General features: G+C 39.2%; 1 protein-coding gene and 1 long non-coding RNA gene across 3 annotated transcripts; one reads left to right on the plus strand and one right to left on the minus strand.

The window, feature by feature from the left end:
* Nucleotides 1-7,163: 7,163 nt before the first annotated feature.
* tshz3b (teashirt zinc finger homeobox 3b) lies at nucleotides 7,164-47,753 on the minus strand. Of its 2 annotated transcripts, XM_026937700.3 has the most exons (3): nucleotides 47,304-47,753; nucleotides 46,371-46,853; nucleotides 7,164-12,187 (listed from the first exon to the last, which is right to left on the minus strand). In XM_026937700.3, exons 2-3 carry the CDS (start codon nucleotides 46,408-46,410, stop codon nucleotides 8,769-8,771), a joined length of 3,459 nt encoding a protein of 1,152 aa, XP_026793501.1. In that variant the 5' UTR covers nucleotides 46,411-46,853; nucleotides 47,304-47,753; the 3' UTR covers nucleotides 7,164-8,768. The 2 variants fall into 2 exon arrangements, with proteins under 2 accessions (XP_026793501.1, XP_053085366.1); XM_053229391.1 differs by lacking the exons at nucleotides 46,371-46,853; nucleotides 47,304-47,753 and adding an exon at nucleotides 22,736-35,084.
* A 368-nt stretch (nucleotides 47,754-48,121) lies between these two features.
* Nucleotides 48,122-68,204, plus strand: LOC113540979 (uncharacterized). Its single transcript, XR_003404135.3, has 3 exons — nucleotides 48,122-48,257; nucleotides 55,405-55,476; nucleotides 66,272-68,204. It is a non-coding gene; the product is annotated as an uncharacterized LOC113540979 (long non-coding RNA).
* The last annotated feature ends 75,975 nt before the right edge of the window (nucleotides 68,205-144,179 follow it).

Genomic DNA, 144,179 nt, shown 5'->3' on the forward strand with positions numbered 1-144,179 from the left:
CAAACTCACTCCCATATACAAAGCAATTTAAATGATATTCATTAGAGCGATGACAAGTCCTGATGAGGCTTTCAGGAGGAGAGCACTCCTTCAGCTCTCTCTGTTTCATGCCCGCTGATGCGTAACGCCCGTCCCCGTACCTTCACGTGAAACGCAGATCTAAGAAAAAAAAAAAACACACACACACATATCCCACATTTCCGACAACACGGAGCTCATCCATCAACCTCCATAACACGAACATAACCTTGTGCTTCTCTGTCTGTCCATCTCTCTGTTCACATACATTGGCTTTTTCCACAAACTTGACCTCTTATTAAAAAAAAAGATATAGTTTCTATAAATATTTCTTTTTTTTTTATTTGACCATTCCAAGCATGCTTTTTTTCTATCATTATTCTATTTATGTCCGTTGCAATTAACTGCTGTCAGCCGCTCTTAATGTATGAAAACGCCAAGCCCCTGTCTCCTATGCACCTCCCCAAACCCCTTCCGGACGAGAGCCAATTAATTTGGGCTTTTCTCTCAGCCCTTAATTAACCCCTTCAGGACTGAGATGATGGCTAATGCCACTGATTGAGGCCAAGCCTGAAATTACCCAGAATTACCCAACTGCTGCGAGTGAGATGGGAGATTGTGGCGCTCGCATTGTTCAGGAGTCCGCCATCCATTAGCTCACTTACCCATATTTCATTAGGAGGAGAGGAACAAAATGGAGTCGGTAATGTAGTGAGTGTGTTATGGGATGTGTGCGTGCGTCTTCTACATTTGCTCCTGGCCTCTTCAGCTGCCTCTCTATCGTACAACAGTTTGCGACGGCAAAAGCGCAGGTTGATGTTGTAATCAATTTGTGCGGGCTGACGTGAGTCTGGATATGCGTGTTAATTATGTCCGGCTGGTGGGTGAAAATAATTTGAGTGTGATAATGAGTTTTACATCAGTGAACAGGGTGTCATCTTCAGTGCTCAGCCACTGATTGGCCGCTCTGACTGGAAGCCGCACCCACCTCATTGTGATTGCCATGCTTCAGTCAAATAGACAGCGTACACAATAGTGTCGTGCATGATTCTGGGGATTTCATGGAGTTTAGGGTTTCCTCTCTTGATTTATTCATTTTTGAACTTTTTAAAAATTCAGGAATAAAGAACATCCTATGAAATCTACAGTTTATAGTTTAAGTTTAATAATATATAGAATAAGAGAATGATATACTTTTATATGCATTGTATACTGTATGTCTACTGTACATGCTATTCACACTATGCTAACATAGAAAGCATTTTTAGTAGCAGTTCACTTAAATGTAAATATGACCATGATTTTATGTGTAACTTATTGTTTCCAAATGTTACCGTGCTGAGGAAAAGAAGGTTAATATGTCCCCAGGGCTGATTGTCAGTTCTGCTATCAAACCAATCCTGACATGTAACATAGTGAGGTCATTAAACTCACTGTATCATATTGTTTTCTATTACAGGCTCAGTGGGACACTGGAGGGAATTTCTCTGTGTGCGTGCGTGTGTGTGTGCGTGTGTGCGTGTGCGTGTGTGTGTGTGTGTGTGTGTGTGTCTGAGAGCGCGCGACCATATTGGTTTAGGTTCAGTATCCCTTACAGATACACATCAGTCGATTTGTGTGTGTGTGTGTGTGTATATACTCTGTGTGTGTGTGTGTGTGTGTGTGTGTGTTTGCAGAGCAGATTGAGAGTGCTTAGTTTAAAGGGTGCTAAGCACTTTCCCTTATCACCCCACGTTAGCTGCTTCACCTTTGACTTCTATGAGAGGTCTTCTTCAGAGGAAACCCTGAGGGCAACAGCACTCCAGTGTAAGCCAATGAAAAAAGCAGAGAAGAGCTTACATCACGTCACTGACTCACTTCAAGTGCCTCTTAACATTCTATTGAACCAGTTATATACTCAAAGACACAAGACAGAGAAAATATGCTTTATGAAAACAGAAAAAAGACTCAAAATGAACACAAAAAACCCATGTAGAAAACTAACCAACCCATATACACAGTTTATTGAGAAACTTTTAAAAAATCAGATAAAGAGGATGATTGGTTTATACATAATCAGCAAGACATCTGGAAAGAAACCCAGAGTAAGACGCATATAGCACCCAGTAGGAGTGCTGGAGTGATGTAGTGTTCATGTAAGCCATGTATGGTGTACTTAAAGTTCCAGAAAACTCTGATGCTTTATCTCATGAAAGTCAAGAAAAATAGCACTTAGACATTTCCTGCGCTGCTTCTGGATGGGATATCACCTAGGCACAGTGGGACACTCTCATGTAGCTGATCAACCACAGCTTGCTGACAGCTGTCACCTCTGTCTTTTGATCTGACTGGTTTACTCAGATGAAAAAGAGAATACGAAAAATTTTGGTCTAAAAAAATGAATGCAATTAGATGTTATGTGCATTTCCACTTTCATGTTCCAAACGGCTAACAGCTTGGTGAACTTAGTTATCCCCACCACCACTATTGAACTGTGACCTTTCCTTCGTACTAAGAGGTCCTCCATGGCCTGAATTTGACCGTTTGTAAGTGGACGCCGGTTGCCAGTAGCCTGCCGATTACCCGAAGACCGGGTCAAAGGTTAGGGGTGAGTGACAGGGCAAAGGGGCCACACCACGGTCATGTTTGTTTAACTCTTTAGCCAAAGACAGGGCAACAGAGTACTAACCACATGATGGACATTGCAAGAGTGAGAGATGCTTTATACAGTGTTTTTTTTATAGAATCCTTTTCCATGTTCAGTTGTTTGAAAAGTAAAACTGCATGCAACTGGTGTAAAGCACAACAGCAGAGAGGCAGGAAATCTAAAATCTAAAAGCATGCAACGTATCAGCTAGCAGCTGTCTAACATCAATGTCATTAAAAAGCAGTGTGAGCATGGGAGCATTTGAAATGCAGAATATCTGAGCGTCTCTGGGGTCTGGGTTTCAGCATGCTTCAAAGACAGGCATTAATGTAGACGTGCATGTATTTAAAACACAAAAACCTCACATGTTGTACTGCTGTATTGGTAGGTTTCTACGCTTTCATTTTTTTGCAGTTGATGTTTGCTAGGTAGCATGTGGATTCATGCACTTAGCAGCTCTGTAAACGTGTGCATGTATTTCTGTCAACTGTTGCCTTTTTACAGTCAGTATTAGTTTTTTTTCTGCACAGACACACACTTATGTCTTACTATCCTTGTGAGGACCTTCCACTGATATAATTATTAATGCAGTAATTAATTTTTTGCCTACATCTAAATCTAACCCTAACTTTAATCTCAGTAACCAAAAGAATATATATTGATTTGTTTAACTGATGAAAAGACAAAGCTGTTGTCCTCATGTGGACCAGGCACACAGTCAAAACTGTCAGATATTCCTAGCCTTGAGGGGACATTTGGTCCCCACTCTGATATAAAACCATACAACCTCCCCCTTCCCCCACCCACACACACCTACACACACACACACCAGACCTGTGTAAGTATGAATGTGAATGCACTGTGTGAGCGTCCGCACTCACAGACCTTATTACCTCATCCTGTGTGTGTTGTATCTCGGGTGATTGGTGATTTCCATTTGTAATGCTACACTGCAGCGCGGCACCATTATGCCCTTTGTCATCCCACTGCGCCAATGACAGCCAACTTGCTCTGAGAGACAAGCGCCACAAATGACACATACACTCACACGCATACACACACACACACACACACACACACACCTACGTGCACCCCCATGTCCGTGTGTGATGGTTTTCGCCACCGGCAGGGTGTAAGGCTATGTGTTTGTTGGTGTTCGGTGGAAATTAGTCCCTCTTTCTCCTGAGCAGTGCCGCTATAGTTCCCTAAGCTGCGTGGCATATTGATTTCTTGTTGTGAGGAGCGCCGTTCAAGCCCCATTTAAGATTTCCATCCTACGTGTAGCCGGGAGCACACCGAGGCCCTGTAAATTAGGGAAATTGCACATTCATCACAAGCGTTATTTTAAGATACTTTGGTAAGGTGACGGCTCCAAGATCTACTGTGGCGCACTGCAAAGTGCTCTGCCCCCCCTCCCTCTCTACTTCCCTCCCTTTCTCACCTTCTCTATCTCTCTCTAAACCACTCTCTCCTCCTCAGCTGGGGTAATTCCGGGGTCATTGAGACACACCCATGATTTAAAGGGGTGATGGTATTTTTTTGCATCAGTGCTTTTTTTTCCCAACTCTACCAAGGTGGGCTTGTTGTTGGACAGTGAATTATTCTGCATGTAAATAACACAGGTTAAGGGAAAGCACTTGGCTCGTGGGGTCCGTGGATGAGGCGAGGTAGTGTGTCAGTGGCTGTGAATTAATCAGACCAGAACATTGGTGCAGAATGTTTCTAGCAATGTGATTGGTTTTTTGCACACAAATTAGGAAAAAGTGTTTTTTCTCTTGTACTGTGGGGGGTGGGGGGCATTTATATTTGACACCATAGTTTGGGTCCACTTGTCGCTTTAAAGGTTAGAGCCACTGCAAATCAATACAAGTTCTTCTGACTGATCTGATGGGAGCGGTTTCTTTCAGGACGAGCCCATCCCCATCCACAGAGCATGAGGGTTCACTGAATGATATGATGAGGATGAAAATGATCTAAATCATATGCTATGGCTTTCCCACTCACCAGATCTCAACTCAGTTAAACACTTATGAGAGATTTTGGAGCAACGTGTTAGGTAGCGTTCTCTAGCACCATCATCAAAACTTCAATTGAGAGATTATTATCTTTTGAACGAATGGTGTTCATACCTCCATTACAGTTCCAGAGATTTGTAGAATCTCTGCCAAGGTGCACTGAAGCTGTTCTGGAGGTTTTTGGTGGCCCAACACTTTATAAATTAGTGCCTGGAACTGTTCTATGATATTTTATGTGAAATAAAAAACCCTGCAAAATTAATTTGTTTCTAAAATGTTTATGTAACCAGCAACTGATGACATCAAAGACCTGTACAGCGTCTTTTAATCTCTTTCAATAAACATGACAATAGTTTGTGAAGTTCAAGATATTTTAAATTTCAATAGACATAGGAAGGTTTTTGAAGATTATTGTGGACAAAATTTTGTAAAAATTGAATTTTGCAAGTCTGAAAGCACCATTTATCTGGCATGGCAGTTATTAAATAGAAGCTCCTTTGCTAGGAATGATGCCACGGTGGAGGTGGCGCTTGCAAAAACTTGTGGTCAAAATGGCTGTTTTACTGACAGTTGCATTGAAATAAATTGGATCTTCACTGCTAATGCTGATGTCTTTGACCAAACTACACACTCAGAGTAAACACCTAAAACCAATAAATAAATGTATCTGTCTTGTTGTACGTAATCATTATCTATGATGCTGAAGGATTTGAATTTGGAGAGTAAAATATATTCTCAGGGTTAGAGGTGAAACATAAAAAACCCTACACTTTTATGCTATGCAACTCCTACATTTGATTATGTAAGGTTTCGACTCACGGGCTGGCTCTCTGAACACCCACTGGCATCGTGTTGGTGGAAATAAGATATTATAAAGCTTCATGAATTTTTGTTTCAAATATACATATAGATCTAAACCAGTCCTTTTGATCAGCTTATTGTTGTACATAGGCAGGCAGTAGGAAGATAATTGTGTATGTATTCAATTGGTTACTATAATGGTCATTCCATTGGATCTTGTCATATGTGGGAGAAGTGTGAGTCATCTGAAATCAAAGAAAATTAGTTTTAAAATCATACGTAAATACTAAACATATTACAAGTATGCCTCAAATCATTCTCAGTGTATATGCTGAGGTTATGTGGTATGAGTAACATTATATAAATAAAGAAATAGGTGTAGTGGAACATCCTGACAGCCACATGTAGTCTCTATATATTCAAGGATCAACTGTGAAATAATGCTATAAGAGGAGAGTAGAGAGTGTGTGTGTATGTGTGTCTGTGTGTGTGTGGGTTTATGCGTGTGTAGGCATTTCTTGATAGCTACACATTGTCTCCTTGCATGCTTGTTTTGAACCTTAATAAGCCCGACTGCCTGGCCCCGGCATGGCTCGGAGAGAGGAGAGAAAATGGCTTTCTTACACTTCAATTTCACGCATATTTTCTTTGCGACTAATGAGCACCTTAAATACGGCGCCAGACTTCAGGCAAGCCTGTGAAGGCTGACATTTTCACACACAGCAGCACCTTGTCACCATGCATGAAGTCCCCTCTACCTGGTTGCTGACGTGTGTGTATGTGTGTGTGTGTGTGTGTGTGGGTTTGGGTGGGTATGTTGAATGCTCAGTGACAAAAATGATGAGAAACATATTCAGCAACTAAACAGAGGAAACACTTTTTCGATCGAAGAAAAGTCACACCTATAAAAAATATTTCTCATACATCCCTATCTAGCGACACACACCACACACACACACACACACACCACATGCAAAAGCACAGATTTCTGTACATTTATACTGTAGATTTTTTTATCTAATTGTTGCTCTGTGTAAAACAGGACTTGAGACTCACACTGCTCTCAATGCAGTATTGTTGTCATCCTGCGCGAAGCCCAAACAAATCTATCCACACAAAACAGAAGTCTGCACTAATTACAGAGCTGGGAATAAAACGGTGAAAATGAGACAGATAATGCCAGGGTTTATGCAATTATCCGCTACATCCCGGCTCCGAAATAGAGGGGGGGAAGGGCACTTTTCACTTCACATTGTCTGATGCTCCCCCAGTTAAACCATATTAGGAGACATAGTGAATGGATGTGTCATCAAGCAGCGAGCTAAATGAAGGGAGTGATATGAAAGCACTGTTAACAATGTAAGGCTCTGCTATATTGTGCCACATTCTACAAGGTATTCGACAAATTAACGCTAAGGTCTCAAAACAATGCTACTAAGAAGACAAATATGGCTTTATTCTCTGTGCTTTTCAAATAGGTGATGCATAATGTAGAATAGTGTAGATTTAAATTGGGAAAATGCACACCAACACGCACATACGCTCACATACAAGAGTGACCTGGACGTGAAGTGTTAAATCTAAGTCTTGTGACTGATCCCTACTAACACCACCTACATTGTGCACTGATCTGCCCAACATACCGACACTCATTTTTCCCTTCACTCTGCTTCTGACAAACTTGTGAGCCAAGACACGTCACATTATTGCAAAAAACAAAACATTGTCATTTTAATGCTGCAGTAGAAAAAAAGGTTATATGAAGTCATATAATGGGTGGTTCATTGTCAACAACAACAAAAAGAGAATCACGGCACAGAATGCATAACAGTGCCTGTGCTGTTTACATGCCAATATTTTACACATTATATTTCCATTCACTGGCAGCTGTCAGTTATTTCAGCAAATTAACTGCCAAAAATGTAGCAGAACTGTCAATCGGAGGAAGGGTAACCATGGTTACCCTTCAGATCCCCCCAAAAATGATAAAGCTGCAGTGTGGAATCATGGGAGAATAATTAGACAGAACAACATAAAAGTTACCAATCAAAAAGGCATTCTACAATATAAAACAACAACCAAGAGTGCTTATAAATAATAGGTTACATTTGTGGAATTCCTCCTTGCATTATAAAGTAGCATCTTTTTGTACAACCTTTGAAATGTTCAAGAAACGATGGAACAAGTATTGTCTTGTACAAGAAGTTTAACCCTTTGAGCACGAGGTGGAAATAAAAGATTAGGGTGGGTTTTTTTCTCTCAATTTTATATCATCTGATTAAATAACATTTATAAAACTATTGTGCAAAACAATTTAATTAATGTCTTCATATATTGTGCACCAGTAGATAGTCATACTCCTCTTAAATTAAAAATATAAAATGATGCATAATTTAAACAGAAATTAGTTTATATGTTTATATGTACATTTTTTTTACACCGACCTGAATTCAAAAGGCCCCTGATTTCAGAAAACTAAAAGACTGTTATTTTGAATTCACACACGTTTTGCATCAGAAACCACTCAGGTATCATGTATAGTATTCTTTTTCCATTTTTCTTTTCTTATTTCATTTTGTGAGGTACCAAAATACCGTACACAATAATGTGGCCTCTCATATTTGAACGTGGGCATGTCCAATCTCTGATTTCTCTCTTTTTACTTTCTATATTCTGGACTGGTAATGTACAAGATTTTGCACGTACTCAGAGGGTTAAATTTTGTCTGCTGACATCAGCACACACAGGTCACATTAACTAAAAAAAGAAAAATAAAACAAACCAAAAAAAAACAAAAAAAAAACAAAGGAGTTTTAGTTATTAAAAGTTAAACTAAACCAATTCATCAATGCATGCAGCTTACTGCATCTGAGAGATGCCCAAAACAAAAAAGAAAGAAAAATAAAATAAAAAAAACAAAAGAAATAAAATTGAATCCAATTTACACAACTTCCAAATACATACAACTTCATTTTAAGTTTTTCTTATATACCTTCATATTTTACCAGTGACAACAGAACCTCTTCACTCGACACTGCACAGTTAGAAAATTACCTTTTTTGTTTTTCTTTATTTTTTACCTAAAATGAGAAAAGAGAATGTCTCTGAACCAGAATGAGTTATTCCAGGAGGAAAACCCACACATCATGTGCCGAAACTAAACAGTAGTTTTATGGCATCTATGTGCAGTTATTTCTTTGTTAGTCATCAGTTCATCTTGGTTTTAAGAAATGTTAGAGAGAAGGCTTCAGAGAAAGCATGAGAAATAGAGATAGGTGAAAGACAGAGTACTGAGTCCTTGATCAGCGCTAAGGTTTCTCAAGTTCACAGACATACATAAGGTGGTCCTCAGGGGATTTGCCATGAGTCTTGCTCAGATGGAGTTTGACAGCGTGCTTGCTAGCAAAAGTCCGGTTGCACAGTTTACACTGATATGTGGCCCCACTGGCTTCCTCGTCTGGGGAAGGGGAGTGGGAGTTGGAGTGTGGACTTGGGTTGGAATTGGTGTTAGGGTTAGGGATTGAGTGGGTCAAGGCATGGGCTTGAGCTGACAGCAGTTTCTCAGAGAGCCCCTTTGCGTGACGTGATATCTGGTTGACTAGCTGCTCCCCAGATAATTTAGCCAGGTCTCTAAGCCGAAAGCCCAGATGTGATTCAAGATGGCTGACGTAGGTGGAAGGGGAGCGTATCTGTGAAGCACAGTCACCACAGAAGAACACGGGATGGCCAGAATCAAGGTTCTTCAGGAACTTTGTGCCACCTGTCCGCCTCAACTGGTACTTGACATTGGCCAGCCAGTGGCTAATTGTAGTCATTGAAAGGCCAGTGAAGCGAGAGATATGCATGCGTTCCTGTGGGCTGAGGTCAGACATAATATACTTGCCATCACTCGTTTGTCTCAAGCTGGAGGCAAACTGTGCTTGCAGGATAAGAAGATGCTGAGGGTTCCAGTTGGACTGCCGACCTTTGCGCTTCTGAGCTGGTGACATGTCTTCAGAGTCCTCATGTGTAGCACCATCTACATCTGATCGCTCAGACAGACTGGTTGGTGTGGAAGATTTGGAGACATGGCTTTCTGTTAAGTTGCGAAGCATATCAGAAATGTCAGACAGCGCATTTTCACGCAAAGGTGAATTAGACATGAATGAAGCCACAGCAGATGATGTCTTGGCCATAGTAATGGTTGAAGAAGGTGACACTGAGGAAGGAGTTGAAGTGGAGGAGGACAACACAGCTGATCCCAGGGAGCTGCTCTTTTCACTTTTGCCTTTAGTCAGGTCAATGGGCTGGTCATTGTTGATGTGGTAGAAGTAGCGGTCAAGATGCTCGTTTGTCTTTTTGGTCTGAGCTGGTGTGGAGGCAGCAATAGCCGCCTTCTCTGCCAGACTGTTGCTCATCTTGAAGAGCATGCTCATGGGGTCCAGAGATGGAAGGGCAGGTTTAGCAGCTTTACCTAGGTGGACATTCATGACAGACTGAAGCGCACTTAAGGGGTTGACAAATGGCTGTTCTGGGGGATGGTCTGTTATAATTGCAGTGCTGCTGCACAGAGATGAGACTGGAGTTTTGACAGCATGGTCAGTGCCATTTTCTAATGGCTCTTTTGTGAGACCCTCACCATTGGAGTCTTTGTGAGCACTTACTGTTCCATTGGTCTCTGGAGTTTTGACTCCTCTGCTTTCCTTGGGTGAATCCCCTCTGGCAGACTCCCCAGCTTCACTACTGCAAGGAGAGGGTGTTGTTCGCCTTAGAGGGGAAGCACGTGCAGTTGTATCCCTCATTTTCTCCTCCACTTTGGCCACTTTTTCTGTTACTTTCTTGACAAGTTCTTCCATGGCATGAAAGTTATTTTTGGGAAGAGGTGAGGTCTGACAGCTTGGAGGAGAGATAAGAGGTTGATTTTTGGATGGGGATAGGATCTCTTCACCCGAGAACATGTACTTCAGTGGGGAGCTCTTTCCTGAGTTGCGCAAGGAAAGTTTCATGATGTTTGGGAGCTGATAAGCAGCATGGATGCTGGGATATCCTCCCCAGCTTGGTGTGCCATTCTGTGCTTTGTTGATGGCAGATGTAACTGTGTTTTCCAGTGATTTGAGAATGTCAATTCCACCTTTAGGGCTTTCTTCCAGGTCTTCTTCAGTCAAATATGGATACTTGGAAGAAATGTCAAACTTCTCCTCAGCTTCGTCATCTGTTGCTTTCTTCTCTTTGCTGCTGTTAGTGGTTTCCTTTGTGCACTCTTCTTCCTTTTCCTCTTTTTTAATTTCCATAGCAGTTATGGCAGGGGATATGCTGGGTGGAGGGGGTGCAGGAGGAGGTGGGGAAAAAGCTGTAGCAGCCAGTGGCACTGACTGTACCTTATCTTCACTAGAGGACATGGTGTTAGGGGGTGGGTTGGTTGGCACCTCCATAATAGGCTTGCCTTTCTTGATGGCAGAGTTCGTAACCTTGATGAAGTGCCCAGTAACCATCATGTGAGCTGTTAGCTCCTGAAGGGTATCATGGGAGCTTCCACATTCCATGCATTTCAGGATCTGGGATTTTCGAGATTCAAACTGCCATGCATAGCTAGCACCATTCTGATGCCCATAGCGATTATTAGGAGTAATGTAGGGATTTGCTGTCTTCTGCAAGAGGTCACTGGTGTCTGCGAGAGAGGGTTTGGGTGTTCCTCCATTAGAGTCTGGCGAGCTGGGCAGATCCAGCTCAATAGGGGCTCTTTTCCGAGCAGAGGAGATGATCTTGGCTGCCACAGGTGTCACAGGCTCCTTGAGAGGCACTTTTTGATAGTGTTTTGTCTTGATCATATGGACACTTAGATCCTGTAGTGATTCAAAGGAGTGGCCACAATACATGCATTTGAGTACTTTCTGAGCATCCTCCTTGCCTTCCATCTCCAGCAGTGAACGTTTGCGTGGCTTGGACCAACGCTTAGTGCCCTCGCTGTCTGTCTCGTGGTTATCATCTCGGTAATGGCCTGTTTCATTCATGTGCACCGTAAGCTCAACTAGCGTATCATAGGCAGCACTGCAGTCTTTGCAGCGGAACTTGCTGGCACCTGTAAAGATGGAGCCATAGAGCTTGGTGCTTTGCCGGTAAAGCTGCACAGTGCTAAAGAGGTTAGGCTCAGAAGCTGGGTGTAGTATTCTGCTCTGGTTCTGTGAAACTTGCTGCAAGGTTTTGGCAACAGCTGACTGGTGCCAGTCATAGCCCCCACTACCACAGCTACTGCTGCTGCTACTACTGCTGCTGCTACTGCTGTGGCTGCGTGGGGGTTTTTCAGTTGGAGGCTGTGCCATATTCAGCGATGACCAGTAAGAATTGGTCAAGAAGCTGGTGTAAATGGCCTTCATCTGCTCAAGGCTGTCTGGGCCTGCAGTGGGTGTTTCCTCACTGCTGGGTGGGGCCACAGCTGTCATCTTCATGGGTGTAGTTGAATTGAGTGGTGTAAGTGGGTCCTTGGCAGTGCTATCCTCCTCATTCTTCACCGAGGCACTCTCAAAGTCTGACATCCTGTCACTGGTCTCGCTGAGGTGTGACTCACTGTCCATTTCATGGCTGGAGAGGTCTGCAGTTGGAGAGTCGTGGAAGCCTGGCCGGTCTTTGAGAAGGAAGTCCTTGTCCTGGCACATGTATTTAACGGCAGGCTCTTCCTCAACCGCTGAATCATCTCCCTCTACATCCTCATCCATTAAGGCAGCTTCTTTGAGCTCCTCGGGAACATATGCTGCAGGTAAAACAAAGAAAAGACATACAAAGAAACTTGTTATTGCAATGTCCAATTATGAAGATTTCACATTTTACATTCTGCAGTACTTTGAAAAGCAGACGGACAGCTGCTTCCCTACACTACCAAAAAAAACAACAGGCTCATATCATACACTCTTGTGTTAATTCCTTCTTGAGTTTACTGCTGCATGGTATCACCAAACGAAGGTTTGTTTTTCTCTTTTTTCAAGGAGAGACAAAGAGAGAAAGAAAAAGAGAAAGAAAAAAATGTCTCTTCAAACCCAAGTTGCCACCTTATTCTTCTCAAGGGGCAACAGCTTGAAATTAAAACTAAATTTGAAATTAATGAAGCACATTCTGGAGGTGGCATTCGTTTCTGAAGTAATAAATTACTTGTATCAACTTTAGAGACAGCGGTTCCTGTCTGTCAATTAATATGTCTTACGCTTCTTCTGCAGTCTCTAATGCATTCCCTAACAGACACACTCGCCATTTAAATTAAGAAAGCATTTTCACTCATTACTCGGCAAAGGCTCGCCGGCTCGTAAATAAGAATGAATGTATGTATGTTTCGGATATAAAATCTACCCCCACAAAACACATCTGCGTCAATTACGAAAGATTAGAGAGTTGAAAGTTATTATTTACTGTTTAGCCTGGAGTGTATGCACTCAGCTCACATTTGAATACAATAGCTTATGAAATAAAATGATTCAAATGTGGAAGGCGTAAGGATGGAACTGTAGAAGAAAACATCTAATTGTTTTCATTTATTGTCATTTTGCAAGAACAAGGAAAAATGCCAGTGAACAATAAGAGAGCAATAGAGAAAATCAGAGAATGTGAGCAGGAAGGTGGGTGTATAGGACACTGTGGTAATTCTGTGCATTCCGATGTGTAACTGTTCATCGCACATTGACCAGGTATGTAAACAGCTCTGAGTCAGGATGGTATGCAGGGCTTTTCGTTGAACATATTCTATCATTTTAAATGACTGCACGAGTCAAACTATCTATGCTACAATTTCAACACACAGCATATAGATTCAAATCTACATACAGTATCTGTCAGCTTGTATGCAGGAGACATTGTGAAAGTTTAAAAAGCATTTTAATATAAAATATACATCCATTCACTTAAAACATGTTATGATTTTCATACACAAACAGTTCCTTTTTCAGTTTTAAAATGCCCATATTTCACCCTCAGAACATTACTGGCATGGCAAACCTCATAATAATGGAAACATTTTGCAGGCATCTATTGTGCAGGCATTTAAAAAATCAGAACTGAAAATAACATAGTCATCATTAGGAAAGTCTTTTTGTAGCCCTTGGCAATGTGAAGGCACGAGATCGGCAGAGGCACACACACCTCTTGGCTTTCAGTTATAGCTGAATAACGCACACATCATGCCTTTAGGCATTCTGCGTAGTTACACAGGCTTTTAATGCTCTCCATGGGGAAATGTGTGATTCAGTTTAATTTACAAATTTACCCATTAATGTTTAGATTTAGATTTATGATAATGTTCACACTTTATATATCACTTGTTCATGGATGCTGTTGACTCTAGAATTTATCTCATACAGTCTTTAAGGAGTGAAAGTTTAAGGTCTAGTGAAAAGCACAGACATGGAATTGGGCTCCTCATAATTTAGTACCCAGCAGCCATCACATAAGATACACACACATACTGTAACACATGAACACGCACACACACACACACTACCATCTGTTCTGAATCAACCAAAAAGACAGCTGTTTAAGAGAACAATGCCTTCGTTCAGGAAGCAAAACAGCACTTTACATCAAGGCCAAATGGCAATGTTAAAAAAAAAAATCTTCTCCTCTATACAAAACCTGCCTTAAAACCTGGGATTATGATGCACGCACACACACACAACACACACACACACACACACACGAATACCTTAAGCAGCAGACAATATTTTTAGTATGAAATCCTAAATTAGCCTCAACGAATACTGTTCAAACCAACCTTGAAAATAAATATTGAAAAATAATAGGATGTACCTCTAACATGAGTGAAAATGAGAAGGAATATAGAGAAGGCCAAGTTTTATCATTAATTAAAATGTCCTCTGTTACACTAACCTTGACCTCAACAGCATGGGCAGGACTGAATTGGTATTAGCGACTGCATACGCACATAACTAATTTGTGTATGAAAAAAAGGACAGAATTTATTCCAAAGTCATTTGACACCAAACACAAAATCCGACTTGCCTGACAACATGGCAGTCAGCCCGATGGCGAGCACAGAGAAAATGAGTACAGAGGTGAAAGAGGAGAAGGAAAAAAGGAGGAGGGTTGCCTGGAAAGACCCAAATGCTTAACACACATACACCACACACACCACACACACACACACACAGTTGCCCTGGCCATGATCCAGGCTGTCCTGCCCCCAATGTACCCAGACTCTATGTGTTCTGGCTGGGAACAATATTGCGTTTTCATCTCCAGGTTCCTCTGTTTTCAGCCTGGGTCTGAACACACCACACAGGTGCTCTTTTAATTAGAGAACAGGATGCTCCGGTGCCGAGCGTTGCAGAGAGGGGAGGAGGAGGGAGCTCGAAATGAGAATAACCTTCCCAATGAATTGGCATCAGATTGGTAGGTAGAGGTTGATCTAATTTACACTTGGACATCCAGAGAGACGACCAGCAGAGAGCGCAGCTTTGAACGCTGGAGGTGAGCGGCACCTTTCAAACTGAGAGGAAACCCTGCCTGGGTTTTCAACCACAAACCAATGCAAGATTTTACAGCACAGACAGGAAGCTTAAGCAGGGCCTGAATGATGAAGTGAAATCTCACACTTCTTCATATGAAAATCAGGCCTTCTATTAAATATCACTTGCCATAACTACATTCCATTACTTTATCATTTGTGCAATTTGAAGCAATAGAGTAATATCCATTGTGGAGATAACAGGCCTGATAAGTCTTCCCAAATCTATGGAAAATTACTAAAGTCCTTCATATTTGATGCTGAGCATATACTGAAAGATGCTGAGAAGAAGTATGTTGATTAAAATATGGATTCATTTTAAAAAGTAATAAAATCAACAGACCCTTCAATCTTGTTATAGTATACATCAGAAAATTTTGAAGCTGAAATTATGAAGCTGTTTTTTTTTAAGTTATTTGGTAAAACTTCCATTACTCTAGGTGTGGTGTTTTTTGTTGATTTTTTTTTTTTTTACATTAGTCTGTATATAGCTAAAAAATGCTTGCAAGAAATCCAAACTAGCAACTAAACTTTGTCAAAAGCAACAGGCTCTTCTGGTTGTAGATGGAGGACAATAAAGCAGCAAAGATGAACATGAATAGCTCCGTCCCAGATAATTTGCCACTCAAATACTCTTTTGTGCCACACATGTGAGACATAAGAACATACTGAGATGAAAAAGCAAAGGGGATTTGTCGGAATACATGCAATACAACATGCAATATAAATATAAATATAAATAAATAAATAAATAAAATGTGATGTCAAACTCTACTTTTTGCTAAAGTAATGTAAAACCAACTACTACCAAACTCCTAGCCAATCGTAGCACAGGAGGTGGGATTTAATGGACTGTAAAAGTAAAACACTGCATAATAATGTATCTTAATTATTATACAATCAATGTATACTGACTTCTCTACAACATGCTCTACATGTACATATAAACTTCAACACATTTGTCTAGTCAAGGCTGAAGCACTCCTCACAGTGGATCTGAACCTGCAGTGTGTCCATGACACAGGTCTTAGACCTTAGTGAAGTATATCTGTAGGATATCTGTAGGTTTCCGCAATCCTCCAATACTTCTGGGCGTGTGAATGAGAAGGACAGGACGAGAGAGTGAACTACTTGGTAATTAAATCTGCTATATATAGCCCCCAAAGCCCACATTTATAATGGGAGGTATCTCTCTTCTAATGTGGCACTATCTGCAACGTGATATCATTAGGGGGAAAATGGTTTGTAGCCTTAAGCAGACAGGCTGTCTGTGTGCGGCTGGAGAACGAGAGATAGCGCGTATCTCTTTCTCCTCTCTCCGCTCACTTTCCATTCTCCTCTCCTTCTTTCCTCTCCTCTCCTCTCCGGCTATCATGGCCTGCGTTAATGAAGTTAATTGAATCTGAGATCAATAATGCTTAATTATTGCGATTTGACGCACACAGACAAATTGGTGGGGAGGCCAGAAGAGTTTGTGTGTATGTGTATGTGAGGGAGAGCTTGTGTGTGTGTGTATGTGTGTGTGTGTGTGTGTGTGTCTAGCACTGGGGTGGGATAGGGGCCATGAGCTGGAAAGAGAGAGCGGACAGGCACGCCATCGATCCCAGAGAGACGCCCATCGACCAGGCCCTCTGACGGATGGAGGCACCTCTCTGAGAAGGAAGAGAGAGAGAGAGAGAGAGAGAGAGAGAAAGAGAGACATAGAGAGAGAGGAGTGAAAGTGAGGGCAGAGACCAATCCACACTTCAACCGTGCCCAGCCCCAGAAAGAGGGGCTATAGTGTATTAAACGACAGCCCTATTACCTATGGAATTACTCAGACCTTGTTTACACACTGCATGGTGCGTAGTGAGTGTTAATTACATGGGCTACAGGGCCAGCCGCTGTGTAACAACATGTACTTTTCCCTAATTGTCCCAACACTCTTAGCAGGAGGCTGGCCGTTCTTCTTTACACTCAACTCTATATAGGAACCGGAGGATTCGCGCCAGCCGGAAAATCGGCAAGCATTTCGAGTATTCGAGGAGCGAGTGATGACAGACGACAGCGAGCGAGAGAGGAGGCAGCCCGGATTAGAGGAGAGAGAGAGCCGAGGAGGTGCAGCGGCAGCCGCTGAACACAGAGCGGGTAAACATAGACGCTAGCACAACTAATCGCCAGCTCATGCCACTCAGCGGGAGAGGCTCTGACAGTCTGCGTGCATGTGTGTGTGTGTGAGAGTGTGCATGTGTGTGTGTGTGTGTGTGTGTGTGTGTTTACACTACACACCCCCGCTCTCTCTGCTAGTGCATGACAACCGGTAACCACTCTGGAGAGCAGTGCTTCCCTCACCATGCTCCTTAACACTCCCGCTAAAGCTCTGAGCCTCGCAAGACGACAGCTTCCTCCGCACACACGCCATATATATTTCAATCCTTAACTTTCAGAGATGTGTAGATTTGCATTTCTAAATCAATGAATGCATTTACGGTTAGAGAGAGAGAGAGAGAGAGAGAAAGAGAGAGAGAGAGAGAGAGATCAAGCTCATGATCCTCTGCTTAACCCCGAACTCATTAAGCAAACAAAGACATTGCCAACTGTTAAAATAACTGTGGAACAGAAATATTATTGGATCATCATTGACTTCAAGCATGTATCATACAGGCTGCGTTCAAAAACACTTTTGTTGGCAGAGTCGTGTTTTAGCCTTATCGCATCACAAAATGATTTCCAATCAAAATTTTACATGTGCTTCTTGGAATGCTTCCTCCAAATATTTAAACCTTGAGGGCGAAACACCACAGTGTTGATATTCTCATGGGTAAACACACACACACACACACACACACACACGCGCGTGTTGAGCGCTTCTTCACATCTTCCACACTTCTATCATTTAGTCTTTCTAACCTCATTACCTCTCTAGCCTTTCCACATCTCAGGCCAGCACAAACAAACACAAGTGCGCACACACACACAGACACAGACACACACACACCACACTGTGATCATTTACATCCCACTTGCTCGAGGAAAAGGACCTGAAGGTGGTGCAGCAGTTTGTTTGTTGGAATCGATTATAATATTCAATAAAGAATATTCTTATTTTTGCCCAAAGTAAAATTCTCACAGAATTTCCTGCCATATCAAAAATAAAAATGTACTAAACCCAGATCCCCAAAGTGCCTCCAGTGTATCTCATACTAAATTGGAAGTTTAGAAACATTCAGAATTTTGAAAGAGAAGAAAAATTGAGCCAAATCTTATCAAATCTTATCTTATCTTATCATATATGAAAATATACATGAAAACTGAAATATTGGTTTGGTTGAGCATATCAAACATTTTTGAAAATAAATGTGCTTGGTGTCTTCCTCATTATTAGTGTATTTGGTATATTTTTAAGAAAAAATAATTCTGGATCGTTCCAAAATAATACTATTTTATCAAATTCAATGATCATTAGGCACTGAATACAATCCTAAGCCAAAAAGTATAAAATTGTTATGCTTAAGTGCATAAAAGTAGATGATCATATTTTAAATAATCTAAAAACTAATCAAAAGTAGGCTGATGCAATTTTCTGTAGGTTAATAACAAGATATTTTTGTATGTCAAAGAAAAGAACTCTTGCTTGAACTACTTCAATTTCAATTTTAATTGTAATGTTAAATGATCACTTAAATTTAAGTTAAATTAGAAACCTGTTTACAATACAACATTTTTCGAGCCACTACACTCACTGCAAACTCTCTTCACTCACAGCTACTGAGACTTAAACACGAGAAGGACAACTTCCTCCAGATTTTTTTAACATAACTGTGGATTTCCTGAAAAAGTAATAGATGGTGCCATGCCATGACCTGTGTTACCACTACTCAGAGGATGTGCTGAGCTCTAAACTAATGAGACAGAGAGAATTATTTCGGTCCTTCCTTATCATCCTAGTAATAAACCTGGCTGAAATTTCACTTCAAAATTCTTTAGGATGGTTTTGAACCTACTTGCGTTTTAATGACCCTCCAGTCATTTTCTGCAAATGGGACCAAAAACATTAGCAGGATGCTTAACAGGGGCAAATGAAATGATCTGTAAAATAGTAGCTAAAGTACTGTTTGAAATGTGCTACCTGCAAATGTATTAACAGCTGTCTAAAAAAAAGCAATTTTTGTCACTGATCACTCCTTGTATATTACCTTGTATATTCTGGAAGAATTTCTCTCCAATAGACATAACATAAATGACAAGTCTGTTAGCATTGCTAGCTGTTGCTATGGTAGTAATCACATGAGGAAACATAAGGAGAAAGAAACTCAAGTAAATTCTCGAAACTTTCAAACCTCATAAAACAAAGTCTTGCTTTAAACATTCACAAATGTATAAGAACAGTGTGAGGTGCGGTAAGCCCCGCCTCCTGCCTATTTCCATTGGTTATTATTATTTCTTGCTTTACAGTTATTGGCTGCTAGTAGCCAAAGTATTGACAGTATCATTTTTTTCTGAAATCAGAAAGAACATCAGGAAAAATCTGGAAAAATCCAGAATATTTTTAGCTTCATCTAGCTTCATAAAACTCATACATGTTAGTTTAATGACGAATATAAGTTATCGTGCGGAAACCGACAGCATCAGCAGTAGTCCATGTGCGTCTGAAATGTATCTCACAGCCTATAAGACTTCCACAAAAATAAAACTGGGGCTCTTTATTTGTCTGAATAGACTTTTTGGATGAATTGCTTGTTCTAACCTCGCCTCTCTCTTCTCCTTTTGTTTCCTTGTGCTGCAGCGCTGGACGCTTTTGTCTTGGGTCACTCAGCCTCCGTTAATTAATTAACACTCCACAAGAGGGACAATTATTAAAGATGTTCCCGAACAAGAGAATGATTGAGCCGTAGAGAGCCATAATAGAACATGTGCACTCATACACCCCATCTCTCTCTCTCTCCCTCTCTCTCTCTCTCTCTCTCTCTCACACACACACACACACACACACACAAAATCACCAGCATTGCTATTTTACACGACCCTCACATATAAAACATGGACAAATTAGAGACATCCTCTTCAAATAATATTCCTCGTTCCATTAGTCAGTGTCTGTATAAGTCAAAAAGAAACTCCAGAAATATGTCAGATTATCATAAAACTTCCATATGTGACACCAAAGAGAGTGTGTTCTGGGTTTGGTGTGTGTGTGTGTGTGTGTGTGTGTGTAGTGCCATAAATATGTATACTGTGTGTTTTTTTTTAGAGTCAGTGTTTGGTTTTTGGGAAAATCCCTCACTTGCTTTGTTAGTCGGATGTACGTCACTTTCAGCATTCACAGTCCTAAGTGCAGGGCAACCAGAGGTCACACACTTTCATGCATACACACAGGGATATCCCCAGTATGTGTGTGTGTGTGTGTGTGTGTGAGTGAGCGAGAAAGAGAGAGAGGTGTGTGTATGATATTCCTCTCTCTATTATGCTATGTGTATCTCTTGCTCCTCCCTCCATGATTATCCAACACATGGCTTCTCGTTCTGCATTTCTCACTATCCCTCCTCCCATATACATATCCTCTCTCTCACACACACACACGCACGCATGCACGCACACAAACACACACACACACACGCACGCACACACACACATAGAGTCACAGGGCTGTGTCAGTCTCCCATTAGAGCAGGTTGCAGGGTAATGGGAGAGAACAGATCTGGCTTGCTGTGATCCCCAGGGCCTCGCTTAGCTCTGCTTCCACACAACACACACACACACACACAAACACTTGTATATAAACACACACGGCTGCACAAAAACATACAAAACACAGCACTTTACAGACATAACATGGAAACATTCAAAGGAGCAAAACAGTAGTCTCGAGCAAACAAAAACGAGCATCTAAATAGAGACAGACTAATCTTACAATAAAAGACACTATATATATATATATATATATATATATATATATATATATATATATATATATATATATATATATATTTATTTATTTATTTATATAAAATGAGCTCCAGGCCCTGCAGCAGTAGGTGCAGCAGCAAAATAATAGGCATTTCCCAACCCATAATGCCGGGTGTTAGCCAGTGGCAGCTCGCTGATTTAGGTACTAGGTAGAGACGTCAATCTGAGGGTCTTAGAGGACAGAAAGAAAGCAAGTGAGAGAGGAAGAGAGAGAGAGAGAGAGAGAGAGAGAGAAGCTCCTAATGGAGGCCTTGCAGTCATCTAGGCGCTGCCTTGCTGCCTCTTCTCATTCAGCATGTCACAGGATATCCATTACCTGCCAGTCTCCTCTGATCTCCTTAGACAGCCCTGATCAAAAGATGTCATTTGACCTACTCGCCCGCTTGGCGCGGCCCGGGCTGGGGGGAGGCACTGCAGGTCGCTGCACGGCCGAAGAAAGGGTCTGTGCCCGCAAATAAAACGACATCATTGCTTCAGCGTCCCGTCATGTTCTCTGGACGATTATGATAATGGCGTGGCACGAACGGACGAGGTGGCTGCCGCCGCTAATGCATGGGATATAGCCTCACTCTCCCTCTCCTAGTGATTGGGTCGACTCGCTCTCCTCTTTCCTCCCTTTTTTTCCCTTCCTGAGAGGCGAGGCGTGCTTGTTGAGGATGTCAGGGTTAATCTGGGCACGTTTGAGCTGGCAAACAGAAAGAGATTTGCTTTATTTTGATACAGCAGGCAGACAGGGCCGAGCTCAGAATGGACTCCGAGAGGGCCTGATTGCCTATGATATTGCTTCTGCTTCATTCAATAGTGCCGTTTCTGAGCTACAGGCTGGACATCAAACCAGACACATAATCTAAATACGATTATGCACACAAACAAAGCCTGCACTTACGCTCCCGAACGGCCGCCAAACACACACAACGCAGGAAATGAAGAAAACGATATGATACGTAGCCGAAGCTGTTGCAGGCTGTGAGTCGGAGCCGGCTGTGCCGGGGCAATAAAAGGCTAGAAAACGCGTTGGGTTTTAGAGGGGAGAAAAACGGCGTGCAATAAAGCGGCAAAGCAGCAGTGCTCCGAGGCAATTTAGACTGCAAAACACAAACCATTAAGTTTGTGCATTATCTTTTAATTTAATCTGGAATGATTTATAATCCATCACGCAAGGCTTCAACCATATCCAATTATTCTCCGTGCCTTGATTGACAACAAAGGTGATTTATTAAGCTAATAAAAACTGATGTGAAGCCGAACAACCCTCCCCTCCTACCCATTCAACCCCCCTGCCCTGAGAAATAAGCAACCTGACGGAGACAGTAAAGAGACACACACCCGTGCCCTTGGATACAGGTCTGGGGTCAGTTATGTCGTTCTGATTATAATGGTGCACATTAAGGGTCGAGGAGACAGGTGGCCAGATATTCGCTTCAGGAGGTCAGCTAGGTTTTATTGTAGGACATGATCGCATTAGCACTTGCTTAGAATAAGGTAATTTACCTTCAAATTCCTAAAAAGGAACAAAGTCACTATAGTCTGTTGTTCCAGGATGTAAAAAACAGGGTTATTAACAGCAGAGTAGTTCTCAGAAGGAATCCAGGACTGGGCAGTAGCTTATACCAACTGTATAATGCATTAAAAAGAATTATGGAGAGTGTGGCAACATATCAAATATCAAAAAACTTTAGTAGTCACTTTAGTTGTAAATGTAGAAGTACCTGATTGGCTATTAATCCATTATTTAATTTTTTCCCTTGTGTTCCTTCTTAAATAGTTTACATTTATAACTTTAAGCCTGTATTGAAGACATCAGTACTGTACTACTGTTTTTGTTGGTGCTAATTTTGAACAAACCTTTGGATAAATACAATCATAATGCATACTGTGTGCCGGGAAGTCTTCCAAGTCTTCCATATTTCCCATCTGTAGTGGAAAAGGTATGACAGAGAGAGAGAGAGAGAGAGAGAGAGAGCAGGGTGCAAGTCAGATCGTATGAAAATGTCACCCACCGCAGAGTGAAGCGGTTCTCTGCAGCATCGCTGGCTGATGCTGTTATGTCTCTAATTCCTCCGTTTTGAGTGTGTCATCTTCCCGCACCCGTTATCATCTCTGCTCAATCATGTTACATTAATGAATAGTAAGGACCTGTGACACGGGTACAGGGAAATGGCTGAGTTTTCCTCTACTGTATCTTTTTAAAAATTGATGTGTTTGCTGCATTGAGGTCATGCAGACTTGTAGAGACACCTAATGAGCATTTAACCCACTGAATAAAATCAAATATGGCCTCTGCTAATTCTACAAAATCACAAAGAGACGCAGAGGGATGCATTTATTCTAAAAATATATACCACAGTTTTTTATTCTAAAAAACTATACCACAGAGGGTGAGTGTGCAAGGGCGTGTGCGCACACGTTCTTTCCTGAGTTTATTGTGTGTGTTTGTGTGTGTGTGTTGAATGGCTCATAAACCACGGCAGGACACATTAATGTCCACAGTGTTTTGCCTGCACTGGTAAACACACAAACCTTCTCGGCTAATGATGCAATACGAAAACCAGCAATCAGAGGCCTTCACGGATAGCGGCACCGCCCTCAAACACACCAATCCCACACACATACACACACGCACACACACTCACATACACACGGCATCATAATGTTAGGAGTGCATCCTTAATAGGTGCCGAAGAAAACGTCTCGCTGGTGTGTTAAACTAATTTTTTTTTTGCATTTCCATGAAATGTCTCAAAGCAAGGAATGAATGCTGTGGCTGTAGATACACACATAACAAGATGAAGGGTCAAAGGGTGGAAGATGAGGAGAAGATTAAAAGGAAAAAGGAATGCAAAAGAGAGTGCAGCAGTGTAATCACAAACTCTCTCTCTCTCTCTCTCTCTCTCTCTCTCTCTCACTCTCGCCTAGATCAGACATGTATCGGTTCCTCCATTATGCCGAGAATGGCTCTTGTAACTCTTGTAATGCATGACAGTAAAAATGTGAAGCAGCTCCAGCATGCCAGCTTGACAGAGATGTAAAAGTCGCTGTGTAGGGTTATTTATGGCTGTGTGAATTATCCTACAGAGAGTATGAAAGTTAGGGTTAGGGTTAAGGTTAGGAGCATGTGTGTAAAGGGGGGTTAAGGCACAAGAGCTGACCCTATAAGTACCATAACTACAGAGGCGGGCTGAGGGCCGGAGGAGGGAAAACCGAGGAGAGAGAGCAGGCTCGTTTCATGTGTGCTACGTGCCGAAACGAAAAGCAGTAGGATGTAAACAGGATGCGTAATTAAGACACTACCATTCCAGAAAGCTTGACATCGCACACACTCATACACACACAAATGTGCTTTTCTGGGAATGGATTATGTCTAACATGAATCATGTGAGTTCAGTAGAACAGCTTTCAAATAAAACTTTATGAAGAAATCGAAATACTACTACTACTACTACTACTACTACAACTACTACTGCTAATTATTATTATTATTATTATTATTATTATTATTATTATTAATGCAATTCTAATTTCATTTCATGCTTTTCTGCTACACACAAGACTGTACTTCTGCTATAGTCTGCTATAGAAGGATTTTTATCATTCTCCCCTGTGAATCACCTAGAGGTTAAAAAAGGCATTCTCTGCACATGTCCGCTGATCTGGAAAATGAACTAATTAATGCAACATCATTCTAGCACATAGTCATCATCAACATTTAATTTTAGACCTATAAGGATAGGCTTATTTCAAGTATGATTGAGCATTCCAAATAAGTAACACAACTTGGCTTAGCTTTCGTTTCACTGATTAAACACATGGCTTGAAATCGAAAAGCAACACAAGACCCTTTAAATCGAGGCATTCGACGTCTTTGATATTTTATTTCGGTTTAGGATTTGTAAAATCTCGGTGAATGATGGATTGCTAGCGCTCGGAGCTCATCAGCGCTGGTCTCCTGTCCCGGAACGCTGGGGGCCGTTAGACCACGGGCCTCGGCTGGGAACTGATAGCGTATCCATTTCAAAGGCCTGGCCTGATCCTGCTGTCCGAGGGAGGGGGTTGTTGAAATATAACAGGAAGAGGGACGCCACGTTTAATTATCTCATTAACACGCAAGGCCGCATGAACGAAAACGGAGCGGGCCCAAGAGTGATCCCTGAGGCACTGGGCGTTAAAACGCCTTGCATGAGTGTACTGGGTGGAGGGAATAGTGTGCATGTGTATATGTGTGTGTGTGTGTGTGAGAGAGTGAGAGCGAGAGAGAGAGAGAGAGAGAGAGAGAGAGAGAGAGAGAGAGACTGCATCAAAGCCCTTCAGAACTAAAAGCTCATGTTTAGATGTACAAGCTTTTTAAACTGCCATTTGCACACACCCTAAGGGCCTAGGCTTAGAAAGACCATTAACCTCTCGCAACCCAATTAAAGTGTGTGTGTATATATGTGTGTGTATGTGTGTGTGTACTTTCCCATGTTTGTACACTTGCCCGTGTGTGTATCGGTGTGTTGATACTCCCATCGTGCATACACACACAAATCAGTGATGCAGTAAGGATGAGGAAGTGTTACCACCTAGTATTGTGTGAGCAGGATAAAGCTCCACAGGGGGCTGCGAAAACTGAGGTAAAGCCGTACTCCTCAAATAACTCACACACACACACACACACACACAAACACACACAATGGTAATCATATACACACATATGCACTACACACACTACAAAGACTGAGCTTGAGAACACAACTGAGACATATCAGACTTTTCTTTATCTTGTTTCAAACATACCTGAGTAATGGGAGAGAGCAGAAAGAAGTATTACACTGAATTCATAAACACATAAACATATTATATTTCAAATAAACAAGAAAATCAAGTGGGAGCAAAATATAGATCCTCTGGCTAAAATGCTGTACTATAATAAAGGAAATTCTCTCATCCTCTTGCTCTAATAATCCAATCTGCAACATTTTCGCAATACAATGTTGGTTCAATCCTCTACATCTCCTATTTTTTTACGCTACTCTCCCTTTCCGTCTTTTTTTTTTTTTACCCAGTGCCTCTAAACAATAAATAAAGCGTGAGTGTAAGTGTGTGAGAGAGATACAGAGCGGGAGTGAGGCTGTGTTGATAATCCTGCGCTGCTGAAGCTTATCTGCATTGTAGAGAGGTGCGAGGCAGACAGTCTCTATCGCAGGTATTAATGTAGCGCAGTTCCCTGTGTCACGATGGAGAGATAAGCGAAGAAAGCAGCCGCAGTCCCTCCAACCTTACACACACACACACACACACAGGATGGTGAATCTGTCGCTCTCACTCTACCTTGTCTCCTCCTCCAGCACTACTTGATGTGGATGTAATCAGTACACAAGAGAATGTTAAAGGCTTTTTTTTTTTCTCTGTGCTTTTTTCAACAATTTGCAAGTTGCCTTATATCTTAATTATTATTATTTAAATACTATCACGTATTGGAATTTGTATTGACATGTGACAAAAGTTAATTACACATCCTGACGGATAGCAGTGGAACAATATATAGATATTATTTACACCTAGTGATGTCATGGTAATTGTAACACCAGGGAAGTAATATTTGCAAAGTGATATTTTAATAGGGGTTGCTGTGGCATTTTTTGCATTTATTTTATTTTTTTGGACTGAACCATTAACTTATTGTTCCATGCCAACATGGACTTATTTTTTTTCTCCCAGAAAGGTGAAAAATAATTTAAAATCAGTATTTCTGCATTGTTTGGATAATAAAAGCCCCTGAAATTATGCAACTTAATGTCGTTTTAAATAGCAACCAGATACTGTAATATACTAAAGAACTGTGATATAAGGTTTTGTGGTTATCACTGCATTGTTTTCCTTCACACCCTTCCATATCCGTATACTTCGCAAGGAAGCAGAGTACTGACAGAGTATTACTGCACAAGTCATTGCACTTATACACCTGCATGAACAGAAAATCTGCACAGCTTGACATCGGATAGAGAGTGTAATGACTGCAAGGGATAATGTGTGCTAGGACACTAGTGGACATTCAGAGACAGCTGTATACTCTGAGGCCTGACACCACAGCCAGCTCCTGTCTGGAATTCCATAACACAACCCACAATTGATCTGAGTGATTTATTGCCTCCCACATACTACCCACACACACATACACACACACAGGAAATACTCAGACATGCACAAGACATATTTAATACACTTTCAATGCTATGATGGTACAGACTGAGACACACCCTGCCATGCACACTTGTCTTTTTTTTCCAGAGAATTCTGTGGCTGGATCAGGCCAGAGGAATTCATAAACAGTGAGGCCCTTGTCAGGAGCGACATCCTCTCCCCACGCATCAGGAAGTGAGGATGAGTGTGTCATAAAAGTGCGCCGAAGGATAAAGTAGGCGGCCCGGCGAGAGAAATCAACACAACTTCACGCATTATTTTAAAGTAGATTTTAAATAACTGTCAACAGACAGTAGCGAACATAACATTAAGCATACACTATAGCAAACGAGATTGTATGAAAGACTTCATATCAATTAGTAAAATTCTGAAATGATCTATCATCGCATAGATCTTGGTACTAGATCTGCTCACCTGACATTTGGACTAGACTAGATGGTTCAGAAGTTAGTTCCAGAAGAACAAGAATACAGAAGCGAACTATGCGAGTGAAAATGGAGGAAGTTGGAAATCAGGTTGTGTTTTTCTGTTTTGATTTACCTAGTCGCACAAAAATGATGTTAATAATTAGCACAGCACTTTAAACCTGGCGTATGTGAATAAAGCCACATTTTTGCTACTTGCCTTAAGAGTTAACTTGCTTGATATGTGTACAAACTACACTGCCACAATGCACGATAAGTTCCAGGGTTCCTGAAAAAGGTTCCTGTAGACTACTTGAGCTGGAGTGTAGGGTGGGATATAGGCATGTGTGGCATGAGTGGCAGGGGGTACTGAGGTATTGGAGTTGATCACGGTCCAGTGCAATGGCTTTAGACTTCAAGGCTATATCTGAATGCTGTATGCAACTTATCTAGACTCAAAATACTACACCGGCTCATGACATCAGTTGATGGCTAATCGCTAATCAGAACAGCTGGCATCTATCGAGCAAAACGCTGCTCCTTTCTAGTGCAGATACTTCAAATCTGTAATCATGCGAGATTGGCAACCATACTAGAGATGTATATGATGGAATTTCATGCCTGCTGTACGACTTTAGCAGTGAGACTTTTCTAAAAACAGGTTGACATTTTTAAGCTCATGAAAAGGCAATGGATCAATTAAATCCATGTTCAGCACATTGGCTGAACAGGAGATTAAGCACTTAAGCCATTTAAACCCATAATGTGCACTTTACACTCATTACTTAATAGAAAACGTGCAGAAATACTTAGCAGATAATTTTACACCTGCATCCAATATAAACAATTAAGCATTTAAATGCCAGCTACGGCCTTAGAAAAGACCGGTGCTTGTCTTCTGACTACTCAGTTAACAGAAAATCTTTTTTAGAATGTTTAGTACTGTGTTTAACTGATTTTGAGAAGGTTAGGTGTTCGGGTAATGTTCTGAAAACATGAAATAATGGTTTGGTTCACAGTGTTTCTCACACAATGTTCCCAGTTAGACAAAAACAAATGAAACATTTGTCTTAACATTCCTATGGCTAAAAATATTAAAAACTTTGTTGAAGGAATGTTTATAAATGTTCTCCAAACACTCAGAAAACAAGACAAATGGCACATTCTAAAACCAAACATTTTTAGAAATGGAAGGTTAAAAAGTTGCTCTGCTAACTTGAAACTGTTAGCTTGATAAATGTAAAAAAAACATTGTGAAGTGAAACATCACTAATTCACATTTTCAGAACATGAAAGTTACAGCGTAACCTCACAGAATTTGTTGATTACGTTCTTAAAGGTTCCAGTGTTACCAAAGTACTTTAACTTCTTTGAGATACATGAACAGTATATCAAACTTGCATGCAGTATATCTGAGCGCCTTTTAGACTGTGTAATCCTTTCAGTATATTTATATTCTGGAAGCAAAACAGGAAGTAAATACTCATCATCTTTCAGTTTTAATTAGAATGATGTCCTTGTGCTGAGGAGAAGTTTTAGCAAATGATTGCATGCTTAAAGGAAAAATCCGTGTAATGAAATTCTGAGTTGACATTTTTTAGGTTACACTTTCATCGACAGGTTGGTCTGTTTTCACTTCTTCCTCCATTACCAGCAATGATGTTTGACTACCCAGTGGGCAGAAATTAGCCCTTGCTACATCTTTACCTTAAGAGAATGATGCAGCAGAGCTTTAATCCTTTCATCTGTCCAGCTCTCTCACCTCCTTATCTGTAGATGAACCAAAACTTCAGCTTTCATACTAATTCCATCGTCAATGCCATTGCGCTTGTCAGTTCATAGATCCCTAACTAGCTGAGCCGAGTCTCTGCTGTAACTCAGTGTAAAGCTGCACTGCATTCTGGGACTTTGAGTCCGACGTTTGCAGTCTCCACTACTTCTTCATTGGATGTAATATGACATTGAACATCGCTGGAAAATGGTGAGTGAGAAAAGAAGCTCTTGCTCTTTTTTTTCGGGAGCTAACAGCAAAACCTGACCTTATCACGTATGTTTGAGAGCGTTGAACTTTTTCCAATTAAATGTGCTAGCAATGTCCCCTGTGACATCAGTGTGGCACTTAACCGCTAACGTCTCTTAGGAATAATGAAAATACAGCACCAACCAACAAATCAGCACCAGAATTGCTAAACACAATAAAATATAAAATAAAAATAATACAATATGAACAATATAAAGGTTTAGACTTTGCTAATACACAGAAGTCAAACCCTTTACATTTCTCGATGTCATTTTTCAAGAATAGCAGGTTTTTGAGCGCTGTTATCATTTTTAATTTACAAGATTTAAAATATCGTCCTGCACTGTTTTGACTGGCCGCTAATTCTGCACCTGTGTGTGTGGATCAGCGTGACTCCTCTATTAGATAAAGATTTAACAAACACTTCTTACTTCTTTGACCAGTGCGGGAAGAGAAAAGCTCCTGACACACACTCTGATCCCATCTGCAGTCAAAACAAGGACAGGACATGTGTTTGGAGACAAGCTGTACTAAAAACTTAACAGAAATGTGAGATCCAGGTCCTCATCTTTTGAGGTAGTCCTGAGAAAACATGATGTGTGTGTGAGAGAGTGAGGGAGAGAGAATTAGAGAGGGAGGCAGGCAGAGGAACAGAGGACGGAGGGAAAAAAAAAGACCCAAGGGAGACCTGCTGCTAGAGGCAACATGACCTCATATTACCTGAGAGACTCAGAGGAAGTAGAAAAGAGACTGTTGTCATTCTGGGTGGACCAGGGCAAAGACACACACACACACACACACACACACACACACACACATACTCAGACTGTCAAAACAAATGTCACCATTCCAATTCAATTTGAATATCAAAGAACGGAAATGTGAATGCAGAAATTGCCATTTGAATTTGTGACAACGCCGATTCGATGTGTAATTTTTATAGAACAATTCAACAAAGGATGTAAATCTAAAAAAAAAAAAATGTTTTTTCCTAGCGTTGTCGCAGGTGTGTCAGAGTGACGTGTCTATTTTATCTGCCCTAATGTTGAACCACGAATTAAAAAAAAAAAAACACTCTCACATCCTGTTTTCTTTTCAATACTTAAACTTTCTTGCAAATCATCCGATTCAAAACATCAAAGATTTAAATGTATACACAGCTGCAGAAATGGAAGGCTTTTTATTTTCTGTTAATTTGCACTTTATTAGAATTAACTTCTAGATACATATGTGATCCTGAACAGGGAACAAAATACTTTTAAGCAAATCGTTCTCCAGTTTCAGTCCCAGTGTAGGAGGTGCGGCTTAGTGTGTTGAAATGCTGCCTGATTTAAATGCTACTCTTCCGTATGGAAGAGAATCTGTGATCACATATTAATATTATCTTGAGGAGTCATACACACTCAGACTAAGAAAGAAAGTGGTCTTTTGATCTCTGAAAACGTACAACATGAATTTGTATTTGAAACTGAAATATCACTAGAGCACCATCACTTATGTTTCAGTGCCAGTGTACTATTTATGCACGATTTACTGCTTTCTTCAAAAGTGCTCAGAAGTTAAGGATGAAGACCTGCAATAGATTATATAATATCTAGGTACCAAATATGATCCTGCTCTCTTTATGTGAATTGAGTAGTGTTACAGTGTTTGGGAGTGAGTATTGAAGTTTTAGGAGCTACTTTATGCTACTTTACTTTACTTTTTTTTTTTTACAGTTGTGGAAATCACAACCTAACATTATAAAAGTTTATTATATTTATTATTGAGTTTTTATAGTGATTAACCGACTTGACTTGAATGGGTTTAATCCAAGCTTCAATAACTCAAAAACAAACAAAGGCTTGTAAATATTTGGATCTACTGTGATCTGTTGGAGGAAAAGTTCAGGAACAAAAAGCTCTTTGGTTCAGTAAGAATATAATCCTACACATTTAAATGTGTACATATTCAAATTTGGGCCTAATATTTATAATAATATCAATATTATAATAATAATATATAATATCCAGGGCACTGATCTGATGTCCTGGATCGGTATTGGGCCGATATCAGCAAAAAAATAAATAAATAAAATTGTAAAATGGTAGAGCGGATATTAGAGAAAAGAAAGAATGACTCTGAGCCAATCCTGTAACAAATGGAAAAGATTAGAACTGGGTTTGGAAAAGATTTTTTTTGGAACTGTAAATGTTTACATATAAAGAGACTTGGTTGTATTTTTTTGTTAGGATTGATTTTTATTATATTTATACTTTATTATGTTTGCAATGTAAGTGATTTTGTGTGAAAGCTGTGGTTTTGTGTAACCCATGTCTTGAGCTATGTATTTTTTTTTAAGTGCTTCGGTTAAAAAAAAAATCATTTTGAAGTTTCAATATCAGATGGGTATTGACAGTGGCTGATTTTTTTTTTTTCACTTCTTCACTCCAGAATAGCACAAAAAGAAAGACAGCTTTTGAGTATCCCGTGACTTAAGGCTTATTCTCAGTTCTGTCTAAATCAAAAGCTGTGTCGCAAATCACTGACCTAATATTTGAGCTAATACTTAAACTATGCACTATTAATGGTTCATATATTAGACGTTCATTCTGTAAAATTAATGCACTAAACAACAGTGTTTACTGAATGTTACTGATGTTAGCTAGCTAAATTTATTATCATTGTTTTCTGTATTTCATTTTTATGTTCATTTCATTTCTAAATACAGTGTATAAATGAGACGGAAACCGAAGCGGCAATGCATACGAATTCTCCTGCCATCCTTAGTTATGTCTGTTATCTGTTACAAGTCCTTCGTCTTCCTTTTGTGGTGCATGATGGGAGAGGATTTTTACTGCACTATATTTGTTTAGATTTATTTAGTAATAAGTAGGTGATTTGAGACACAGCCATAGTCTGTGTATAAACACTAGAATAGCATTAGTACTCTCTGAATAACATCTGAGTGTGTGTGTGTGTGTGTGTGTGTGCGCGCGCATGTTTCAAAAGAGACATCTTGAGCTCTACTTAAAGAAGGCACACCGACATGTAAGCCTGAGGCTGTGCATGGAAGTTGGAGAGCACACACTCATACACACACACACACACACACAGATGCAAGTGTGCTAGCGACATGGGTTTTGAAGAGGAACACTTTAAAGATCGCGTTTGTAGCATTTGCTCATATCAGAGAGAGGCACTCTATCCTTTCATGTGCTCCTCTCTCTCTCTCTCTCTCTCTCTCTCTCTCTCTCACATTCTCTGTCTATCCTTCTCTCTCTCTCTCTTTCTCTCTCTCTCATCTGCTCAGCCAGCCCTTTTATTATTTCTCTCTCCTCTCCTGCTCTCTCCCCCGATCTCTTTTTAATTAATTACAACCTGGGCCAGTGACGAAGTGAGTGAGCTTTATCTTCCCTGCCTCCACTCTCTCACTGTGTCGCAAGGAAAGAGAAGGAACTGAGACAGAGCGAGAGAGAGCGAGAGAGAGAGAGAGAGAGAGAGCGAGAGAGAGCTAGAGAAAGAGAGAGAGTGAGAGGACATGCCACACGCCAGTGCCTTCCCCTTCTTCCACTTCCTTCCTTTCCTCCATACCATCGTTTTTTATTTCTTCTCCCTTCCCTCCCTGCACCGACAACCCCGAGCAAGTGCTAGCAAGGGTCATATCTTTTTAATTATCTTTCCTGCCTTTGATTAATTATTCCGTCTGACAATAGCGTGTTTCTAATGCTTTTCACCTGCCTGCCTTGATTGACAGCGCCTCTGTCTGAGTCAAAGCAAACAGCTGCTGCCATGATTGCCTAGCAACCAGGAGGTGATGGATGAGACCCAAAGATGGATGGCCACAATAAATCATGTCTCCTGCTATAAAACTGAGAGAGAGAGAGAGAGAGAGAGAGAGAACAAGGCAGGGACAAGGGGACAAGGAAAGGGGAAAAAGAGCATGCAAAAACAAAACAACCTTTTCACTATGTCCTGCTCTTACTCTTCCTAACACAAGTTTTTGTTCTCTCTCTCTCTCTCTCTCTCTCTAGTACATCAAATTTCATAAAGGTGAGATTTGAGCCATTTCTCTGGCACCGCATCAGCAGCCACTTCAGTAGAAACTGAGCCTGGCTAGTCTACTAGTGTTAATACTGATTTTCCCACAGTGCTCTCTTAACCTTAAAGGGATACTCCATCATTTTCCGACCTGAAACTTTATCTTACATGTGTGTAGCATATGAGCAATTAACCACAAACGAGACTTTCAGCTTGTTCTCCTGTACTGAGAAAAGAGTCGAAAACCTGTTTACTGGAAACTCACTAGTAATAGAAGGCTAAGGGCACTTGTTCAACTTGGTCAATAAATAAAATACGTTTTACTCTACTAAGCAAAGGCATGAGAGAATGTCTTGCTAAAACAGTCCTTATGTCAGTTTACATAGCGTTTCTTTTTGGGGTAAAAAAGTAATTCCTGCTACTTACTCTTAAAGTTTTGTGGTATTCATGAGAGATGGGGCCATAAGTATATTGATATGTTGATATTGATAACTATTAATGCTTCCCGATGAACAGGTAGTACCATCCCTCAGGAAAAATGATACAAATTTAGTGCAAATAACTGAAGAATGTGAAAATAAAAATGTTCTACACAAAAACAACTGCCCTTAGACTTTCATTATAAGTGAATTTCAACTCAACAGGTTTTTTTTTTGTTCTGTTCTCAGTACAGGGAAACACATCAAAATTCTTGTTTGTGGTAATCTCTACACGTCATACATGGAGATTAGGATGAAAAACACTGGAGTATCTCTTTAAAGCCATTTCGAGTGTGTCATAGGGAAGCATTTGTCATATGCTGGGAATGTTTTAGACGCTGGGAAACAAGTACAACAATGGATCCAAGAACACCCACAATATCCCACAATGAGCTTGCAATGCATGACTCAAAGCAAAACAATTAATCAGATGCTATGCAATACAATCAGGTCTGTAATAGCTCATACATCTCCACAGCCTAACAATGCAGAAATGCATCAGTGCTAAGTGGTCGACTGGTCCACTGAAAAGGATGGGCTGAGATGAATGTAGTACACAGATGCAGGACAAAACTAAGACATACACACCTATCCTATATCCAGCCGTGTGTGTGTGTGTTGTGGTATATGGAATGAATGTGATGTAGGTTTAAGCAGCATTACTCTTGCCTCTCATGTTCACGTGTCATTAGAGCATCAAGCGTGCCACAAATGTGTGTGTGTGTTTTTTCTAAAGGTCGACTTCATTTCCTCCTAATGAAGCCCAGCTGTTCTCGTTCCTTCCGCCGCCATGACGACAGTGGTCACTCCGTCCTGAGGGGCCGTCCAAAAAATTAACGACCTCGATGAAAAAACGTGTCAGCGATGCAACTTAGGGGACAAAAAAAGCGAGGTTACCAAGGTTATGGAACTGTGGCTATGATAAACAAACTCACTTTGTGGTTTGTCCCCCCTCCCGCCCTCTTTTCCACTTTTATTTTAGACCTTTTCAGGCAAAGGCGGACTTTTTTTTTTTTTTTTGCGAGAGGGAGCGAGGGAGTAAGCGAGTGATTGTGGCTCCTCTGGTATCTAGTAACAAACAAGACGAGAGCTGTCCCCATCCATCAGAGGAAGCCCGCGTCCTGGCCTAGCAAAGCCGCCCCTACCATCCCCCCCACCACCACCACCACCCTTCCTCACACACATACACACACATGCACACACGCACACACACATTCATCCCGCCGCCCAGCCCTTCACACACACAGCTCAGGTTACAGCTTTACACGGCCAGTCTAAATAATATTCAAAATGATGAATGACGTGGCCAGGCCTGTATCCATCATCCATCTCTTTTTTTTTAAGGAGCATCCATCTTCGGTAATGCTCCTTTGAATCATGGGAAAGCGAGAGAGCACCGATTCACTCGTGTAGGCCCCTTGAGAGACGGCAGGAGGCAGCGAGAGAGAGCAGCACAGGGAGTAAGAGAAGAGAAGGAGGGCACGGGGTGTCGGGTTTTGACTGATACATGTCGTCTCGTTAGGGCGAACACACTACACAAACACACACGAGATACAAAAATATACACACAGCCGTCTCAAAGCAAATACACACGCATGTTTGTCTTACTATCCTTGTGAGGACCTTGACATAATTATTAATGCAGCTAATTAATGGTATGCCTACATCTAAATCTAATTCTGACCTGAACATCTGGAACCAAAAGGAAAACTTTTGGCACATCTAGTTTTTAAAATAAAATTAATAAAAGTAGTCTTTCTCATGGGGACCAGCCAAATCAAAAATTCAAACCACAATATCAGATTCTTCTACCCTTGCGGGGACACTTGGTCCCCACCAAGATATAAACACACAACACACACACAGAGTAGGACTCAAAAGTGTTCTAACAAGAACTGATTCTGATAAACTGTTTTTCAAGAACTGCATTACAAACAGTTGTTTTATCTATGCTAATAATTCAATATGCAAATATTTCAAATTGGGAATTTTTTAAGAATTCCTGAATGAAACATGAGACAAAAACATACTATATGTTACTCAGTATTTCCAGAACATGATCTAACAATCAAACATGTGCAATAAATAAAATAACAAATGTAACAGAACTGAAATAGTCACGTACATACTACACGTACACACTACACATACATACTACACATACATACTACACATACGTACTACACGTACACACTACACATACATACTACACATATACACTACACATACATACTACACAGACACACTACACATACATACTACACGTACACACTACACGTACATACTACACGTACACACTACACATACATACTACACGTACACACTACACATACATACTACACGTACACACTACACATACATACTACACGTACACAGTACACATACATACTACACATACATACTACACAGACACACTACACATACATACTACACGTACACACTACACATACATACTACACGTACACACTACACATACATACTACACGTACACAGTACACATACATACTACACATACATACTACACAGACACACTACACATACATACTACATGTACACACTACACGTACATACTACACATACACACTACAGATGCGACAGATGAAGATTAGGTTTAAAACCACTATATTCCTTTGATTCTTGTCACATTCTAACAGCACCTGGCATTGACACACCTTGATATTTGTAAGTAACAAGAACTTTTTTGATACATGCAGAATGTTATTTTCTTTGAGATAATATAATACAAATAAAATAAAAACTGATTTTGACTAGTATGAACTTCCGACAGCTCGCTTTAACAAGTCATGCGAAAACCATATCTATTCTAATATATAAATCGACATCGACATTTAAAGTAGAGTTATATTCCCATCCTACACACACACACACACACACACACACACTCGATTCTGTCTGGAATTTTTTCCCCTGTCACACATAGGGGTTAAGGGGAAAGTGGGAGGCCTGAGTGGCATTATTACTGGAACTACTGGATCCCGCCCTCCCTTAACTGCCCCCCCTTCAGAGGCGTGGAGGCTGTGACTCCTCTCTAAGGGGGAGACAGCCCCTAACACTAGGCTCCCTGGCAAGGGCCGGTTTGATAAATGACACACGTCATTCTGTCAGGAGAGAAGGGCGGCTCCGTGATGTATGACCATACCGAGGAGCAGAGGAAATCGACTGTTTGGCATGGAGCGCCTCTCTCTTCTCTCTTTCTCTGTCTTTCTTTCTTTCTTTCTTTCTTTCTTTCTCTCACCCTGTCTGTGAGTCTCTTTTTCCTCAGTTGTCGTAAAAGTCATAAAGTGAGGAAAGAACGAACAAATGCTCTGCGCTTTGTGCATTCTAACGCTCTCTCCTTTCTCCTATCTGCCCCTATCATCCATCCTTCTTCTATATCTTTCTCAGAGTTATCCCAAAAAAGAAGGAAAAGACATGATCCTTAAAAAAAAAAAAAAAAAAAAACCTGGCAGCAAGAGCGTAGCTGTATCAATCAAAGTCGAATTTGGCAACAACGCTCCTACTATTTCAAATAAAAACTATGTAACGCAGACAAATGACCTTAACATGGGAACGAAACCTGATCTCTTCGCCAGCCGAAACTCCCGACTCATCCCCTCTCTCCTCTAACTGAGGATCCACTCTCCTTTTTTCCACCTCTTTTTTCTTTTTCTCCGTCTCTCTCTCTCACTCACTCTCTTTTCTTTTTTAACACACTGGCGGTGGGGGCCTGACATCTGCAGAGTGCATTTAAAGAAAAAAATGTGTCAGGGAAGCGTGATCCCCCTCGTGCCCCCGCCTCTCGCGCTCCCTTTCATTAGCTCACTGGCAGGGTGGCACTTCTCAAGCTCATTACAGCCCGAGGATTTATGGTGCCGGAGCCAATGGCGAAGAAAAGGCATCTGTCAATAATTGCGGGGAGCAGCGCACACACACATCTCGAGAAGCTTTGAAATCTCATTAGGTATGCAGTTATCAGGCATAAAGATCAAAAACATTACTCAACTCCGACAGAATCCTACCAAGAAACATTAATTAGCAACAGGCCCGCGTTATAAAATAAAACAGACTTCCTCTCTCGTCCTCTCTCTACCCCCTTCTCTCTCGCTATATATCTTTCACTCTCGGCTTCTCACACCTGCCTGCCTCTGCCTAGGCATGGAGAATGCTCAGCCACCCGCTGGCTGACACACACAAACACACACACACATGATCATATGTAAAATTACTCACAGGACATGAAAACAGATACAGGAAGGAAACAGTGACATGACATCACACGCAGGAAAGCATACATCATTAGCCATAAACCCTCTTGTAACACACACCTACAGGTTACAATGAATGCAAACACACGCAGACACAAAGCACGGACCCCCCACTAGAGTTAACAACACCCCCTGCTTTTCCCCCTGTCCCCTTTCTTCCTCTCCACTCATTAAATAAAAAAAAAACAACACAACAGTAAGGAAGGGGGTGGGTAATTCCCAGCATCTGAGACTGATCAGGACATGAGGAGAGGAGAAAAAGAGCATATAGGCGTTTTTGAGTCTCTCTCTTTCTCTCTCTGTCTTGCTCACTCGCCCTGTGTAGTGTGGAGAGAGGAGGAAGAGGCCTGTCAGGCTGGAGAAGGATGTCAGGGCCCAGGCTGGCCCTGATTACCAGGGCCCCTCTCTCCTTCTCCCTCTCAGCCCTGCCTTTCATCACCAGCACCGCCATCAAAAAGTAGCCTGAGAGTAACACACACACACACATACACACACACATAGAATGTAAGACTGATGGCTGTCAGTTTCCAAGCAAAGAGTTGAACAGGAGGAGGGGCTTGGAACAAAGCCGTGGGGTCATAATATATAAAAAATATCATATTGTGTTACGTGAAGAGACTATCATGCTGGACAATATGTAGTGCTTAAAATATTATTTAAAATGGAACTGAAGGAAGAAGCATTTTTCATTTACTTATTATTATTGCAATAAATAATAATCACAATATGCTTTTCTGACAGCATCGCCATTTATAGGTTTCATAAAAATGATCTTAATTTAAACTCTGACCAGTGATGATAAACTGGTAATATTGTTATATCGCCCAGCCTTAATCCAGTCACTCCTTAGCAGCCTGCATGGACGTACGCACCATACATGTATACACGTGCAAAATTAAAAAAAAAATAAAATAATAGACCTCAGACCTGGAGTTATGCCCAAATGACACTCAGAACCAAAGTCCCCTGCTGTAAACCAACAACCACCCCTTTTTTCCCCAATACTCTCTCTCTCTCTCTCTCTCTCTCTCTGTCTCTCCTCACCCCCCCTCCCTCCATCCCCTCCTCTACATGACAACAACACAGACAGGGATTACTTCCACCCAGCCATATTTCACCAGAGCACACTGGGACCCTTACAGAGATTTAATCCCCCTACATAGCTGCCAGAGTCTGCACAATCCTACACGACCTGACACACACACATACACACACTCACAAAGGGCCACAGTATCACTCTGGGAAGAGTGAAGAGAGCAGAATGGAGGAGAGAACGAAAAAGAGGAATACAGTCAGTGAGAGTTCAGTCCGATCGAATAGCAGCGCGGCGCTCATAGCCGACTCTACTGTACAGGCCGGTGTAAAAATAACTCTGGCCCAGAGCAAGAAACCCAGATCCCAGATCCCAGAAAGCCTTCTCATTTCCTGTTTCCTCCCAAACTTCCTTGCGGCAAGGGAGGAGACCCCGCCCACTGTGGTCAGCAGCGAATCATGCGGCAAGAGAGGTGGTCCGTTCTCCGGCATGACTCGGAAAGAATGAGGAAGACTCTACGAAGACTCTACGACTCTACAAATGTAGAAACGACTATTAAATGTCTAATATAATACATTCAAGAAGGAAAGGTACAAGCGCTAGAGCTTCATACACAACATAGTGTCTGTTTTTTTCACTTGCTAAGCACACTCTGACATTTTCAGTTAGTATTTCCTAATAATCTGCTGTTTCACACATGGCTTTAGTTCCAAGACAAAAAAATGTTAAAAGCTTTATTAGATGTTAGGCTAATGACATATGAACTGCTTTAATTACTAATGGCTTTCATCAATACTTTTATATCACTGACCAAAACTACTTTTTTTTTTACTTACAGAAAAAGTAGCCAATATGACTTTACTATCTATGCTTTAATTTTGTCTCATTTTCCTTGTTAAACTATTTATTATTTGTAGAATATTCTCTGAATGCAAAATAAATAGATCACTAATAACAGATTTTTAATATTATTTAAATGTGGCACTACTACCATAGCACGTAAATGTCTTTAAAAATATCATTGCTATATTGCACTCTCCCGCATTACATTAATTATTATATAGATGAATGATAATTAATATAATCAAGCACTTAAAAATATAACAGACATGTGCATGTGTATCAATAAATATTACATATTTAATGTCTCAATTTATGCAAAATGTCCAAACTAGTATTTGTCATAACAATTTAACTATGATACCCTTGTTGTTTGCTAAATTATTTTTACAAAGTCCCACTCAAGTTCAATTTATACAGTATTTCTTTAGCAATATTACATATTATTTTTTCTCTGTCTGCTGTAAGTAAATGACAACGAATATGAAACAAAACTGAAACGCTGCCCATCCAGCCGTCCAATGATTGTGTGTTTTTTTTCTATTTTTTTATTCTTAACAAGATAAATGGATTCATACTAAACCAGACACAAAATCAAAGTGGGACGCATCATCAACCCTAAAACAGCATGCAAAACCCCCTACAGTCAATATGCTAAGCGCATGAAAAATGCCCTTTCTATTCCAAGCAGCATGACATTCCTAAATATGCCTTTTTTGTGATTTTCAATATCTCTGAATATTACAGATGATATTGCTAGTTTTCCAGCAAATAACAAATGAAGAAATCTGAATACAGAAACATTTATTTATGTGCGTGTGTGTGTGTGTGTGTGTGTGCGTGTGTGTGACACTTCGGCGTCACATGGCACTGCCCTCCCTGCACTCTAACTAACCCTGCTGCAGTCGCAATTCATCGTCATCTCTTCACAAAACAATCTTTAGAGAAGAGAGGATGGGGGTAGAGTATAGAGACAGAGAGGGAGAGAGAAAAAGAGAAAGAGAGAGAGAGAGCATTGAGGGAGGGAGAGAGGGGGGAAAAATGAGGGTAGGATGCAGCCTTGTGAGCCAATTTAAGAAATAACTGCTGATGCATCAGCTATTGACTGTTTCAGTGCTCGTGATAACGCTCAAGGCGAAACTGTGAGGAAAATGACAGCATCAACCGCCTGCAATAAACTGCAGCCCGTGAGACCAAGGCAGTCCTAATTGACAGCTGTCAAGCTAATGGGAGCCATGACGGAAGGTTCTGGAAAAAAAAAATCTGTTTATCAACCATCAGCCCTGGTGTGGATCCACGGGGAGGAGAACTTACCGTGCTCTCTGCCTTTTCTCTCTCTATCTCTATCTCTCTCTCTCTCCCTCCCTCTGGCTGGCTGCTATTCAGAGCTCGCATCCCTTCCCTGATTTCTTTCTTTTCTCCATTCTTTTTCGTTCATTCTCTCTTCTCTGCTTTAACCCCTGTGATTGTCGGCCGGTGTTTGCGGTGTAAAAAGCAGAGGACGGCCATAACTAATCATAGTGTCAGTTGGCTGCCTGGGAGCACAGGGTTTGGGCTGGAGCAATGTGAGGTCCTATAATCCACACTTACACACACACTTACACACACACACACACACACACACACACACAGACATCCAGCCAGGGCCAACTGTCCACCGGCAAGAACAAGGCAGTGAAGAGAGGAGATGGGCCAATTTCACAGCATAAAACCACAACGCATCCATTTCCGTACAAAATTCACACACAACACTCCACATGTAACCCAAATTCTAGAAAAACAACTCCTGTTGAATAATTTCTTAACCAAATCCTAAAATGTGCTGCTAAATCTGAATTCTACCTCCATACCTCTGATCATAATCTATCGCACCATTTTTCCACCCTATAGTATTTTCTGTTCTATCGATCATTATGAAAATCTTTTTCTAAAAATGAACCTTGAGACTGGACCTTCCCTGCAAAATGATTTTCATCAAAATAACAAAAAGATGAATATATGAAAATATGCTAAATTTCCAATGAAAAGCTAAAAAAAAGAGTCCCTTTTTAATTTCACGGACTAATTCAAGGTAATTTGGAGACTAATGTTTACGCCATCATTTTCTTTTTCCTTAATAATGCATATGATTATCAGGAATCAGTGCTAGCTCTTAATAAGGATAATTAGCATAATTAAGACAGCATGTTTCATTATACTTCGAGTAATTAAATTGAAAGGGAAAAAAAGTAAATGCACTACTTTATGATGATAGTAGAGTTCAGGTGTTCTTTCGAAAACCTGGACAATTTCTATCTGATAATAAATTGTACAAATAATAATACACATAGCCATGAGATATATAAATCATTTTTAGATCACTCTCTGCTACTAATGTCTTTATGACATTATAAACGTGTCATATGTGCTTTATGGCATGTATTACACCATGTACGATGGCGTACTTATATGTGTGTGTAGTGAAAAAAGGATCAATACTATGTATGCAATATCCATTAGTGTGTGTGTGAGGACTTTCATGCCAACTTATGTTGCTCCATATGATCTTGCATAAGTAAGCCGAGGGGTTTCCTCCCTTCTCAGAACTCATACTGAGTTTGATTAATCCCTCTCTCTCATCCGCAATCAATCAACCAGCCTCTAAAATCACAGAAATCAGCTCCTTTCGCTCTCTTCAATCCATCTCGCTGCGTTCACGACTGCATCCGTCACACATCCAGATATTTTTATGAATCATAGTTATCTGCATTGAACACAACGCTCAAGGTGTGTACTTCTCCTGATGCCTGTGCGATAAACCAAACTTTGAATATCTTATAAAAGGTGGCATAATGACCAACGTCAACACACTTCGTCTTCATACATCACTCTCTGCGCAGGTGTGTGTGAAGACCTGTTCGGTGTACTTCTCCCTTCTTTTGGAGTGCACCTAATGCAAACTGAGACAGACAAGGGCGAGCGAGAGAAAGGTCTGATGTTCTCCCAGGCTCCCCAAAACAATTGATATGTTTGGTCTGGCGAAGCTTTGAAGCCTGTGAACAAAAAAACACGGTGTACACGCTATTGTCTGCTCCTGAATGGAGGAGGGCATTGTGGGAGGAGGAGGGAAAAAAAATCACTCTGGCTAGACAGAGAGCACAGTGTGTGAGAGCGTGTTAGGAAAAAACAGAGGGCCTGAGATAAAAAGGAAAGGAGAGAATGTCACAGGACACCGTGCTACAAATATAGGATATAAAAGTATGCGCAACACCTTTCCTGATGTAAACAACACTTGCCGTTTTTTTTTTTCTGTCTTGTGCTGTGTAGATATTTTTCTAACTGACTGCTCGTGTTGTTGTTGTTCTGACCATTCAGAGCGGCCTATTCCACCCAGCCAACGTGATTACGCAGGTACTTGGGCCCATTTGTCACCTGCAGCAGCAAATTGAGTTAGTGCATGGACTAAAGGCATGGAGGACTGTGTAATATCAACTTGATTACATCAAACTAGCTGCAAACCTAATTGGGCTGGATGACAGTGTGCGGAGCTTGTCATCTCCAATCATTAGGCCTGTCAGGAATCCATCAGCTTTACAGCTAATTAGGTGAACACTAATGAAGCTGGCAAAACAACTTTTCTTTTTCTACGGCTGAGCAGGTCTTCTCGACTTAAAAGAGGGAACGAGGGAGGGTGAGAGCGAGAAACGAAGAGAAAAACGAGCGAGGGGCGAAACGTTCTCATGCAAAGCTCAAGGTTGCAGGGGAATGGATTTCCCAAAGTTCCTAATCAAGGCCCATCATCTGCCATCTTTCCTTTGCTCTTTCCATCACGGCGGTGCAATCAATTTGTCATCACTCTTTGTATGCCACGGCACAGTCGTCAACCTTATAACTTGCAGCTGTGAGGGCTGCTGGGAGGCAGAGATGGAGGGAGAGTGAGAAAGAGAGAAAGAGGAGGGGCTTGAGGTGGGGTGGTGGGGGGGGGGGGTAGAGTTAAAAAAAAAAATCACAGGAAGCTGCCTTGTCTGGAGGAGAAAAAAAAAAGCGCTCAGACTGCTCTCGTATTTGTCTTCATCCGCTCATCAAAGGCATAAATGCCTGAATCTTTTTTCCCCCTCTCACCCCTGTGAAATGAGAAGCCTTTCAGTCATCCTTCATTCTCCTCCTCCCTCTTTCTACCTCTTCAGTGTGTCCATTAGGCAAAAGCATTTTGATAGAGTAAAACTCAGGCCTAACGTATGAGGGGTTTGCGGGTGTGTGTGTGAGTGTGTGTGTGTGTGGGGGGGGGGGGGATAAAATGAGAGCACTCACTCTGCCAACTTCTGATTGACCATTAGAGCCATTGATGAATGTGCCTGTCAAAGAGGGAGACAATTAAATCAAATATGAAACAAAGTCGCTTTGACGGATCCGACTGATGGAGCAAACCATTCTTCCGTCTCCGGATTAGGCTATTAGTAACATTTTTCATACCAGCAGCGTGCGTGTATGTGTGAGTGTGCACGTGTACGGAAGCGTTAATATGGTTTTATGTGCCCTTGCAGACTGTAGTCATTTACAGTATGTTAGCATGGTAGCGTATTGATTGCTGGTGCCTTGCCATGTGTAGCTGTGTTGAAATAACCGTGCAAAGTTGTATTTATTTAAAAGACTACGATCATCGTGTTCTGCCTTTAGTCTTCAGATAGCTCACTACGGAGCACGTCCGTTTAAACTTATCAGTTTGCTCAAACACAAACCTTCACAACAGATCCTTGTTTTCAGATAAACAAGACAATTTTTTTAATCTTTACCACAGCCCAAAAAACTATTTCTATATCTCGCTACTACACGACGCACTTTTTATAACTTTTGAGACCACTAAATCGACACAAACCAACAAACAGAACACAGACATTCTTGTACATGCTCAAAAAAATAATAGCACTAAAATGTACTTTTCCTTGTCACGGGGTTGGTACCATCAAAGGTACGAATGTTCTACTTTTAAGGAAGTGTGAATATAGTGGACCTTTAGTATGCTATTCTGCACCGTCGTTCACATTCTAAGTAAAAGACAAGGAAAAGTACAATTTAGTACCATTTTTTTCCCTGAGAGTGAATTCTACAGAATAGCTCCCTTCCTATCTGACAATAATGTAGCCTATCTTGTGTGAAAACACGCCTGTTTGTTGAGCTATGAAAAGGAAAGTATGGCCTTGTGGCCTGGTCATGGCACACTGTGGGAGAACGAGCAACTTCGAGACGCTTTAATGGGTTTTGTTCAGTGCGGACGTGACGTCACGGGGATTGGCGTTGCCATGGCGAGCGAGTTATTGATGTTTATCGGGAATGAATAGATCAAAGGCGAGGCACGTGACGGGCAATCAATCAGCCGTCAAATCAAAAGATGCCGATTGTCCATTAGAACCTGGATCTTACTCGGCTACAAGCTCACCTCTTAGTTCTTTTTAAAAAGCACATGAGTGTGTAAGAAAAGAAAATAATACATAAACAAAGGCGAAAGGCGTTTGGTGAGCAAATGTTTGTTAGAGGAAAAAACAAGGAGGAAAAAAAAAACAAAAAACAACTACATGGAGCATCAAAAGCAGTCGTGACAGTCAGCTGACACCCTGAAGCTCTTTTCATCCTCAGCGCTTCTTTATAGATCTCTAATCCACGGAGTCGATATGAAAAAAGAGGATGGAGGGAGTGGAAAAGAAGGGGAAGAAAGAAGCTGACTGGAAAGCTAACTGGAAAGCAAGCAGCCCCCCTTCCTGTTCAAAGTAGCTGTTTCCCTATTAGGCTGGAAATTTGAGAAAATCACAGTGCTCTGGAATAAATCACCAGGCTGGCCTATTTTGCAATGTCCGACAAGTTTGGGGAAAAAAAAAAAAGATTATGAGGAAAAAATCTTTCTCACATGCTGTAATTAATTTACCTGTTTCTGTGGCAGGGTTTAAACAGTCTACAGTGTGCGCTGCCTGGGATAACAAACTCTTCAATAACTTTAAATAATCAGAATAATCAGAATAATAATAATGTTATTATTATTATTTATAAAAAAAAAAAATAAGATGCCACCATTTGAACGCACTGATGAAAAAGAAGAGAAAAGAAAAAGAAAAGAAAAAAAAAACTTTTTTCTGCCTCTATGGTCGCTCTCAGCGCGCGCGCGCATCGCACAGCCCACGCGCTCGTCGCACACACTCGGAGCTTAAAGTGAGATAATCGCAGCGCTGAGGACTGAAACACAGGGAGAAATGAAGGAAGGACTGTACCTGCCGAGCGCCGGGGCGCCTGCTGTTTCCTCCTCGGCATGGTGGAGTGGTGTGTTGTGGTCTGTGTGCTGTGTGTGAGAGTGTGTGTGTGTGAGAGAGAGAGTGTGTGTGTGTGTGTGTGTGTGTTTGTCGAAGGGTCTTTCTGCAGAGTTGGAGTCCGGAGCTGCTCGGCTCTTCTCTCTCCGAGCTGCGCTTCCCTTCCCGCGGCTCCCGCGGCGCCTCTCACCCTTTCACCCTCTCACCCTTTCACCAGGCTGGCATGAGGCTTTCAGAGCCCAAACATTTACGACGAGGAAACGACGAAGAAAAGGTGCAGCTGGGAAGCAGAAGAAGCTGAAAAGGCGATCGCGTTTTCTTTCCTTCTCTCGCCCTCGCTTGCTGTGGAGAGCAGTGCGGTGTGAGAGGGAAGGAAGAAGGGAAAAAAGCGCTCTGAGGCTCGCTGCGATTCTCCCTCAGTCCGCGCTGGCAGCCGCAACAGGCGAGCTTAAGGGAGAAAAAACACCAAAATGATCGCGTCACTCAAAAGTCCTGCAAAAGCAAGGGGGGGCAAACATCAAGCACTGTCACATTAACTCCTTCCACCTCGGATGGTTTAGCTCTAGCGCCTGTCAGGAGGCTACAGGCATATGTCTGTCTTCCTCTCTCTGTCTCTCTCTGTCTCTCTCTCTCTCTCTGTCTCTACTGCAGTCACACAATGCACAATAGCACTGAAGTACCGACACACAAGCACTGATTGGGCCAGTTTACAACCACTGACATTTACATATGCCTATGCATATCATAAAAACAAACAAACAAACAATGGAGTGAATTGGAACAGAGCAAACAAACATGCTGCACGAGCGTAAAATCCCCGCGCCACTGCGAGCGCACGAGGACAGCTCCGTCCGATTTACCAACAAACGTGTTCAACGTGAAACGTAGCCTACTTACTCGCTCGCTTGATCAGCTGCGTTATCCATGAGGAATCCGATCCGGGGGTTCAGTGGAAACGCGCTTAGGGTTAGGGTCAGTGTCTCAGTGCGCCGCTGTTGCCATTCCGCCAAAAAAAAAAAAAAAAAATCCCAAAGACTCCAAGACTCCCCGCGCCTTCAAACGTCCATCTTTATTTCTTTATACAACAAGCAAGCCGGAGTTTGAAAAAACAAACAAACAAACAAACAAACAGACAAAAGGGTGATGGAGGAAGAGACGGACGGACTTGTCGCCCTCCCGCGCCGATGCCTGCTTGCTTAATTTTGTCCGAGCGCCTCCAAAATCCGCGGTGAGCGAGCAGGGATCGATGAGATCGGCGTTTGATTGGATGTCTCTGGCTGTAATCAGGAGGAGGAGGAGGAGGAGGAGGGGGGACGGACCCGCGCCGGGGCTGCGCGCGCACTGAGCGCCAAGCTACTGCCAAAAACACTTTCTTGGCCGCTAATCGCACTTTTTTCCTGCTTCTTTGTGTAGCAGGTATTTAAAAACCGCACCAAGCCGAAGCAGTCGCGACTTTTTCCCCCTTAACGCTCCGACTCCTTTTTTTTTCCCCTCTAATGTCTGATCAAAACAGCTTTTTGATCTGGTTTTTGCGCAACATGGAAAGGAGCTTTGATTTGATTTTTTATTATTATTATTATTTTCTTTTTCAGATAACGGTAAGATAACAAATTCTCCAGCTCTGCTCAGGATAATAGTGCATCTGTATACCGCTGAGCGTTAAGGCTAGCCAGATGTTTTGGCAGGATGTTATTTTCTGCAGGAGAAAGTTAGAGTAGCGCTGTCAGCTCTTCTGCTGGATAAGTTTGTCCGTTTTCAGATTATCTTTCAGATCAGAGCTGTCCTCACTGGAAGAAAGAACCGTGCTATGGAGGGACACACACTCGCAAATTGTTTCTAATATGCAGAAGGGTGAGTTGTCAAATTTCTGCTTCTCCTTCTTTCTACGCGCACGTGCCTGCGTCTGCGTCTGCGTCTTCGGCCGTTCTTTTTTTTTCTCTCTCTCTCTTTCTTTTCTCCTTTCAATCAGGACAATACACGGTCGGAATAAAAGGCAAAAAAAGAGTAATCAAGACCTTGGAAAAGCAGCCAGGGGAAGTCTGGCGGCGTTAGATGAGACTCAGAAGTGTCCGCTCCGTCCGCGCGGGAGAGCCGAGTGTGAACGAGCGGCGTGTCGCTGATTCGGGACGCTCGTGCCCGACCGTGGCTGCGCGCGTGCCCTTCGATTAGATCCGCCCAAGCATCTGTCCGTCTAAAGCGATTGGCGCGTCCGTCAGTGTCACACACACACACACACACACGCGCGCGCGCGCGCACACACACACACGCACACACACACACGTCTGTGAGCTTCTTCTTCTTCTTCTTCTTCATCATGTTTTTTTTTTCTTTCTTTCTTTCTTCTTCAGAAGAAGACCGCTCTTCCAGGAGCTGCGTCTCAAACCGCATCCTAACACACTACACTGAAGTGTGTACTATCAAAAGAGTACTAAAGGTGACGCATTATCGTGGTACACTATTAAGCACGGTAGTGTGCGGGTTTGGACGGAACCTTACAGGTTGCCTGGGTAACCGGGTCGGCGGTCTGTTTTGACGCACTGTTTAGTGCGATAGGAGTCTGGGTGTGCGGTTTGAGACGCAGCCAAAGTGTCTGCGCACGTAGTCGCTTAGAGTTTTACTTCCAACTGTCACTGGATAATTAGGACTCAGTCCAGGAAGAGTTCACATAAACAAAGAGAAGGGGAAAAATCTTTAATCACAGCCTACCATTTAATATAGAATAGGCTAGGGGTACTGAAGCTAACAGATTACTGTACAGTCATCAGTTCAGAGAGCAGGAGATGGACGCAAGTGCAGTCTGTAAGGCTGTAAGAGACGTCTGCGTTTTGCAAGAGTTAATTCAGCACTAAGAGTTAAGCGAGGTTTGTTCAGCAGTGCAAACTGTTTCTCTTCCTGCCTGTGGTCGTGATTTCAGTGCTGATAACAAGCAGCTTGAGCCAACTGAAGCCCTGCTTTACTGCAACTGAGTCTACACACTTTACTCTCCTAGCACACACTTGATCTTTAAGTAGAAAGAAAGAAAGAAAGAAAGAAAGAGAAAGAAAGAAAAATATGTGTGCTGTGTATGCGGTCCTCTCTTATCATCCTTCTTTATTCCCTTCTTCCTTTTGCAGAGAAGTGTATTCTAACTTCATAATGCTGAACATTTCATCTCAGATCATTCCGAAAAGTCTGCGTGTGTGTGTGTGTGTGTGTGTGTGTTTTCAGTGTTTTAGTAAAGATAATTAGTTCATGTTATAGCTGTGTTTGGATGTTGAGCCTCCTCTGAACGCGAGTACGTGTGAAGCTTCGAGCATCATACTAGCTTATTTTCAAATTCAAAATAAGAAAAAAAAGAGAGGGAGACAGAGGGAAAGAGAAAGAGAGAGAGAGAGTGAGAGAGAGAGAGTGAGAGAGAGAGAAATGCTAACACTAATCGTCAATCCCACTGCTGATCTGAGGCCCGGCTTATTTATTTATTTATTAATTTAATTAATTAATTTTAAATCTCACATATACAATATTCGTATCTGGAACACTCCTGACTAATAGTGAAATATTACCCTAATTAATACATAATTAATACATATCTCTGCATGCTACTGGCCGTTTCATGGCCTATTCTGTCCAAAAAACAAGCTATATGCTTAAATAAATAAAAAAGAAGTAAGGAATCTACTGTTTATAAAAGTCATAGAACTAAAGGGCATCATTGACCTTATGACCTACTGAAGGGCTTTTGCAGTTTACATATATATATATATACATAAGGAATGTACTTGGTGTGTAGTCGTAGTGGTAGTAGAAGTTGCAGTAGTAGTAGGTGTGTGTGTGTGTGTGTGTGTGTGTATATACCAAGAGAAGGCGAGATTATGTGAGCACTGTTTGCTCCCTTCTGCGTTAGAAAATGTAAGTTTAATATGAGCATTTATATATCTTAATTTCTACAGAATATTTTATAAAGTATGCATTTAATAAAAGCAGACACATTTAAAGCAGATGTTTTAATATATAATGTTTTAATATATTTCTGATCCATGGCTTTAGTACAGTTTTGAGAATGGAACAGTAAACCTCTACTCAACAGCCCTTTTTATTCTTTATTTTATTTATTTAACACACAGAGAACTAAATGTGTGACTCATATGTATTCGTATGTACAAAAAGTTACACCTGGGCCTTAAATGTGTTTACTGTACGTACTGTAGTTTCAGCACTTCAGTACAGTCACAACCCATTCTGATGCATGGAGAAAGCCTAATGAGGATTCAAGGCCTTAAAGTATCTGAGTGATTCAAGTGTGTAAAGTGTGTAACTGAATTCAACAAGATTCATTTGGGAGGAAAAATCCATTACTCTCTTGAGGTGATCATTTTACTATTCTTTGTCATATGACAATGTAATAACTAAATAATGAAATAATGTAGTTTTTAGAGATGAGATAAACATGTTTTTTATGTGTTTTAGGTACATAACTGCAGTCAGATTTGAGGCGATTTGAGGTTTGTCTTGTGTAGCCTAAAACTATTAAAATGAATAAGCAGCTGATAAAGTCAGATGAACTGAAATGAATTTGGGTTATTATACGGTTACATGTAATAACGCATGACATGAATGAAGTAGCTATTGGCTTTCTGTCATTCTGTTTTTTATTGTAATATGTTGTGACAATTTTGTTGCTCTTTCAGTCCAAATAAGTAAATTTGGTGGACGTGGTGGAAAAGTTTCCTGTAGGAGATAAATCCTCAGAGTATAATTTTAGTCGGGAGCAAATGAACATGAGGGTTGTGAGGAGCTGGAAATAAACAGTGGAGGAAAGAAAAGAGAGCAGTGGATTAACTCCTGTGCGTACACTAACCCGGCATTTAATCCACCCAGAGATCCACGTCCAGCTACAGGAGCGAGCTGAAGCCAGGGAGGGACTTATTTAAGCGTGTTTTTACCCTGAATTTTACCGAATTCACTAAAGCCACTAAACTGCACTTTAAACGCACTGGCAGAGGGCAAGCTTATTTTAATACACACACACACACACACACACACAGACATATATGTGTGTATATATATATATATATATATATATATATATATATATATATATATATATATATATATATACACACACACATGTATTATTTATTTATTTATTTATTTACTTGCTTGCTTATTAATATATTTATATTTTTCGATTTTTTTTTTTTAACGTCGTATATTAAGTAAGGCGAAATGTTATGATGTTATTTTGCAGGGTTTTCCATTCCGATAAGGTCTGAAAAAGAAACAGCAGAAGTGAATCTAACACTCAGATCCATATTCACACACACACACACACACACACTAATTAATCGCACCGCTAATAAAGCAGCTCTGAACAATCCGCACACTTTATTTTGTTGTTCATTTATTTCTGTCCTCTTCCGTGCTGAATTTGATTACTCACTGCCCAAAGGGAAAGATTCTTCTCTCTTTTTCTTTTCTTTTTTATTTATCTTTAGAATACTTTGTTGCAAAATAGCGTGATTAGTCAATAAAATCACTTGATTAATGAAGAATAAAAATGTCGTCCTCTGTATCACTGTGGAAGCGCGTGAAACGATTCTGTTCTAAACGTTTAAAAGGGAATAAGAGATAAAAAAAAAAAAAAAGTTCAGCAGATTCAGCTGAAGTCCATAAAGCTTAGCTGCATGTTTCAATAATTTACTCACAGTGGTCTGGGTGGTTCACTTAAACAATTATTCGCCCCCCAAAATGGTAAGTGCGATTAAGAGTGTGAAACAGAGAGCAAAGAAAGAAAGAGAGAAAAAAGAAACAAATTCTCTCTCACTCTGTATTCCCCAAAACACCTGTTCTTCCCTTTTACGTTTTTAGTTATTAAATTAAGTAATTATAAAGGCTGAGGTGTTTCAAGGTGAGGGTGTGTGTGTGTGTGTGTGTGTGTGTGTATGTGTGTGTGTGTGTGTGTGATAGAGAGAGAGAGAGAAAGAGAGAGAGACGAATCACATAAAATACTTTAGCAACTGAGACACTGGTCATATTATTATTATTATTATTATTATTATAATATATATATAAGCTGTAGAATATAGGATGAAAATAAAAATAGGTACATTTAAACACTTATTTGTAATGAGATGGCTATGTTGAGGCCTGAGATTGCTCCATAAGCAGTGCAGAGCTATTTACTCATAAAATTACGTCATGTGTCAATACTATTAATACTTATATTAATACTTATTAATACTTTATTTTCGCTCCAGAAAGTCCCCCGTTTGTTCCACAGTGATCCTCCCGAGCCATGCAAAACCCATCCTCACAAAGTGAAGCTCTGAATGTTGATATCATGGAATTAGACTAAGATGTAATGTAAATCATATATTTTATTCTACTGGATAGTAGGCTATACATATATATATATATATATATATATATATATATATATATATATATATATATATATATATATATATATATGTATATATATATATATATGTATTGTTGCTCTTTAACAAGCCAGAAATACTTTAATTGTTTCTCGTGATTAATTAATATCACCTAGGTTTCAGTCCATAACCATTTCAGCCCACCAGCTCGGTGTCCATATGCTGTTCACAGGTCTACCGTTAACACTTGTGAAGTGTGAAGAAAAGCAGGAGAGGTGCTTGTTCACTCAGACTATTACACAGTTACAGTAGGCCTGCTATTTTATAGTTTATATAATGGATGCTCCTGGCTGGTGGAGAACACGCGCGCGCACTTGCATATATATATATATATATATATATATATATATATATATATGTGTGTGTGTGTGTGTTATTATTATACATGTTATACATGTTAAATGAAAGCAAATTTGCGTTCTATCCGAATCTCTTCAATGACGAATAAATTCGTGAGGGATTGTTGGTCACGAGCGCAGGGACGTTGACTGGCAGCGAAGGGCGATTTAAAAAAAGGGGGGGGGGGTATGCAAATTACCAGGGGTCGGCTGATTAGCCTTGACCAATCAAATAGGCTAGTTTTTATTATGTCCGCGTGAATAAGGGCGGGGCTATAGTTATGTCTATGCACTACATATGAAAATTAAATAAATAAAATTATCATAAGAATTGTAATAACAATCAAATAAAATGCATGGGTTAGTAAGGCTAGTGCAGGTTTTGCTGTTAAAAAAAAAACATTGGCAGTTTGGCAGGTAGTGCACAGCATGCTAATAACCTAATAACACGTTTAATTTTTGAATGATTGGTTGATTAGTTGAACTTGCAGGATTTTTACAGTGAGACTGCAGTGCTTTTTGGCTGCATGTGCAGGAACTGCTATATGCTTCATATATTCCATGCTGTGTGGCCGCACGCGCACGGAGCGCTGTAGTAATAAAAGCTGCTCGAACACACGTGCATGCTGAAAACATAAATGTTAATAACTTTCTACTGTAGATCTACAGTATCTATATGGGCGTCCACAGAGCAGCAGGTTTCCTCGCCATGCACGCCGAGAATCAGCCGGGTTTAGTGCGTCGCGCGCGGAGGGAGCCAAACGCCGCGCGCGAAACCCTGTTCGGTATGAAGAGGCAGGAGAAAGTGCGGTATAATTTCTTGCCCAAGCCGGAGAAGGGGAATGAAAACGCAGACGAGGACTGGGGAAAACGAAAAAAGACAGAACATGAGAACCTCGGGGAGATTTGACGGGGACGGAGAGGAGAAGCGGCGCGCTCGCGCTCCGCACGTCTGCACGGCACAGTTAATCCTAGTGGCGTGTGTAAGGAGGCCGAGCGGCGGGGCGCACACAGGAGAGGAGGGGAAACACTGACTCACTGACTCATCTGCTTCCAGCAAATACTTCCTTTTACACACATCCCAAATGCCTCTGATGCATTTTTACATGCATTTTCACTCAAGCATAATATACTAATGCTGCTACTGCTCTACTACTAGTGCTGCTACTACTGCTAATAATAATAATAATAATAAGAAGAAGAAGAAGAAGAAAAACAGCAACAAGGGCAGTGACAACAATACTTACAACAACAACAACAACAACGACAGCAGCAATAAAAACACTACTACTACTACTACTACTAATGATGTTATAATAATAATAATAATAATTATTATTATTATTATTGTTATTATTATTGTTACTATTATTATTATTATTATTGTTATTATTATTATTATTATTATTATGGGTATTATTAATATTAATAGTACAGATGAGTATACATATTATGTGAAAGAAATGCATGGAAGCATCATTTACAGAATTCAATGTCACCCTAATCCTCATAACACTTGTTTTTAAGAATAAAATCTTTCAATGGGATTCGTCTGGTTGGTCAATTCACTTTTGCTAATTATAAAACAGAGGAGCTGAAAATTTGCCTGGAAAATCAAGTTTGTATTGGACAAGCAAGTCTTACTGCATCATAAAATGTAAAGAGCCAATCAGGTTCTAATATGCAAATACAGGCTATGCATTACCAGCCTGCCATTTTACCATATTCTATATTTATAAATTCTGAATTTCTCGATTTCTTGAGGGTAAAACTGTAGGCACTTCTATACCATTTTTCTGTTGTTTACTAACCCACTGTCAAGCAATTAATTGGATATTGGAAATAAAATATAGTGACTTTAATAACCACTGTATTGTATCATACCAACTCAGATATAATGTTCATGAAAGTGAACCCACACAATGGAATAGGCATAATTCATTCAGCAAACTCCCATGCCTTATGCCTTTACTGAAGCACACATACTCATTAAAAACCCATAGTTTTTGTTGAATACTGAAGTCTAAAGTGTGGTTTAATGTGAAACACACAGGCTCTGAGATCGAACTTTTCTTTGGCCTCTCATCAGTGAAGTGTGTCCCTCACTTTACCATATGCTCATTAGACCTACTCTCTCTCTCTCTCTCTCTCTCTCTCGTTCTGTCTCTCTCTTTGGGTGTGCTAGCTTGCCGGGTTGGGAGGGCAAGTGCTGACCAGCCCTCTTTCTCTGTCTGTTACTAGGTCATGGAAGGCCCACCCTCACCCCCTCCTGCTGCTGCCTGCACCTCCTGATCCCTCACCACCAGGGAGAGGGTAATTTAAGCTCCATGCGATGCACCCTATTCATCACTGTCCCTCTGACCAGCTTCAAAATTAAAGTCTGATCTGCAAAGTTAAAGCAAAATGAGATCAAAATTGGCAGAGGTCAAAAAGGGTGAGACCCCTCAAAACACAAGGTGCTGTTTTGGCTGCTTTTGATTTATGTTTTTCAGGAGGGCCGCCAAGAAATTAATACATTAACCCTATGCAATCGGCCCAGGCTCATGGCCTGCACGTCTGTGCCACTGCTGGCTCGAGAGTGGAGAGTACACATCAGTGACGTATGTGCTTAAATGTTTATAGTGCCGTTACTGAGAGGGAATGAGTGACTGGAAGGCACCTGTAATAAGACTAAGCTGGCAGTATTATTTTTGGAGCACTTGTTTCCTGAGGGTGGAGGATTCTAGTTTCGGCTATTCAGATTATCGACAATGAAACAGATGATGTAAAACCGGGGTGTGTGTCCCAAAAAAAGATGAATCTTAAAACAAATTAGCAGCAGTTTTGCAAGTGTTTCCCAAAAGCTTTTGTTACATATCTCCTGGTATTTCTGTGACTCCACTCAGCTGGAGTCTGGCAAAAAGTTGTTGAGAGTAAACAATCGATTCACAGCCCAGGTATTAAATGGATCAGTGACCAAAACAATGTAAATGGACACCAAAAGATAATGCACTTAACTGGTGTATAGATATACATATAATCAGCAATTTACAACTTTTTAACTTTATTATGTTTTAGGGTGGGACAGGACAATTTAAACTATTTTCTAAATCTCATGGTATGTTATCATCTAAACAGTAAAGTGGGATGAAAATCCATTTTTGTTTATGGAGATTTCACCATCAAACAAGCAATGATTTCCCCAAAAAATACATGGTGCTAATAGAAAAAGGAAATTCAACAGTGAGAGGGGAGATATGAAGAAAATTAATATTAAGATTAAGATTAATATTAAAAGCAGTTCACTTTTAGAGGCACAGTATGTAAGATCTTTAATTCTGGTTCCAACTTGCCCGATGAATGAAGAGAGTGTAAAATATTACCTTCTATTCACTTATATTTTGTTGCACTTTTTTTTACACTGTTAGTCAAATTAGACTTTGTACATCTGGATATTCTTGCTTTACTTTTTTTTTCACAGAGCATTTTATGATAGTGTTTAACAAAAATGAGCAATGAGCTTCTCGTATACTCCTCAGTTCAGCACCCGCTTTAGCTTGGTGTTGTTCCTCTTTTCCTCACCAGGAAATGCAATATTCCGCTCTTCCGTTTCTCTCCTCATCCTCCTGGACTTCCACATTAATCATTAGACAGGTGTTTTAGTTTCCCTTCTCTGGTGTTCTTCTAAATCCCATTTAAAATCCCATCCAATATGCGTATTCACCTTGCTTTGAGCCCTGAGGTAAAATGTTCATCAGCTATGGGCTGTGGGTGAGCAAAAAGTTAGTAGCAAATAGACATGTGCAGGAAATCCACTTTTACGCTGTAGCCAAGTCCGCATTCTCTACTCTCTGGAAAATTGCAGTTGGTCCAAATAAAAGTCTCAGGAGTACTCCCTGACCACTTAGCCACAATGTCTATAAAAAGTCTTTGGTGGTCACACCTACAGATTGACATTGAGAATTCTTTCTGGAACCTGTAGATAGGATTCAAGAGGTGCATATAGGCTTTTTTTGCTTTATGCAAGCTATCCCATATTCTGATTGAAATTTTTATGTAGCTGTGCACATGGCAGAGTAGTACTGTACCACTGAATTCAGCAGGGCAGAAGTTCTGTGGTTTTATCCTGTACCCAACCAAGTAGGGACATTATTTCCCCCCTAGATGCCCTGTTTATCTCTTTAAGCATGCTATCAGGGGTATGGCCTCATGGTTGGCACTGGGTGACAATTGCTACCCTTGAAACAACCCTGCCACCCCAACTGCCTCCCCAACCCTGACATCTAATGATATTTCTTAGAGATATACCATTCCTTACAAATCATGGAGACTTAATGAATTATCTGTAACCCAGGTTGAATTTACATTTCATTGATTGCATCAATGTCATATTTTAGGTTATATAAGACTAATAAGCTGGGCATGCCACTGCTTCCCATTACTGAGATGGTTTAGTGGGTTTATATTTGATCACACCACAGCATTAGGACAAACTGCTCCACTTGGTGCATCATCATCATCTTTATTCTCATATTTGAATGCTCAACATAAATTGGTAAAGTCGTAATGTGGTGACTGGATTACAGACTGACCTAATAATTCGAGTTAATTATTTTCCTTTGGTAAAGAGTGAACTAAAATGCATACCGACTCTAAAACTACAAAACGAGCACAAAACAACAACAACAACAACAATTGTAGTAGAAATAATAATAAATTTTAGGCAAATAGATCAGTGAGAATGTTTTTTTATTTACCAAAATTAACAGCATTTGTCTTTGTCTTCTTTTTGATCCAGAACAGCATTCAAAATTAAAATTACTAATGGATCGAGTTACTTTTTAATTTACAAACAATTTATGTACTACTTTAGTTTAGAAGGGTTTCGAGAAACACTTGTTAATTAAAGTACATTCTTAAGATGAAGTTAACAAAGTAATTAATGTTATGAATCTTTTGGGAACCTTACTCCAGGACGTTAGCACTTCTTACTGCTTTGTGCACAGTCATTTTTCAAACATAAATATAAGTGAGCTAAAATGTCAATAGAATGGAGATATTTGAAGAATGAGTAGTGGTTATTACAGGAAGAGGGCTGATATGACAGAATCATTACAAAAATAATTGTGTTTACTTGACCTGTAAAAAAGTGACCAAGAAAAACAGAAAGACTTCCACTTTAATGGGCCGGTGTAAGTCTGCCTGATTGGGCCAAATGACGTAAAGCAGCAAGGCTGAGTCAGATGTGCCTGATTGAAGGAGCATGTGTGTGTGTCTGTGTGTGTGTGTGTGTGTGTAATAATAAAAGGAAGAAAGCTAGGTGGAAATGTTGTACTCTGTACTCTGACAGAGTGTGTGTTAATGTAAACCGAAAGTGCGGAGGCAAGTTAGTGTTTAAGCACTGAAGGCAAATGCTCACATATGGTAGGACATTAAAAAAAAATTCAGCCAAACCTAGGCATGTGTGTGCTTGTGTATGTGTGCTTGTGCATCTGTGTGTGCAGCTCCTGATCTGCAGTGCTGTATGGTAAACAGGAACGCTTTCCTTGGAAGGAGGAATTTCCCCCAGCAGTCCCCTAGATCAGTAATAGTGGCGGTAATGAGCTGCAGCTGTCACAGTGCTTTCCGCTCCTCGTCCCTGATTCATGTTCCTGCTGCACACCATCTACAACTGGAACAAATGTTTACCCCAATGAGAAACAGACAAACACTGCCCAGTGCACAGATCCTAACACACTAACTAATGGCCGCAGCCCTGTTTTAGCTCTTTTAATAATGCAAGCTGCCTATGAGATGCAGATGCCCAGGGGAAATACTGACCATTAAATGTGAGATGTTCTAGGTGTACAATATATAAAATATAATAATCTCAGCCAAAAAAAGAGAAACATAGTAGAACAGAAATGGATAGAATACCAATGGATAGAAATGGATAAAGTAGAATCGAATATAATAGAATACAAACTGATAGAGCAGGATAGTGAAAAGTAGGATAGAACACATGCAGAATATCATGGAACATAAGATATATAATAGAGTGGTAAGATATAGAATAGAATAGAACAGAATAGAATAGAATAGAATAGAATATTTGCTTGGAGTTCGGGTTGAAGAAAATCCATCTGAATAGAATAAAATTGGAATAGAAATGGGACAGAGAAAGACTTAGTCACATATTGCAGCTTGTTAGGAAGCTGGATATAGTGGGTAGACTAGAATAGAACTGAATAGGATAGAAATGAATAGAATCCATTTGAATAGAATAGAAAAGAATGATAGCTTTTATTGTCCCATATACAAGTACAGTGCCATGAAATAGTTTTCATTGCATATTGCAGCTGGTTTGGAAGCTGAATATAGTAGATAGAATAGACTGGACTAGACTAAACTAGAATGGAATAGAATAGAAAGACAATTTTTGTCAGATATACAAATACAGTACAGCGAAAATCTTTTCCTCGCATATCCCAGCTTGGTCAGGAATAATGTAGAATAGAATAGAATAGAATAGAATAGAATAGATGATTGTAATTATTCTGAGAAATGAGCTGTATTTCTTAAGCAGAGTTTTAATTTTGTCTTGGTACCTTAGTGTATTTTAAGACCCTGATTGAGGTTTTTGGTTTATTTCTCTGAAGGATGTTGTGACATGAAAATCAGTGAATGCTGTGCTGCTTCTCCTTTTCAAAAAAATATTCTATTTTAATTTTAATTTTTCACTTCTTTAAACTGTACTTCTCTCTCATATTCATGACAGCGGTGTGTGTGTGTGTGTGTGTGTGTGTGTTTATGTGTATGTGCTTGTGTTCTTACTCTAAGTGGCAGTAGATCTGTGACTCAAAACGACACCACAGTGTGCCATGAAATCCTGGCAGTGGCATTAATCACACTTTTTTAATTAGCACGGACCGGCTTTATTAATTAGGTGTGATACGGCACTGATATGGCCTCTCTCTGTCAGCCCTCCTTCCTCATCACGCATACACACAGGCTCAGAGGAAAATAATGCTTACACACACACACACTTTAGTCATCAGACCTCCTCTCTCACAAACAGATGTTTTAACCTCTTATAGGGAGAGAAAATGAAAAAGTGCAAGAAAAAGTAGAAGTGGTAGAAAAGCTATGTTAGATATGCGTATATGTATGCAGACTATTATTTAAGAAGAGCAAAAGAGATTATCATGCTCACAATGTACATAATATTGAGTCAAACAGGAAAACCTTTTCAAAGAACCTAGAGAGTATGAGATGTGGCCTGGTTTAGTCAGAAGTGCTTTCTCAGAACTGCTCGAAACAGGCTTTCCATCAAACAGGGTGGCAGGAAGTAAACAACACATAGTAAGAGATGAAAGTGTGTTTTAATGTCTGTTCAAATAAAATGGCACCACACTTTCCCCACGTCTGAGGAATACGATAAAGAGTCATGTATGCAGCGTTAGGTAACATACCTTAAAATGATAGTTCGATAACTTACAGGTTAGGCTACTCTAGTACATTAACAAGATTTAAGATTAAAGCTAATATTTAGAGAAATGTAGGTAGCTATAGCACTGAGATCTTAACTCACAGAATTACATCAGCGATTAGCGTCACAGCTAATCTTCTGCTTAGATCTTCTGCTAATTACATTTATACCACAGCACTGCTGAATTCTCAATTCTGATTGGCCAGTAGGTGTTGAGTCATTTTCAATAACAGTGGCTCTGCAGGATTTCCAGTTGTACTTCAGATCACAGTTTTATGATAATGTGTTTGTTCTAATAACATTTTCATTTCTATAGTAGCAGCTAATTCACAGGACCTGTATGGTGGACAATTAAAATATATAATTCTGTAAGGAGATGTTTATTCACCACTTATGGAAGGAGTCTCCAGTGTCAGCGCTAACGGTCAATAGGTTTTATGCAACAGGAATCATCAGGACAGATGGGTTAGCCTTTTTGTGTTTTTTTTGGTACCATGACAAGCTGTGCTTTTTTTGCCTTAATAATGTCACAAGAGAGAAAAATAGAGAGGTTGGTGAGGGTTATAACTTAAGTTTTAATACTTAAGTCTTAAGGATGTTTCATAATATTGATATTAATCAGTCAAAAGCATGGCATGTTGTTCATTAATAAATTAAAAATTGTAATAATTGGCAAATTGCTGTGATATAAAAGGAATAAATCCCTTTAGGAAATGCTGTTATAGGAAAATAATCACATCCAGGGTGGTAATGGCCCATATTAATTGGCCAATTGTCATTGATTATTTTCCTATAAGAGCAATTCTTATTCCTTACATAATAATTAAAAGAAGCTACATGAGTAATAGGCATGCAGTATTGCTCTTGATACTGATAATGCCTGGAAATCCTGAATCGTATTTTTGTATCTTGGCAAATCTTCTGATTAGATCCACTGAAGTATTTAAAGCAGTGAAATCATGTGATATTTAATAACAGACAAAACATGAACATAAGACACAACACCTCATACGTCGCTCATAACATGGCAGAAATGTGCAGAGACTCAGCTCAGTTATTGTGAGGAAGTCAGTATGGGATAAGTTTCAGGTTTCAGCCCATATTGAGAGCTCTGATATCGGAAAAGATTGCAACCATTTTACTACCAAACACGTTTAACAAAAATTTGAGGAAATAATATAGCATTTGCTACGTTGATACTCGGCTGATAAAAAGTTTTGCGTGTGTTAAAAGCTACTTGTACAGCCCTGGTACTAGGAAATGGAGTTAATCTGATAGCTTCATTACTTGTAGCAACAATAGGACAACCTCTTCCTAAATCATCAGGTCATCTCAGGAAGTGTTTCTTTGCCACTGGTGCCTCCGGCTTGCTCATGTCCTGCTTTGTGACAAAGTCTATTGTAAAAAGTGCTATATAACTACAATTAAATTGAATTAAATGCATTCATCAAGTCAAAGGCCCCATCCATTATAAATGCTAGTATCTCCGTGTAGATGTACTTTTTTGGTAAAGTGCCTTTTCCCGACAGCCTCACTCTCCCCTCCGAAGAGCTTTTTCTGATCTTCTAAAGGTTTCTGAGAAGAAGGCACAAACCAGAATTGACGTGGATTACAAAACAGAAGGTGCTTTTGAGGGGGAGGGAGTGCTGATGAGCAGAATTGTCTGGTCAAAGAGAAAAGGCAGCGTTGAGAAAATCAAAGTGTGTACAGAGGGCGTACTGAACAAGTGAGCTGCCCACACAGCTTGTGTACTACACTCAACTCCTCGTACTACACTCAACTCCTCGTAATACACTCAACTCCTCGTACTACACTCAACTCCTCATACTACACTCAACTCCTCGTACTACACTCAACTGAGGAAAGGGAGCCAGCTCATAGAATCAGCCTATCTCTATCTCTTTTTCTCTCTCTCAAAGCCACTTGACTGTGCTGGTGTTTATCTTGCGCTGACATCCTCGGCCTTCACTATTCCCTCTCCACTCGGAGCAGCAGCGCGCACACTACACACACAGGCACACACACACACACTTCAAGAGATGGCGGTAATAAGAGACAGAGACACAGACACAGAGAGACAGTAACTAGAGGCAGTGGTCACAGGCTGTGAAATGGAAAGAAGGGGAAAGAAAGAGCTACAGAAACGTTCCCTTACCTTAAAATGAGGTCGTATGACAGTGGTCATGTGTTTGCAGTTAACCCCCGTCTAGCCTGTCTCATGCCTGAGATGTTTAGCAGGGAAAGCTCGCTCAAGCACGTTGTACAAATGAGCGTCATGGCCGAGTTAAAATGACAGACCCGAATCTAATGACTGATAAATCAGGAACTCCCACACACACACACACACACACACTAGTATGTGGTATCACATGGTGCTCCATGGCTAGCACATGTTCTGCGTTTATGGGTTTGTACTGAGTGGGTAAATATGCTCCCTGTAGCCTAGCATTCTCCTTTACAGGCCAGTGATTAGCATCCCTGCAGCTAAAAAGAGATGCTAGCAGAGGTGACACTGGAGCAGTAGTGGCTTTCTGCTTCCTGCCAGACTTCATCAACACTGTTATACATCTTACCTCACGCCACACTAAAGGCCAACAGGAAGAAACATATACCAGACAACGAGGCTTATACTACCTTTCAAAACCTGCTACTATATGCATTACATTTATTACTGATACGTTTGAAGCTGCAATTCATAGCCACAATTTGATCTCTTTCAAAAGCACATATACAAGGTTATAGTAACTTTATTTAAAGTATAACTTTCTATAACAGCAGCTTAGACAGTAATATCTAATTGTTTCTATAGTAACAACGTACACAGGGATTTGCATGTTTGATGCTCTACATTAAAATGTTTGTAATTGTCTCCATTTTTAGCATTTTCTGTGTAACATAGCAAGCTGCTTTTTTGTCTTGTTAACTTCAAGAGAAAAAGGAAAGGCATAAAGATAAAAGCTGTTTATAGCAGTTATAACATAAGTGGTCTTACAGGAACTTACTTGGTTCACAGATGTTAAATGTAACCCTAAAGGGATGAAAAGTATGATGTCATTTTTTTGATTTATTAAAACCTGTTAGTGTTAGAAATTGCTGTGGTGATGAGGAAGTGCTGTTATTGGAAAATGATCAGCTCTGATGTGGCGACTGTGGTAACGCATAATACCACCTCATCGTTGATTATTTTTCTATAATAGCACACCTCGTCGTGTTTTGCTCCTTAGTTAGTTTGCCCAAGTTAGCACATGGTCTGGCACTTTACAAACCAAAACCAAAACACAAGATCATGAACCATTAATGCTTCCTTTCAGTGGAGCAAAACAATGTGGTAGATAGGCTAATTGCTTTAGTGCGCTTATTTGGAGGTAATATATACAACCTGTACTGTAGCCATTGTGTTAGGATTGGGGTTTAATGATCGCAGGAACTGATACTTGGTTAAGGCAGACTAATAATTCTTTTGCTATTTCCATGAATTTGACCTTGAATTGACCTTGCAAACCATGCAGGTTAGCTTTCCAGTGATGGATATCAAATAAGCTAGTGCTAAGTGACTTGTTACACAGTATAGAGGCACATCATGTTAGCTAGTTATATAATGTGTGTAACTATGGCAAAAATACATAATGCTATATTTTTTCATGCTAAGAACCATTTAGTTACACATAAAAACAGTGATATTGCAATGATGACTGCAGTTGTACTGTATTGTGATTTTAGCCTACTGCTTATTGTCACTGTGAACCTGTTTCTCATTATATATGCAGGTTCGTCCTCATGTACGGCGCTTTTTGAAACAGTTACCCTCATAACCTGTGTGTCCATCCATAGATCTAAAGGAGTTTTCCCTTTAGAATTAGGAAGTGCTTTGGAGTGCATGAGCTGATAAGCTGACCTCGCAGTGTTCTCTCGCCTCCTCTTCTCCAGTCTGGCTTTGAGAGGATTTACACAGAGCTCTTCCTTTAGTCGTAGCAGGGAGGACCAACAAGACATCAAGACTCTGAGATAACCTAAACTCTCCAAGCTAAATCCACTCAGCTTTTTCTGAGCGCAATGGCAGAATGCTGGCAGGACAGAAGGAATAGAGGGACTTGCTCTTTTAAAGCGGAAATATTGGGGTCAGAGGTTACGTGCTCAAACGCAGAGGGTCAGAGACCCAGCTGCAAAACAGGACAAAGATCTCATGCTGAGAGAAAGAAAGACACAAAGTGAGATGGAGAGAGGGAGTGAGAGGGTGTGTGTAAGCGCAGCGCATAATGCACATTTTAACAACTCCCCAAAGTGAGAGACAATGGCGGCATGTATTAGTGACTCAACAACTTTTTTTTTTTTTTTTTAATTTTCCTATCATTGCAAATGCATGCACCAATGGCAGTCGTAGAAAGTACAGCAGTTATCTATCTATCTGTCTATCTATCTATCTATCTATCTATCTATATATATATATATATATATATATATATATATATATATATATATATGAGCTTAGTAATAATTAATAATTAATATGTGAGTGCTTTATATATTGTTATTAAATACATGTTTTCTTGCCTAAATCCTACACTGTAGCATTGTGTGGTCTATGAGAGTAGCTTGGTTCACAGAAAAAAGCTTCACAGAAACAAACAAACAAGCAAGCAAGTACACTAAATAAATAAAATAATAAATAAATAAATAAATAAATAAATAAATGCATGTATGCTTGGCCTTTGGCTCAGGTTAGTACTAACACATTTTAGTTGTGCTTTAAATTTCCATCAGGTCACTTTTCAAAACTGAAAGCTCACAAATATCAGAAAGACTTTTGTGCTGCAAAGTGTATATCTCTTGCTTTTCATGTTTGCCCTAAAAATGAACTGATGTCTTTGCTTTTCAAATCTCGTCCATCGTCCATACCTGCCTATGAATGTTTTTTTGACATTTTAGTCCTAATTGAACACTTTGGCCGAGAGATGCATTAAAAGGTTGAAAAGCATTTTAAGATGCCGCCTGGTCACCTCTCTCTCAGCAGATACTCCTTTTTCTCTGGACTTAAATGGATAATGACCTCCTAACCACACAACCACACACACACACGCACACACACACTCATCCATGCACATACTTTTTTGTATCTAGTCATTTATACAACAACGATGAAGGACAACTAGCTTAATTAACCAACCCTTGAATGATTCGTAATAGCCTAATGTGTAATTATGATTCGCCAGTATTCAGCCAGTGAGCAAAAATAAAGGCAGACGATGTAATGCCAATCACTGCTTCAGCTCAGATGGTAATCTTTGCTCAGCCGGTGCCATGGAAACCAATATTAAGTGGACACTATAATCATATGATTAATTCAGCTTTGCGACCTCTTTGTCTCTATTTTTAAAACAGGTGAGAAAGTAGCACCTCGCAGCCTCAGCAGACCAACACGACTCTACTGGTCTTCAACATTACGCCTCTCGCGCTACTTTAGTGTTGATTACAGAGAAAGCAATGGGGGGGCTTTACTTAGAAAACACATAAAGACAGCAAGAGAAAGAGTTTAAATATATATTGTCTGATAAAAGGGAGTTTGTGTACGATTAATCAAATGTGTTATCTTTTTTTACTACAAAGAATAATCATAAACTGTGTGATATCTTTGTTTCCCTTTCTTTTTTCCCTTTTCACAAGGTATAAAGTTCCTGAATGAAGATTACTGATCAATGATCTACAAGAGGTTGTGGATGAAAGGTCAGCACCCACAATATCAAATACACACTCCTGTACTCATACACTTTTATGTACACTCATGTTCACATACTTTTGGCATGTTCTGGCCTGTTAGTCCATTTCCAGAATTGAAATCAAATTGTTCAGTCTGGTTCATTTTCTATTCTATTTAAATGTATGTGGATGACATAAGAAGAGGGGTGGATCTTAAAACTTCTTTCACAAAAGTATTTTATTTAGCTGATGCTGAATTAAAAAATAATAAATAATTATTCACTCATTCATCTTTAGTAACCACTTAATCCTGGTCAGGGTTGTACTGGACCCAGAGTCCATTCTGGGAAAACTGGGCATGAGGTGTTAATACACCTTGGATTGGAAATCAGGGCACAATGCACACACACATTCACATCTAGCGACAATTTAGAGTAGCCAATCCACCTGTTGGCATGTTTCTGGGAGGTGGGAAGAAACTGACGAACATGAAGGAAACCCACATGGACAAGGGAGAACATGAATCTCCAAACGGACAATAATTCAAGCTCAGGATCGAATCAAGGAGGCTGGAGCTGTGAGGCGGCAACACAACCCGCTGGGCCACCCAATAAATAATTGAATAAAGGTGTGCCTGTCTATAATAAGACTAGCACACACACACCAGCTATAAAAGTATAGATTTCAAATAAATATATACATATTTGATAGCTAGTTGCTTAGTTAGGCTGGTTACCAAACAGCAAATAAGTAAATTTCTTATTTTTAAACAACTTGGCTTTTAACCAGCAGCAGAAAATTAGCTTTATAATCATACAGCTGATGCAAAAAAGGCTTTATCATGTTTTTGTGGGGAATTTATGATAGCTGGAAGGATGTATACCAACCCTTGTGTATGTTCACTGCTAGACAGACACCAGTTGTAATGTGCATAAGTCAGAATTTTGCCACTCACTACAACATAATCCTTCACTTATTATTTAAATCTCCCCCTTAACAATTTAAAATGATTGTACATTCCCTTATATACACATCCTTTTCACACTCACATACTATACAGCTGTTCTTAATCTAGTTCTTTTATACTTTCACACTCATCCTCTTATATTTTTAGACATTTATGTTTATACAGCTGATTCAGGTGACAGATATAAAAGCATACATAAACAGTATAGTGAGTTAACTTTATACACACAAATATTAGACACAGCGTAGACAACAGATCATGTACACAACAGCAGACATGTTGTCTGTCTGAGTGTGTCTGAGACAACACATTCCTATTGTTGAACAGTCGAAGTCCCACTCATCTCCCATCTCTGTGTCTTTCTTCTTCTTTTTCTTTCATGCACACACACCCACACCCATCATGATCACCATCTCATCACCATGACGTACACACATCCACCATCAGAGGGCTGCCTAGCCTGAAGTGGGCTTTGACAGCACCGGGTAGGCAGAACACAGGAAGCACATTTAGGTATCAGCTCCTGTCGTCTACACCTTTTCACATCCCATCACGGTTACATCCCTCTATCGGCTCTCTCACTCTTCAGCAAAGCTGAAAGTGTGGCCTGCTCCAGTTTGCTCGAGCTAAATGACACGTCACAATATGAACATGTGCAGACGAGCAAATGAAATATTTACAGAAGGAACAAAAAGTAGAGAAAGAGAGTGAGTGAGAGAGACAGAGAGAGAGATAGAGAGAGAGAGAAAGGGCAAACGAGGAAATGAAAATGAAACAAAGTAAGAAAGGGAATGAAATGGAGGAATGAAGAGGGCTGAGTAAATAACTGTGAGTGTGGATGAGAATGCAGGAGATCAGGAAAGAACAGGATGTGGGTGGCACATCAAATGCATTTCCATCCACACCAGCTCATGCTTTAAAAAAAAAAAACAACATTGCTGGCTTTATGACTGTAAAATATCATCCTGCTGGATTAACACATGCTTACAGCTTTGTGGTGCTACAAAAAGCACAATATATATATAACATTTATTGCTAGACTGTACAGAAACCTGACATTAACACCCTACTGTCAAAGTTTAATAGTTTTCGTTGTGGTGTCACTAGTTGCATGTGTTCTTCTGGATTTAAGGGTTATGAAATGTTGAAACACAAGTGTGTGTGTATGTTTGTGTATGTGTGTGGATGTAGGTGTGTGCTGGACGGGTATTAGACTCTGTTCTTTGCCCCCACTCACAAATCCTAATTATTTTCTTAGTCAGCCGGGTGTGCAGAGTTGGCCAGCAAGTTGTGCAAATGCTTATTTAAGCTGTGTAACTTACATCCATATGGTTTTCATCATCATAAAGAACCGCTTGAGCAGCTTATGTTTTCATGAGGCTGAGGCTTTGGCCTGTCTGTCAAACACACAGCACTTCAGAGTTACGAGCTTTCCCCTACAGTCCACTTTTTCTTTTCTTTATTTATTTACACATGTTTTGTATTCTGAACTTTTATAATTAAAGCATATGAATCCAATATTGCTTGTGTATTGTCCTCTTTAAAATAAAATATTACAACATTGTTATGAAATGAACTTTTATAGAGTTGTTGTGGCATTGTTTATTTAGGACATGCTAACATCAGTTGCATTGAAAAATCCATTTTAAAGCAGTTTGCCACCAAACCGGCCCCAGATTAAACCTCATGTTGTGTTCACTACTTACCAACAGATGTCTCACTGACCTGCTGTAGTAGGAAAATAATCAACGACGGGGTGGTGTGATGTGGCCTGGTGCTCAAAGTCCAAAGTTGATGAACAGCATATGTTGAACACAGCATGCACATACATTCTTTAGACAAAAATGAGAAGATGTATTTGTATTTACAAGTATCAAGCCACCCGAGAACCAAATACATTTGCACAAAAATACAATATGTGTAAAAAAAAAAAAAAAGGTAACACTGTCTTCCATGAAGAGTTTGTTGTCCGTACTTTAGACATGAACCTATTTCATTCATCCTCATGTTGTACAGAATACCAAATGACCAGCCCAGTTAGATCTGATCCTCTCGGGCCTTCCTATTCTACATCATAAAGGCCGAGTGTAGAAACGAAGCTACGCAGCAGTTAGTCTGATCACAGCAGAGCCAGGGCTTTTAGAAAAGGGATCAGTGGCAGAAACAATTGTTTTGGGAAATGTAATTCTGTGTGAAAACATTTCATTTTCTTCCCTCAGCGCAGTAGTTCTCTGTGCAGCATTACTTTAAATAAACATCGTGATTCCAGCACGGGTTTGTGAATAAATAGAAGAAAAGGGAAGCGACGGATTTCCTGCGTTGATTGCGCCCAGATGGGAGAAAGCTTCTGGAGCTGGTTAGCTGTCGATTAAGAGGGAAATTCAGAGTAATTCAATAAATACAGCTGCTATAGAAACCGGATTTTAATGTGTCGTAACAAGCCGAGAACTCTCTCATATACACACAGACACATGCCGTAAATGTGAAGTGCAAACATACTAAAGTGCTCAGCAGATGACAGCTCTATATGTGGTTATTATAAAGCTGTTAGTGTGTAAGTCATCTAGAAAAAAAGGGAAAATATTGTATTCAAACGTAGTAATATATTTAATTTGTTGTTTCGGTCTTTTCACTCTTTCTCATTCATTCATACATTCCCTAAATCTTTAATCAATGAAACCTCAATATAAAACCTAACATTAGGAATCAATACCTAATAATATACGCTGCAGTGGTGTCCTGAGTGTATGTTACATTTCATATTTCCGCCAAACCTACCAAAGTACATATAGAGTACTATAGAGATACTGAAGCATAATGCGTTCTCTCGCTCTTTTCCACTCTGTCTATTGGAGAGATAAAGCGAGCTAGAGAGGAAGAAAGAGAGATGATCAAATCATCATATGGAAAACTGCAGTGTGAAGGGAAAGGTCAGAGTCAGTGGGTAAAACGGATGAAGGCTAATGATTAACTCAACCTTTATCTAATCAATAATCATTTATCCAACAACATTACCCCGAGTCTTGGCCCATTCTCCATTAACCCAGTCCAGACGCCTGTGGCTCGGCTGTCTGTGTGTCAGCTTTATGGGCTGAATCAGTGTTAGAGGCTGTGTATCACACACACAGCTGTGTGTTCAGCACCTTCCATGCATCAATCATCCCAGGACTATAGAACCTTATCAGTTCTTATGAAGGACAACAATCAACTCAACATGAAGGCATAGAATTTAATGCTGTGCAGTCAGAGACTGGATCCACTATTATTGGTTTGAGTTAGAATAGGAGTTTAGATATTGAGATATTGGTGCAGCAGGTAGTATTGCCATCTCACAGCTCCTGCATCTCTGGTTCATTCCTGAAATGCGGAGTTTCACATGTTCTCCGCGTGTCTGTGTGGGTTTCCTCTGGTTTTCTCCCACTTGATTTCTCCCACCTTCCCATACAGATAGGTGGATTGGTGACTCAAAATAGAATGAGTGTGTGAATGTGTGTGTGTGTGTGTGTGTATGTGTGTGTGTGCATGCTGCCCTGTGATGGTCTAGTCTAATGTTCATGGGATAGGCTCCAGATTCATTGGAACCCTGATAGGGATAAATGAATAAATGAATGAATGAATTAAATTAGATTTAGCGATTCTTTTACATTAGTATTGATTAGCATTGATTAGCATAGAGTATTGAGGATATTGAGGGTATTGAGGATCAACAGTGACTTTTAATCAAAGATAGTTCCATCTGATGTAGCATGAGCAGCATTACAAATATACTTCATGTGTCTTGGAAAAAATGGTTTAAACCAAAGTTGATTTAAAACATTAAACAAGGGCAGTGAACAGTACAATAAAAATTAAATGAAAACAATAATTTATGTGTCCACTATTTACCTTCAGAAAGCTTAAATAAGGAAATCAACTGTTTTCCAGGCAAATTTTTCCAATTCTTGTCAGAGATCTTCTAAATTTCTCCGTTCTTCTCACTTGCTTCTGTCTCTGCAGGTCCCAGACAGCTTTCATGTTTTTTTTTTTTCTGAACCAGTGAACTATTAATTAACATATTACTTTCCTAAACAGCATGCAGAAATTTGTTTGGAAATTTAAAAGTTAGCTTTTTTTACTGACACAAAAGTATAGAAAATAAACATAAACATAAAGTCATAAAGTCATAAAACATAAAGTCAATTTACATTAAACATTCAGAGTGCTTAAGAATTTTAACTAGCACTATATGTGTATTTATGTGTGAGCATATTTACAGTCAACTGCAGAATTATTGGTTTTAAAAAAAAAGTTTATGAAAAATGGTTTGTGGTTAATTAGCTTAATCTGGCACTGAAAGTATGAGAGAAATCAGACCTTTAATTGAACTAAGTTTATTCTAAAGAAATAAAAAAGTACCAAAAAGTATAATTTCTAAAAAAAAAAAAAAAAAAAAAAAAAAAGGAAAAAAAGAAAAAACTATAATATTCAGTCACACACACACACACACACACACACACACACACACCATAAGTCATCAGTTAAAGCCAGGACTTGCCAGGAAATATTACTGCCAAATGACCTAGATCAGACGCTACACTGACAGTGCTGCTTTCCTTTGACTTGCTTTAATTGTGCAAAATTTTTTTAACGACATCGTTGGAGTGACACCAGCCTCCATGGAGTCTGTCTCATCATCTCACCTCTCTCTCTTTCTCCCTCTCTCTCTGTCTGTCTTTCTGTCTGCTGATGCCATCTTCATCATAACCTCTGTCTTTATTGCTTTTAATGACTTCCTCCGTCCTTACATTAATTCATTATCGATTTCTTTGCACTGCTCTTGAATTAATCCCCAATTATGGCACATCAAGGGGAAAGAAAATAAAAAAGGATGACAAGTGTCTGTCTGCTCCATACAGTACACGTGTGACTATGCTTTAACCATGTTGAGTTTTTACGACTGCATTTCTACATTTCGCCTGTTTCGGCGAGAGTTGAAAGAGGAACGAATTCAAAATGCACGTCAAAAAATCAGCTACACACATCACACACATATTCACACATATCCTAGTACAGAGGGGTGGTGTGAGTCTGACAGAAGGAAGCTGCAGGAAAGGTCAGCGTGAGCTAATGGCAGGGGAAGCTTACACGATATAACACCAGACACTTTCGACAGGTCTTTCAATGTCACAACGCAGCCTTTAACTCCCACCACTGACGTGACTGGAAAACCAGGCCGTGTCTACGTGAACACGTGTCTATGTGTGCATTTTGTGTTTCTACTTCAACATTCACGTGCCAAGCAGTTTAGAAATAAGCAGCATTTTAATTCAGTGGAAATCAAACCGGCTGTCCTGCATCCAGACTATTAATATGAAATTACCAATGCGTGCTAATTAGAGCAATTACTCACGTTGATGTCTAGGACAGATATTGATTGTCATTTTCAAAAGAGCTCGGAGAACCTTACAGTATTGCAAAGAATACAGATAAATCTATAAAAGTCTCCAAGCGGATTAAACAATTAACAGCGAGATTTTGGGAAAGATGCAAGACTCAGAGGACAATTTATGAAGAAAAATAATGGAATATAAAATATGATTTAATTTATTTGATTTCATGAACAAAAACAAAATAAAAAGTTTATTTTGTATGAGAATAAGTTATGTTATTATGTTATTACGTTAAATTATTATTGAAATATATGAAAATATAAAGAAAAAATATAGTGAAAAGCTCTGCATGACCCTGTGTAAGTTATAAATATTGCATGTGTGTGTGTGTGTGTGTGTGTTTTATGACCCGTTTCTCCCTGCTTTTGTCCTGGTATATGTACAATGATTGTCTCTCTTGGCTCATCTTTTCACGTGTGTGTGTGTGTGTGTATGTGTTTGTCTATATCTGTGGTCATCTTCATGTGGTTGTGTATGTATAGGGACTGAGGTCTCACTTGAATTTTGTGTGTGTGTATGTGTGTGTGTGTTTTATGATCCATTTCTCCCTGCTTTCGTCCTGGTATATAGACAATGATTGTCTCTCTTGGCTCATCTTTTCACGTGTGTGTGTGTGTGTGTGTGTGTGTGTGTGTGTGTGTGTGTGGGTGTGTGGCTATATCTGTGGTCATCTTCATGTGGCTGTGTATGTATAGTGACTGAGGTCTCACTTTTATTGTGTGTGTGTGTGTGTGTGTGTGTATGAAATATTACCCACTAATAGACAGGTCCAGCCCCTTACATTCTTTACCTTTGTGAGTGCTTCAGCATACTGTCACTTTAATAACCTGGAATTATTACCCGCATCCAGATTTGGGGTTAAGAGTGTCTCTAAGAGTATATAGATACATTTTCCATTAATAAATTTACCCTACATCCAGCCTCCCCAGACCAAACCTTGCCTCTGGCCTGATTGACATTTTTAATGCAAAATTATACCATGCCTGTCACAGAAGAGGAGGGAAAAATAGTGTCCATTCCAAAATTAGCTAGCCATCATCATAAAGTACGATAAGTCCACTACGGTGTCATCTCACAGGAGTATTGATTTGCTGAGAGAATCGGGATGGGGAGCCGATTTCCCATAAATGCGGTAGCCACTGTGTCTTCTTGGGGAGACAGGAGAAAGAAAGCACATAAACAATACAATAATATACAGATCAAACAGATGTCAAGGTTTCAGTTTCCCAAGCCAGACAGTACATGCTTATTTAATGCCTAACTAAGCGGAGAGCATGCTAGATTTACAATATGCAATGTTTTTATAAAGATTTTTATACAAAGGATTATGTAATACAGTCTGTTAAAGTAAATTTGAAAACAAAAAGATGGCCATCCAGAGACCCTTTTAAACACTTTCAAACCGCAAAAGATTTTGTGTCTTCTGTTTAAAGATTTACAAATTTAGGGGTCCAAGCACCAAAAGTGCTGGAAGTCTTTGTTTTCACTAGGATTCTTCTTCTTCTGCCACAAAATGAAACATGCTGACAAAACTGTAAGTCATAGAGACATGAAAATTGGTTAGTAGGTAGTACTCCCTTCCACTGCTCAGACAAGAGAGGTGAACCCAATCAGAGTGATGGTAGTACTATAGCAGAGTGTTTTATGTTTTGGTCCATATCTCATGAATTATGAGTTGTACCTTGAAAACTCTTTTTTTCCCTCTTGGCTTCTGCCTAAGAAAAAGCCCCAAGAACCATTAACAATCTCATGTTTGCAGTGTGGGCATCCATAGAGGATGGGGTTAAGTTCAAATAACTGTTTCATGGGCTGATATTTGGTGTACTACAACATTGTGTACTAATCTGGAAGTGAGTTTCTAATGATGACTGTTTACTTCATCATTGCCACTATTTGCCAACCAGCCTTTCACAGGCTTAGCATTTCAAAGGTTAGCATTGAACTACTGTCACTAAACATGAACACTGTATTCATCAATGGTCTCTGTAGTGTTCTAAATAGTGGTGGCACTATTTATGAAAGGTGCTTGGTATCCGCAGTTCACCATATATGGCTATATTTTGCTAAAGTTAAAAGTTTTATATTTTTTAACCCTTTATTTTTCAGAAATATATGGCTCATTAATAAATTAGCTAATTTTCCTAAACCAAAATTGCAATTTATGATCAGAACATTCGTGTTTTTTTTTTTTTTTTTTTTTTTTTTTTCACTTTAAATTTGTAGCTTAAATTCCCAGGAACCATTAGTGGGGTAATTCCACACTCTCATGACTACAGTTTCACTGTTGTGTCTGAATAAAATGTTTTAAAATGAATAACAGAATAATTTCCTTGTTAGATATTATTCTACCAAATTCCAAAACAAAGCAGTCAGCATCGATTTTTCATTACCATTATATTGTGAAAATCTGTGTTCTAAATGCTTTCAATTTTATTAGTATAGCACTTTTAACAATGGACGTGGTCACAACCAGCTTTACAGAAATTTAGATCAGAGCGAGCCAGAAGTGACAGTAGTAAAGAAAATTACATATTGCTACATTTACAGTCATTTTTAATCCATGCATTACAATGTTAAGTGTTTCTAGTAGCAGGATTTCAGAGCTGGAGCTCTTAAATACTAAATAACCACTAAATAGCCAAAACATCCATTTTCTACATAGCCATTAGTTATAAAGCAAAAGTGCAGCCAATCAGGTGCCATGTGAGTTCTTCAGCATGCCTCTCCGCTGAAGCTGGCCTTAACTAGAGCCAGTTACTTTACTGAAAGCCAGCCTGGAAGAGGGTTTGGATTGATTTCCAACATCTTGATTTAATATCCTGAATTAATTATTTTAACTTTGAATAATATATAAAGGAAAATAAATGTAAGAACACTCAGGGGAACAAGAGAGGGCTTCACTGCTGCCGAGTTATCTTGTGGTCAATCTTCTCTCAGTAGACTGCTTTCAGCTGTGTGCGTGCCTGCATTCACGCATGTGCATGACCGTGCCAGGGTGTGTGTGTGTGCTCTGAAAGACTTGCCTGTAAGACTTGCTTGTGTGTCGGTGTGTATGCGTGTGTGTTTATGTTTTTGTGTGTACATTCATATGAATATCGCTGTGTTAGAAAAGAAAAAGCGCATGTGTGCCTGATTGTGTATTTATACTACCTTAAAAGTGGTTTTACTTGGAGGAGCACAAACACAGATAGACTGCAGCTGGTAAGAAAAAAGCTTGGGCTTTTCAGGTTGTGTGCTTCTAGGAGAAATATAAGGGTTTTTCAAGGGTTCTTTGGATAGTTAAGGGTTCTTAGCTTGCTAACAGTGTTCTATATATAATCCTCTCTCATAGGAAAACACTCTGTTACGGGGTTCTATATAGAAATTCACTTAGAAGGTCAATCCAAAGAGTTTTTTTTTTTTTAGAAGAGTTGACAATTTCCGAAAACTTTCATGTTTAATATATACAAATATATATTTGTATATATATATATATATATATATATATATATATATATATATAAGGCCAATTCATGGAAAGCTTAAATATGGTAATTTAAAAAAATTAAAATATATATATATATATATATATATATATATATATATATATATATATATATATATATATATATATATATATATATTTTTTTTTTTTCATTTTAAAATTTTTTCCATGAATTGGCCTTGATCTTTGAACTCTTAGAAAATGTCAAATCTAGAAAACTTAATAATGTCAAATCTAGAAAACTTAACAACGGCATGATTAAGTATAGTTAACTTTACTAATTAATTTTACAAATAAGCTTTTGAAGATCCCTTGAAGAGCAATTTTACTAACAGTACTGTCCAAAAGAAAGACAGTTGGCCTCTTTTCCCATGTCTTTTTCAACCTCTCTACCAAACAAAGCACAAATATCATTAGCAAGGACGATGTGGTTGGATTTGGTGCATTTGGTGCGCTTAACATAAATATCATAAGAAGAGATACTCTCTTTTCATCAGTTCTTAGCTTCCTATGCTTCCTAACTTGGAACCCTCTCTGATAATCTCTTAAGAGTACAGATACCAGAAAAGATTCTTTCAAGCAATGTCACAGAAGAATCAGTTTTGATTCCTGTAAGAGCCTTTACAAGCCTTTTAATCCATGTTTCTTTAGCCATTTTTATTGTTGCCACAGTGAATAGGTCTAATCATTTTCCACCACAAAAATCCTTCTACATAATAGTAACTATTATGGTAGGAAAACAATGGATAAAGCTGCGATGGACTGCGGTTCCATTCAGGGATGCAGGAAGGCATTTTATGTTGGGGTGCTGGAATCTTAAGCTGCATGTATATAAAATGTGCTAGCTATATTATTTATTTATTTATTTATTTATTTATTTATTTAGCAATTGCAGCTGCAGTTTCAGGAGTCCTGAAAGTCGCAGCCCCATGGATGAATGAATGAAAATGAATGAATGAAAAAAATAAAATAAATAAAGCTCAATCAATCAAAATCTCATTTGCAAAACCAACAAACTGTTTCTTTCTGTGGCATCACTCTAGAAAACTTTTTCTGGCACCTTTATTTTTAAGAATAAGGGATAGCACTTTAAGGGATTAAAGGCTCCCCCAAAGGGTCAATCTCTTTAGGGTTCTAGATTTAACTTTTATCGTCAAAGAGTAAAAGAATACTGAACCATACCGAACACTAATCATTACTGTATCATTACTGTATGATACCGGTATTCGTAACGGTAGTTAAGTGGTTAATGTTTCCCTCTATGAAATCTGAAGGTATTCAGCAATGCTGCAGCGCTGATATCTCAAATAGATGCATCGGACCTCATGCACCATGGATTAAGCTTGTTCATCTGTCTCTGATTTGTGTCATATCACAGAGGATCTTAAAATAAGCAGGAATTGAAGACCATTGAATCTTGGGAAAAGGGAAAAAAATATCTATCGCTTTAATAAAAGTTACCCAATTTGAATTGCCTATAGGTCTAGATATGCATATCTATAAGAAAACTGATGGACTTGAGGAAACACACAGACAGCAAGAGAATATAAGTCTCATTGTGTATGCACTGACAACTCAGAATATGAGGAGGATGTCAGTGAAACATGCAATATTAAATACTTGTATAGACGTGTAGGCAGGCAGCCAGTACAGGCATATCACCATCCCATCCCATTCGATTACATTTATTGATAACATATCTGGCTTTATCCACTTTGGATATCAGAAACAATCACGAGTCCCTAGCACATTTTCTTCCTTTTTTCGTTTTCTCGTTCTGCAGTGAATTGGGTTCGCGTGAGGAACTGAGCTCGATTGATAGGTAGAGAGGTGTTTCTTCCTCCCCCCGTCTGCATAACCTGCTCACTCCTGACATGTAGATTATCATAAAAGAAGACTCCTGTCAGACTTCACCTGATTTACTGACAGCCTGAGTCAATCAATCTCAAAGTTCAGATTAAAAGTATAAGAATCAAGTGGGCTGCTTTTCTGTTTCTGTCTCTGTTTCTTTTTTTTCTTTCTCGATCTTCTCCTCCCTTTTTTCACTTTAATCTAAGCGAAAAGAAAAAGGGAGGCCTTTAAATTTCATCACTTCCAGAAAACTCTGGCAAGTATTCATTGTGCTCTACTTTTCCCTTTCAGCCTCTCTGCAGGAGGCAGTGCTCATGACATCTTTATGTATGATGTTCCTGTTTCAAAATGCCATCGACCCTTCAGATGAGCTTGGCTCCATGATCTCCCGGTACAAAAACACCATCAGATTTTTCTTATTGACACATGCTTGTGGAGAAGGCCAGAAGAGGCCATCCAAAGGGCGTAGCTCCTCACATTTAAAACACTGCTTTACATATCCCTCCGCAGACAGCTTCTAATTATAATGAGATTTTCCTCTTGTTTTTGGGTGATAAAATGATGCAAAATTGGTTGTACCTTTCTTCCAGCCCTCCTTCCCCCCCCCCCCCCCCCATCCTGTTTTATCACAAGGTTCAACAGTGTCACATGGATAGAGATAGCACTTAATCACCTAGACAAACACACCATTACCCTCTGAATTCACTGAGCACATTAAAGTGGCATTAAATATGGTAAACTATTCTCATTACCCAAACACATGCATGAAATCTCTGTCTTTCTCAGTGCAGAGGTCAGAGCAATGAATCCCTCCATTTGAGCCATTTTAATATGTGTGAGCTGCTGAAAACTCGGCCTTGGAAATCATTTAAAGTTAAAAACTACCGCACACTAATGCAAGCAGTCACCTGCCACTAACTGGATTGAGGCGATAACTATCAGCATGGATTCCTGTCCGATCCCTCTCGCTGGATATCAGACCGCTCGTTTTGAATGCTTCCAGCAGGAGATCACAAAGTCATTAACTATTTTCTGTCTTTCTCAGCAGTTAGCGCTGATGTCGCCTGCTCGCCGTAATGTATTGTACTGCAAACAAGAAGGATGGCCAGATCCCTGCCTCCCGGTGCCACGGGGCCCCACGGTGACATGGAGGCTCAGGTATATGGATGGCCTGAGGAGGTCTCCATCATTCATAAAACATGCCGCCGCCATACGCCGCCGAATTGATCTTGCAAAAGAAGCAGGGTGGCAAGCCAACCACTTCATTAGTCTTCTGGATCCACAAATCAAACCTCTGTAGACTCGCAGAGCCACCGCAGCTACCAAATCCTAAACCCAGTACTGCTCCATTCCCAGCTTTCCTACAGTTCTCCAACCTGCACACCGTCCATGCTGTGTTTATTGTGCATGGCCAACTGGCACTGGCCGGAATAAACATCTGCAGAAAAAGCAGCGTCCGGCAACAGTAGCCGCGTAAGCTGTGTACAGAAATGCACACAAATCTCAGCCGTGGTAATTGATCATTCGTGGTCATTTCGGGCATCATGGGATGAAATCAAGTAGCTTCTCCATAAACAATGTCAAATATTGATGATATTTCTTTTCGCTGGCCCTCGGAATGAATTGCCGCACTCACAGAGCTTTCATGATGAATGCTTTTTATAGCTTTTTCTGTTGTTGTTGGAGTGCTTGGACTCTTTGTAGCATGCAGAAGCCAGACCTCCTGCAAGACTGGGACAGCACCGGCTGCAGAGCAAACCGCTGCCTCTTTTTTATCTGATACACTTTGTTCTGTAGAAGTATGTGTTTGATATATCATAAATCAACATGAAGTTAAATTTGTGCATTTGATTTCATGAACTAAAATAAGACCTTTTCCAGCATGTTAATAAAGATATTGAAGAGCTGTAAGGTTTTATTGACAGATATAGATCACAGCTGGAGTAAAATGCCAAAAAGTAGAGTTGTAGCTTTGCTTGGAGATGTAAAAAGAAAATGAAATGTCTTTCTCTTGTTCTCCCTCCTGTGCTCCTCCTTTGTCTGTCTGTCTCTCCACGTCTCTCAGAAAACAAACTGTTCTTGCATTGTGTTGTCTCTTTAAAGTTGTATGGCTGCCCTCAACCCCCGCCTTGTTCCTGCACAGCCTATTCCCCCAACTGTCATTCCAGCAGGTCTAAAAGCCTGTCTTGTGAGATGTTCAACATCAGAAACTGTTTGTGTATTTGTCAGTTTGGTACCCCTAGAAATTCAAGTTAAGGCAAGGGTGCCAAGGACCTTCTTTTGGGAGACTTAGAGCTTGCGTTTGAAACTATTGGCTAAGCCAGTGTTTCCCAAACCAGTCCCCAGGGACTCCTTTAACAGAGGTTGTCAACTGTCAGACCATGCTATGGATGCAGACCCAGCAAAGAATTTTTGCTGATTGAACAGGGCACTTGAAAAATACTGTAGCATAGCTGATAAATGTGTGAAAAAAAAAAAACTGGCCATAGTTCAGTGACTCTAGTTTTCTAAACATGAGCCATCACGGCTTCTGTAGAAGATCCTTTAATGCAGCTTATCGTATCACATACATTTATATAAATTATGTATATGAAGTTTATCAAGAAAGAGTTTTCACAGATGTTCATTAAAAAATAATTGTTTATTTCATTTACACTCTCTGGTCTGATTAGTGAATGTAGTGACTAAATGTTAATACAAGCCAATGACAAAAACAGAATGTTTAAAGGCGATTGGCCAGAGAAGTATGTTTTTTAAGTTCAAAACATGTGTCTCATCTGTTCAGAGTCTGTGGCACTAGTCAGAGCGAAACAAAACACAGCCAGTTGAAACTGATGTATCTTGAGCCCTATTTGGATTGGACTTGTTTTACATGGGGAGGTGGAGTGATGTAATTACTGCCAGATTATCTCTGGGATTTTACGGACTGCACATGGATGTGTCCGGAAAGACTACGCTGTATTTTACCGTCTATATTATGACCACTAGTAACAACCCCAGGTAATATATCCCATCTGAATTGACATTTATTTATAGCCGTGAATTAATAACTAATGGTTGATCATTAAAAGCGAACTGCTGTCTTCATTTAGTTATGCTTCTGGCTTATCCAGGACTTTGTAAGCAGGGACCTTTTATCTAACTTGATCATTGCAGATTTTAGTTTTAGACAGTCCATATTGTTGTTCTCTCCCAATTCCCAATATGAGCAAAAATGTTGGCCCTCTGTGGGTCCCTGAGAACAGGTTTGGGAAACACATGTCTAAGCCACAATACCTTGAAGAATTTATAATGATAGACTTGTTCTTATGTATTGTTTTTATGCTGAGATATTCCTGATCACATCTATTGACATTATTGACATTACTATTATAGGCAAACAGGGAATGTACATTTAGGGTTGCCTATATAATGACGTCTGAGTGTCTTTCTTTCTTTCGTCATTAATTAATTGTGAAATCTGACTTTGAGTGTGGTTAATTTTACATATTTCCCTTGAATTTCCATCTTTTTTTCCATTGCCTTTCCATACTGCTTTCACAAATTATGAAGCCTCAAGAATTTCTTTCAGTGTAAGCATCAATAATTCAGTCCACTCGGGCCAGGGCAAGAAAGTGTGTGTATGTGTGCCTGTGTCTGATGTGGGGGTCAAGCTACTCCCCCTTGGTTTGCCTTATTTGAAGAGTGGCCCAGCAAAGCAGGAGACAGCAGCGGTACAAGGGCTGGAGATCCAAGGGGAATTTTGAGTGTCTCTATTACAAGACCAGAGCGATTTGTATGGAATTATGTCAAGCCATGGCGATGTGGACCTTTGGGAGAGTGACACTCCTGGCCCTGCGGCAAAATGATCCTAGCCAAGTTCCTCTCTTTTATCTGTTTGATTCCAGCCACTGATGAAAAGACAACAAATAAATCTATGAAATAATAAAGCAAACAATTTGTTGTCTAATAATTTCTAATACCATGTTTACCATATAGCAAAACCTGTAAATAAATAAATAAATAATCAAATGCTAACCTAAACCTTTTGTTTAAAATGTGGTAAGTTAATACAATTTGGTGGAAACTAAAATGGCATGGGTTTCATGCAATGAAAAACCTGAAGTATTCAGAAATCCTATTAAACTCTGATGCAACTGGCTGGCAAATACCATTAATCCCGACTCGTCCGTGTAAGAAGGCCGAGTTGTGTATGGGGATACACTGAGGACATGTTGCTAGGACACAAGCGTGAGGAGCTAGTGCTAGAAGTCTATTTACTTTCTCTCTCTCTCTCCTTTTTCAGTGAGTGTGTGTATGATAAAGTGCTGTGACAGCAGAAATGTTTGTGTGACATACACCCAGGGACCTGGTCCATTAGCAGTCTCTTTTGGCAGGTTATCGGGCCAGCCAAGACAAGTCAAAATCTCATCGTCATGTTTCTTCCCTTCCTCCCGTCTCCAGATTCAGCCATTTGTACAGTGCGGGAGGGGTGACATGGAGGGCACAATGGAAAATAGTACAGGGAAAGAAACTGTTATGTTTTCCCTGCTGTTTTAGCAAACACAATGTGACAAAGTGAAAAAGGTGGGAATTCAGGAGTGTTCTTGTTTCAGACAGGATGTGCCAAGCTGCTTGGAGCATCGGAGAAATAGACATGTCCATAATTAATGTTTTTCTCTGTCATGAGAGCGCTGTCTATCAAAGTGGTGCATTGCTCAGAGGAGCTACAGTAGTGAAGTAATCTGCCCATTACACACAACGCACACCATCAGTTTTTAAGCAAAAAATTTGGGGGATTATATGGGGATTATATGTCATGAATCTACACACAATATTTCATAATATTATTGTTGGGATTAATAGAGATAATTTACAAAAAAATATTTACAAATAAAAATTGTAAACACTGTGATTTCATAAGAATTCACACCTGTTGCTGTGAAACCAGTAAATTAGTTCTGGTGCAAGCAGTCGCCATTGCGAGTCACATATCTTGTGCAATTAAAGTGTTATGTGATGTCAGTATCTGGAAGACCACAGAGTTTGTAAGAGAACAAACCTAAACGAACAGGAGGGGCTATCAGAACAAGTGCAGGACAAAGTTCTGGAAAAGTATCACTTGGAGTTATGAAAATGTACCACCCTTAAATCCATAAAAAATAGAAAACTATGACTATGAGATTCCTGCTTTGGTCTTTTGGAACCTGATTTCTTCTGATTTCAACTTGTGCTGCTGTAGACCATTTGCCCCTAGATTTGGTGTACATTCTTTAAATTAGTTCCAATTCATATTATATTTGTTTCATTTCTTTTTATGACATCACTCTGTTATAAAAAGCTTGGATATACAGCTTGTTTTAAATTTGTTTTCTTACAGTGTATGATGCGTTATGGGTGATCAATTCCTGTCATAAAAGTCTAACCAGGGACAGATGCTGCAAATCAGCTATAGCTAGAACCCCCATGTACATTACTTCTGTTGCATTTCATAACTGTAATGTTTAGCTGTATTATCGCAGTTAAATAAATAGACAATAAACTCAAACACATGTGCCTTAGTTACTGTATCTATGTATTGTATAGTTATGCATTGTATACATATTTGCACTCACTTATCTACATACATAATCTATGAATTACATATGCAAAACTCAGTCTCCTACTATAAATAAGGAAAATAATAACAATTGGCTGTCATTTACATGCCAAGCCAAGATCCACTAAACACAGCAAACCTGTGTATCTGCTGCATGTTGACCTTCAACACAGAGATTCTTAGAGCAGAACATAATAGTAAATAAATTCAAGCTCAATTAAACCCTTTTAAACACACCTTTTAATGTGTAAGCTGCTTTGTGTGCTTAGGAGGTGGACTGATTGTCAGAAATTCTAACATAAATCTGTGTTTGTATGAAGTAATTCACATAAATCTTGAATTGTGTGTATAGTATGTATAGTATATATGTATAGAAACCATGCATTTCTGTATGCTACCCACATGAAGACTTCATAACACATATAAAAACTCTGAATAATATTTGTAAAATAATGCATGATAATATATCAGTATTTGCAAGATGATTAACCTTCATAACAAGCCAATATTTACTAATATGTATTTAAAGGTTGACACCTGAGCTTATATGAGGGGCCTATAGTAGGTCAGTAACGCTAAGATGCTTTAAATGGCATTGTACTGACATGAGAACATATGAACATCATGAACAGTTATGCATTTCATGTAATTATGCTTGTCAAATCAAAAACTACATTATCTCATAAGATGTGACACTTCTGTCATTTTTACAATTTTGTTTTAAAAATTAAATGACAATCATGTATACTGTATGTTTTTTCTTACTAAAACATACATGAAGGAATTTGATGAATGACTCCATTTATAAGTCAAAGATTAAGCATCTGAAGGCTGTTAATTTTACAAAAAAATGCATAAATATTGTGTGATGATTCCATTGTTACTGTTCTCTTGTCTCATACTATATGTTTATATAGGAGAAGAATAATGATCTAAGATATAATCTACACTATTCTAATCTGAATTACTAATCTAGTGTCAAATGAAAGAAAAAAAATCATGATGCAAATATAAATTTATCTTTAATTTTTAATAATAAAAAATTGATTTTATTGATAGATAGATTGATAGATAAATTAATTAACCCTTACAACATTGTTATGAAGCTGCATACCCAACAACCACGTGAATTGTGTATAAACGATTTTGATTTAGTTTATTTTATCTTGTCATTTTGCAAATACTGAACGAAAATGTTCATATATACAGTACTATGCAGAAGAGATTTTCGATATCTCAAGAATGAGTGATTAAATGTTCGTAGGATTTATACTATATGGTCAAAAGTAAGGTCAAAAGGACGCCTGAACATCACATCCCATATGAGCTTTTTCAACATCAAATTCCAGATTTAGTTCCCCTTTGCTGTTATAATAACATCCACTCTTCTGGGAAGGCTTTCCAATAGATTTTGGAGTGTCGCTCTGGGGATTTGTGCTCATTCAGCTACAAGAGCATTAGAGAGGTCAGGCATTGATGTCGGACGAGGAGGCCTGAGGAACAGTCAGCGTTCCAATTCATCCCAAAGGTGTTCAGTGGGGTTGAGGTCAGGGATCTGTGCAGGCCACTCGAGTTCTTCCACTCTAACTTTTGGCAGAGCATGTCTTCAAGGAGCTCGCTTTGTGCACAGAGTCACTGTCATGCTGGAACAGGTTTGGGCCTCTTAGTTCCAGTGAAAGGAAACTCTAATGCTACAGCACACAAAGAGTTTTTAGACAATTCTGTGCTTCCAATTTTGTTGCAACAGTTTAGGGAAGAACCACATGGATGTGATGATTAGGTGTCTACAAACCTTTGGCCATACAGTGTATATGGAATTATAATTGTAACCAGCAGATGAATTTTGGCTTTGATCCAAACAGGGTGAAGGTCACAGCAAGGTCAAATGTCTGAAATAGTTTTTTTTCAATAACTTCCTTCCTGCTTGAAGTATGTTTTTATTTTAAGCATACAAATTAATAACAAGAAGGACTAGACTTGTTGGTGGCCGAGGCACCACTTTTGGCTTTTTCCACCACTTTTGGCTTTGAGTTCTACGCATTTTTAATACTGATTTTATCATAGATATTTAGTATATGACTTCTGCATTATTAGGTGAGTAAAACAAAAGATAAAGAATTACTAGTTTTTTATACATGTTGAATGCATTAGTAGCTTATAATATCATCAGAAAATAAAAATATTCTAGACACGTTTTTATTCTTAATATTTGCATTTAGTGTATTCATTAATTTAATATAGAAATCTGCTATTATTGAGTGACCCATTTTAGAACAAATGGTTGTGTACTAGCTGAAAGTAAGTACATTCATGAGCTTGGTGTCTTCAGCCTTCCAGGATGGGAATCGTTATTAGAGTGTGAAGGCATTATGAGACGCAGATGTGCCATATGAGACCTGGACCTCATGCATGCACACAGTTCAGTCTTCCTCTATGTGGCCAAGCATCTTTTCCCAATAAGACCAGCAAAGCGGATGTTGATTGAGAGAGCCGTACTGTTTTATATTGTAGTCAACATGCTAATCTGATTTTCTCCCTCTCTTCTGGGCAATCACATGGCAGGAGTGGTAAAAATTACCGCATTGCTGTCCTCAGTATCGGCTGAGCGATGGAGTGATGTTCAGAACGGGAAGGTCATAAGTTAAGGATTGTCAAGATCGAGTCATGATGGGCCGTGTATTATTATCTGAGAGTGTTATGAACTCTTGAGACTGTATCCATATGTCTTGCTATAAGTTAATGAAATGTGTTAGGACTGTCATTGTGTTATAAATGGTAACATCTTAATTCAACCTATATCTTAATGAAAGAAGGTTTAGAGGGCATATGACTATATATATATTGTCTCTTAACAGCTAGCAGCTATCAGTTATTTTGTGCCATGTTCTGTACCATTTTCATTATAGACATTATCTTCATAGCTTCAAAGCTTGCTATAAGAATGCCTACTGCAGAATTATATGTGTCTTTTGTATATTTCCTTTTCTACACCTTGCACTCTCCAGCAATTTGGGAGTTCCAGTCTATAGCTGTCAGTTGTTTTGCTAGCAAGATTTATTTTCCAATTTTGTTAGAATTACATTATTGCAACATTCCTAGGAATCTAACAATCGATGACAATTTTGTTGAATTCTATATCAATTAAACAGTAAATTAACCAAAAAGGGAACGAATGAAAGAAAGAAAAAAAAGTCTAACCAATGATATGAAGCTTTCTGTAAGATCTTTATTCAACATATATGGAAGGAGTCTCCAGTGTCAACACATTAGAATGGGCAGTAAGTTTTTGCCATGGGACAGTCGTCATGATTTTGCGTATTTTGGTTTCTTGATAACAAATCTGCACACAAGCTACACATTTTTGTCTTATTAACTTCAAGAGACAGAGAAAAAAACAGAAGCTGGTGAGAGGATAACTGATTAAAAAGCATCATACTTTTTAATCTTTTATAGTTACATTTAATTTTGTAGAACAAAATTAAATGTAACTATAAAAGATTAAAAAGTATGATGCGTCACTCATTAATACATTTCAAATAATGTGATCATTGCTGTGGTGCGCTCAAATATTCTAATATACTCAAACAAATATTAAGCTTTTAACAGTCTTAACAATAAATCATTGGTCAGAAAATTATCTAGAATTAAACACACGCACTCCTGAGAGCTCCTGTGCCACCATTTGCTCATTTACTTTTGCTGCAGTGAACTGTTTGGGGAAAAGCTAGAAACAGGGAAATTCACTTATATACACTCCTGGGCGAAAAAAAAAAGAAAAAAAAAAAAATATGGGCCAAGCCCAAAATGGCAAAATATTAAGCTTTTAATGGTCTTAACAACAAATCATTGTTCAGGAAATTAGCAAGAATTAAACAAATACTGTAGAACTCCCTGCTTGATCAGTCCTTGTTACATTTATAAGCTTGTTTTCAGGCCCTTGACAGGCTGCATCAGGTGAGCACCAAATAATGACTACTCTTTAAAGAAAAAAAAAAAGGATATTTTTGCAAAATTTTGTACAATGTGTTAGTTTGAATTTTAGATCAAACATTTTAATCATTATCATGATTTTACCTTTGCATACAAGAAGACAATATAAGTGAATTTCCCTTTTTCTAGCTTTTCCACAAACAGTTCACTGCAGCAAAAGTAAACCAGTAAATGGTGGCACAGGAGCTCTCAGGAGTGCATCTGTTTCATTCTTGCTAATTTTCTGACCAATGATTTGTTGTTAAGACTGTTAAAAGCTTAATATTTAGCCATTTTGGGCTTGGCCTTTTTTTTTTTTTTTTGCCTAGGAGTGTATAAGAGGACTAAAACACTGTGGGATGTAGTGTAGCAGTAACTCCAGACCACCGAATTACTGCTCATTATCTTATAACAGCACCCTCCAAAGTGTGTTTTTTTAAACTTATTTAAAGAATTATGCAATGTTTTTCAGTGTTTCTCTCTTTCTCTCACTTTTTTTCTCAGCTTTCTCTCAATTCTGTCATTGCCATTTCCAAAGCCATTACCAGACTGTGTGGGTGAAAGCTGCCATGTCCCTCTTCCAATACACCTCAAGCATTCCGCCACATGTTTGCAAACTGAACACGCATGCAGGAGAGTGTTACATGTCAGTTTACTGTGCTACTGTCACTACTGTTTATTTAACAAGACAGATGCTTGTAACTGGATTACGTCACAAAAATTGACAAAGGGAGAAGGATAATAATAAATATATTCACCAATAATAGGTCAAAACCTCTTTGATTTCTCTTATAGAGGGTCTTGATGCATTCTGAAGTGATTATGACTCTTCCTTACTCCCTCCAAATGGACCTGAACTCTGAATGGGGTGCAATCTGTAGGCGTGGAAGGCAATAGCCAATAGGAATGAACACCTTTTTCAAAGCCAAAGTCAGCGTTTTATTGTCACGTGATTACTTTTGCAAACAAGAACAAGGATCTCAAATTAATAAAGAACATCAGAAGCATTTAGCAGTTGTAACTTACTTAGTCCAATTTATAACACTTAGTCCAATTTTTTTTTTTTAAAAATAAAAAAAATTTTACAAAAGCAAACAAATCACATGGACTGTTGCTCAAGGTAGAGATAGATAATATTGAATCTTTATCAAAAAGTTTATTTTGGTCAGCACAACATTCAGTTGTTTTGCTATTATTTAAATTGAATATTACTACGTTTCATAGTTCAGCTTCACCTACTACATTTAAGGCAGATGCCTCAGATTTCACGAATCATCATAAATGTAATCTTTTTTTTTTTTTGACTCTTTATGTCTCCTGATTTCCTCCCCAAATCTAAAAGGAAGCATGGTTTGTCACTTCACATAACCGCAGCACGATAAAGAACATCCAACAGCAAACATAGAGAAAGAAGTATGAGAACAGAGGGTAGAAAGAGATAGTGAAAAAAAGCTAAATAAAAAGTATTTCCATTTTCCTTTTCTGCTTTTGTCCTTATCAGTCCACTCACCCTCTCTTTCTTTTTCCCTCCCTCCCTTGTGCACTTTCTCCCTCGCTCCCTCTCTCTCTGCTTGGTTGGACTAATTGAGTATCTAAACAAACTAATTAATCACCGGCATTGGTGAAAGATGGACAGGTCCGGGGAGGTGATGTTCATCAAACTCCCCCAATTTGCTTTTTTAATCCCTGCAGCAATTTATTTGCTGAATTTGCACATCCCCCTCTCACCCCCTCTTCCATGGCCAAGGTTAACTGTACACATGCTCATTTACTATTTATGATTTTTCATAGCGGATAAGTTCTCTCTCTCTCAATGCACATGCATTAATCAAAAATAATGAATAAAATGATCCATCTGACAATGCTCATGGCCTTGCAGGTTTCAGGAGAATAGCCAACGAACTTTATTAATCAACACACGCTGATTAATTGTTACAAAGTGTCATCCATAAATTTTAATAGTACTTGCCCAACACTAACAGTATCTCCAGTGGCTTCAGATTTATTGAGAGCGATTGGCTTTTGAGGAGAGGAGAAAGAGTCATGAATGTGGACCAAACAGGCACCCCCTCCTGTGGACCGATATGAAGAACTTAAAGATCTTTTAAGAGTTTTAAGATTTTTTAAACTCTTCCTGTACTCTTCAAGGGCTGCGTAATGGCCGCTTGTTGCCCTTTCGTGATGCCCCTCATCGCTCCCCTCTACGCTTTGGCCTCACTTGGATCTCCGTAGGATAAGGTGAGGCACCGGAGTAAACCATTAAGGATGACAGTTTCACTTTTCTCCCTCTAATTACTTGTTCCTGCCTATGTGGCATTTCTTAGAAAAATTTGTTGAATAATGACCGGCATTAAAATGGAGACTCTTAAGAATTTATATGCGCTGCTTAATTTATCATGTACTTTCTTTATCTCCTCCTTGGATTTATATCCAAAGTGTCGCAGGCCCCCTCTGCTTGCTGACAGCGCCGTCATTTTCTTAAGGGCACAGCATGTATATCAGTGACAAATTTCCCTGACGCTATGCAGTCCGTCCCAACTGCTTGCAGCCGTGCTTATTCCCGCATAGACATTGTTTATTTGCACTTTGCAAATACTTAAGAATCGCTTACGCAGTCAGTTATAACGGCAGAACGATTTCAGATATGAATCTGACAAGGTTGCTTTTGTACATCAAATCATTGGGAAGCAAATTTCACTTTAATATTTACTGTGAACAGTTGCTCAAATGAAACTCAACAAGTCAGCATTTAGGTAAATGCCGGGAAATTGTCAATTTTAATTTTTATGCTTTTTTTGTGGTGAGTCAGGTTGCTGTCTAAGGCGTGAAGCTAATGTGTTTTGGTGTGGTGGTATAAAGCAGTGTAGCTGAATCCTTCAGGAAAGTTTTTTTTTTCTTTTGAATAATATTAAAAAGAACACATTTAGTTCAGTGTGGCATTTCGTCCCTGCACTGAGTGCCCATTTAGGTCATTTTCATTTTTTTAGCAGTCTGGTCCATTTGCCCTGAGAGTTCCATACATTTGTTGAAATGTAAAAGCAATTTTCTGAGCCTCGGATTGGTCCAGAGAACTGATCCCGGTCCAGATCAAGTGTGGAAACAATCCACATCTGAGAAACATGATTGGATCAACTTGTCACATTTCTTCCTGTCTAAAAAGTGTCATGATGGCAGGGAAAGGGTTGTTGTTGTCAGCAGAGGAGATGGAACATCTTATTGATATATAAAGTCAGACTTTTATAGGAGTGGAACACTGCAATTAGCTCACTTTGGTGCAAGTACTTACACTGAAAGCATAAAAAATATGGAAAATCGCATGTCTCATGCAGGCCTACATGGCTAAAAATCTTTATATATATAAAATAAATAGCGAATAGATGAACCATTTTGCACAAAAGTGACATACGGAGCTGCGAAATCGATTAATAGTTCAGAATTCTTTCATGGAAAAGAAAACTTATGATTATGAGCCCAGCCTCCAAACAAGCCCAGAATTGTTCCTGAGTGTGGACTCAAATATTCAGGCCAAGTGTGAAAACGTCCTTATACTCACACACATATGGTGTATTGCTAATTTTTTAGAAAGTTAGCCTCTCCATTCTGCCTTATTAAAATATGTACACTTTTTAGGTGCACATTAGAATGATTTATGTAACGGACCTACTTAGCCATTCGAAAGGCTACCCTCAACCTCTGCCTTATTGCTGTTGTTTCTTTTCCATACTTTTTTCCTCTTAGTAATTTACTGCATGCTCTTGGGAGAACAAGCTCTAATGTTGGGCTTCTTTCAAGGGCATCATAGTGGGTATAGAGCCTCCCTCTCTTTCAGATCTAACAATCTAACTGGCTGTAACAGCACAGCAGTGTTCTTAGTAGCCGACTGCTGTGTTAGACACTGGCCTGGTGTTAGTTCATGTGATAAGGCTGCTAATTAGGCTAGTGCTAATGATCAAAATGGAGCATCCTGCTGCCTAGCTTTGGTTCCTTCCACACAAAAAAAGCAAAAAATTGCCGGCTCTTTGCAGATGAAACAGCACGTTGGGCGGGGGCTGAGAGAGGGGTTCAGGGCAGCTTTTCATAAACCATCTCCATTTTTCCCTCTCTCTTCTCTTTCCTCTCCCTCTGCAGAACAAACATAACATTTCCAGCCCAGGCAAATAGACTCGCGTATCTTGCTGGCCTCTCTCTGCGGCCGTATGACAACAATGAATACATTATCGTAGGCTCCAGCTTAAACACTTAGACATGTGACCTAATGAAATTACAGGTTCCCCCTGTCTCCACTACTTTGCTTTAGCCCCTGTGAGCATTTCTATGCTAATCAGATGCTAATACATGGAAACGACAGCAGACATTTAACCCTGGAGTACGGGAACACTAGTGAATTAAAGAGATTTTTTTTTTTTGCTTTGTATTTTTTTTCAGCACTAGTACTTAATGGAAGGCCTTAGAGACTGAGGTAAATGTTAGACTTTTACTTTTTTGGAAGCTAAATGCCCACTTCTGCTCTTAAATTGGACCAGAGATAATGTTTTAACCCTTGACCTTTTTTCTGCCCAACCTCTCTCAATGCTCGGATAGTGATACCATCAAGAGGATTAATGCTAATTGTAGATTCCTCGGGACTTGATAGCAATATATGGCATCCAGTATAAAACAGAATGGCAGTATTTATACCATTCAAAGTACTACAGATTTGGTCTGACTAGTGCTTTATAATCCTAGAAATATATCACTGCCTCTATCATCCTTCTCACCAGATACCCATTTGTCATTCATGCCCTCCTATGTGTATTGCTAAATTGAGACATATCCTAGTTTTCCTCATCGCCACTCCTCCTCCTCCTCCTCCTCTCGTATTCTCACCCTGGGCAATGGCAGCGCTCTGATGGCCTACTGACACATTAAGTGGAGTGATGGCAGTGCCAGGGTGTGGCTGCAGGGAGATGAACGAAGAAAAAAAAAACCCACATTACCCAGCTACTCTCTCACACACTTATAAATGTGACAGCACCGTTTGACCTTGTAACCTTCTCATTTAATGGCACAGCAGCTAGTAAAAAAGGGCTGACACGCTGTACACAGCGGCTAAATGTGTGATCGGAGTGTGGCTTAATATAGCCGTTATTATTACTGACCCGATTGTTGATGAGGTGAAAGGAAAGGAGGAATAGGCAAGCTCTGAGTTAAGTATATTAGGGATGTAGTGATGGGATATAAGCAAAGAAAAGCTATAAGTGACCTGATTTTTCAACCAGATATGACAGCTCTTTAATCGGAAGCGCTCACATAAGAACCGAATCATGCCATAGGGTTCTTGTTCAGTCAGATCTGCCCTGTACAGATGGGACTACATCCCCAAACACATGCAGCCTACATATGCACAGCCCTTGTGATAACTATCACTCTCAGGTTTGGGAGAAAGAGAAAAAGAGAAGAAAAAAATAGACAGAAGGCGAGAAAGCCCGATGGATGACATTTGTTCATTATCATTGTGAATAGATTTTCACCTGCTCACTGCCTGGTCTGCTACTCCCGGCTCGATGAATATCAAACAGGCTTTTTTTTCGTCCTTGGGGCCAAATTTGGGAAATAACATCCCTGCTCTTCTCCCTGGAGTGGAAAACGGTGGCACCTCAAGTAGCTATCACTCAGTCTACGCTGCCTGGCTTTATGAGCCTCTCCATAATGAGCTGGAGTGAGAGGAAGAGAGTGACAAAGCTCACGCAAAGGGACGTGAATAGCAGAACAGTGAACATTGCCAGAACATAGGCCTTTTAAATTGGCCATATTAGAGTATGAACCTTAATCCTGATCAGCCTAAGAATCAGCATGGTGATACAAAGCAATGCAGTGGAGGCTCTCTAGTTCCAATGCTGAGTTCATCAACAAATTCTGACACCAGAACCCTTAAAAAAGATGAAAAGAAACTATTTTCCTCTCCTTTATTTCAAAAGTCTTTTTACAGCAAGTGTCATTTTTTTATGTCTAGCAAAATTTCAGGCTGAGTTCAATTTGAACATCATAACAGCTGAATGTACGTTGTATTTTGTGTATTTTATATCACAATCAAATGAAATCATATGACTATGATTTGACAACATAATGACAGGGCTATGTATATTTTCTCTGACCCTAAATTTGAGTGAGTTTTGCTTTGGTGTTTTACATGTCACATCAATCATTGTTATATAACATGGTTATATAGCATAACATAAGTACACTGAGTTACAAAGTCAGTTGTCATTACTTTCTAAATTAAGTGAGCCCTCAACAAGTTATTACACAGCTTTATGTCAACAAGAAATTGTCATTTTACTCAGGAACTCTGATTTGTCAACTTGACATCAAAATAGACAGCCTTTATGTCAGCCGATGCCTGTTGGAATTACACCTTTCTAAATGTTTATGTAGGTTTATGTCAGTTTTCAGAAAGGGCTTATGTACATTTTATGGAGCTCTGTGAACTAGGGCAGACATGGAACCAATTTTTTTTTATTTAATACCAATACCAGGCATGGTATTGCAATTCTCACAACCAAAACAATATTTATTGCTTGGCCAGCAATAAAAAACAATGAGTAAAGCATGAAATCCTTTAATTCAGATGCTTTGTGATTTCATCTTTTTTGTAAAAACACAGCTCTTCATAAGTTAAATAAAACAAGTAACTAAATAATTCAAACATTATTTCATTTAATATGCTGTGAACATGTGTCACATGTTAGCGTTGTGCAATGCTGATCGATTGTTGAGAGGCAAATTGATGCTTTCTCAACGTTTATATCATAAATTCTCCTCAAAAGACATGGATAAAGATGTTTGTCAGAGCAGTTATAATTATAGCCTAATACTGTATGAAACCAAACTGCATCATTAAAAAGCTAAAATTAGCACTCCTCCAGTGGCGTGTAAAGGCATGGAGAGCTGAGAAAGGTATTTATACTGTATGCAGTTTGCATGTACTGTTAAACAGCATCACTTTAAGGTTACAGTATTTTGGTGTTTAACATGTATTTCTGTTTCTAACACCAATATTTTATCATGGTTAGACTCCGTAAAAGTAGAGAATCAACTTGTGATGGTGATAGTGATCAAGCGAAGACAGTGTCACAAGCTTAAGTTAAAGTATCAGAGAAAAAGCTTAGCCGTCTAATCTGCCGAATCTAAGTCAAGATCGGACAGAATTTTGATACTTTGCGGTGAATTTGTAACACCTTTTGCATGTTGGTTTTACTGTGTCTGTTCTCTGCCTGTTTTGTATAGAAAGATAAGAGAGAAGAAAATGCCCATTGTTTGAGTCCATCTTTTCCTCAGGTTGAGAGTAAAACTTGTTTGCTTTATCAGTCCACTTGCTGCTGGAACCACTGAGGTGAAACCCTCTCGCCCACCCGAGTCAAATTAGTACATGCAATTTGGTGCAGCAGGTAGCTCCAGGGTCTCCAGCTCAATCCTGAGCTTGCTGTCTGTGTGGAGTTTCTGTACATGTTCTCCCTGTGTCCAAGTGGGTTTCCTCTGGGTTCTCCACTCTCCAGTCATCCCAGTAAGAACACTGGCTATGCTAAATTGTCCCAAGAATGACTGTGTGAACATGTGTGTGTGTGCATGGTTCCCCTGTGATGGACATTCCGGGTATATTCCCACCCGATTTGCCTCGGATCCACCACGATCCTGACCAGAATAAGCGTTTGCTGTATTTTAAGCATTTAAAAGGTATCAAACTTTCAATACCTCAAGTATTGTTCTACTATGAACATTAAGTAAAGCAGTACTGTACAATCTCAGCATACAGCTATCCTCTATGACTCCATGAAAAGTTTTAATTGGAGCTGGAAGAAAGAGAGGAAATACCAGAGCTAGAAAAAAATACAGTGAGTGCAATTGAAAATGGTGCAGAAATACTACATTATAAAACATTTAAAATGAGGAAAGAATCTGAGTGACATCATTATCCAATAAGACACAGAGGAACCTTCAGTGCACCATCAGGAATGACAGATACAGTGAGTGCACATAGTACAATTCAAGGATAAAAAATACAGTGAAAATACAGTGAAACCAAATACGACACAAAATGCAGTTTCAAGCGAGAGCATCCAGAAAAAGCATAAAGCAAGTGAGAGCACACAGAGTACACAGATTAGCAATGTCATGAGATGAGCTCAAATTTCCATCTATAATATTGCTGGGCCTGGCTGGAAACTGGAAAGATCTTAGATAGGTCATAAATGTGCAAAATTTCCATGTCATAAATGTTGACATCTTACAGTCATGTTTTGAGCATGATAGCAGTTTTGATGTGTTGCCTATGCACAAACTAATTATCTCAAGGTTTCAAAAAGTTCACCTCACTTCATTGTCTGTGTTCTGAGTGTCTATCAAGGCTGAGACAGCGAAAAAGAACGACACAGTCCTGTCTTTCTGATAACAGCGTGCTCAGCTGACCAGAAAGTCCTGTAATTAAACTGCTGCCTGCCCTGATGAGTGAACTGAAGTTAACCTTGGACCATGCGCACAAACTACGGCCTGTGTGCTTTAATCGGTGCAGGAAGAACAACAAGATTTAGAGTTCTCTTAGAGGGAGTAGCAGGCTCAGCTAATTGTGCTGAATGCTGAGAAATAATGAATATAGCAGCAGACGGTGTGTTCATTTCTGTCGACGTGTCTCTTTTCTCTCTCATATTTATACTGCATTATTTTGAGATATTGCACTTCATGTGGATTGCGTGCTGTCTTTCCCACTATATTCCAGGCAGGTTTTCAGAGGAGATAACTTATTAAAATTACTTTTTACTCATTTTGTTTAATGTATGCACTTTAACAATTAATAACCCAAGCGCAGGAGATTTTCACTAAAGGCCATTAATTTGTATAAAGCTGCTGCCACTGACAGGGGAGATTTTTTAAACTGATCAGAAGAAAGTGAAATTATTCTCTTGCCTCAGGTTAAATATTACTTTCTTCAGGAATTCTTCACTGCGCGCCTGTTTTTTTTTATTTTTTTTTTTTTATGACCTTGCCTTTGATTGCTGTGTTCAGTCTCATCTCGCTTGCTTTGAAGCAAAGGGGAGGCTTGTTTTGCTTTGCTTTCTCACCCACCACGTCTCTCGTCCCATCAGAGAGACGAGGCCTGAACTGAGGTGTGAAAATTCAAGGCCTTGCTGAAACAGACCTGCTCTGTATGCCTATCTTCAAATCACCTTCCAGGCCAGGCTTAGACAAATGAGAGTGTGTGTGTGGCGTGGAGGGTTGGGCGGGGAGAACCTGTGTGCTTGGCGTCTCTCTATGCATGTCTGCTAGTTTGGATTATTATTTTTGTCTAAAGCAGCCCATTAAGTGAACGTTCATAACAGCAGCTAATGGTACGTGTCAGTCTCTGGCCTTAGTGCTTTCGCCTGTTTAAATAATTCAGCGCACCAACACAACGAGTCCATTCTGCTTCTTGGCTTTCAACATGACTACTGTCCTTCACAGCCATCTCTACTTTCATTTAAAAGCTTCCATGACAGGGTTTAAACACATACCCTAAATTCTTAGGGCTAGTATATTCGAGTGTCAAAACGAGAGCTTATTCGTGTGACTCAGCCGTGCTAATATTTATGTTATTATTTGTAATCTCCACAATCGTTGTTTATGTTAAGCTTGACTTAAACGTTAGGGTAACACTTTACTTACATATAACCCGAATGACAACTGACATAATCCTACATAAACACTTACAAAGGCTTATACAAAATTTCAATAAGCATCAGATGGCATAAAAAGTGCTTTCATCAATTTTGATGTCAAGTTGACAAGTTAAGACTTTTGTCAACATTAGGTTGTGTTATGACATTTCCCATGGCAGAAAAAATATAAATAACTGTTTAATTATGGAGTAATTATGGTAGCCCTATAATCTTAAGTAAGTACATGAGTCAGCGATAACTATGATGCTTCTCTAGGGATGTAACCATATATGAATACATTATGTACGAATACATACCAATACACACATTATGTATGAATGAACAGATAACGTTTTATAAAGAGATGCAAATACAGATACGAATATGAGGTACACTATTCATATTATTTTAGAAAGCTAGCCAGAAAGGTTCATGTGGCATATGGTTGAGACTAGAGGTGTGTAACGGGACTGGGACCCTTGGGGACACAACCAAAAAGTTGTGAGTGTGACGTTTTTACGTTCGTGCGTTCATCAGCAAGAGGTCAGATATGAAACTCGTAGGGCAAAGAAAGACCACGTTCATGGCACTGTGTGATGCATATATAGCATCCTTAGTAACTGCCTGGTCAGAGTTGCAGTGGTTTAAGCTACAAGTTTTTTTTTTATATATTTTTGGAAATAGAACCAGCTAAATTCATCATACATACATACATATATATATATATATATATATATATATATATATATATATATATATATATATATATATACACATGTATATATATATATATATATATATATATATATATATATATATATATATATATATATATAGAAAGTATAGCATAATATATAGCAAATATAGCAAGTACAGCATATCACATTACAAATATAATTGTGTGAGCAGGTAAAAAAAGTCCCACAAACATCTCCTGATAATACCACTTACCACTTGAACTCGAGTGATGTAGCTGAGGTTGAGGTACTGTCATTGAAAGAACAGGCTGACGTTGCTGGCATTTCCACCTCTCAGTTTTTCCCCAGTGTTTTCCACTCTATACAGGGGTGTAGCCATAGTAAAAAAAAAGTTTCTGTATCTGACTATAGATACTGACATTTGGAGCAATAAAACTGAGCACTAATACAGACACTGATCCAGATAATGTTGTTCCATTACACTGTTATGCTACTGGTTATCATTAGACAGATACCTATCAATAAATGTACATTAAAGGTATATTCAGGTATATTTTCATGGAAGGTAGCTGAAGCTAGCTGTTTTGAAGCTTAAAGTTCAAACAAATACACTCCCTCCCTTCAGTATTACCTTGAAAAACATGCCTAGGCTAGAACGCCTGAATGCTGGTGAAACATGGGTGCCCTTTCTGATTTGACAGGCAACAAGATTAACAGGAAATGTGCAACACCTCTATCCTGATTGGTTGGACGTTGGTGGTCCACATCATTAGTTTTGTCTCCCGCTTACAGCCTGAGGCGTCACTGAAAGTTTTCTACTGAACAGATATTTTATTGACAGCTGCCAGGATGTGAGGATAACTCACATGTGAGGATAAAAAAAAAAACATTGCTTAAAAAATCACTCACCCCAGGGTTAATCCTATCACAACCTGCTATTTGGGGATTTTGTTTGGGAAAATGATATAGCTGTTATTCAGCATGGTGTTCATACAATACTATACATTCTTTTCGACTCCCCATCTGTCTCTGGGAGTGTTTATTAGAACATATGTTTGCTGGTAGTACTGGTGCTGCTCAGGAAGGAAAAAAAAAGAAAGAAGGAAAGAAAGAAAGACCCCGAATGCAGATTGCAACACACACACCGGCTCCCAGTGAACACGGACAATCTGAATGCATTCATCAAAGCAGATTTCCTTCACTCCCTTGTTTTTTTTTTTTTTAATTTCTCCTTTTTTCTCTCCTTTCCATCCTCTTCTCCTCTTCTTCCTGCAGTGGTACCTTTTTAAGTTCAGAGACTGAGAGCATGTCTTCATTAGCTGCATTAACATTCAGCGGCTGTAGTAAATTCTGACAGTGAAAAGGTCCCCGTAACCTTTAGTTGTGCAGAAATTTACTTCCCAAGAAAATTACAGCTGGCACTGTCTTAATTAATGCTCGCTTTCTTTGCTGAAAACCCAGGGCTTGTCAGGAGACAAGTAGGGAAGAAGGGGAGGCGGCGGTGGTGGTGGTGAGGCGGCGAAGGTGGGAGAAATAAGGAGAGGAAGTGGAATGTGGAGATGGCTGAATGTTACAAGGGGCCTTGAAAACTGAGCCTGGTAATGATAAGTAAGTAACTCAGCCACCATTTTCTGTTGTGTTCTTCTGTTTTTGCGGTGGAGGCTTTGAATAGATTCTCATTCCCCTCAATTTTTTTTTGTTTTGTTTTTCAGCTGGTAAAAAATGAAATCCTTGGTGGAAAACTAATACATATTTTATTCCCGGCTTTCTTCAAACAGTGCATTGCATGATACTGCTTTTTCTGGATGAGCACTGCATACAGCAACACAAAAGGAGGGAGGCCACAAACAGATTAGAATACTACAAACAATCACTGCCCTGAAAGAATGGTTAGTAAAGCTTCCTCTGAAATAAAAGGAGACTGAGCTGAGATTGGCAGCCATGTTTGGGATTATGCAATGAATGCTAAATGTGGAGCATCAGGCACTCTCACAGCACTTGTTATGTAAAATAATGCAGTGAACACTGAAAGAGGGAAAGCGAGCTCCAGGCTTTGTCACACATGCAGAGGTACAACATGCAAAACCGGTGTAATCAGTCATACCTGATTATAGCACAACACTAAATACTACACTGTGTTTCTGTGTTGGGTGTTAATTTCGTTGCTGTGATAGAGGAGTTGTCATGAAGTTGGAGGTCTATAGGGCTAATGCGTGAATGTTTTCTATAAAGTGATGTTATTTTCTGCGCCTGCCACCAAGTCTAGGCCCTCTGGGTTTGATCATTAACTCTCTTTCTCACTCTCTTTTTCTCTACGGATGCTAATTAGGGGTTCTTGCTCATGCAGTGCTTGATAGACAAATGTCAGAAGACGCTTGTGTGGCGTATTAATTGCTGAAATGATAGCTAGGGGCAACAGCAGAGGAGCAGATCTCCATTTAAAGATGACTTCTACCAAAATTTAGAAGTTACATTCCTAGGAAAGTCAAAGTGTCAACAGTTTATTCTCAACATTAGCCATTATTGAGTGTAGATTTAAACAGAGCTCAGTTCTTTTATGCTGTATAAAGCAAGATGCAAGACCTGGGCAAGGTGAGAGTAGGGGTGTAATTGTTCATTTTACATCAAAACTTGGAAAATTATTATCATTGTCATCATCAACAACAACAACTTTATTATTATTATTATTATTATTATTATTATTATTATTTTTATTATTATATCAAGCAGAAACTGGAGCTCAAGGATTCTGTTCGTTCTTCGTTATTTACAGCAAAAAGTATTGTGGTGCAGCCAAATGTTGAAGCTTTATTTATTTATTTATTTATTTATTGGTAGTTTTGCTGTTTCATTCATTCGTTCATTCATCCATTCATTCTAACTCCACCATCCAATGTTGCAGCTGAACAAAGCAGAAAACAAAACAAACAGAGCATCAAGGAATCTTTTCTTCAACATTTACAGCACAGACTGCTCTACATGTGCCACATTTTTCCAGTTGTGCAAGCTTTATCCTCTAATATGGAAAAAAAACAAGCAGAAGAGCTGTTTTTGTAACCGAAAGTAGAATATTACTATCACTTCTGTAGTTCAATAAAGTATACCAATTATACCAACTAATTAAAACAATTAAAGCATGGAGGGCCTGGTATCTAAATTGTTCACATCAAGACTGGAGCTGGCTTATTAAAATAGTCCTCTAATGAGCTGCAGACATTCTGTGTGTCTTTTCTCTCCTCTGGCCTTGTCTCTTCTGGACAGAGAGAAAAGAGAGAGAGAGAGAGAGAGAGAGATGAACCTCACACATTATATCATATTTTTATAATATTAAACACACATACACACACACACACATACACTGTGTGTGTGTGTGTGTGTGTTCTGTAGACAGTCACAATGCTTTCCTGGCTATAACAGTGAAAAATAAAACGAGAAAATACAGCTATAGGCTAGACATACTATTACAATTTAATCAAAATATCTATATGAAGAGATCTTCACCTAAAATGATTCAAGAATTTTCTATTACTACCTTCAGTATGTATTTTACAGCCTTCACTTGTATTCCCTTGTGAATGATCATACATTACCTTAACCTTACAACTCTTTCTAATTCCACCCCGTCGTCTGTCTCACACCTTCTTCTCACCGGGGGGAAAGAAGGCACTCGAGCCCCATCCCAGCGATGATAAACTGCCACTGATTCCCTGATTCCAATTTGTAATTTTCCAAGTGTAGAGGTAGGACTCAGACGATTGATCAAATCGAGGAGCAACTTGAGCCACCTTTTTTTTCCCTACTCTCTCACTCGTTCTCTTTCGCGCTCTTGCTCTCTTGCCCAAAGACCCTCTTTAAATATTCAGCTAGATTTATGAATGGTCACTGTCTCCCTCAGCTATTTATATCTCCTATATTGACAGAAACACATTCTGGAAAGAGGAATGAAATTTTGGTTTCTGTGAGTGCGACGGAGGGGAAGTTTGATAGAGTGTAATCTGACACTGGGTGGGGGGTTGAAACACTTAGATTAATGTATTTTGCGGAACAAAAGTAGACAAGGATTTATTCATATTTTCCCTCCATTTTTATGAAAAATTCAAATGAAGGTCAATTTTCAGGATTACCTGTCTGGCTGTAAAATGTTTCAGGACATTTGTCAGGGAATGAATAAAAAATTAAAGACATAGCAGACTATTTCACCAGGAGGAAAAAGATAGGAGGTGGACAAATAGATTTAACGTGGGTGTAATAAATATCCATGTTAGTTCAGCATTTGTTTGGATTTGTGAAATAGAAAGAGCGCTTTTACTCTCGTTACCTGTAGGGGTCAAAGCTCTTTTCTCGTTTGCTGCATCTGCCCCGAGTTGGTCTGCACTTACACTAACATCAGAGACCTCCTGATCTCTGGGGATGCTGGCATCACCGTTCGATCTGATTATTTGGGAAGGACAAAGTGCTTGTGTTGATGAAGAGCCTGCTCGAAAATCTGGGAGTGCAGAAATCAATGCAGATCCTCTGGCCCCTGGAGCATTGATCATGCCTGCCTCTGCATTGACAACCCATGCCTTGTTTATCTAGGTGTACGGAATAGCTGAAACAAGCTGCTGGTGAAGTTTTTTATGCATCCTTTTCTTTTCTTGGCATCTCTGAGTCCTTTATCCCCATCTCTGTATCAACAGGCTGGTATGATTAATAATACACATTCATAAGTTTGATTCAAGAAAGTTTTCAGCTCTAGTCCACATACTTGTGGGATGTGAGACGGGTGTAGGGGTCTCACTTATAATTCCCTGCTTCTCCCATGTCTTTTTAAAGCGAGAGAAACACTGTCTATTCACATAGTTTGTGGTGGAATCAATCCACCAAGAGACGGACGAGTTTGCTGAAACGAGGGCCGCTCATTACTGCAGGATGTTGTTTGTCCAGGAAGCCTTTTCCTCCCACCTTGTTAGAGATGTCCAGCCTGCATAATTGGATCCATCTCCAGCTGCAGACAGACGCTCTCATAGCGAGAGCTTGCATAAATGACAAATGTTCCACCTATCTATGAACGATGACCATTTCAAGGAATGACGTCTCGTTATTAGAATTGCAGACAAGTTTGAAGGCTCCGGCAATCTCTCCAGCAATGAGTAAGGAATCACTTCACTTAAGGCTGTCTGTGTTGATTTGAACGCAGAGAGCTTCTTCTGATTCCTGTTTAGCAAACGTGTTTGCAACAAATAAGCATTCACTTTGAGGCTAATTGCTGCTGAAGCATGCACAAAATGTGTCATTATGAAACGATCAGGGCTGGAAATGTGAGTGACTTCACAAATTTATCGCTGTCATTCTTGAGATGAGATGAGAACATTTGAGATCATTTGACTGGAGCCTGCCTTATCATCCAGACTAATTGAAGACAGAGCACGAGAGTTTTTATGGATGAGCAAAGCATCTGTTTCTAGACAAGATTCAGTATAGACATTCCATACACAGGTGACTTGCGAATGTTTATTGAAACGCAAGGTGAGTTTGATTAAATTAGGGATTTGTTTAGGTCCTCCACAACTACGTCATGTCATTCACAATGTGTGAGTCATGGTCTCTGGTCGGAATGTGTTCCGAGCTAGGTCAGTCATGGGGAATGTTTCAAAACACATGAAACCACTTGTCTGTCTACTCATGGACCCAATATTGAAGAAATCCTGTGCCTAGTCCTGCACCAAATTACAGCCACATTAGTGAAGGTAGAACAATAAATCCTCACTTGATTTGCCATAATGCTTAAGTAAGGCAGAATTTTGCACCTCTGTACAATTACACAGTGCCCCAGAACTGTCTTTAATTGGAAGAAATGTGGCTTGCACCTGTAATAGTCGTGTTTACATCATCATCGGAAACAATGAAATAAAGCAAAACAAGACATTTTTTAGCCCGCAATGGGCCAATGATATTTTTTGTTTGTGTATCATTATATACTTTAACCTTTTGAGCAGGTAGCATTGCTGATAGAAAAGTTGCATAAAGTAATGCAACACAAATAAAATGTCTGTTATAATACTTATAAAAAGAGTTCATCTCATTATGTGGTATGAGCAATCATTTTTACAGAACACTTATTTCAAAGTCCTTAGAATTCTAGATATAATTTTTCATGCTGTCATACTATGTATTCACTTTTTCACTGTCTAACACAAAAGTGCATTGTTTCATATACATATACAAACTTTTGACATGTTGTTTAAAATTAGTTGATATGTTGGTTGATGACAGTCACTTGACATGTTGTTGATGGTCGATAGATGGTTTGTTAATTGTCTGTAAAGTGCTACTTGTCTGCTCTCAAGCACAAATTATACAAATGGCTACAGCGAGTTTGTTTTTATGTTTATAAATTTGCCAGCTTGATGCATTTAGCTTAATTAGATGCTGACATTTACATTATTTTTTTTTCTAGTGGTGAAAGGATGCTTGATCTAAACATGACCCACTACTGATAACTTTGTTGTCTGTTCTCTCTTCTTAAGACCTCTTTGCTTCAATTCTCTGTTATAGAAAACAAGCTTTATTTTGTTGTCATCAGAGGCACTGAAAGCTTCATCAGATTTGATTTCCAGATTAGTCTTCTTCATATTCTTTTATGAAAATGCTTAAGAAAACCTTATTTTTCTTAATTTTCTTAATCTGATCATTTGATAACTTAAACACAGGGTACTGAGAATAGTTGAGATAATAGAGAATAGCTATGACTTGCATACTATAACTAACAACAACTTCTATGAGTACTAGCACTATATATTATATATTTGTATGGATTATACAGATGGGTGATGACCAACAAGTGTCTTAGTAAGGTGTTGGGCCACCACGAGTCACCAGAACAGCTTCAGTGTGTCTTCAAAGTGTCATTGTGGCAATCTGTATATGGCACAGATTCTACAAGTCTATCGAACTGTACTGTAACACTATCCCTTTAAAACATACACTATATGGCCAAAAGCATGTGGACACCTGACCATCACACCCATATGTGTGTCTTTCCCAAATTGTTGCCATAAAGTTGGAAGCACTGCAAAGCTGTAGCTGTAGCAGTGAATTTCCCTTCACTAGAACTAAGAGGCCCAAACCTGTCCCAGGATGACAATGCCCCTGTGCACAAAGTGAGCTCCACAAACACATGGTTTGCCAAAGTTGGTGTGGAAGAACTTGAGTGACCTGCACAGATCCCTGACCTCAACCCTGCTGAACACCTTTGGGATGAACCGGGACGCAGACTGTGCCCCAGACGTCCTCACCCAGCATCAGTGCCTGACCCCACTAATGCTCTTGTGGCTAAATGAAATGAAATCCCCACAACCATGCTCCAAATTCTAGTGGAAAGCCTTCCCAGAAGAGTGGAGGTTATTATAACAGCAAAGGGGAACTATATCTGGAATGAGATGTTCAACAAGCACATATGGGTGTGATGGTCAGGTGTCCACAAACTTTTGGCCATATAGTGTATTCCCTCAATTAGTGTTATGACGGTGGTAGAGAGTACTGTCTGTCTTTCTTCTCATCGAACCATTCAGTGAATCCTTGAAAAACGTGGATGGGGATAGGGTCAGCCTCGAAGAGACCACTCTAATCATAATAGAAGTGTTTTATTATAAGATAAAGGTGAGAATAACTATGTTGATTTGAAGTGAGGAATAAGAGGGAATAAGAGGACCCAAACCATGGCAGAAAAATGGTCCAAATCATACCAGAGCCACTAGATTTTTTTTCTTTAATTTGTTACTCTTCATTTTTTTTTCTTTAATTTGTTACTCTTCTTTATATCCACCACACCCACATGAAAATATGATGGTTTTTGTATTATCACAGGGGGGGATTTTGAAAGCTTTGCTTTAGAGTTCAAGTGGATTTGCAAATATGGCATCCTGTTCCATAGGTTATGCACTATATGACCATACTTTCATATATACGATGAGATTTAAAGTAAAGATGATCAAACACAATCTTCATAGTCTAAAAATATATATGTGTAGAGAAGAAAAAATGAATTTGTGTGTGAGGGAAATATGCATATGCAGTAAATTTCCACATGCCTGTATATCGCATTATCATGTGTTGAAGGGAGACATATTGTGTTGTTATTATGTTGCAATTCTTTTCTAGGAAAAGAAATGCTCTCATCCTGTCATTTAACCCAGCTGTTTATGAAGAATAATGTGTTGTGGGAATATCACATTGTGAGACCTGTACTGGGGTACAAGTTCATTGCACACCTAGTACCGAAGAGAAAAAAAGAACAGGCATAAAACTGGACTCTTTAGGTACCTTAGCATACAGTTATTTCAGACTACACTAAGAAAGTGGACTGATCTCTCACATCTGCAGACCAGAACTCAGTGGGTGATTTAAACTCCCTCATTCTGGGCTGGAACATTACTTTAATTCACTGATGCATGAAACATTAAAATGTAGAAGGCACTAAAATGAAGGGTGAGGAAGTGTATAAGAGAGAAAGAGCTTTCGAGTGAAGTGGATTTATTAAGAGTGGCCCGTGCTAGTTTGCTGCCATTATTAGCTGATTAGGTGTCAGAGAGAAGAAGAGACCTGGCAACCTCACAAGGCGAGAGGTGTGAGCCATTTTACATCCGCATACAAAATGGAGCTGGGATAATTAGCACGGCATCACCAGACGATTCTGACTCTGATGAAGGGGAAAAAAATAGAATAGGAGAAAGTGCAGTTCTGAAAACAAACTTTGAGCTGACATGAAAAAGTTAGATGTGAAAGTTGTTAACATCATAGTGAGAGAAAAATGGAAGCACGGGAATTTACAATGCATTACATGCATAAGAGAAATTTGGTTAGCTTGCATTACTATATAAATCTATAAATATAATTTAGAACATCTTAAAATAACTGACATATTTTCTAGAAAATGTGAAAAAGAAAACACACAACACAGAAAACGTCTACAATGTATTTTATTGTATACACAGAGGGTACCTACATAGGCTCTAACAAGAAAATGCTAGAAAGCAAGGAAGAAAGAAAAAAAAACATAACCCCAAGCAAAAAAAAAAAAAAAAAAAAAACAACCCAAGCATATATTGATACATGGGAGCTTCATGGTAACAACATAAATGATACAACATGCAATTGCTGAACTGATATTTAACTACAACCTGCACAAATGTGTGGATTCATAATTGAAAATATAAGCTTTACACAATTGTTATAAAATTAATAAGACACTAACATCTGGTCTATGACCATACTATATGTTGCACATAAAAATAAACTGTCTAGAACTAGAAATACTACTAAAACTAGAAAAATCTTTACTGTTGGTTAACTGCCTTATTTGTAGATTGAAGCATGAGTTCAATATAAAAAATGAAGTTTACACTTTTATTTTTGGCATAAAATGATTATATTAAACCAGTCAATCAACCCCGAAAGAAAGTAGGGGTAACTTTTTTGTGACATCATTTCTGCATCAAGCAAAAGCATAGCAGGCAAAAGTCTGATGAGTGCTAATTAGCAGCATCTCCATTTTTTATTTTTTTTTTTTACTGACCAAAGAGACCACAATACACTGAGGTTTGCAAAGACCATGATCACCTAGATAAAGTCAATGTGAAGTGGAAGTACAGCTAACAAATGCACCTTTGACATCCCGTGTCCTTTCCCCTTCAGTGAATTGGCTTTTCTGCCAGGTGAATTTTATTTGCGTTAAGTTTGACCACTGCATAAGCTGAAGAAGCAGAAAAACCATAGCAGGGGGTCAAAAATCATAAATGCTATGGCTAAATAGTACCATAAAGCTGTTATAAAACTACTTTCATTTTTTTTTTTTGATAAGTTGACATAATACCTGAGTCAAGTTATAGATTTTAATTGAATTAAGATTAATGACATGTGATACTGATATACACTGAGCCAAACCATCATGGCATTTGAATATAAGTCAGTAGGCAATGTGGAATAATACAAACTTGTGTTAACAAAATTCACTTTACTTGAGTGTTATGTCAACTTTATAATATCTGTCACCTATGTGAATAAGCCTTTATAGATGTTTATGTAGTTTTATGTCAGGATGAACACACCTTCAAGTAAAGTGTTACCCAATTTTTGTATTAAATCTGAGCTAAAATTAAGTATTTAAAAAAAAACAACTTTTTTTTTGTATGTTAATGACATTTCAGGACTATGGAATATATTTCTCATGAATATATCTCACTAATCTTGGCCTCTCTTTAGGTAATATGAACTGGGATGCCATATGCGTGTTTGTGTGTGTGTGTGTGTTTGTGTGTGTATGTAAGCTCTGTTTACTTGAGCGGCTGATGGCTGGTGTGAAAATTGCTCACTCATGTTTCAGCGTGGCGAGTGTTCTGCAAGGCATGCATCTCTTGGGCTTCCCTCCCGGAGGCTCACTTCCTGTTTGCACACTGATTTAAACCTATCAGGTCAAACTTCACTGCTTCCTTCCTGTCTGAGAGGAAGTCAGGAGGGCATGCAGGTGTTATAATGTGTGTGTGTGTGTGTGTGTGTGTGCACACACTCCTGTTTCCATTTTCTATTCGCCCATTAGGTATTTTGATGAAAAATTACGTTACAGACAACGCATATTAATTCTGCATTATAGTACAGATAAAAACAAGAAACGTTTACTTGCTTAAGTAGTGGTTTATTTCCAATTCTATTTGAGACAAAGAAAAGATGTCTTTTTGTGTCTTCTATTCTACACATAGTAATTATATGTGTATTTCTGAATATTTAATTAATATTACTTGTCTATTATTCCTGTAAAGCTTTTTGAAGGGAGAAAATGGCATTTTAACAAAGAAATAAAAGTTCTAAAGTCCAAAATTATCCTTGTGAATAATGGTCTACATTACAATTCTAACATCAAATAAAAAAGATAGTTCAAATAAAATAAAAGAAAATATACAAATAAATCTATGTGGCAGGAATATTGCATTTTTTTTCTTTTCTTCTCTTTTTCCTTTTTTGTGATAGAATTGTAATGCAGGCTGTTGTTCTGAACAACCATAACACACATTAGAAGTTTATTTCTCCATGAATAAAGTTTAAGCTGCATATATTAAATTTTTTAGCTTACTTTTCAAAGATCTTAATGATTATTTATAGCACATGCTATACCTTTATCTGTTTAGCACCACACAAACTTTTTTATGCACTTGAAAAAGGCATTAATTCCAGTGCATACGCTTCAAGACATATCTGCAAACTACAAATCCTAAAGCTCATATGCCTTTTCGCATAGCGCACTAAAATAGTGGCCAGCCCTCCCCTTCAGTTCTAAATCTGCCCAGGAGAATGGAGGCAATTCTGCAGAGCAGTCCCTGTTGTTGCTATTATCTGCTTTATTGAACATAGCACCCCGTTTCCAGGGCCATTTACATAAACGGAGGAGTCTATATATTAAAGAAGCACCAAATGACTCATGACTTGGGGGGAATGGAGGCCCCATCCCTCTTTCCCCTCCTCCCTGCAGATCCCCGCACTCCACTCCAACTCTCCAACTCTGCATTGCAAAGCCCCTTACATTAAATTGTGATAGATGAAGAACGGAGGCCATTCATACAAATCAATGACTTTAGTGTATGTGTCATTAGCTTGAGAGATGCAGGCAGCGGTCAGTGCCATAAATCAAGCGATGATCGGCCTGTCTGCGAGGCAGCACGGCTCCCCGCACAGCCTCACGCATTAGTACACTGGAGAGAAGAGCAGAAAAGAATCAGAGCAAGTGGCTCTTTTGCTTATTAGTGCCATTCTAGGTTAGTGTGCTAGCTTGCGCCCTTTGAAACGCTTTGTTTTCTTTGTTTATTTATGGCCCAGATGTGGAGCAATGCGGCTGTCCCTAAAGATCACCCGACCGTTGGATTAATGGCTCACAACTCTGGCTACTTTGATGCCAATACTGATGGCAGAGACCCAGCGACCTGAAACTCCAGAGAGATAAGAGTCAATAGCTCACCCTTTCACCCAGAATGGCACAATGGCACAACAAGGAAAAATAATTTCCTCCGTCGTTGAGTGAGAGAGATTTAATATGTTCTCTGGACTTATTTATGTCTTCTGTTATGAGCAGAGAATAATGTGAGCAAACTCATACTAATCACATTAAATAATTTGTAAAACTAATTCTTAGAATTAAGAATCACCACAATAATGTTACATACATGATGTAATATTTATAAAATTTACAAAATTTATTGTGATTATAATTATGAAACTTATAATTGTAATTAATGTAAGCTCAGCTGATGACCAAGGTCATGTGATGAACATGGCAACAACATGATCTGGTGACTGTGAAGGTCATAACATGTGATTTATGTCATTTTCTTCCTCATCAAACCATTCGGTGATTTAAAGTCGATTTAAATTATCTAAAGTAATCTTGCTTTAGAAAATAGATAAGAAATGAATGTGTATGGGAGGGAAATATGCATATGCTGCAAAAAAACAGTAACTGTAAAAACATGTTAACTAATTTCTAAACTCTTTTCTGTGAATCAGAATAATAATGTATGCCATATAACACAATCTAAGAACTACTATAAGATCAACTAATGACCAGGACCAGGTGAAGAGACAACATTTCCACCACAGAGTGTCAGAATGACGCACAACCGGTTCTATACAAATTAAGAAATGTTATTAAAACAATATGTATGACAAAAAAAGATGAATAAATTTTACATTTGCATTCTTCAACAATAATCATTAGTAACAAAGGTGGTTTGAGGAAACATTTATTAGGCTGTAAAAAAAATCATATTGTATCTGTAGTCTTAGGTATGAGCCAGACTCTGCTTAAAATACACACTTATTTATCAGTGATTCTTTTCAAGCATTTGTTCAATAGCAAAAAAATGCATCTCATACACTGAAACTTCAAACAAAATCATTTGCATGAATATCCAATGTATAATAATTCGATTTTCTTTTCTCTCATGCTACATGGACCATAAAAATTTGCTTAAAAAGGAAAAAAAGGAAAAAAGAAAAAACATCTTCTGAGACTCTATCTGCATTTGATCTAAAGAAATTAAAAATAATTATCTCATTATAAAGAAAAATACATTTATCTTCGGCTTTGAAGGTAGTGCTCTTTTTTTCCCCAGAAAAATAATAATCAATCAGTTGTTTTGATAGGTAATATGGGAGATACTAATTTGCTTAGAGCAGGTTTGTGTGTATTAAATGCATTTGCACATGATCTTATATTTGTCTGTGTTCATCCTTGTGAGTGTGTGAATGAGTGTGTTGGAGGGAGAGAGAGAGCGAGAGTGCCAGTGAATAGGCTGTGAATAGTGCCAGTCACATGGGCTCATTTGTGCATCTATTGTTCCCCAGTTAACTCTCTTAGCAATGAACCACAGTTTACACATAACAAGAATGTATACAATAATGCGCCACCCCAAAGACAATACTGCAAATGAGCATGCTGTTAACTACATACCATGTGCTAAGCCTTTACTTAACCCTCTAACAACATTTGCACAATCCAGTTACAGCCTTGAAACAAGTCCTGCTCTCACTTCGCTGCAGAGGAATGGCACTGTGCTGTCTGGCTATTATGATATATGACCATTGACACCATTAGACTAAGGTATTATTAGAAGATTAGGTGAAGCAGGCTGGAAACGAGATCCTAAAGAGCTTCACTGCTGCGAGACGAAGAAGATCTGAAAAGCTGGAGGAGCCACAAATTACTGTGCAGAACTTATGTACAGAAGGGTGAAGCAAAAAATGTGGATAATGTAGCTGAAACTATATTTGTGGCAGATGTAAACACACCAACATGTACCTCATGGTTCCAGCTCAGAGAACAATCTGTACAGGCCTTACAGAGTGTAATGAATTTACTCTAACTTGTAAAGGTTACAAGTTACCCTGCTTTAACATTAGCAAGTGACACATCACTGATGGTTTGATCTAGCACCCTTAACGGTTCTTCAGTTTGGCCCATAGGAGGGATGCAATGTTCCAAGTAGGACCCTTTTACAAAGCCAGAACTGATAACAAAGAGCCCTTGAGGAACATTGCTTCTTGTCTAGCTTGTTGTTTAAATAAGAAATGCAAGCAGCCAAAATGGACTGGTAATATACACATATAAACTTACTCCCTTTGTTTGTGTTTTAATATCCTAATAAAATCAACACTCAGTGCTATTTAAAAAAAGAGAGAGAAATGTATCTACTATTTCTTATTATGAAATTATAAGCCAACTATAAGATTATTCAACTTTTTTTTATATGCATCTACTCATTTCAGGCTTCTTATTCTGTTAGCAGATCATTTCGCTTCTCACTGATAAAACAAACTCTGAGGTGTTTAAGGCTAAAGTGGTGATTGTTAAATGAAGATCAGGTGAGTCTGATTAGTAAACTGGTGAGCTTGAGCAGTTGGCCGAGAGCAGGCATGGCAGTCAACAAGGGATTCTGGGAAATGGAGTTCCAGGAGGATGTGTCAAGTTCATAAAGTAGCCTTTCGTTAAACCACAATAAACATAAGAATCATTTTATAAATAATAAATAACCTGATGTTAACATTCATAGTACGAAATTATTTTATTTTTTTTACTTTATTGTGAAATCCATCAAAAGGCAGAAACCAAAAAATGTCCATAGGAAATGAATGGCAATAATCTCATGCAGGTATATAATCTAATGTGAATTAAAACAAACAAGGATGACATTGTTAGATTTTATATGAATACAATTATAAGGACATATTTGACTACTAACCCTGCCCCTAAACCTAACCATAACTTGTAACTTATCATATGAATCAAGTCTTGTGTTTTGTTAAGAAATTGCGAGCACAATTTTATTACACAGATTTAAAGGAAAACTCCACTATGAAACAAATTTGTTAATGATTATGTTGTTTGGTGCTGTATGTTCATTGTTCCCATGATAAGTTAGTGGTTTTATGCCATTCTGACATCACAGAGGGACGTTGCTAATGCATTTGCAATGCCTTTTACTAGGAGAAAAGATTTCAACTATCGCAAACATAAGTGATAACAGACAGGTTTTGCTGAGAGCAGGTTTTGCCCAAAAGAGCCAGAACTTCTTTTCTCACTCATCATTTTCCAATGACGTTTAAGGTCATATTATAAATCCTATATGGAATTAGTGGTTACAGCAGGCATTGGACTTAATGAATGCAATGCTGCTATACTGCACAGTTGTGAGGAGTTATGGCAGACTCGGCTCAGCTAGTTAGCGATCTATGAGACAACAAGTGTGATGCTGTTGATGGCGGTATTAGCATCGCTGTTGAAGCTTTGGGAGTTGATCTGTTTGAGCAGAGTGTACAAATGAGGAAGAGAAGGAGCTGAGCAGACTAAAGGACTAAAGTGCTCTCTTTAGGTAGAGACGAAACATGAATTTCTATCGTCTGTCAGTGGGTAGTTGAGTGACATGTTGTAGGAAACCGTTAACCAGAATGTCAATGAATAGACCAGAATGTCAGTTAAAAAGATTAAACTAAAAACACCAACATTCCAGTGTAAAATAAATCTTTGAAGATCAAATTAAGTTAAAATTTCATATGCAAGTCATTCATGGTAGATTTTTGTTCCCTTAAGGTTACAGTGACAGGCAAAATTAGCACTTAGCAGCTTCTTCTTAGAACTTTATTTATAGGAAATTCATCAAAATTTCTGTCACTCATCAGAATTCCTTCAAATTTTGCATGAAATCAGTCTGGGTCCCCAGTGGAAGAGGAAAAAAGCCATGTCAAAGGACAGATCGATGGATGTACGAGAGAGAGACAGACAGGTTGGGGTTGACTAGTCTTCTGTTCTGGAGCTCTCATGACTACCTGCCTGCTTCTCCCATCCTCCCCTTGTTTTGCTTCTGTCCCTTTAGTCTTGAAGGAGCCTAATTAGCTGCAGCCGAGGGCTGCTCTCCCCCTGCCCTTAAATCAGTAATTGGTTTCAGTGCTGAGACTGTCAGGAAATTAACACATCACACCCTGACAGCTGTTAATTTTTTTCCCTCTTATTTGTCATAAGAATCACTGCTGATTTGCCAGCGAGCATAACAAATGAGTGGTTGGTAATCAGAGGCCACTCACGGGTATGAACATACATGAATGTATGTATGTGTGTGTGTGTGTGTGTGAGGAAGAAATATGCCAGATAGAAGAAATATGCCAGAGAGAATGGAGTTAGTGTGAGTGGGTGGATATGTTTTACATATATATTTTTGGTGGTGTTGGAATGTGTGTGTGCAGTGAAAATGAACACCACATTTTCACTTCCAGGGCATAAAGGTCACACAGCTCCAGCCTCTGTATGGCCTCAACAGGGGTTTGCTTCACTCACTCCACTCTCACCGGGCTGCCTATTCGCTTAGCTCCTCACTGATGCATTTATTCACTTATCTGCTCGGTCATTTAGAGGAGGGAAGATCAGGGTGGCTGACAGATTAGGCCAATCATGATCTCAGGATTAGAGAGCGATCACGAAGTGGATGATAAGATGGCCATTTAACACGAGTGATAAGATCGGCTGATGAACAGGGTCAGATGAAGGACATGGCTCTTACATTTCCTCCCAAGAAAGTGTCTTTGTGTGACATGCCACTTCTGCTATATAGATGGAGAACTTCATTATTTGAATAACAAAAATAAATTGATTATTCCTAATTAATTTCCAACATGGTCTCAGGCTTGCAAATTCATGGCAATTCACACAACTCAACTGATGTGACAAGTTGCAAATGTAATCCTGTGCTTACTCTACGAAGCGACAAAGCCGCATTCGACTAGTCATATACGACTGTATGTAGGGAACCGCAATTCTGGCGACAGCATCAACAGCAACGTTCGAACTGAGATTTTCTCAATTCATTGCAGATTAGATATGATGTGTTAAAGCAACAAATCTAAATGATTAGCTCAAATAAATTCCTAGGACCAGTCCTAAAGTATGAGTTGTTAGTTGTTCCCTTTACTTACAAACATCAGTGCCTTTGAGTAGTCCCTATCTAACCACAGAGAAAAATTTGGGGTTATTAGTTTCCTGGGTTTGATTACAATATACATTGTGTGTTGTCTGTAAACCTTACATTAATTGATTCATTCATTCATCTTCAGGAACCACTTCATTATGATTGGGGTTATGGTCAATCCTGATCCACTGGGTGGGAGGTGGGAGTGCATCCTGGATATGACACTAGTCCGTCACAAGGTACATTGCGCACACACACACACACTTTCACACCTAAAGGCAATCCACCTACCAGCATGTTTTAGGGGGTTGGGAGGAAAGTGGAGAACCTGGAGGAAGCCTTCATAGACACATGCTAAACTCCACACAGAGAGTAACCTGAGCTCAGGCTCCAACTGGGGACCCTGGAGCTGTGAGGCAGCCCACTGCACCACTGTGCTGTCTGTAAAGGTTACAATAAAGGGTATATAGTTTTCGTACTTCCTTCTAACATCAGAATTTAAACAAACAAAAAAAAGCTGGACAGGGGTTCCCAATTGGCGCAACATGAAAACATTAAGCCTGTTGTCAGGAAATCGCAAAATTGAATGCCAACGATGGCACAGCCAAATATAGACAGCAAATTTGGCTGTGCTTTCTGAGTGGGAAGTATGGCATCATACTTCATACTAGTATGACATCATGGGAAGTATGACATCATACTAGAGTGAGACTATCCAATCCTTGGCATCTGTGAGCTCATGTATGCAGAAGAGGGCAGATAGCCATTTCCTCTGTTTGTGTTATGCTGCCCTGGGACGTACTATAAGCAAGTCAAAAAGATGCAGTAATTGGCTTCACATGTCTCAGAGGAAACATGTATTAGCCTTCACTGTCCCTGTTTAGTATCCGTCATGTGCTAGGTAGGTGTAGCTGTTGGGTGGGAATTGGCAAGACCCAACTGAGGAGAAAAATGGGGGAAAATGCACTCCTACAAGTGGCAATGGTAGCAGTTGCCATGCACACCCACAAAGCATAAGCAGCGCATTTGTTTTCTTTGCAAATGTGAATGCAGGGGATGGTTAGTATTAGGGGTGGGGTTAACATCTGAACCTCTTTGACAGTTTCATTCCAACCTGATTTCATGAGAAAGTTGAACGAGAGAGGGCAATGTGGTTGGATTTCATCCAATTTTATACGAATGATGTTGTTAGAAAAAGTACACTAGTTCTGCCTTGTAACATTTTGTAGGAATTGAGTAATGGGAATTGTCATAAATGTGCAAGTGTAAAGCAGTGTATGATTTATCACTCTTTTGAATTCATTACATCAGATAGACAACATCAACGCACATAAAACTCTTAGATGAAGATCATTTACTGTTCGACCCAAAACTTTGACTTTCCTCTAAAAACAGATAAACAGAAGGTCGAATCAGAGAGCTTAAGCCTTGTAGACGGAAGCCGTATTATTTTTCACACCAGTAAGAGAGAGATGAGCTGAGATGTAGCCAGGCCTTCCATAAATCCCTCAAACTCTACAGGCAGATAATGGCCCAATTAACCTTTTCAGATTCCTCCCGTCAGCACAATTTACAGGGGCTTTTTATGAAATGAACTTCTCCTCGCTGCGAAGCGGCTCTGACACAGATCACACGGCCTGATCATCCTCCACTGAACACCAGGCAGATAAAGGAAGGACTTGCTCTGATGAAATTCTCAGGTGCTATACGCTTGCCCGCCATTTTGTCCATTTGATGCCCATTGCTAAGCATGTGTGTAATCAGGGGAACAAAAGGTGAGCAAAGCATGAGGACGTGTAGGACGTATGGAGTCCAAGATAACCTTGTTATAATCACTACTTGGCAAAGGATTTCTCATTGATCACTACTGCCACTGTAGATTTTATAGCATGATACTGTCATGCATTTATAGCATGAACTGTCAAATTTACTTTTAAAACCTATTATATCAGTATATTTTACTAACTAGCATATAGAAAGAATATTACAAGTACTAAATTTACCTTTTTACTTGCTATTCAAAAAGTTTTAATTTCACTTCACGACTGTCCAAACAATATGACATACAGTATGTAATATAACTCTTATAATATAATTTTTTAAGCCAGGTAGTAAACACTAAGAGACTCGTTTTTTACTCCCATTATTTATTATTTATAGTAAAATATAACTGTTGAAAGTACGTCAATATAAGAATTTATTTATATAATTAAAATGTATTAAAGTTTTCATTTTAAATTGGAGCAAAATATGAGGCAATCATTTGCAATAATTTACACTCTAAAGTCATATTTGTGATGCAATTTATTGCAATTTTATTCAGTTTTCAAATTTTTTTATTTACTTTTTTTATTGTTTACATTTTTTTAATTTAAAGTGTTGGATTATTGGATTTAAAAAAATCCTGCAAAGAAGATTATTGCATTTAAAAAATCTATTTACTTGCATGACAAAGGCCACATAAAGTCAAATCAAAGCTCATTAATTAATTAATTCATTCATCTTCAGTATCTGCTTTATTCTGGTTAGAGTGATAGATCCAGAGACTATCCTTGGAACACTGGGCATGAGGCAGGAATACACTCTGCCTTCCATTGCAGGGCATCATACACACATTCACACACATTTATACTTAGGGATATTTTAAAGTAGCCAATCCACCTACCAGCATGATAATGGGAGATGGGAAGAAACTGGAGAACCCAGAGGAAACCCATGCAGACACAGAGAGAACATGCGCAACTTTATTGCAGACAGGAACCTGAGCTCAGGACTAAGCTCTTAAGAAAAAATCAATTGCATGAATCATTACTAAGGAAATGTCTGTACATGAGGTACATAACATTATGTTTTGGAAAATAAACCATCCAATGATATAGAATTCAACATGAATAGATTTTAAACTTGCAGTTGAAGAATTACATCAATACTTGTCAGTGTCATTTTACATATTGTGGAAGTTTGAACATTACAGATGAAAAATAGCCAAAAATATATGACACAAGGTTCAAGGTTCAAGGTTCTTTATTTGTCACATACATTACATACATGTGATGTATTAATGTAGTGAAATGTTTTTCCTTAGTGCTTCGTCCCACAGTGCACATGACAATTCAAAGCAAAGTCGCCATTCTTGTCTGTGGTGTCTGTCCTTAAAATGACTAATTCGTGAAATTAAGCACAATGCATACTGTTTGAAGTGAAGAAATATGTATTCCACATTTAAAATTATGTTGAACAGAACAGAATGCTTTTAAATTATGAAAAAGGTCAGAGGTCAAAGGGTCAGGGAGGTGAGGCAGATCGCACCACACTGTAAATTTGCTCTTTTCTCAGCTGTATTGCAGCTTAAGCATCACCTATTCTGAGACAGAGAGGTGCAGAAGCTCTCGTTATGTCCTTACCACCTGCAGACATGCACTCACCCCTGAGTCCAACAACACTGCCATGCAATTCTACCTTGCCTTAAAAGAGTGAGTCTAAGAAGTCCTCATTAGGTCTTATGAAGCATAGTGTCTCCTAATAAGGAGAGACAATGCATAATAGTAAGATGGGTTGATTCAGCTGTTTTGTCAGTATGTTATTTTGAAGGAAGTCTTCTTTAAACTAATGAAATGCAAGCAATAGGCAAAGGAATATTTAATAAGAAAGAAAGAAAGAAAGAAAGAAAGCAGAAATTATGAAGCTATTAGGCTGAAACTACTGGTGGCAGATTTTTATAGATATCATTTCTAAACAAACAAACGAATAACAATTAAATAAAGACTATTAGGCTGGGACTGTTGGTGACAGCTTTTGTTAAGGATTTCATGGTCACTTACAAAATCTCAAATTCAATAGAAACATTGGACCAGAAGTCAAATAATAGAGGAAGAAAGATGGAATGAGACAGAAAGCAGACAAAGTGGTCCAGTGTAAATGTTGTCACCAGGCATTAATCAAGCAGCCCAGCATTTTAAATGATGGTGAGTTGCAAGGACAAACAAATAAAAACGCAGAAAATAAAACCAAGACTGAAACTTCTGTCATTCAGGAAATATATCCAAGTCCATAAAGTGTTCCCTCAGGTCCTTATTGTGTCTGAGTGTGTCTGCGGAGGTGTGTACTCACTCTGTCTCAGCTCTGTCAGAGAGTAGGAGCAGTCAGTTTGGGCCCTGAACATAAGCGCATGTGTACTGTGTGTGTGTGTGTGTGTGTGTGTGTGTGTGAGACTGACACCCCAAGGGAACAAATACAGTTATACAAAACAAGAGCGGGAAAAGGCCCCCGTGTGATATTTGTTGATTTTGACAAGCGCCCTGCCAAGGTGAAATTGTGTCTGATGCGCATCTGAGGCGCTCGCCTTCTTCCCGGATCCTCGTACACGGAGTTAGTGTTGTTTTCTAGCTCATCTCTTTTCAAATCTGGCGCAAGGCTGGCGAGAGAGGTGGCTCCTTGCGCCTCCATGTTTCCTGAAATTGGACTGCCTCTCCCCATTATTGTAAACATCATCCTGGCTGACATGGCTGCCGCTGCCTTGGATACATCTGCTAAAACACATCCATTAAGGCCAAACTATTTTTGATTTACATGTTGAGACTTCTTAAAAGTGTCACATCCAGTGGCACCACCCCAACAGCTCCCCCGTGTCACAGAACCCATCTCTCCCCATCCGCCCCCACTCCCCCCTCTGCATTTTTCCCTTTCTTTCTCTCTCATTTTTTTCTAAGGAAGATTTCTCTTTTCCTCACTGTGGGTCAAGTTGCACCACGCCACCTCTCATGGCTCAGTAAACAACACTCCTCCACTCTCTTTCGTTCTCTCTTCAGCATTTCCCTCATTATGGCATAACTATAACTTAATGACCTTACAGTCAACATAGCCCCACGTCACATGTCACACCAGCAATTACTCTGATCTGCACCACAAACTGGCACATCATGTTGCCTTTTCTTCCTAATGTCATAATGCAATTTATAATGATTAAAAAAACATATATATGACAGATGTATTGGATCATATAAAAGGACTACAAAAAGCTCATTAAAGCCTGTAGAAGCTGTTGAGACCTTTATGGGCTTAGAGTCTCTTCGTAATTAAACCCATATCAAGTAGTCCTTAAAGAACAGACAATTAAAACAGAAATGCTGAACAAACATAGGAAGTTTTAATACGGTATAAAAAAATCACAAACAAATATTGTATAAAGAAAATTTTTTCAGATATCTATATACCGATTATACGGTTAAACTGCATATATATTATTTTCTAGTTAAATGTTATCCCTGATTAGTTAGTTAATTGATATTCCTAATTAAGCAGGAATAAGTCTACGATTCTGTATTAAGATCATTACTCATTTTGTTGATATATGTTTCTTAATGTTAAAGATAGGGAATAATATACTCTTTTGTTTTAATAGTGCTCCAAATATTAATAATTGAACTCCTTTAATCATTGATCTCAGCCCATCCATTTTGGTGGCCTGTGTCCCAAGTATCAATTAGCCCATCTCTTCAATAAAATTATGTCTAACCTAGTAGACATTCTATGTATTACAAGACTGCATTTTTTTTACGCTGCGAGGCACCGCTTCATCTTCACTTGCAAAGATTTTATGAATCTGAGCGATTTCATAAAAGTCCCATTATATCTGAATTTACTGATGTTATGGCTTATGCTACAAATATCTCAGCAAGGTGTGAATGTCGCCAGTGGCCATGCTTGTAAAGAATGAAGCAGTAATATGTATTGTGTGAAGGGGGGAGTGTATGTTCTGAATGACAATATCACTTTCTTTATATCCTCCTTGTTGCAGTCAGACTATATAAAAATGCCCATGAATGTATTATAGGTAATAGATTAGCTCTGTGTTTTTATGGACGTTTGGATTCCCGCATATGTTAGTGAGTGAATTACTTAGTTTTCACCCAAACGCTTGGGGCTGATCGTCATAACATTGCATTATGATTCATTTATGAAAAGGGGTATAAAGGTGTTCAACAAGCGCTAAGCAGAAATAGAACCAGGAAAAAAAAATGGAAGAAGTCAAGTGCAGTGAAAAAATGACCAGTAAAAGGATTAGTCATAATTTAATTCTTATTTATATTTGCCCATTATCATATACTTCATTCTTCTTTTGTCCCAGTCTACCCTCAGTGTTGGACCCCAGTGACTCGTCCTTTATTGGGTTATAAAGGTTTGCATGATAGGAGCGGTTAAAAGCCGTCGATGGAGATTTGGACCCTCGCATATCAGCACAAGCTCAAACAGTGCGGTAATACGGAGCTGAGCACCTTGACCTTAGCATTAACGGTACTGTTTAATGCATAGTAATAAAACTCATTTGAATGCATGACAAACGAATCCAAAGCCGCCTCCGCGTGGCTTCTTCAATCAAGACAATCTTAAATATTTTCTGCTATAAAACGAGAGCCAGTTGATTGAATTATACAGGTAATTGCACTTCTCATCATGTTCCTCCAGCCTTTGCAGTTGATCTATTAAAATGGGTATATAGTACATAGTATGTTTAAGTATGGGCTCCTTGAGCAGGAGGTCAAGGACATTACACTTATTCCAACTTGTCATTATTAAAAGAAGGACAGCATAATTACCACAGAAGAGTGAATTAATAAATTGTTTGAAATGAATGAATGTCTTAGTGATGCATTTATCTTAGCATGGCATGTCATTGGTATTTGCAATATGTCTGTTACTTCAGTTTAACAAAGATTAGCTCTGACATCACAACTCCTTAAAATCTTTGGATTTGCTCTGTTTGCTTTGGTGCTTGACCATAACTTAGATGTCTTGTGTATCAAACCAATGAATACAGCAGAGGTTTCAAGGACAATTGAACTCTATTGGTCTAAAAATTAGGTTTGGTCTTCATTGGATGACAAACTACGGCGCCACGGCACCTAATGACCCTTGTGATGTTGCAGTGAGTGGGTCAATGACTAATAAGCAAATATCACACGTAGTCCACTGTCGCTATCGTCCGTCACAATTAAGCTTTTTTGCTTTTATTTTCCCCTGCTTTTCACTAAGAAGCTCAACTGAAGATAACAGGATTCAGCCGGATTGTTTCTACACACGCATAAGTGCACATGACCTTTTAAGTTTTGATCCTGAGTATTAGTTTTCACGTTATCAATTAACATGCAGCTCAATTTCTCAAGTCTGATCTGGATTTATTTCTAGAAATTATATAAAAAAAAAGACATGTTATAAAAAAAAGAAATTTAAGAATAAACACAGTCCAGAAATGAATTTGCTTTAAATTAATTAGAAATGAAAAAAAAAAAAATCACCTATAGATTTTTATGCATGCTCATATGAACAATTATAGTATTTCAAATGATCTATTGTTCTCCTTCTTTGGCTAAATAAGTGTATATGATACCATTCATCAGCTGCGGATGAGGGGCTGACAGGCCTTCCCTCTTCCATTCATCATGATTATGGAGTGATCAGTCTCATTTTGTGTCTGGGGCCATGTTGCAGCGATTTCATCCTCTTCTTAGCTTTCTTGCTGTGACTGACGGAAAACTACATGCGTTTCTGTGTGCATTAGAGTTTTGTTATTACAGCAAGCATAATTGTAGAAGACTGGTGTGGGATTTAGACTGGAATCATACTGGGATACAACTGGACACAATTTATTAATGAGTTTTTTATAATTATTAGCCTGTTTGATTAATCACTTGAATTAAATAGGTTTAACCTAAACATCAGTAACTCAAAAACAAGTAGGTTTATAAATAATGTAAGCTTGGAACTATCGTGATTTGTTGGTGGAAAGTTCAAGAACAGAAAACTCTATGGCTCTAATAAATAGCTAATAAATAATTGTAAGAAATTGAAATAACGAGTCTGATATTTGAAAAGTTGGATTATGTATATGGATAAATAAACGCTGAGGGGCTTTGGAATTTAGCTTACAGTTAAAATGATCCCTAGCTACAAAAAGTTTTAGTATTCATGGCTTTAGAACATCACTTTCTGTAAGTACAGTTACTTAAATAAGTGTTCTGAAAATGAAAAGATTGTTAACGTTAATTTATTTATTTACTAGTGCAAATTCTTGTGGAGCAAATATAACTTTTTTTTCTTTGTCTTTTTTGCATATCTAAATTCTTTTGAGGAAGATTAAAAATGAATCCTTTAAAACTAATCTTACAAGTACAATTTATTTAAAAAGTGCAGAAAGAGATGTGCCTCCTCCTTCCAGTACCAATTCTTCCTCACTCGTTTTTCACAGCACGTATCATTACCTTATTCAAATTTCACCTGGACCTGCACACACACACACACACACACATATACTGTACATATACACATGTCTCCAGCATCAGCGAGTATCACATTTATGTAATTATACATTTCAGGAAGTCTTGATGGTAGAACAATATTTACTACTATACCTTTTTGAGAGATTCTACATAATTTACTGTAACTGTAAAATGTGTTAGAGGATGAACTGGGGCCAGAGAAAGATCACTCACAGTTTGATGATCCTGGATGTAAACACACACATCTGTGAGTTATACAGTGTATCACAGGAAGCATTGGCAAAGATTGTTTACATGATTCAGAGACTCGCTCTCTTGCATTGCATCATGTTTACGTGAGACTGTGTTAACTTCCAGTACACACACATATACACACACACACACACACACACACACATGCAAACACACACACACTAAGTGTGTAATGCAATGGCACTACCTCTATCTGTATATGTATGATACTCAAAATATTCATATTTATCTCTGTATTCAGATTTAAACTGGAAACATTTATGGTCTATATGCTGCTATAAACACTGAAAATAATTTCATTCAACAATCTACAATCTAAAGCAGTGCTGCTGCAAGCTAAACTGGGTTTCTTTAAGCAGCATTATATTATAATGCCAGAATGATTTTCCAGAAAGTCTTTCTTTTAATAATGATGAAGAATGTTCACCTGTACCTCTTATCATATCATTAAAGGCTAGAATCAAATAGACCGGAACAACTATGAATTATCTCAGTACATATTGCACTGTAACAAGATCATCAGACTAAAATTTTAGTCATGTCATGATCGAAGAGGAAATCCGGGGGGGGCGGGGGGGGGTTCACATGTCTCACCCAGTGGAAGGTGCAGCACCATAAAGACATGGACCAAACAAGTTCAAAATGACCTGAGGGATCAGAGACACAAACTCAAAGAGGAGAGGAATGTCACTAAGTATGGAGAAGAATCGTCCAAAATCCAAAGACAGTACATACTCCTACTACATACTGTAAATAAAGTACATGGACACCTCCATTTAATATTAAAATTTAGTCTTAACCTAATTTTTAGTCTTTAAAAGTACACCTGTATCAGCAGGTACAGGTAGAAATGACGCTGAAGGCCTGAATCCAGGTCGTATGTGCAGCAGAAGCAAACAGCAAACACACACACACACACACACCCTGCTCCAGAGCCAATTCATCGCCCGGCAATCGGAGACACATGCAGAGATAGAAGTCATCTCTCACTCTCTCCAGTGCGACTTCCATCTGCAATGCAGAATTAACCTCACTTTAATCCGAGCAAGCTGGGGCAACAATGAGGAGGAGAAGGTGGAGGAAGAAGAGGGAGAGAGAGGGAAGAGTGCGATGAAGGACCAGTGACAACACCAGGGTTCAAATCCTGTGTGTCGCTCAATTATATTTCCTTGTTTCGCCTGTCCTTGGATGGAAACCCCTCTGCTCCAGTGCATTATTCTCACCACATAACAAATGACACTGCAATCGCACACAGCCAAAGAAACCATGTGAGTAAGTGCGTGTATGAGAGCGAGAGAGAGAGCGAGAGAGTGATCTTTTCCGTCTGTTTGGCAAAAATGATTCTCTTTTTGATGAAAAGGCTGTTTGTCTGAGGCGCAGGGTGGAGGGGAGGATGTGGAACTGTCTGATGCTGATTGCCAAGTGCAGGCCAAGCCCATTATATCACTGAATCTTTGTTAAGCAGGCCTTGAGAATGCCTGACAGTATAATTAATCTTGCCATATGAACAAAGAGAGCCTACTCAATGGTATCGAGGATGCTTATTAAAACACTAAACACCCTCTGCGCCCTGTTTGAGGGGGGGAAAATCCTTTTGAAATTGTGCAAGAAGAAAGTCATTATCTTTTTGTTTTGGAGTTTGAGGTGGAGGCTTTATTTGAGGATTTGAAGGTGAAATTGATATGAATGTATTGTGTGTGAGTGTGTGTGCGTTTGTGTGTGTGTGTGTATAGGATGAGGGGGGTAGTGATTTTGCAGAAAGATGAAAAATGATACCTGTAAAGAAGAGATATCATTTTGAAAATGATGCTGCTCTCTCGTGGAGCTGAGGAAATATTGCTTTAATTAGAGACTCACAATGATCAGATAGTGTATCATGAGGCCTTTAAGGGGTTTATCCGTGCTCTCTTATTTATCGGATATTATGATATTACGTACACATTAATTGCACTGCATGCAATAATTTATTATTTGCTATTAGTGTGTATGTTACTGGGTAATGTTATCTAAAACAGAGATATAAGCATCACTGATAATGTCTTAACATTATGTATGGCTGCACCCCCTTGTGTGGATGTAGATTAATTTAATTGATTCAATTAATAATACTCTAAATAATACAACATATATATGTTGTATATATTTATATATATATATATATATATATATATATATATATATATATATATATATATATGTTTTGTATTATTCAGAGTATAAATATATATAGTTACAAATCATTGAAATTTGGGTTTTATGCATTAATTCGCTTGATATATATATATGTATGTATCAAGCAAATGAATGCATAAAACCCAAATTTCAATGATTTGTAACTTTTCATACAAACCTAATTCTATGAAAAATTAATCAGAATTTGAAAAAGCGATATCGATTGCGTTTTAATTTCCCACAACTAGTCATAATAGCATGTACACACACTAACCCGGCCTCGTACTTTTATAACTTTTCATACTCATGGAAAACACATCATTAGTAGAGCAATAGCAGTTCTATTATCCAGGTGAAAAGGCAAACAGGCCTCTCGCAAAAGAACAGACACGTTTACTCTTTCAGTCCCACTTGAACCGGTGCAGGTTCATTGCTCTGCCTAACTCCTCTCCTCTGTGCCCTACTCCTCATACCTCCCCTCTTCATGGATCAGGAGTCAGAGCATCTCCAGCCAGCAGCCCTGGCGTTGGCCTGATGCGGGCTGAGCGTGGCGAAAGTGTGGGGGTCATACGGGGGGGTCGAGAAGGCGGAGACGGTTAATTTAGCACAAGTACTGGCTGGCAAGTCTCAGCACCAGATCAGCCTTACAACCGCAAAATCGCTCTAATATATTCCCAGAGCTACTTGTGAATATTAATAAAAAATATCAATTATTAATTTTGCCCTAGGCACGGCAAGATATACTAGTTTTAATTAGTGTACTGTACTCTCCTACAATTAAAAAATAATTGATGTCCATACGCGTTGGCGGCTCCTCTGATTGCCTTTCTTGTTGGTGTCAACAGTGGATTTAGCACTCCTTTAATATTGCACCGCTATTTTCTTCTACTTCTTCTTCTTCCTTTTAAGGCAATTTACTGGAGCTAATATACTGTAAAAACTGTATAACCTTGATATTAAGAGACTGCACCTGTCTAACTGGGGTTAAATGTGTGAAATCACTCATCTGAGGGGACAAAACTGGCTGGTCAAAATCTTTGGAAAAACACAAACACATGCGAATGTGTGGATGTAACCCCACTCTCTCTCTCTCTCTCTCTCTCTCTCTCACTGTCTCTGCATGGGGAGGTGGCAGATGGATGTGTGAGAAGCAGGAAATCTGCTTCTGTTCGTGTCAGTTCTGCTTCACAGAGCAGTGATAACTGAATAATAATCCCGATGCTCTCTCTGTCTCTCTCTCTCTCTCTCTCTCACACACACACACACACACGGCACTTCCTCTCTGCTCTCATTTCACCTATCCACTGGAACACTCCACTCACTTGCTTCTTATCTATTATCTCATCTCTTTTCACTGGCATTCGCTTCACATTAGGCATCGTCCATCAACTCTCAGTGCATTAAGCTATATGCTAACCTGGACCAACTAGTCATATTTAGTAATGTTACAATGAACTCTTTTAGGAAATAGACCTGCTCACTTTTTTCTTTTCACATCTCTCTCTCTCTCTCTCTCTCATATATATATATATATATATATATATATATATTTGTGTGTGTGTGTGTGTGTGTGTGTGTCTACTGCATGTTGATGGAATTCAGCAAATTCAAATTCAGCACATAAAAAAAGCAAGAATGCTGACAAGAGCATGTCAAAATAGCGATGTGGTACAACTGGGGAAGGAAGAAAAAAAAGCTAATGGACTTGGCATATGATTTGAAGATTGTCTATCGCATGCGCTTAGGTATTTTTTTTTTGTGAAATTGACCAACATGACATGCTTAAGTGTATAAATGGACAGCTTTATGATGATAAGATCAGTGGATAATAAGATATTTATGTGACACACTCCCTGACGGATCTACATCCTCTCTTCCATCTTTGCGCCTGGCTGGACCGGTGAGGATCAAATGCAAATTCACCAAATGGGCTCGTTAAATGAAGAGGAAATTTAATAAGTTAATATTTCAGGTCTCCAAGTCAGGCAATGGAAATCAAATATTTTTGGGGGTGTTGTCTCACCTTCTTGTACTGTATATATCACTGTAATAACAGAATGCTAATGTTCATTTTGAACACGTTTAAGGATTTGATACAGGTTTGATAGTGTTTTGTCAAAATTGCATTACACTGTGAAGTGTGCTAGGTTTTTGCACCTACATGTTGCTGTTACCAGGTTGTTCCGTGTTTCTCCGAGCACTGACATGATCACCGTGAAACTCAGCACTGTATGACAAATGTCTGTATGACATGCTGTGTGTTTACACCACTCGCGCGTTTGTTGTCATGGCGAGCGCAACCCGTGGTAATTAGCCTAATGGTGCTAATGAGGGAGCTGACAAGGAAAAGCCAGTGCTAGAATGGCAGCTGATTGACAGAATTTCACATTCACACACACATGCAAACATCACACACACACACACACACACACACACACACACACACACACACACACACACACTGGAACTCCATGAAACATAACAAACAGCCATTCAGTTGAGACTCACTGACCACCTTAACTGGAACTTAACTGGCTGTAGACCAGAATGGGTCTGTATTTGAGTTGCACGATACCAACATACTGTGACTGTAGTTCCTTAATTCGTTTTGGGCATTATTATGCATTATTACAGTTATATAATTTATAGCATTTACATAATGCATTGCAGATGGTCCTATCCAGATGAATTTACTGAAGCACAAGAACAGATTTATAGCCAAGTGGTACTTATGACAAAGACACATTTTAACTGTTACACTGACATTAACTTCCACAAAGAAGAGCAAGTGGATATATTACTTATTGCTTAAAAGAAACATTATGTACACCAGTGATTTATAACCTAATGAATGTGATTACTACAGACAATTATTTCCACACTTTTCCCCTTATGAAAAAAAAATCTCATCCATTTCACATCTGATTATAAGTTTTTCACATGTGATTATGTAAGTAATATGTGATCAAGTGTGAAAAACACATGAAGGTCACAGCCTTCAAAGGTCAGGAGCCAAGAGAGCAAAATTGGCTGTGCTTTCTGCATGGGGGGATGATATACTCTCTCTCTCTCTCTCTCTCTCTATCTCTCCTATTAATCAGAGTGACACCAGTCAATCGTGAGCGTCTGTGAGCTCACGTATGTGGAAGAGGGTAGATAGCACTTTGTTCTGAGTGTTCTATGCTGCCTTGTGACACACCATGAGCAGCAGTTGGAAAAGTTGAGGTTGGCTGGCTTCAGATGTCTCAGTGGAAGCATGTGATAGCCTTCACCCTCGCTGATTGGTAGCTGGAGCTGGCTGCTGGGTGGGAATTGGCAGACCAAATTGGGGAGAAAAAAAAAACCCTGAAAAAACCCCGAAAAAACCACATGAAGGTGTATTTAGTCATTTTGTGCTGTGAAACTGCACAAGTGAATTCAATTAAACATGACATCATGTGAATAATACGGGATCACATGTGAAAAATAAAACCATGTGTAAAAAATTCTTTGTGTAAGGAATAAATCATGACTGGGCATGCTGTGATAGGAAAATAATAAACAACAGGGTGGTGTGATTGAGCCTGATATGAAGTGGAGTTACTGTTACCACCCCAAAGTTGATTATTTTCCTGAACTGTTTTATTCCTCATCTTATAGAAGATCCACAGAACAACTTAGTATCTGTTACCATTCCTGTTATCATTTCTTCATCCACCTCTCTTTTTTCTCTTTCTTGAAGTTCTGAAGACTTCAAACTTAAAGTCCAGCCCTTACACTGGAGACTCCTTCCAAAAATGCTAAATAAATATCAGAAATTTTCATCATATCAACAATTAGACATTTTTAATCTATTTAAAGGGAGCATCACCATACAAGTTCCTGTGTAAGTAGTCACTAAAGAAATGATAATGTTTTAAGATGAGTGCATTAATAAAGACAGTGCTTTACCTTGCAGTTGAAATACTCTCAGACCCATGATATCACAGAAAATTAATTTACGGCTTGACCAATCAGTATTGAGAATTCAACAGCGCTGTGGTATAGCTATTCTTAACCACTTAAACCCTTGATTTATTATTTAGTTATTCATCTTAAAGCATATTATTTAGTCATGACTTATTCAATAATTCAGTAAGAGGAGCAAAACTGATATGAAATGTATGTAGTGTAGATATCAGAGTGAGGAATACAAGTCTAGACGTTAACGTAACTGGTCCTGAGAGTTTAAGTGCATTCGAATGAACAAAAGTGAATGCACATAAATATACAGTATAGAGGATTTCAAATTTTTCCATTATCTAATTGCCATTTCCAATTGATTATTACACTGCATATTTAGACATTTAGGAAGTTTTATAACTTTAGACATGTATCACACACACACACACACACACACAAACACTTACTATCCTTGTGAGGACCTTCTTTTGACATAATTATTAACACAGCTAATTAATGTTATCCCTACACTCAACTCTAACCCCAACCTTAACTTAATAAAATAGAAGGAAACAAAACAGTGAACAAAAGGAAACCTTTTTGTTAAAAAAAATAATAATTATAATAATAAGAATCATAATAAATACCAGTCAAATGTTCCCACAAGGTCAAAATTGTCAGATATTCCTACCGTGTGGGGAAATCTTGTCCCCAGCAACATATAAAAACATGCCCACACACACACACACATACACACACACTCCTTTTGCTAAATCTCAGAGGAGCTCGTGTGTACTCTGTTTTTATTATCCTGGGTGGCAAAGTTGATAGATGGGATACCTGCTCAATTACAAGGGCACAGCATTGCCTTTTTTAGCTGATAGGATGGAAAACACACTCTTTTCTTCTCTCTCTCTCTCTCTCTCTCTCTCACTCACTCACTCACTCACCCTCTCTCTTTCTCTCTCTTGAAAAAAGCTGAGAATTATGAAGACTTTTCCCTTGCAGGACTGGAGTGTAGTTCACTCCCATCACCATATGGTGCTCAAAGCACACTTACACATTGTGACACAGGCTGAATTATGTGATCTTCATAATGGTAGTGGTTCAGCCACATGAAAATAAAGGTCTCCATTGTATATATGAGGGATGTAAAAGATAATGGGCTTGTCCTCCAGACCTCAATTTTGAATCCATTTGCACTTGAGCCAGCCAATGTCTTTTTTTCTGGATGAAAAAAATGCTTGACAAAATTTTGAGCACTGCTCCGTTCCTATCGCACCTAATTGACTTTCATTATGTGTGCTAGCATATAGAAGCACAGCAGTGGAAGCAAAATAGCCATCAGTGTTTGTGTGTTGACTCAGGCAGAGGGCATCATATTAAAAGCTTTCTTCGCTGTTGAGACGGCCAAAGCCAGGGCATTCATCTTTATTCTGCTGAGATTTGTGAAAGGCGAGATTGAGAGGGGGCCAATGATGCAGGGTGTTCTGAGGCGGACATCTTGAAGCGTGATGTTGAGCTATGTTCCTGCTTGGGCAGAGGAGGCATCGACATATAAAATGGTTGTAAATTTGCATTAGGCTCAATCCATCATAGGCGCAGGAGAGAGAGAGAGCGGCGGGACAATGTGGAAGCTGCTCTGTTCCACGCTCTGGAGCAGGCAGCCTCTGACAGATTCCTATTTAAGTGACTGTGAATGCAACAATTCCACAAATAATTTGTCAAGTGGTGCAGCTGAACTAGCTCTGAACCCTCTGCCTCTCACTCTCTCCCTCAAATACACACCCCCACACTGGGCCTGATTCCTCTCTCTCTCTCTCTCTCTCTCTTGCTTTTTGTCTCACTCTCTCTCTAGTGGAGAGGAAAATATCTGGGCCAGTGCTGGTGGAAATCTACACTCTATTGTACTAAGTGTGGTTTCCATTACAGGATGGTTACCGTGCCATGTGACTTTAGACTGAATAAAATAACACTCATACTTAATAAAGCCATCCTTTTACAGCAGTGGACAGCAAGAATCGGGCCTCTACATTGCTGAAAAAGCAGAAAATCATCTAAAAGAGCTCATCAGGCTCCCAGCGTGAGGGATGTGATCACCATTATAACAATCATGCTGAAATTAGGAGAGCAAATGAGCTCTTTGGGCTGATGGGCAGCTTACAGCATGACAGCACCTGATTGGGTTTTTGAATTTATTGGCTAATTTTGCTGGGTCACTTACATCTGGTATATACTAATATATGTTAATATTATCAAGGGTCTCATTGTTTACTCATGTATAAAAAAAGGAGAAACATGTGTGAACACACTGAAGGCCTTTTTTGGATTTATGGTACTGTCTTGCGTGGCTGCCAGCTACAGTAACTCCCGAATGGTTTGTCTGTTTTTGTAGGAATTTATTTATTTTGCATACACTTTTCCTTGAGAATTAACCGGAATTCACCTTTGCAAGAAAGAATTGATGATTTGCTTTTTTACATCTGTCAGAATGCCCAAATATTTTTTTATAGAAATAAAACAACTAAGGAAGGATTGGCTATCAAACACCCTGAACTTCTGCCGTGTCAGTATGAGTCTCCAAATTCTCCAAACTTTCTCCTTGGGGAAATCAGAAACCATGCATTCGGATAGGTAGATGTGTAAGAAACCAAACGATGTTATCTCAACTCGAAGGAAATGCTAAAATATCAGATATCATTTGGTCATACTCTGGTCCTGAAAACAATTTATTATCATTTTTACATTCTATTGTCTGACTAATGATGATGACCACATCTTTAGTAAGTAAGGAATAAACCATGATGGGGTGTAAAAGGAAAATAATCAATGACAGCGTAGTGTGATGTGTTACCTTACTGCCCATAAGTTGATTATTTTCCAATAACAGCATGTCTCGATGAGTTTTATTCATTTTATAAAACAGCACTTTCCCAAAGATTACAATTTCTTATTAATTCAAGAATTACATGCCTTACATCCTGCAAAAATAGTTAGTTCCTGTTATCATGTTAAAACAGCTATAAGCAATCATTCCCTCACCAGCATTTCTTTCTTTCTCTATCTTAACGGTAATAAGACAAAAAGTCACGATACTGAAACCACAAAGTGCTCTTTCCTGAAGACTTTCCCAGTCAGAAACCTTGTTAACTGTTGACTATTACAAAGCACTGACACTGGAGACTCCTAAAGAAAAATGATAAATAAACATCTCTTCATCATATCAATGATTACAAACATTAAAAAAAAAAAAATAATGTGGACCATCCACCATACAAGTCCCTGTGTAAGGTGTTCCAATGATAGAAACGATAATGTATTAGAATGAGCAGGTGGATATAAACCCTGTAGCCAGAACTACTGCCCAAGCCATGCTGTTATAGAAATTAATCAACACTTTCTGACCAATCAAAATCTAGAATTCAATAGCTGTGGTGTAAGGTTGTTATCGGATGTGTGCAGATTCAGTGAAACTATGCATAAGTATATAAAACCCATTATGAAAGCAGTCAAATCTGCTGTTTTTGGCTCAAACGAAGTGTGTTTTGTAACATTTAAGCTAGAAGGTCTGTGTGTTTGGAAGGATGAAAGGTCTGATATTGTATTATTCACACAATAATGACCTTAAAGCACTCCATCAGCAGTGTTATTTATCAAAAACAGGCTGTGAGTGGGTTGAAGGATGTCCCTTATCTTTTCCTGTCAGTGGGGACATTAGTCATGGGAAAGTTTGGCTCCGGTCTGGGCAAAGGGGGTCCTCGCTGTCATTTTAAATTGCTAATCAATCATCAGATCAGGCGCTTCTGTCGTCCAGATTACAGAAAGGGGTTCTGCTAACACACAGGGCCATTTGCAAAGGGCCCAGCCCATGCAGATGAGGCCGGTTCAGCAGTTTAACATTGTTGATCGCACACTGAGGGAGAGAGAGGCTTGGGGGGTGGTGGGGTGGGGTGGGGGTTAGAGAAAGAGCCTTAAGCAATGACTTCAGAGAGGGCAAACCAAAAAGGAAAAATGTTCATTCATCATTATTGTCATGGGCTTTCGCAAATGATAACAATTTGTCTTCATCCTATTTTTAGACAATGAGGCACAATAGCCATTTCGCCAGATGGGGTAGCAGCCCACTACTGCCTATTTTGTTTCCTTTTTCTTTGATGCTCTTTATGTGGATTAATTTCATTTTAGTCGTTTCATTACCATCATTGCCACTTGTGTTAGAACTTCACAAAGCTGTTGTTAATGTTAGGAAGTAGATTTTACAGGATGTGTGCTGATCCATACAACAGAACTTTGTTGTCCAAATGATGGAAAATGATATCCTAACGTATCTTCATTTCGCATAGTCAAAGTATTGGTATGGAGTCTTTTGGAACAGCAAATATTAAAAAGCACATCATGCTATTAATTACCAAACTGTAAAGCTGGACAGAGAGTCAGATAGACAGACTGCAGCTTGGTGTACAGCTCTCCCTGATGGGATACCGGGGGCCAGAGCTGGGACAAAGAGGGATGAAGATGAATTGTGGTGTGAGGAGGTTGTATAATTGACATCTAACATATATGCTGACCCTCTGATGCTGAGGTTAGCACAGGCTACCAAATTATAGCACCGCATCAGTTCAGCACATTACAGCCCAGCCTTTAGGTCTTCTGGTAACACTTTCTATGAATTCTGTATTCATAATACAATTGAAATATTATACATTATAATGCCTGACATAACACTGTATACACACTCTTAAGTCATTATAGTTGCATGCATTGCATTTTGTAAACCATGTGTATGTGAATTGTATATGTCAGGTTTATAAAAACAATTTAAACACACCTATTTGAAGCCCGTAATGCCTTGCCATAATGCACTATTATGTGTTATATACTGTTATAAACATTGCAGTTAAACACAATTTGTTGTAGTGTATGCAAACATATTGTATGTGTTATGCAACCTGACATTGAAAAGTCATATATTATTGCTTTATAAAGTGTAAAGCATGCACCTACACCTACTTATGAGCAATTATACAGACTTATTACAAAAATTTTAAACGCATATTTAATGCTGTTGTGAGGGAACATATAACAACTATTCAAGTTAAGGTATTCAGGTATTCTTTACTTAAGTCTCTGACAGTAGACATAAACTTACATAAACATCTATAAAGATTTATTCTAATCTCAACATCTATAAAGATTTATTCTCTTATATTGCTCAAATTGGGGGTATAGTCTAAAAACTGGAAGCTCATGACATAATGTTTTGTTTTGTCTTCTATAATGCTGCGTTCTAAAACTCATAACCCAATATTTCTGATTCCCAAGAACATTTAGGATTGACTCCACTCAATTGCCTCTGGGTATGAATAAGTGTGTAAATGTGTGTGCATGGTGCCCTGCAATGCACTAGCATCCCATTCAGGACGTATTCCTGCTTCGCAAACCCACCATCTCCCCATTTTTGGTCCCACCCAGCCAGATCTCCCCATCATACAACAGCTACCAACCAGGAAGTGTGAAGACTTACATGACACCTTTTTGAACTGCTACACATGCAGCATCACAGGGGAGCATACCACACTCGGAGGAATATGCCATCTACCCTATTCTGCATACATGAGCTCACAGATGCCTGCGATTGAGAAGTGTCATTCTGATTGACAGGAGGGAGAGGGTATGCCTTCCTTCATGCCCAGAGAACACAACCAATTGCTCCATTGGCTCCTGGCCATAGATGTCTGCTGCACTGTTGGGATTCAAACTCGCGATTTCCCGACAACAGAGAGAATGCTTTTCTGTTAAGCCACCCGGGAGCCTATGAATACTATTTAAGTAAATGGTTAACAGGTTTTACAACAGATTAATAGTTTTTGCTGTTCACCAGTCACTGAGGAATGCTCATGAGCAGCTATCCAGAGAAGCATGATTCTGAAACATCTTGAAAGCAGTACATGCTGTGTTCCAGTCATGAGTGATAAATCACTGGAGAACACATCACTCCTTGCTCCCCAAATAAGGAGAAGAGAAATGTGTCAACAAAGAATTCCGCACGTCTTCCCTCACTCCGTGTTCCCCCCAAGTTAAACACTCAGCACTGCGATGTTTGGTAAGCAAATGAGCATTTCTGTAATGTTTACATCAGTGTCAATACAGAAGAGCCTTGTCTTTGGAGCAGAGCTGCACTGAAGCACTGCTCCGCTGAGTCCTGTGGGACTCACTCTGTTTACATCCTACTCTTAAATCCCTTACTGTGCTCTGAGCAAAATCTTCCCTCTTTGAAAAGCCGCAAAGAGCTGCTGCCTCCAAACACTGCTTAAAAACAGATTACTGCATAATTGCCTGAACAAGCCCTCCTCTAATCGCCTTTCCTGTTCAAATCCACCATGTCGCCACCTCGAACCGTACAGGGTGCGCTGCTATTAGACGTGCCGAAAGTCAGCGGCTCTGACTCGCATTTTAAACATTTGACTGCCCGTCTATCTGTCTATCCTTCAGGAAAATAGCCCTTTTTAATTGGCATCGGAAAGTACGCAGTCATTCATGTAAGTTAATTCTATAATGGAGTAGCGAGAGGCGAACAATGTGCGTTAGGGGAGAGACAGGGCTCTTTTCTCCCAGAGGTCACTCATTTTGGGAACTAGATGCAATTAAACAAATGTGTGCATGGAGACGAGGTGCCAGTGAAAAGGAAGAAAAGTGCACTTTAGCCCTCGCACGAAGAGAAAATGGTGCACTGACCTCTTAGACATTTTTCCTGTTTGTTTGTGCGAGGAGCATTAATCTGTCAATCAAAATTTCTTCGTTTTTCCAAGTAGCAAAAGTGCTAAAAAATAAGCAACTAAATGAAACCAAAAGTTGGATACATTAAGATTGCGTTCTTTAAAACATATTCAACATTATCCTAACTGCCTATCAGAAACACCTCCACAGAAACAACACTTTCTACCCATTTGGTGAATTTATCCTGGTTGTGCTGTATATTAATCACACCAGTAGAACTGAAGCACCAAAGCCAAGTATCGGCGCCAAGCCACAAATCTATCCCCTTCTACCTGGTGGGTGTGACATATCTCCTAGATCCCTCCCCTTCAGTCCCACTACCCAGCATGCCTTGTTGTATTGGCGGCCTTCTGAGTGATAATTTATCATGCGGCTACTGTGTTCTTCTATTCCAGAGATGTGCAAGGAGCTCTTAAGACACCATTGATTTTCATTTGATTAAACGTCTGCTCGTTCACAGCAAATTAGTGCGAGTTTAATCAAATCAGAATCAATAACTACTTAATAAAACAACCCCTTCCTCCCTTCCCCCCAATACACGGTCAAAGTGAAACTCTGGATCGTTTAAAGAGAAAAATAGTCCAAATGTAACTGGAATATATTTACGGGGTGGGTAGAATGGAGGAGAAGTAGGAGATCATTTCATTGTATTATGGGAGGAGATAACGATGAATGCTCCAGGGAGTACTGAAGTCTATCTGCTTCTTTACAGCATGTCTGTTGGGGTCTGTGTTCGGCTGATCTAATTCACATGTGGACCACCCCTGGAAAAAAAGAAGCTAGAAGTTATGGTCATGTCTGACACCCCTTTCCCGTCTTCAAGCCCTACAACTATCAGTCATTTTTATTGGCCATCTGCAAGAAAGTCCCATGAAAGTAAAGTATCATTTCTGACAGATCGAGCCAGGTTGACCAGCGAAAGTTTCCACTCCCTAGAAACACCAGGAATGAGCTTCTTTGAAGCTTGTTGTTCATCACTGTGAGAGAATTTTGACAGTTTTAAATCTCATATTTATGTATATACTTGTTTTATTCATACTGTAATTTATGTGCAAGCATGGGACCATTATTAAGGGCATGTACATGTCTAAAGATGTGTTTATGATTGATGCATGATGGGCAGGGTGTTATGATGCATCAGGCTTGACTGACCTGAATACATAGACAGCTGTTGACTGAGTTTCTCTTACTCTCAGCCTAAGGGAGAAAGATCTCCATAGTGCCTGGGGGAAGACCTGAGGCTCTGAGATATTCACTAGACCTCAAGGACCCTCAAGGGTGTCTGGCAGAAGAGGCCTTTAGGAAAGGTTATATGAGGTACTATTTCTTATGAAATTGAATAAAGATGAAGAAAAAAGATGGCATTTGAAGTGTATCTAATGTACATATATATGCACGTGTGTATGTATTTAAATTTATATAAATAAATTTACTGGCTTGATAGCTAAACTTTTAACCTTTACCTATGAATACAGTCTGATCCTTTATATAAATGATGTAAGGAAAATGGTCAATGATGAGGTGGTGTGATGCAGTCTGGCATGAAGTGGAGGTACTGATACCACACCAAAGTTTGATTATTTTCCAATAACCACAGCAATTTGCCAATGATAGCACTTTTTATTAATTAAAGAATGACCTGTCATACTTGTTTGTTTATACAATAATTCTGTTTAACGTTATGGAAGGCCCAAAGAAAGGGTAATTCCTCTTTTCACTTACAGCAATAAACAGTGGTTCTCTCACCAGCATCTTTTTCCTCTGTCTTGAAGTTAATAAGACAAAAAAAATGCAGCTTGCCATGTTACTGAGAAACCAGACAATGCAAAGCGTTCCTTCCTGAAGACTTTGCCGTGATGGAAAACGTAAAGTTACAGCTTTACCTCTGACAGTGGAGACTTCTTACAAAAATGCTGAATGCTGAAGGAATGTCTAGGTAGGAATGTCTCCTAAAAACATATCAATAATTACACATTGTCTTTATCTGTTTTTGTGGCGTCCACTATTTAAATCCTGATGTAAGTTGTTATTATAGAAATAATGACATCATTATAAAACTTACAGCCACTTACAACACCTTCTGAACAATCAGAATCAAGCATTGCTGTGATATAATGTGCAGATTTGGTGAAACTAAACATAGGTGTATTATAAAATCCAAAATAATGAAATAATGAAACTTATTGAATTGAATTCTTTTCAGTTCCTTGGAGTTTAAAATAGAGATGATATATTGTTAGCACAATTGACAGGTGATGCAGTATAAAATATCAAACGAGATTCCTTTTTTTTAGATTACACTAATATAATATGATTTTCCCTTTTATCAGCCTGTCTTGCCTGTTTTTTTTTTCTGTTGCCCGTGGTTTAATATCTTTTAAATAGGCATCAGCCAATAAGGTATCAAACGGTCCTCTCGTCTTTCCTCGCTTTCAAGCTCACTCACATGTCAGTCAAACTGAGTAGTTGACACACTTCTATAAATTCTTAATAGCAGTTTTAGGTACAGTGAAAGGGAGATGGAGAGCCAATGCTTATCTCCCCCCCCCTTTTTTTCTACAAAAGCCAGCCTCAATTTGCATCAACCCGGGTTAAAAGACCTCGGGACTAAAGAAATAAAGTGGCTGCTGTCAGCCCCAGAACCTCATCCAACATCTAAGTGCTAAACTACTGTTGTTTAATATCATCTCACATTACATCATGTCACTGCGAGGTGACGGCCAAGCATCACAGGCTCCGACAAGTCTGATTCCCACAGAAGAATTTATTCCTTTCTGGCATGATCGAAGTTGACAGAGCTCCATTCCTGCTCGAAATGGGAAATCCAATCTGATTCCATGTGCATGCTGTGAGGACACACATCAGGGGGAAAATGTGAAATTCTTGTCGGAGGATGGGAAGGGGACAAAGGAACAAAATTTGGGAAAATTGAATGTGATGGGATTCAAACAGAAGAAGACTGTGGTATCACCTACATCTAAATCCCACCCTCCTTACTAAGACATTACTAATGGAGTGCTCATACACTCTGACTTGAGACAGATAATCCACTCGGACAGCGGGAAGGCAGGCCTGTTATCTCAAAATTGGAGTCTGAAAGGATGTTTATTTTTATCATTTTCCTGCAAACATCGAGGCTGCCTTCTTTCCTTTCCCCCTGTTACCCCTACATTCTCATTCATGGCAAAGCAGTGCCATTCAAACAGCTGCAGGCTGTCAGAGTGGCCGGCGGATGGCTTGGCCATCCAGCATAAATAAAGAGTGCCACAGGATGGTGAGAGAGTGACTGACAGACGACAAGACCCCAGCCAGCCTGGCTGTCACCCACAAATCCCCATTCTCCTTGCTTCCTCTGTCTGTCTCTTTCCCTAGATGCTTCCTAGCCCTTATCACTCAAAGAGCTGCTAATTCACCAGCCAATGTTTGGATGATAAGAGCAGCTCCTCCTTGGTTCCTTTTTTTTTTCCTTTGGCACAGAGATGGACAGGTCCCCAGGACAAAACAGCACTTGTCCCCTTTCCAACATGTGTCTGTCTCGTTGACACTCCAGTCCAATAGGGTACAATGTGCTGTGCCCTTTGAATTAAGGTATGTTAGTGATACACTGATAAACTGACACTCTCAGAGCCAGAAGAGGAAAGGAAAGACAGCAGACACAGGAGAAGTGGGGAAAAAAGGATGGATATACAAACAGTAGGAAAGGAACACACACACATAGAGGACTGAGACTATTCGTGCAGAAGTAGATTGGAAATCCTACTCGAAATATCAAGTAAGTGTGGTGGCATTTAGCGATGTCTATACCTCTCTTCCTCACTCTCTTTCTCTCTGTTTCCAAAGTGCAGCTGAAATCCACCATCTCCCTAATGAGACAAGATGTCACAAGTGATGGCTTGCATCGCGCCGAGAAACGTGACAGAGCTCTGAGTGTGAATTTCGACTTGAAAGTAAATGGCAAAACACTCATGGGGTATAGTCACCAGTTTATCAGGAAAAGAAGAGTGGGAACGCATACAAAATATCCTGATATTCCTGGAACAAATGTAGCTACTCATGCCAGTCAAATGAACAAGGTACATGAAAAAAGAGGATGGAGGTAAAAAGTTTTAAAAAAATAGCAGTGTGTATATATATATATATATATATATATATATATATATATATATATATATATATATATTACACTGAATGGTCTAATGAGTAATTTGTATGAATGAGCTAAGGCTAGGTGTTTAGATTTTGTTCAGATTTGTATGAGAATTGTTTGAAGGAGTACAGACCCTAACTTTAACCATTGCTACTTTTCATATGAGTTGGTAACACCGCCCCAACATGTTCTCACATTTGCACACTTGTAAGAATTCATACATATGCGAAATTACAAAGGAGAAGGTTAGAGTTGCTGCTGTTCTACTATGGTGGCCCAGTGATACAGCGGACAACATTGCTAACTCACAGTTCCAGGGTCCCTGGTTTGATCTTGAGCTCAGTTTGCTCTCTGTCATGATGTTCTTCCTGTGTCCTTGTGGGTTTACTCTGGGTTCTCTGATCTCCTAAAAATGTGCTTAGAGGTACACTAGAATTACCCCTTAGTGTGAACATGTCTGTGTATGATGGCGTACAATGGACTGGTGTCCCATTCAGGGTGTATTCCTGCCTTGCACCAAGTCTAGAGCATATCGTGGGATCACTGTGCATTGAATCGCAGGGCACCATTCATAACTAGCATGTTTTTGGGAGGTGGGAAGAAACCAGAGAACCCAGAGGAGATCTATGTGGAAACAAGGAGGTGTAGCTGAGCTCATAATCGAACCTGGGAACCTGTCGCTGTGAGGCGGCAATGCTAATCCATGCTCCAGCATGCCGTACTGCAGTCTCTATGAAGTGACTTTTAAAAGAGATTCCTAAAAAGTTCCTAAATATTAAGGAAAATAATTAAAAAAGAAAATAATGCGAAGACGTAGGATTGGTTACTTTAACTGAGATTTTCCTAATACCAGTAACTACAAGGACAAACGTATGATAATAGCTGCAGGTGATAAGAGTGTATTGTGTGAGGTGGCAGCTGGGAGAGGATGGAGGAAAGCATGGAGTCAATTTTACCTTACTCCTGCTTCCTTTCATTTCTGTATTCATAAGTAAAGGAGAATAGATATCTTGCTCAGTCTTTTCTCTCTCCCTATTGTGATTTAAATGAAAATAAGAGGAGGCAGAGACCATATTCAACAGTGCCACAGGTGTTCGTCTGTAAAATGGCTTTGCATCTGAACAGCATGATAACACATAAAATAAGTTATTGCGGCGAACTGACACTGATATTAAGTCCCAAAGGCCTAAAAACCAACATGGTCACACACTTGCAAATTTGTAACAATTTGCCTGAATCAAGTTATATGAAAAGATGTAAAGGTTAAGGCAACTTCATTCACAAGATATTAAACAATATCTAACCACATTTGTTTGAATTTGTACAAATTGCTAATAAGATCAGCTTGATCAGCTGTGCAAGCAAAGTGCTTCTCAAGCTGTAGGACGTGAAACCATATACACACACCAGCCACTTTAATAGGAACACTTGTACCCTTGCTCATTCATGCAATTATCTAACTAGCTAATCGTGTGCAGATGCAGATACAGGTCAAGAGCTACAGTTATTGTTCAGTTATTGGGGAAAAATCTGATCTCTGAATGTGGCATGGTTGCTGGTGCCAGAGCGGCTGGTGGGAGTATTTCAGAAACTGCTGAAAAAAAAAAATCACCTGGTATTTTTCCAATCTTCATGTGTCCAGTTTTGGTCAGTCTGTGCCCACTGTAGCCTCAGATTACTATTCGTGACTAACAGAAGTAGAACCTGAAGTCATTTTCTGCTGTTGTAGCCGATCTTCCTTAAGATTCGACATGTTGTGTGTTCTGATATGCTTTTCTGTTCACCATGGTTGTAAAGAGTAGTTATTAGAGTTAAAGTAGCCTTCCTGTCTGGTGACTCATGTTTGCCCAACAAGATGCCCTACATTGTTTTCTTTTCACAATTCTAATAAATTATTAGTAATAAGTAAAGTTGCTAATTATTATGGCCCAAGAAAGTGACAGCAGTCATTCTGTCTCACCCTGTCCTACTCCATACAGCATGTGAAGCTCAAAGGAGAATTAAATACCTGTAAAAAAAAAAAAAACCTGCACTAATCCTGATGATGTTCAGTTCACTGAAAGGTTACATGCTTATTCCGCTTTACTCCTCTTCTTTAAATATTTTAGCTTCAGTCGGTTATATTTGAAAATTCTATTTCATGCTGAAAGAATGTTTAATATCCTGCTGCGGGTGTGATTGAGGTCATAACTATACAGAGATATGTATATAAAAAAAAATCTTACATTTTGTAATAATAAGACATAAGAAATAGAAATGGTAGAAATATTATGGCCCTCACATCTGATGTGTAAGTCACTATACATTTCACTGTGGACTCATTCAGGAAAAAATAATACATGAGACCTTTTCTCATTCAGAAAATAAAGGTATCACGTCATATTAGGGGTCTATAATATCTGTCCAGTGATACATAAACTATACAGGCAACTGTATATCATAACCAGTTAGATATTTGCACTGTTACATGGGGAATACAGTAGAACATCTGTAACTACACGTGTATCAACTTTACTTTGCCTCCTGTAAGTCCTTTCAGGTGTAATAGTGTGAGGGTGATTACATTTGCATGAACTGCTGATTTTCCAGTAAAAAATGCATTTCTGATTGTGTCAATGTATAAACTCTAACGCATTAGCAACACTAACATGGAACAGAAATTTTATTAATCTTAGACCTTTAAATATACATCTGTTCTTACACAAATCAAAACGTGTGTATAACTCATATTTGTATAATGTTCACTACATCTGTAACAGTACGGACATCCACAGTAGTTGCATTACTGCAGTAGTTGTATACTTTACAATAAGTTTAAAATTATACAGTTATTATAAAAAGGCAATATAAAGAGAGAAACAAACTAGCAAATTAACATACAAGCAAACAAACAAACAAACAAACAAACAAATAAAAACACTATTTTCCTCACTGCAGGATCTGTGCTCTAAGCTTATTACAGAGCGACCCTGAAATGAGTAATGTGTTTAGGCTTATCACCAAAGGAATATAGAGTCCTGCTGAACAAAAGAGAATATCCTGGAGTTGTACCAAGAGGGAAAAAGCAATGTGCTAGATATTATCTGCATAGGTGTTATTCAGTTTCTGTTTAGCGTTTATGGTTCTGGTCAGTGCTACAGATACACTAGAGAATTTTATTTTTCAGCTCGGCAAACAAGGTGAGCTGCTGACTTGACAATGGCGTTCTTTGTTTAAACATACATCAATGCACTTGACACACAAATTGAGAAAGGCTCCGAGGCCGGTGCAGTGTAGACAGATACACTTTCTGACATCGGCATTTTGCCTGCGATTTACAAGCTGCCCTATGAGCACAACTGTTGCAAATCCGCTCGTAATTCACATCTCTGCAGACTTCCATTCTCATGCAAAGGTAACATTTGGTTTTAGAATGGATTCTTTTCTCCATTATTTTACTGGAAAGCAAGGTCTCCACTTCTCATCATGCAGATATATAGGCTAATGTCTTTGTGGCATTTTACCAAAAGGCCATCCTGAATGGTCTCCACCACCATATGAATAATTGAAACCAAACTGTGAGTTGTTAAAGGCGGCTGGTCACCGTGATCAGACAGACACGGAAGACAAACCGTGGGCAGACAGCATGCAGGCTGCGGAGGTGTACAATAAAGACAAAATTCAATCTTTATTAACTCTTCTCCTTGACACAGTGCTGGTGTTGT

The sequence above is a fragment of the Pangasianodon hypophthalmus genome, chromosome 25, assembly GCF_027358585.1.
Source record: "Pangasianodon hypophthalmus isolate fPanHyp1 chromosome 25, fPanHyp1.pri, whole genome shotgun sequence".
NCBI lineage: Eukaryota > Metazoa > Chordata > Actinopteri > Siluriformes > Pangasiidae > Pangasianodon > Pangasianodon hypophthalmus.

Coding starts and splice junctions, on each gene's coding strand:
- tshz3b (XM_026937700.3), bottom strand. CDS start 46,410: ATGCCGAGGAGGAAACAGCAGGCGCCCCGGCGCTCGGCAG. Junction 12,188..46,370: donor GGCGCCCCGGCGCTCGGCAG/GTACAGTCCTTC, acceptor TTTTACCTGCAG/CATATGTTCCCGAGGAGCTC.